Consider the following 144,179-nt stretch of genomic DNA (forward strand, 5'->3'; position numbering starts at 1 on the left):
GAAAATGAGTATGAGGTTAAACAGTGATTGATGGAAAAAACATGATAATTATTACCGCAGGCCTGGGCCCTAGGGTATATCACCATGTCCCGCAGCCATAAGGAGGAGGAGGAGAGAAGATCCAGCAGGCAGGAATTGTGCAGCAAGATTGATTGATTGATTGATTTTACAAACCCTTTTATAGACTTTTTTCTTCATAGTCTAATTGGACAAAGGACCAGCCACCGCTTTGGGGTGATTGGCTAAAATCCTAAAACATCCATTGTCAAAATATTTTTCTACTATACCATAAGCAAGACTTTTCAAGGTTGCAGGTGGCTTGGTTGTTTACATTCCCTGCTACCTCTTCTGCATGAGAGAAAAGTCTCTCACGGACTTAGAAAATAGCAAGAAAATCCTTGCTAGCATCATGTTTGTGTCTACAATTCCCCCTTTTTGTTTGATAAGATAACAACTCTACTATTAATCCTAAATAGAAATTTACATCAGTTATTAATTCTAAATATGTCCTTAAGGCTTTAACTATCTGACTCCAGAACAAGAAATTTAAAGTTCAGTCTCTGCTTGTGGAAGGACCATCCCAGTCTCTGCTTGTAGAAGGACCATCTGCCTGATGATCGACATCTTGGTCACCATCAGAAGAGTCATTAGGCTGATGATCTACATTCTGGTCACCATTTGGATGGTTGGAGTTCTGGCCATCATTTGGAGGTTACCTGTTCTGCCTCTGGTGCCGTAGGTCAGGGCGAATATATTTTGAAGGTAGCCACCGTACCCCAGTATCTGTAGAAACGCAAGCATACCCATGACCCCAAATGATAAGCTCATGTGGGCCTTCCCACTGGTTAGTGAGTAAATTCCACACCCAGACTTTTGCCCAGGGCAGTTGTGTCTTTCCTGAAGACTGCAATGAGAGAAAATGATTCAGAATAACAGGATTATTTGAATTTTGTGGTACTGTAAGGTGATTGATTGTATACAAAGCTTTTGCTAGTTGGCTTCAGTAACCAAATTCAAAGGTTCCTGTGAGAATCATTGAAAAGCCATGATAACAGCCCTTAATTCAACTAACTCAGCAGAGTCTGACTTGGATTGTTGTGTTAATCAACCACCTTACGCACAGTGACCCCTGCTAAAAATTTGTCCCAATCCGTATGCCCCAAGGTGCCAACACGTCCCACCCCCAAAGGTTAAGGGCAGTGCTAGCACCATAAGGCCTAATCATAGCTGGGTGCCCCTCTGAGTCCCTCACCATCACAGGCCGTTCGCTTAAACAGCTCTGTGTGGTTCCTCCTACTCCTGCGATGGCCGATCCCACAGGGGCTAAAGGCCATGAGGGAGGCCACGCAAAGAAGGAGATGATAGTTACATTAGCACCCGTATCAATCAAACCTCGAAGCTGAGTCTGGGAGGGACGGGCATTCAGCAAGATCAGGGTACATGTAATCTGTCGCCTTTGGTCAGAGGTGTCTGCAGTCCAGAAGGCCTGCGGAAGTCCCGTAGATCCACTGCCGTTATCTTCATGAGTTTGTTGTTCTATCCTGGGGACACAAGACTTAAAAGGCACTAATTTAGCAAGGCAGGTCTTTTCAGGAATAGTTACAGGGGGTTTTTGAGTGGAGACCATAGCGCAAATCTGACCTTTAAAGTCAGCATCAATAACTCCTGAGTGCACTAAGATTCCTTGATGGGCAACATCAGGTTTTCCCACCAGCATCGCACTGGATCCCTGGGCTAAGGGTCCATATGCATCCAAGGGAACCTTGTAAATACCGCTAGAGTCTAATATGACTGCGGCTGCGGTGTGGACGTCAAAACCATCTGATCCCTGGGTGCCATCTCTAGGGTGGCTGGGTAGGCCTGTGTCTGTACCTGTGCCACTCTCTGGGGGAGCGACTGCATCAGAGAGCAATTCCTCCTCCTTGCACCCCGGCGGAAGTTTCCCAGCAACGGCCGACCATTGGCATGAGTCTGGGATCTGCAGTAGTCCGAGCAATGCCCTGGCCTGCCACACCTCTTGCACTAGGGGATCGGTGTGTTCTCTTTTTGTCTCGGCTTAGGCCGCTTCCGTTTCTTCACCTGTTTTGGTTGCTTTGGTTCACGACCAGAAGATGTGTGAACAGGCTGCAGGAACACAGCCAAAGCAGGCCTTCTCTGGTTCCCAGATCCCACCTTAGCACAGACTTCGACCATGTCTGTTACCTCAGGGTCCCCTGGTAAGGCATCTATGATTTTTCTGCACTCCTCATTTGCGTTATCTCTCACTAACTGCCTTAACAACAACTGTCTTAACCCGTCATTCTCAAGCTGCTTCTCGAGAGAAGCAGCGACTTTCTCTACAAAAGAGAGGAATGACTCTGATTTCCCTTGAACTATTTCAGTATATCGCTTTCTAGGCACAGACAACTCTGTGGTTTTCAACAGGGCAGCCATGCCAACCTGTTGAGCTTTCTGCAGGACGCTAGAGGACAAAGTACCCTGTAGATTGGGATCAGAGAAGGAACCAGTCCCCATCAAAGCATCCATTCCTGCTGTCCGTCTAGGATCAGCAGCAGGGAGCTGCATATTTGCTAATGCAGTCTTGCCGGCCAGCTTTCTCCAGGTTTTCTCAAAAACTGTAAATTGTACAGGTTGAAATAGAATTTGATCTAAGTGTCTGATATCAAAAGGAGAAAGCAAATCTGTATTTATCACTCTTATTATCTGCATAACCTCAGCAGAACCTAGCCCATATTGTGCCACCTTGGATTGCAGGTCCTGGGCAACTTTCCAAGCAATTACCTCATGCTTATCACACTTGCCTGAATTTGGGAGAGCCTTATACACTGGGAAAGCTTGGATCTCCCCTTTTGGGGAAGCACTACCATCCTGAACTTCTGTGGATGAAGTTTAACAGCTTCCCGGTTACGCCCAGAATCCTCAAATCTATTTGGCATTCCAAGTGTTTCCAATAACCTCCAGTCACCCTCCTCCAATGCTCGCATCTTAACTGACTCTAAGAAGCGACTGTAATGGGTCGGACGCGCTGTTACTGTGCAGTCCTGAAAGGTCCAGGGGCAAGACCGACGCAGCCTTTTCCTTCGCTGCCTGGGTACAGTCGCCTTACGACCTGGGGCCAAAACCTCATCTGCCTCACTGCCTGACGATGAGTCATCAGGCAAAGGCAACTCTGAGGTACTGGGAGCGAACAGAAATGGACAGAGAGGAGCACTTTGGCTAAGTTCACTAGAGCCAGAACAGACAGTACAGACTGCAGTTAGCTGAACTGCAGATTGAACAGCAGCTTCTTTACGGGAGGCCGTCTCAGCCGGTCCCAACCAAACCGGTACTGGAGCCGCTGCTGCCATCTGTGGGGCTACAGCCGCGCTTGGCGCCGCGCTTGTCTCTTGCACCACGGCAGCGTTCGGCGCGGTTGCTGCCGAAACCGCTGCTGTTTCTCGCTCCCTGGCCGCATTCGGCGCTGCCGCCCCCGGCCGCCGCTCTGCAGTTGCCGCCACTCCGCAGTTGCCGCCACTTCCAGGTTTTCCTGTGGCAGCGCTACTTCTGGGTTTTCCGCTGGCCGCGCCGCTTCCTGCTTTGGAGCTGCGTCTCCTGCGGGCAGCGTGGGCGGCGCGGGCCCAGCGCACCCTGCGCGGCAGGGTGGCTCTGGCATCCGCACCAGTAGCAAGCTGAACAGGTCCTCCAGCCTTCGGGATATGTTCAGTAACTCTGTCAGCAAAGGCAGATGCTGTATTAAAAGGTCGATGGCTCGGTTCTGCGACTGTGCAGAATAGTCCAGCGCCAAGGAGGGCAGCGGACCACACCCAGGCAGTCTTGGTGCAGTCTCGCCTGGCGCTACGGCGGCTAAGAAGTTACATCCAGGTGCATACGCAACTGGGCTAGGAGCCGCTCTAGGGGTCCAATTCGCTAAGCCGCTAATTTGTGGCCCTGGATAAGCTGTGGCCGCCGCTGAGCTGAGCGGTAAGGCAGGCTGTGCGCCCTCCTGCTGCCCTGACCCCCCGCCTCTGCTGGTGCGGTGTCCCTGGGGGCCGCGGAGTCCTGCGATTGTGCAGGGTGAGCCGGCGCAGGCTCTGTCTGTGGAGCCGGGGGGGTTATTCCGAATCCACCATCATTTGCCCCAGAAGCCCAGTCAGCGGGGTCCCCCTCGGACATTCCTCAGTCACTCATCACTGAAATAGGCAATCCAGCCCTGCTGTCACAGTCAAGGTCTGTCAGCAGGATAAATAACAAACGCCAGGTTTTGTATAATTCTAACGCTGCTGGGTCCCCAGTCGGGAGCTCATGTCGGACAGCACAGCCGAGTTCCTGCCATAAGGCAAAGTCCAGGGCAGTATCTCTGTCCATGGAAATCCCTTTTAAAGTAGCCCAGTCTAATAATTCCTGAACTGAGTTTTCAGGAATGGAGGTATGCATTATACTAAACACACCTTTCCAGACCAGTACCACAGCGTCGGTTTGTGAGCCGCTGTTCGCCATTTCTCAGTCCTGTTTGACCTCCCGGTCCCGGGAGGGAAGGGGAACAGCGTACCTCTAGAGGAATTCGGCTTGGCTTGCAGCATGCAGGACACGTCAGAGAGTGCAGATCACGTCGGGCAGCACCAAATATTACCACAGGCCTGGGCCCTAGGGTATATCACCATGTCCCGCAGCCATAAGGAGGAGGAGGAGAGAAGATCCAGCAGGCAGGAATTGTGCAGCAAGATTGATTGATTGATTGATTTTACAAACCCTTTTATAGACTTTTTTCTTCATAGTCTAATTGGACAAAGGACCAGCCACCGCTTTGGGGTGATTGGCTAAAATCCTAAAACATCCATTGTCAAAATATTTTTCTACTATACCATAAGCAAGACTTTTCAAGGTTGCAGGTGGCTTGGTTGTTTACATTCCCTGCTACCTCTTCTGCATGAGAGAAAAGTCTCTCACGGACTTAGAAAATAGCAAGAAAATCCCGCTAACAGCATTTTTGTACCTACACACAGGTCTGTCTGGCTGTAATACATTATTGTGTAATTTTCCCCGCCACACTAGACACAGGTCAACCCCATAACAAATTATTCTACAACAGCATTGATTGCTTGGGTCCATGGACTAAACTCTGATAATGTACTCATAGACAGATCACAGAATCACAGAATGAACTAGGTTGGAAAAGATCATCAAGTCCAACCTCTGACCTAACCGAACACCTCCTCATCAGCTAAACCATGGCACTGAGTGCCACATCCAGTCTTTTATTAAACATGTCCAGAGATGGTGACTCCACCATCTCCCTGGGCAGCCCATTCCAATGCCCAACCACTCTTTCTATAAAGAACTTTTTTCTGATGTCCAGCCTAAACTTTCCCTGCTGCAGCTTAAGACTGTGTCCTCTCATCCTGTCAGTCATTGCATGGGAGAAGAGACCGACCCCCACTGGGCTACAACCTCCTTTCAGGGAGTTGTAGAGAGTGATAAGGTCTCCCCTGAGCCTCCTTTCCTCCAGGCTAAACAACCCCAGCTCTCTCAGCTGTTCTTCACAGGACTTGTGTTCCAGACCCTTCACCAGCCTTGTTGCCCTTCTCTAGACGTGTTTGAGCATCTCAATGTCCTTCCTAAATTGGGGGACGCAGAACTGGACACAGCACTCAAGGTGTGGCCTCACCAGTGCCAATTACAGGGGAAGAATGACTTCCCTGCTCCTGCTGGCCACGCTATTCCTGATACAGGCCGGGATGCCGCTGGCCTTCTTGGCCACCAGGGTACACTGCTGGCTCATGTTCAATTGGCTGTTGACCAACACTCCCAGGTCCCTTTCTGCCTGGCCATTGTCCAGCCACTCTGTCCCCAGCCTGTAGCACTGCAGGGGGTTGTTGTAGCCAAAGTGCAGGACTTGGCACTTGGACTTGTTAAACCTCATGTTGTTGGACTTGGTGCATCTATCCAGCCTGTCTAGGGCCCTTTGCAGAGCCCTCCTACCCTCCAACAGATTGACACATGCTCCCAGCTTGGTCTCATCTGCAAATTTGGTGATGGTGGACTCAATCCCCTCATCCAGGTCATCAGTAAAGATGTTAAACAGGACTGGCTCCAGCACAGATCCCTGGGGGACCCCACTAGTGACTGGCCATCAACTGGATGCAGCACCGTTCACCACCACTCTCTGGGCCTGGCCATCCAGCCAGTTCTTAACCCACCAAAGAGTGCACCTGTCCAAGCCGTGGGCTGCCAGCTTTTCCAGGAGTTTACTGTGGGAAACAGTGTCAAAGGCCTTGCTGAAGTCCAGATAGACAACATCCACAGCCTTTCCTGCCTCCACCAGGCAGGTCACCTGGTCGTAACAGGAGATCAGGTCAGTCAAGCATGACCTACCCCTCCTAAACCTATGCTGGCTGGGTCTGATACCCTGTCCATCTTGTAGGTGCCATGTGATGGCACTCAAGATGATCTGTTCCATTATCTTGTTAGGCACCGAGGTCAGGCTGACTGGCCTGTAGTCTCCTGGATCCTCCTTCCGACCCTTCTTCAGATTCTAAACATGTTTCTGACAGTTGTAGTGTGTAAATATACCACAAGAGGCTTGATAGGGAAAATGAAAAAACAAAACAAACCTCAAAGCTCACCAGGCAGATATTACTAACAAAAAGAAACTACATAGATTTACCTTAATGGTTGCTTTAATGATATGAGCTCTGTGGTGCTGTTCATACTTAGTAGTAGGTCTTCTATCATGAAGCCCCCATGACAGTTTATTTTGTGGAACAATAAGCAGAGTTCTGGGATCTTTTTCATTACAACCCTTTTTTTCTCCCCCAAATAATCAGCTGCTGGCTTTTAGAATTATATGTTAAAAATAGAGATAGTAGATGTTCTTCAAATATCTAGACATTATTTGTGAGACACTCAGAAATACCTGCATTTAAATGAAACACTGATTATTTGTTTGTCAATAAATTCTCAGATAATCATATATCTAATGGTACTGTATTGTTCCTCTTCTGTTTCTTACATATGAATTTATAGCTTCATGGTTGAAATGAATTTCCACTGGTATGTTTCCAAGTCATATCTTGGCTTTCCGAAGTGTGCATTTCAAGCTTTGTACATTTCTATTTCAAGTACCAAATATAAATATATTCCAAACCTTAGTGAGGAAACTATTTTAAAAAGATACCTGGCTGAAAATGTTGTGGAAGACTATTTTTAATTTATACTGGATATCAATAACACTGCATTGGAAGAGACTGGGGCATAGTTCTCATTTGTCTGATGCACAACTACCATCTTGTGAGTACAGTTCATACCTGTGAGATATGTCTCTGGTTTTACAAATGACTCGGTTTTGAAAGACAGGTGTCTGCTAAGGAAGGCAGAAGCCCCCCCTTGAAGTGGCAGATATAACCCCTTTCCCCTCTAAGTTATTATATTTTGAAATCAAGGGCCTTTAGGCGAAGATGTGGGAAATAGGAATAACAGTTCTTTACTATATATATATATATATATATATATATATATATATATATATATATAACCAGTCAAACAAAACAACAACAACTATGGCAGTAACAGCAAACACAAACCCAGTCCCAGCCTTCTTGGCTGTCAGGCACTTTCCCCTCGGGTGCAGTTCCGCTCGCAGCCGGCAGGGGCGCTGGCGGCTCCCGGTGAGCAGGGCAGGTGCGATGGTTCCCCCGCGGCTGCAGGGGGCGCTCCGGAGCGAGCTCGGGGAGCACGCGGCACCGGTGCCCTGGGATCCCGGGAAGGGATGGAACAAAGGCTTCACAAACCCCTGGGCAGCCGATCCCGGACTCTCAGGAACAGCAGGCTGGAACGGCAGGCTGGAACGGCAGGCTAGAGCGGCAGGCTGGAGCGGCAGGGACGAACGCAAATCCCGGGTGGCAGGCGAGATGTATCCAGATGGGAGAACCCCACGGAGGCCCAGGCAGGCAGGGCGAGCAGGGCTACAGCGTAGCGAAAGCTCGAAGCAGCAGCGGGGCAGGGCAGCCACAGCTCGGCCTCCAGCAGGGCAGGGAAAGCGGCTTTTGGGGTCCCGGCGTTGTTTCCAGCAGGAAGAAAGAACGGCCAAAAAGAAAGAAGCAGCAGCTCCTTTCTCTGCAGCTTCTCTCTCTGGACGCTCAGAGCGAACTGCCCCCACACCCAGGTGTAGACAAAGGAGTAGCCAGGCCCGCCCCACTCCCCTTTTTGTCTTTCTTAAGTACAGCTATTTGTCCCCTAGCAACATGCATATGGGAGAAAATTCCTTTAACAGAAAAAAACCTAAGACTAAACTGAAACCCCAACAAGAAATTCCTTAAATACAGCAATAAGTAACACCTCTCACATTGGCAATCCAGTTGCAATTATTCTGCTAACACAGTTATAAAATATCTGGTGAAATGAGTCATTGACAAGTCAGTAGCAAAAAATGGAGATAAATAGGAAGCATAACAGCAGTAATGAAAACATACCTCAGTAAGCCAGTAGTACAAATGTTTTGCAACAGGCAGTTAAAAAGCCATATAGAATTAATCCTCAACAGCATGCTTATTGTTGTCCTTTCTTTGCTATTTTGTCTGTTTTCAGCCAGTCACTGCAGTATCAGAAATATCTATACCATTAACAGTTCCCACAGTACCACATTAGTGCTTGAGTGTTCTGGTAATGCTCATTTGTATCCAACACTGCTGCAGTTCATTGGCTCCTCTAATACGACATGACACTTGGATAATGCAGACTATTCCACTTGTCCCTCAGTTTCACATTTGGTATAACTTAATTTTATAGATGGTTTGAAAATTTATCTTGTCTTGGGGTGACTTTATGATGTGTATCCCATATCACTGCCCTATGCCCAGAAATTAATTTTGTGCCTTTCTATGCCTTTAAACTGAGCCTGAGAGGGGGGTGAGAAAAAAACCCAGCAAACCTTTAAAAGCAGCTTACAGTTTTTGTTTCAAGGACACACAGATATACACACAGACTCCTCTCTGCGTTCAGCAGCGGCAGGAGCAGGAGGAAGCACCCTGCTTGCTTTTATTTTTCCAGCCAGCTTTTGGCCAGTTTTTCAGCTCCTTTTCCTCCAGAGAGTTGACCTTTGTTTTCCTGGGACTCTGATTTTTCCCTTCTTCTCCGCTGGACAGTTTCAACATCAGAATACATTGGGAGAACTTTCCACCAAGGCCTTGGCCCTGGAGGTGGGCCCACCACCACGACCCAACTCCAAGGAGGGGGACAGAGATCTACGGAAGGACTCTGAAATTTTCCCAGGTTTTCTCTCAGCAGAGCGAGAGGTTTTATTATTTAGCATTATTGTCCTTTTCCTGTGTGTTTCTTAAATAAATAGTTTTTATCTCTTTCACTTTCCTTTGAAGAAAATTTATTTTTTCCTGAACCTGGTTGGGGAGGGCTGGTTGTAACCTGCCTTCTATCAGAGGCTGTTTTCCTCCAAATTTTCCCAAACCGGCACATTGGGATAAACTCCAAATTTGCAATCATGCAAAACATACAGTCACAATTAATTTGCAGCCTGAATTTTACTGAGATTCCTAGAGGCCTTAAGGATGAGAAGGAGAAGCCAGACAGATCTACAAAGCATGTTTTTCTACAGATGCTATTACCATAACTTGTGGCTGAGTACATATAATCTATAGTGCTTGAAGAAAGTTTCCTTTTGTAGTCTGAAGGGTTGCTCATAAAAAAAAGTCTGACTGATAAATGGGCAGGCTTCAAGACACATTTGTAGTTTATTTCTAGTCAACTATCAATTGGAAGTGACTCAGTGTTTGGACTGATATACCACAAAAAAGCACATACAGTACAGTAGCTCTGCATACTCATTGTTTTAACTCATTGTTTTAAATGATAACTTGTTTCTAGGATGAAATGTAACTTTGTCTGAATCCAGAGTCTGCGTTCAACTATATAGAATAAATATGCACAATGTTCCCATGGAAACATTAAACTAACAAGACTGAGACTTGATCTACAGTTCACAGAAAAGACAGCTTTTCTTTCTAAATGCTCCAGTCAGTTAGTGAGCGCTGCTTCTGAAGATGCAGTCAAGAATATTCAAGTCAGAGCCAGCATGAGGCAGTTATACTTCCCACTCTTTCCACTCTTCCACTTTTTCCACCTGCACAGCTTTTTCTCCACAACCAATCATAAAACCTCCCATGTGCTCCCAATGCTGGCCAGGAGCTGCCAAGGGCTGGATGGCATCTTAATCACTGTACAAGTCCAGTGTTTCCCTGGAAAGGCTCGTTGTCTGCTGATTTGTTTTAAAGCAGGTCATGAACAAGAATACATTTGATTCACTGTGAATGGATATCAGAGGGCAATAAAAGCCTGGGAACATGAAATCCTCTTCTCATTGCCGTTCTCTTCTAGTATGGATTAAAACACTAACGTTCTCAGACACTGATGTGTCCTGAAGAATATGGTAACCATTTTTGGAAACATCAGTGAATAAAGATAATTTATTGCAACAAGATTGGTTGGCAACACAATACATCAGCAAAATTCTGGAAGTTTACCACATCTGCATTTATTTCCTGACTTTCGCTATGATTAGTGGGAGGAAACCTATACAACCTGTGTGATGATTTCTGTTCAATTATTCCTAGAGCCTTCACTAAATATAGTCAGTCACAAGGAAAGCAGAAGTTTTATATAATTTTATGAAGTTTTTCTTAAAATCACACTATTTTAAATGGAAAAATAAAGATATTACATAGTTTACTTACTCTTAACTGACATACCAGAATTATATTTGTTCTAACAGTGTATCAAATGTTCTTGTTTTTCCATATAACTCTGACAATTTGTTAGAATTTCCTAGAACTTCATTATCATGTTACAGAATTGATTTTTACCTTCAGTTTTCCAATTTCTATTCTCTATTTATTTGACTATGATGTGAAATTTCACTGTAAATGAAATCCTAAAATCATTACTCATGTATTTATCACTAGATATAGTCCATGTGTCTATGTAAAGTTTAGGTATGTTCTTTTCTTGTTTCAAGGACACAATTAAGGGAAAGAAGTATTGGTACATTCACGGAATCACATACAGGTTGCCATACGTTTCTCATACATGTCATAACATGCACCCATGGTGGCAGAATAATTTATATATCTCTAAAAGTTTTATCCTTAAGATCTAGTCTGATACTCTGCACGAAAATTGGAAAGAGAAAAATGGTAGATTTTAGTCAAGTATGTTGTCAGACACTCCAGCATGTGTTGGCTGCAAACATCAATTTGTGATGCTTTGTTTTGGTAGAGAAAGTGTGTATTACTTCTGTTTTAAGGTAAAGGTTTAACTTTTAAGTCACATTTCTAGGATGAAAGAAAAAGAAATGCATGTCTGTGTCCTTCACTTTTTGGGCTTCCTCCCATCCCTGCAACACTGATTTAAAACATGTGAGTGAATCCAAGTGCTCCCCAGTAAGCAAAGAAACGAGTTTTTTTAAAAAAACCCCAATGCAAACACACACAAACAGTACACTTACGTATGAAAATGCAAGAGCCTTGTAGAAGACTCTGTAAGATGTCCCTGCTCTCACAGCCCACTTTTCCTATGCCATTTTTTTTGGCAAGGGCCAAAGCATTTCTCAAGTCTAAAGATGCAACTCTACAGAATGACCCATATTAGTGAGTGGTCACCTAGCAGAAAAAGAACCAAAGAGGAAAGCGTTAGAGCAGCGGTATCAAGCCTATTTTGAGCAGGACAAAATTTCAGCCAGAATATATATATTTTAACAGGGTGCTTTATAGCTGTACCAGTCTCTTTGAATCCAGACTTCATAGCAGGGAACAGACTGCAAACCCCTGTGTCAAACTGGTGAGGGTTATTTGACATGCAGAAGCAAGATGTGCAAGAGCTTCATTCCCTTCCATATTCAAGATATGAAAATGGTGCCCCAAGAAGGGCTAGAGAATATCAGGTGCCTGCAAAATCAAGCAGAATCTACAAAGGCCAATAATCATCTGCTCCCATTCTCATCCAGTTGTGGGAAAAATTTTACTTGTCTAGAAGTCATTTTAGATAAGTAACTCGAAATCTACCTCTGCTAATATGCTTGAGGGAGGAAGCAGTATGGCTTGGAAAGGAGTGTAGTGCATGGTGATTTTTCAGACTGTGTTGTGTTGATGCCATGATGATTTTTTGCCTTTTCTCTTATACTCCTTTTATATACCTTTTAATAGCTTTTGTATTCTTAGTGGGTTTTAGCCTATATTCTTAGACTTATTTGTCAAGCTAGGAGACTAAACATCTTAGAAGCCTTGTAGTTAGGGATCAGAAGGCCCCAGACACCAAGGTCCTCTCTACAACACATTTTGTAAACTAAGATAGAAACATCAAGGGGAAGGTCCCTCGGGGAGGGGGGCTCACTTGAGCCTCCCATTGGGGAATCTTTGATAGGTATGCTAATTAGTAAGACCTATAATGTTATACTCAATCGATTGTGGGTGTGCATTGTGGTGTGCATTTCGGCGCATTCCACCCAGGCGTGGTGCACCTAAGGATCCTTAAAATAAAAAATAAACCCCTTTATCCCTTCTAACCATGTTTGAGTCTTGATTTTAAGACCAGGAAAAGGCATCACAGCACAAAGGCAAGCAGAGTGCAAACTGACCTTAAAAAGCAGTGAAATCTTCCTCTTGGTTTTAACTGCCCTTGTACTCAAACAGAAGCTATGTCATTAAGCAAAATTATGCTTAGATATGGTGACTGTAAACAGATGTTCTTTTCGCAGTCCTAATTACTGTCTAACTGAGGTATTCTGGACTGACAAAAGCATCATAAGGACATGCTCAGCACAGTACCTAGAAGCATTATTTGGTTTAGTTAGAAATTGGAAGGAGCTTCACTGGGATTCAGAGTTTATCATTATACGCTTTTACAGATTTTATTCAAGGATATGATGTACTGAGTTTTACACTGAATTTTTCCAGAAATTCCAGCACTTCATATGTATAGTTTTTTGCACATAAGGAAAATGTATGGACAAAGGGCTTGTATTTAGTGTGCATATTTTTAGTCACCAACTAGCAACATCCTTAAACCTGTCTTGTTTCTGTGGAGCAGATGTGACAATCTATGGAGAAATATGTGAAACTAATAAAAAGGGATTAATTGCTGATGAAGGAAAACTTCAAAGGTTAGCTGAAAACTTATGAAGCAAGCTAAGGTATAGTTTAAAAAAAAGCTCAGTTCTCATGGATCTCAACAAAAACTGTACTCTCAGAGACCTTATAGAGCTTGGATTACAGTCTGATGTTCACAGTAACTCCTACGCTAAAACATAAAAAGAAATTCAAGGAAACTCACAAAGTGAACAATGAATATCTGCACCTGTGATCTAGAATTAAACACTATATTGTATTTGCTCACCTCTGGTTAGAAAGTTTGAATAATAACAAATTTAAAATAAACAAGCCTTGCTACCGTCTTTTAAAAAAATCTCAAAAACTTTCAATGATGTTGAGAATTAGTACATTTAATCTGCCACGAAGTATTAATTGTATATATTCATCTAACTGTTCGTTACAGATCCCATGTCCTTCCCCACATTTTGGGTTGAATCCCATCCAAGTAGAGGGAAAAAATAAAGTTCATTATTATTTCACTGCTAATATTCTACTATGGACATATACAGTATCTTCTGTCTAAAGTTAGGGATTTAAGAGCTAGTTTTCCAAATTGTCCAAAACCAGCTACTGCCTGGAAATCTTTGTCAAATGTTTCCAGATAGGTACAAATCTAAGGTTCTTGTCAGAAAGAGCTCTTGAGAGCTCCTCTAGGACAACTCAAAATACTGTCACTAAATCGTGCTAATCCTATGCAACCATCTCTGGTGGTGGGAATCAGCCTTCTCATATATAAATAAAATATTACGAATAAAAATCATCAGTCACATTGTTGATTCCTTACAGTCACACTCAGAGCCTGAGACGCTACTAACTGTGCTTTGGATGGAAGACTTTATACAAATGGATGCTCTTGATCCCCTCAAGAACGAAGGGGCCAGAAGAAGGTAGCTGAGGCTCTAAAATGAGCACCATTGCCAACTTCAATCTATTTAGCATGCCTGAAGTGCAGCAGAATTTCTTGCAGCTAGCCACTTATTGGCTCAATTATACATATTTTATAGAGTACCTAAATGGTCCTGAAGAGGCCAGGATAGAGATGGAAACGCTCCCTTCCAGCTTGACCTGCTGGTCTGTAAACAACAGGACTCCATTGTTGAGCTTGGATGGGTTACCCTTCCTTCTCGGACCAGGGTAAGAGAGCAGAGGAGACTGCTGTTCTGCTAAGTTCTTTATTTCATACTCTCATATCTTTCTTGAAGGCAGAGTTCGAAGGGGGTTACATGATAAAGGCAAGCAGCAACAGCAAACAGCAGGCAGAAAACAGTTTCTTCTTCTAATTCTAGTTTCTTCTATATGCTCTATATTTTTTCTCACAGAAGTGTGGATTATATTTGTTAATTGACCAATAAGATTAACACATGGTTCTAATTTTCCTTTTCTTAACCTATCCTGGTCTAAGTCCAACAGTCGTAAGTCATACACAAGTGTTACATAGGTATTACACAGATTTGCTTATACAGTTTCTATCAACTCTTATTGTTTATGTGAACACTCTATCTAAAAAATGTGAACAGTATAATTCTATCTATATTTTGTCTAAAGTAAAGAATTCTGTGAAAAGGTAACACTGCTGCAGTAAGAACTGTGTTTAAGGTCTCTGTTGCAGCTTTTTAATGTTTAAGGCACTTAGCATATATTCCTACTAAAAGTTAAAAATCTCTATTTCTATTTCACTTTGGTGTGACTTCATGTATCTCAGCTTATCCAAAGGTTTTAATTCAACCCCTGTGCTTTGGCTTCCCTCTGGGGCTGAGTCCAGAGGAGCTTTCACTTCAACACCCCACAAGTATACTCACCTGTATTGCAGGTGGCATTTACACAGATACAAGAACTCTTTCACAGACAGAAATTGATTGTCCCCTTTAATTTACCACTCTGCAAGGAAGGTTGTTGCTATTGTACTGGGGACGGTGAGAAAAACGACACAGACTTCAGTCCAGGAAGGAAATGGAATTATTTATTAATTTCCAAACTCGTTTATATAACCTGGTTCGCTTGAATGGCATAAGGTTATTGGTCCTTTGACCATCCACCTCTTAGAATGATTGGTTAAACCCTACAACACCCATTTCAAAATATTTCTCCAGTCAGTAACATAACAAGCTGCATAACAATCTTGCACCTGCAAGATAAAGGATTGGTTTACAAAAACCTCTCACTGTTTACAGCTAGAATACGTCTGAAAGCAAGCTTTCACATGGATGCTGGCAGAAAGCTGGAAAATTTCTCTGCATCAAGCTTTCAGCATCCACAGAAGGTGGCATGTAACCATACAGCCAGAGAAGGAACAGCTAAGTAGGACTGACTGAGTGGAACTGCTGTGGAGAGTGTCAGCCCTGGAGCCTTGCTAACCCAAGCGGACAGACACCAGCCACACATCGGGGCTGCGCCTGCTCCCATGAAACCAGTGACAGCATTGATTAGCTTCAGTTGTTTCCTATTGATATTTAAACAGGTGGCTAATGACTATGAGTAACATCAGGGCCCTAAAGATGTATATAAGCATCCACAGATGCTGCAATTACTTTTCCAGCAGAAGGCCTGGCACTAAGCTGTTCCTTTGCTTTTCCTGCAAAGTGGTCTATGTCTCCATTGCTTTAAGAACCGCCTATAGCAAAAGCAAGAACTTCTAATTCCCAAATCACAGTTATGATTGAGTCATGGCCACTCTTACAGACACTTGTCTTCTCTTGAATAAAGATCCCTAAATTTTAAAATTCAAATAACTACAAGGTATGATAAGTAACTGAGCAGTCCCAAGTTAAAATCCGACTATAATTTAATCATGTAAGAGTTTTACCTTTTAAATAGTTAAATAAGCATGATAACTTTATAAACAAACAGCCAGAAATGGTTTCTCTCTCCAGGTTTACATGCAATAGAAATAATACAACTGCCTGTAATACCGAACCAAACAGTAAATTGAAGGTGTGGTTATGGATTTAGGAGATACAGGATATTTTTGTGTCAATAGTACCATCTGCTGGATATCAAGAAGATAAGAGGTAGAGACTAATCAATATTTACAAAAGTCAGATTATGGCATAATTTGATACTAGTCTTGGACAAATGTCAGCATAACTAGACTGCTACAAATGAATCGATAACAAATTGTCAGATCTTCTAATGCACTCCCAAAATCCTGCAGAAAGGTCACTGACATTTTGAATATGTATTTTTTGTTAAATCAGATATTCAAAACTCACTACACATAATTCATCAGATGAATAAAAGAAAATTCAAACTGATCATCTGTCCCAGTTTGAGACAAATTCGGAGGAATGTCCAAAATGAACATCCTCTGATAGAAGGCAGGTTTCAGCCAGCCCTCCCTTACCAGGTTTGGGAAAAAATTCCTCGGAGGAAAGTGAAAGAAGAAAAACTATTTATTTGACACAATGCACAATGGGAAAAGAATAATGCTAAATAATAAAACCTCTCGCTGTGGAGAGAACCTGGTAAACTTCCGGAGTCCTTTGTGGGTGTGGCTTTCTCCTCTTTGGAGCTGGGTTGGCTTGGGCCCCTCCAGGCCAAGGCGTAAGGTCTCCTGGTGTGTTCTGGTATTGTTGAACAGTCCAGAAGACAAGAAGAAGAAACTGAAGTCCCAGGAAAATAAAGGAGTTTAATTCTCTGTCTCTCTTTTCTGAGAAAAGGAGCCAAGAGCCCAGGAAAAGCAGGAAGGTGCTTGCCTCCGCTCTTGCCACTGCAGAAGCACACAGAGGAGATAGAGTGACCTTGAAGCACAAACTGCTTTGAAAAGTTCATCTGGCCTTTTTTTTCCTTCTCTCACACCCAGTTTTAAAGACACAGAAAGGCACAGGAATCATGCCTGGGCATAGAGCGGCGATAGGGGATACATACACATCATGAAGTCACCCCAAGACATCAGCCTAGCAGCCCCACTTAAAAGCAATGTGCTACTACTATTAATGCCAGTGTTCAGTATGGGTTTTGGTGGGGTTCTTTAAGTTATTTACACATCTAATTGTTATATCACTACAAAGTTATTTGGCAGGGTGGGAGGAGTGGACAAAAATGCCCTCAAAGCACTAAAACAAGCACGACCCCCACCTCCCCCATCTGTTACTATGAGCTAGGCATTAACATTCTGTGAAATCCCAAAAATAAGCAGCTATTAAAGGACGTCAAAACCAAGTGACTTCACTGAAAGGTTAAAGCTTCAGCAAGAAAATCATCAGCCTTGAAACCCGCTGGTGATGACATATAGGTCCTCTGACACAGAAAATTTTTACCATATTTTTGCTACTTCTCAATAGACAACTTTCTGACTATGTTATATAAGCACATTAAAAGAACCACTCACCTTTTCTGTTATGTATCTTACCCCAGGTCACACTTTCTTCAGAAAGCTGTGATCTCTTTCTCCATGAAGAGTTCTGTCCAAGCGCACTTCAATCTTTCTCTACATCTTAACAGATTTGCAGCAAAATCTCTTTTAGTTACCTTCGGGGATCTGATGGATTCAATGGGGGACTGCAAGCAACACAGAACTCAGTTGTAATCTAAAGCTTGACAAATACTGAACACTTAATCCACAAAACAGTAGCACCTTGATACTCTAAAAATAAATAAAATTTATAAATGCTTTCATTACAAAGCAGAAAATTAATTTGTAACACACTACACCATGCAGCAGGAAAGTCACAGTACCTCCACTGCAGCTCCCAGGAACACTGGTGCCTTTTCCTGGTCTTAAAATCAAGACTCAAACATGGTTAGAAGGGAAAAAGAGATTTTACCTCTATATTTATTTTAAGGATCCTTAGGTGCACCACGTATGGGGGGAATGCGCCGAAATGCACACCACAATGCACACCCACAATCGATTGAGTATAACATTATAGGTCTTACTAATTAGCATACCTATCAAAGATTCCCCAATGGGAGGCTCAAGTGAGCCCCCCTCCCCGAGGAACCGTCCCCTGGATGTTTCTATCTTAGTTTACAAAATGTGTTGTGGAGAGGACCTTGGTGTCTGGGGCCTTCTGATCCCTAACTACAAGGCTTCTAAGATGTTTAGTCTCCTAGCTTGACAAATAAGTCTAAGAATGTAGGCTAAAACCCACTAAGAATACAAAAGCTATTAAAAGGTATATAAAAGGAGTATAAGAGAAAAGGCAAAAAATCATCATGGCATCAACACAACACAGCCCAGCTGCTCTGCTGAGCTCTTCTGCTCTCCTGCATATAAGCTCAGCCTCTCCAGTAAGGGCAGCAGGTAAGCCTCCTTCTCTCCACCTTCCAATGCACCTCACCAGTCTCTCATTATGACAGTAAGACTTTTGATGGCCAGTTCAGAAAGATCTGTGTGTTTTGTGACTTGTGTCAAGTACTTAGTTCAGCAACCCAGTTACCCACTCTGATGACCTAATAGGCTTGAGAAGTGGGTCTGTATGAACCCTGTGAAGTCCAATGCCAGGTGCAAGGTGCTGCACATGAGTCAGGGCAATCCCAAGCACAAATACAAGCTGAGCAAAGAATGGATTGAGAGGGGTCCTCAGGAGAAGGCCATGGCTGTGAGAAGCTCAACATGACCTAGCAATGTGCACTTGCAGCCTAGAAAGCCAACCACATCTTGGGCTGTATGAAAAGCAGTGTGACCAGCAGGTCAAGGGAGGTGACTGTCTCTTTACTCTGCTGTTGTGAGACCCCACCAGGAGCAAGCACTGTGTACAGCTCTGGGGCCCCCAACATAAGAACAACATGTTGGAGAGTCCAGAGAGGACCATGAAGACCCTCAGAGGGCTGGAGCACCTCTACTATGGAGACAGGTTGAGAGTTGGGGTTCTTCAACCTAGAGAAGAGAAGGCCCCAGAGAGGCCTTAAAGCCCTTTCCAGTACATACATGCATACAAGAGAGCTGGAAAGATTTACAAGAACGTGCAATTGTAAGATTGGCTTCAAAGCGGGAATGTCTTTAAACTGAAAGAGGGTAGATTTAGATGAGGTAATAAGAGGAATTTCTTCACTGTGACAGTAGTGAGGCAGTGGCAGAGGTTGCCCAGAGAAGCTGTGGGTGCCCCACTCCTGAAAATGTCTAAGCCCAGGCTGGATGGTGAATCACGCCACAACCGGGCCAGGAGACACTTCAGAGACAGAGTCAGAGAAGCGGGTATTTGCTTTATTCGGCACGCTGGGTGTGTGGGGATCGCTCCTCCAAAACACACACTGGTGCTTTCTACAAAACAGTATTAAGGGTTAAATTATGAATATTCATCACATTCCTTGGGACAGGTGTGGTTATACAAATTATTTCTCGGAAGTCATTAATATCATTAGCATACGGGTCACGCATGCAGTGTGTGTCCTGGTGGTCACACTGGGGAAGGCTCCTCTTCTTCCTCAGGGGTCTTTCTGATGAAGGCCAGTAGTCATCCTCTCAGTGAACTTTTCACCTTTCTCCCTGGGCATGCGTAGTCCTTCGAGGAATGATTCAGCAGTCTCTGAGATGATCCTTGTCCCCTCTATCTTGACAAGATTAGGGTGGATTCGGCTTCTTAGGTTGTGTAATTAACATCTGCTGTCTGAACTAACATTTGCTGTCTCCCAATAGTTAACTTGTGCTTACATGAGTTAGTTATTGACTGCCCCTTCTTCAATCTCCCCTTTTCTTTGGTTATTTGTAATTCTTTACAAATCTTGCATGTCTTTAAAGTAAGAACCCTTCTCCATTTTATTTCTAAGTTTATGCTTTTGTCATTGAGCATAAGCATCACGATTCCAAGTACATAGTATTATACAACAGTAACTACTAATACAAACACTAAGTAACAATGCAATAACACAAATAGCTATTACAAACAATTGTTTAAGCCACGATAAGTTGGGTAACCATGATGTAAGTTTGTCCCATACCTCTTTAAATCCCCAAGAAGTGTCGTCCAAGGTGATCTGATGTAGTGTCTATGTTTTTTCCAGAATTGTCTGCAAATCTGTTTCTATTCATTTGTCTAAATCAACATAACTACAACAGCTTGTATTTATAACTGTACATACTCCTCCTTCCTTGACACACAGCAAATCTAATGCAAGTCTATTCTGTATGGCTAATTGTGAGATGATCTTAATCTCGATTTGCTGTGCTCTTATGGCATCTGCACTGGCATTCATTATGGTTTCTACAGTAGCAGAAAGGTTCACTATTGCTTTCTCTAGTTCACTTACTCCGAGTCCCAGTATAAACCATCTGGCAAAGCTGTGAAATCTAGTGGGCCTATCTATTAAGGGGTTTGATGTCCTTTTTTGTCCTCCGTATAAAAGTTCGGAGCAAGCCTTGTAGTTGAGAAACAACAGTAATGTGGGGAAATACCGGTCCTATGGCACAGCAGCCTTGCCATCCTAAGGGTAAAACTTTATAGGGGCTGTGACCACATATCCAGTACCAACCCCGCCCTGTGGGCACCGACCAACCCTTGGGCTTTGGTCCTTGTCTTGTTTCATTCTTATTCCACATGTTAGCCCCCCCATAGGTCCAGAATTCTGAGCAGTTGGGGTAGCTGCCTATAAATGTTAAGTTCCCGCATTTGGAGTCTCTCTTATTCCCCCCTGAGTTTTTAGGTACAGATTCTTCCCAGCACCTCTGCACACAGGATATTGGTGAGGACCCAAGTATTGGCTCTTCAAACTCCAACTTCCACTGAAGTTGATCTAGGGATATGTTGAGATAATGTGAAAGCCTGTTAGAACTAAGTGCAGCATAGATTGTTGTTGTATTAGGGAATGTTGCCCCAACCAAAGGAAAACCTCTAGCAGAATTCTCAGGCAGCTGGGAACGTATTCAGCAATCAGTTAGATTAAAATTCTCAACACCACCTTTGAGCAATCGAAGGTATGTATTCTGGTCCCATGTGCCTGCCCCAATTATCAATGTTACCAGTATGGTCCAAATCATGTTGTGTTGATTTTTCGTAGCTGAAGGCGCAGAGGTCCTGTTCTTCTTGCCTCCCACTCTGGCTTTGGCGCAGGTTTGGTCCTGGTATAATGGATCCAGGTCGGTTTTCCTTGTACTTTAATTGCTGTATGAGTGGTCAGCAGTGTCTGATAAGGTCCTTCCCATTTCTCTTGGAGTGGATCTCCTGAAAGAGACTTAACATAAACCCAATCCCCTGGTTTCACATTATGAAAGGCTTTATCAGGTGGTGGCAGTTGACAATTAACAACTGTAGTCCGTATTGATTGTAATTTTTGACCTAAATGCTTTACATAATCTATTAGGTAGCTGTGCCCTACCAGAGCCACACTGTCATTGTGAATCATGTTTGTTCCATAGGGCCTTCCATACAGAATTTCAAAGGGACTTAATTTTTCTTTGAGCCATGGTTTTACCCTAATTCTTAGCAAAGCCATGGGCAGAGCCTGACACCAATATAAATTAGTTTCTTGACAAATTTTGGCTAATTGTTTCTTTATTAAGTGATTCATCTTTTCTACTTGTCCACTTGCCTGAGGCCTGTATGGTGTATGTAACTGCCAGTGTATGCCCAGTAGATGACTCACTCCCTGCACCACCTGGACTACAAAGTGTGATCCCCTGTCAGAATTAATTTCTCAGGGTACCCCAAATCGTGGAATAATTTCTTGTATTAAAGCTTTAACAACTTCTCTAGCTTTATTTGTTCTACAAGGGAAAGCTTCTGGCCAGCCTGAGAAAGTGTCTGTGAGGACTAGAAGGTACTTGTATCCCCCATTCCTAGGTAATTCAGTAAAGTCAATTTGCCACACATCCCCTGGTAAAACTCCTTTAGCGATAGTTCCTGTGCTTAGCCTAACAATTAGGTATTAGGGTTGTTTTTAAGACAGATTTCACAAGTGGAAGTTATGTCTTCAATTGTTTCCTTTAATTTTGATGCTGTCACTTTGTCCTTCAAATGGCTATATAAAGCATCAACTCCCCAATGTGTCTTAGAATGTTCGCTTTGGATGAATAATTGTAGCAGTTTTCTGGGTATTACAATGAGATCCTTTATTCTAGCCCACCCATCAGATCCTATTTGTCCCTTCCCTTCTTGTACCCAATTTAAATCATCAGTGTCACATGGTGGGGGTTTTTCACCCATAAGGATGTTAGAAGGGATTAGAGCAAGAGCTTGAATTTGATCCCCGCCAGCCACTGCCTTTGCTGTTTTGTCTGCCATAGCATTTCCCAGTTCAGGGATAGTGTTACCCTGGGAGTGTCCCTTACAATGCATTATAGCCACTTTTGAAGGTTTTACTACTGCTTCCAGTAGCTGCATGATTTCAGTAGCACGCTTGATTTCTTTCTTCTGTGAGGTTAATAAACCCCTTTCTTTCCAGATAGCCCCGTGAGCGTGTACCACCCCAAAAGCATACCTTTAATCAGTCCAAATGTTGATAGGTTTTCCTTTGGCCAATGCCAAGGCTCAAGTTAGGGCTGTTATTTCAGCCTTTTGAGCTGATGTCCCCACAGGTAACGGTTTTGCCTCAATGACAGCATCTGTGGTTGTAACTGCATACCCAGCGAGCCGCTCACCATCCTTGACATAACTGCTCCCATTGGTGAACCAGTTTTCCACATTTTCTAGCGGAGAGTCCTTTAGGTCTGGGTGGCTGGAGTAAACTGCCTCCATGGTTTCAATGCAGTCATGCTGTACAGGCTCCTCAGCAGCCTTGCCCTGGAGGTAAGCTGCTGGGTTTAAAACGTTGGTTACTTGGATACTCACATCCTCCGATTCTGCGAGGACAGCCTGGTGTTTGAGAAAGTGAGATGGGGTTAACCAGTGATTTCCTTTCTGTGTGAGCACTGCTGACACTGTGTGAGAGACAAAACAGTTATCTGCTTGCCCAGTGTGAACTTGCGAGCTTCTTCTGTTCAGGATCACGGCTGCCACTGCACGCAGGCAGGCGGGCCATCCTTGGCTGACCACGTCCAGCTGCTTGGAGAAATAAGCCACTGGCCTTTTGTTTGGTCCCAGTTTCTATGCCAAAAGTCCCAGCACCAGTCCTTGTCTCTCATGTGAGAACAACAGAAAAGGTTTAGTGACATCTGGTATGCCCAATGCTGGAGCTTGCATTAACTCACGTTTCAGAGTTACAAATGCATTATCAGTCTCTGGTGTCCAGCATAGGTGAGTTCCCCCAGTCTCTTTTAGGAGTTGGTATAAAGGTTTCACAATGAGTCCATAGTTGTAGATCCATAATCGACACCATCCTGTCATTCCCAGAAAAGTTCTCAGTTCTTTGGCTGTTGTTGGCTGGGGCATTTGACAAATTGCCTCTTTCCTGTTGTCTCCCAAGGCTCTCTCCCCTCCTGCCAGTTCATACCCTAGATATGTAACTTTCTGGAGGACTAGCTGAGCCTTTTCAGGGGAGATTCTACATCCACTTAGTCCCAGAAAATTTAAAAGACTTACAGTCCAGTTTTTGCAGTCTTCACAGGTCCTTGTTGCTATCAGTAGGTCATTAACGTACTGCAGGAGTGTACCTTCTCCAAGTGGCGGTGTCCAGGCTTCCAGTTCTTGGGATAATTGACCTCCAAATATCATGGGGCTATTTTTGAATCCTTGTGGCAATACAGTCCATGTGAGCTGTCTCTTTCTCCCTGTTTTGGGGTTTTCCCATTCAAAGGCAAAAAATTTCCTGACTCCTTTTAGCTAATGGCAGACAAAAGAAAGCATCTTTTAAATCTAAAACTGAAAACTACACCCAATCACTTTGTAATTTTGTAAGTAAGGTGTAAGGATTGGCTACTATGGGATGCAGTGTTTTTGTTATTGCATTTATTGCCCTCAGGTCCTGGACTAACCGATAACTTCTGTTTGGCTTTTGTACTAGTAGAATTGGGGTGTTGTAGGGGGACCTACACTCTCTCAGCAGCCCTTGATCGATAAATTTGGCAATTATTGGTTCTATACCCACCCGTGCTTCATGCCTTAGTGGATATTGTTTGACTGACACCAGCTGTGCCCCTTCTAATAATTCAATAACCACTGGGGAAGCTCGTTTTGATCTTCCCAGGATTTTGACATCCCATACTAGTGGGATTACTTGATCTTTTATCTCATCATCTATGGGTATTCCTTCTTTTTCAGGGATATTTGCTAAACTTAAGGCCAAAATTAATTTTTCTTCAGGAACCTGTAGTCTCATTCCTTGTTCTGTGAATTCTATTTTGGCTTGTAACCAGGTTAATAGATCTCTGCCTAGCAGGGGTTTAGGTGAGTTTGGAAGATATAGAAATTGGTGTATTCCCATCCTTTTGCCTAATGTAAATTTTAAGGGTCTCAAAAAATAGGCTTTCTCAGTTTTCCCTGTAGCCCCAACAACTTGGACATAATCATTACTGACAGGACTCAAAGTCTGATTCAGGACTGAGAATGTGGCTCCAGTATCTACCAAAAACTCCACCTCCCATTCCCCTAGCTTAACTTTGACCAGCAGGTCATCTAGGGAGGGACCCGCCGGTCCCCGGCACTCCTGGTACAGCTGTGCTGCAGTCCCTGGTCCCGGCGGCGCTGATGATTGTGGCACTGGGGTCACGGCACAGTTCATAGGACAGTCTCGTTTCCAGTGCCCAGGCTGACCACATAACAGACATTGGTCTGAGCCTGGGCGTTGCTACCTTTGTCCTCTGGGTGGGGGCCTTCTCCTGCCCCTGGGGAATCCCGAACCCCTGACCTGGGCCACTGCGACTGTGTGGGGCTGTGCCCTGTTTTTATAAACTTCCCATGCCACTGCCAGAAGTTTCTCTAAGTTTCTGTTATCTAGTTCCTTAATCTTTTGCAGTTTTTTATGTATATCTGGTGCTGATTGCCCCATCAATAAGGATATTAACTGTTGCTGCCCAATTTCAGAAGCTGGGTTTAGTGTAGTGTGTCTTCTCATATTATCCCTTAATTTTTCTATAAATGCACCTGGGGATTCAGTGGTTTCTTGGTGAATACTGAATAGCAATGACCAGTTAACTGTTTTAGGTATAGCATTTAGAAGCCCCCAGTGTACTAATTTCCTGTATCTAACTAAGAACGGGTATGTTTGTGGATCATTGGGGTCCCAGTGTGGATGTCCTGTAGGAAAAATGTTATCTACATTTCCATATAATGTCCCAGCAGCTATCTGTCCCTGCACGTGTGTTCTTGCTGTGGATATTACAGCAACTTTTTCTGTCTCAGTTAATTCTGACAGCATGAGGTCTATATCCTCCCAATCAATATCTTTATTTCTAACAACCAATTCAAACCTCTTTGCTACCTTTTCAGGGTCTTCTCTATACATTCTGGCTGCCTCCCTCCAGGTATCTAAATCCAAAGCTGTAAATGGTGTTTTAAGTTTTGTTATTCCCCCGTCTGGCCCCACCACTTGTCTAAGTGGTGCTATGAGCTTCTTCTCTACAGGGGTCTTGCTCCTAGTTCTGGATGATATTCCTGAGCCAGCCTCACTTGTTCCTTCATCCCCACTATCCTCTGAGGATGTTTGGGGTGCTGGGGACATTGTTCCCGATGTTAGGGTGCCACCACTGTGCCCCATTAGCTCCTGGGTTTCCAAGGGATCCTGGTCTCTCTCAGCTTTGAGCTTTAAACATCTTTGCCCAATACTGCATGATGAGCAACACCCCTTCATGAGGTTTTTTCCTTTTGCCTCCTTTTCTAGGAGGAGGACCATAGAGTCCTGTGGTGCCAGATTGATGCCACATTGTTTCTGCCACTCTGGTTTGCGTCTTAAGGTAAAAAAACAATCTGCATAGGAGGTCTCATCCCATTTATTTTCCCTCCTTAAAAATAACATTAATTGCAATAGAGTGTTATATCTTAAAGAGCCATTCTCTGGCCATTTTTCACCATCATCCAATCTCTAGAGTGGCCACCACTGATTACAATATTTAATTAGGGTGCTCTTTTTTATATTCCCTCCAGGGACTCCCCTCAGCTCTTTCCAATGTGCCAGCACGCATCCTAGTGGACTTTTCTGGGTTATTACTTTCTGGGTTATTACTATTACTTTTTGATGATCCCATTGCCTCTTTCGTCCATTCTCCCCCTCTTCTCTCTCTCCACAGCCAAAAACCCCCACAACCAGAGAACCAACTCCTTCCTTCCACAAAGCCACGCTCTGCCACTCTTGTCTAATACCAAGCTCTCTCCTCCAGCAACATGGACACTGTTCACTCTTTCTAATAGGAAATACCACTTTCTAATACATGTACAAAAAAACCCAAAACAAACCCAAGCTTCACAACTGTTTCCACACGGCACGGGATTTTAAAAGGGAAATTAGCTGGGGTTATATTAGAAAAGCGTTGGGGCCTGGGTGTTCTCAATTCAGTAACTAAAATCTTTCTCCTCTAAACTCCGCCCCCCTTCGGACAGTAAGGTTGAATTCCAAACCAACGGTTTATGTGATTTATCCTCATTCACTCTTTGCCAAACGCTTCGCTCCTCACTCGTTTCACACTTAGACAGCACGTCTCATCCACTCTCACTCACACAGCAGAGGAATAGCAAAAGACAAAACAAAAATAGCAGTACAATAGCACATGACAGTGGGGTCCAACCCCTTAAAGGTACCTTTCACAGTGGGGTCCAACCCCTGGGGGTCCAACCGCTTTAAAAGTCGGGGTCCAACCCCTTAAAAGCACTTTTCCTCTTGCCCAGGACTAATTTTGGGAGACCCAGTCTTCCTCGGGACTTTCAACCCACCCTCAGGGACTCAAACCCTGGACCTGCAGGTATTTCTGTGTTTGAAAGGAATAACAAATACCTTAACTTGGTGCAGATCATCCTTGTCTGCCCCCGCCGTGAGCTAAAGGACAGCTGAGCTCCCCCTGAAAATTCAGGGTGGCTACTGGGAGCTCTGCTTACCCCTGGATCCGGCAGCCGGGCAGAGAGGGTCCCATCTCGGGGTGCCAGATGAATCGTGCCGCAACCGGGCCAGGAGACACTTCAGAGACAGAGTCAGAGAAGTGGGTATTTGCTTTATTCAGCGCACCGGGTGTGTGGGGATCACTCCTCCAAACACACACACACCGGTGCTCCCTACAACACAGTATTAAGGGTTAAATTATGAATATTCATCACATTCCTTGGGACAGGTGTGGTTACACAGATTATTTCTCGGAAGTCATTAATATCATTAGCATACGGGTCACGCATGCGCTGTGTGTCCTGGTGGTCACGCTGAGGAAGGCCTCTCCTCTTCCTCGGGGGTCTTTCTGATGAAGGCCAGTAGTCTTCCTCACAGTGCACTTTTCACCTGGGCATGCGTAGTCCTTCGAGGAATGATTCAGCAGTCTCTGAGATGATCCTTGTCCCCTCTATCTTGACAAGATTAGGGTGAATTCGGCTTCTTAGGTTGTGTAATTAACATCTGCTGTCTGAACTAACATTTGCTGTCTCCCAATAGTTAACTTGTGCTTACATGAGTTAGCTATTGACTGCCCCTTCTTCAATGGGGCTTGGAGCAACCTGGTCTAGTGGAAGGTGTTCCTGCCCATGGCAGAGGGTTTGGAACTAGGTGGTCGTTAAGACCCCTTCCAACCCAACCCACTCTATGATTCTACCCAAGCCACATGATTCTATGCCTAATTAAGTATGGAGTTAACAAACAAAAAAACTTAAAATTTGTGGTTTACAATAATGTATGATATCTCAAGCTCATGAAATAAATGCTGGGACAAGAACACGGGTGCAAAAAGGATATACCTTGTTCAAAATTACCAAGGAAGACAAGAAGCTGAGTTGCATGATCGTTTGTGAAGAATACATTTTATACTCCTCACATAATCCTTGGGGATTGATGTATGCACCAACACTCAAATTCAGGAACTGTTGTTGAATAGGGTAATGCTGAAATCTACTATAAATAACTGGAAGATTTCTTTCTTTTAAGAAAAAAATTGAATAAATAGCAAAAGAGCCAGAAAGAGACACCTTCAACCACCTGAGCCGAGCTAAATGTGCGCCGGCCTCACCGGCCGCGCTCCGGCACCGCCGGGCGGGGCACGGGATCAGAAATGTTGGCCGCCGGCGGAGCACGCCGCCAGCGGGCCCTGAACCCGGCATCGGCTGGGAAACCAATCACACTGTTCTCCCTTTGCCGTCACAGAACGCCTTCCACTTAATTCACTACCGGCGGCAATCGCGCGACCCCGTTCCGGCCTCCGCCCCGGCCCCGCCCGCCCCCGACGGCCCCAGGCCGGGGCGGGCATTGCTGGCGCGGCGCCCCGCCGGGGCCGTGGGCGGGGTCGCTCCCGCTTCCTCCACGGGGCTTGCAGGCGGTCGGGCCCGCCATGGGGCAGTGCTTGCCCTGCATGGGGGGCGCCGTCAAGGACGTGGTGGAGACGCCCGACCCGGTAAGTGTGGGACCGTGGCGGTGGCGGCGGCTCCCGGCCCAGGGGCGGTCCCACTTCTGTCCCACTTCCTTCCCTCCGCCTTCCCCCCTCCTTCTCCCCGTTGTTTATCAGTGACGCCCAGCGTCGCGGGGATGAGGGTGTGGGGAGGGGGGTGGTGACTTTCCCTCTTTAACATGGAGGCCAGACCGCGGGGTTGTTCCAGTGCCTCAGGAGACAGTGGCTGTGCTGGGAAAAGGAAGCCCCGGCCCGGGGTGCGGTGGAACTGTTGGGCCGAGGCTACCCAGGGCACCCCGCAGCTTGGGGCCTGGCGCTCCAGAACCTCCTGCTGCTCTGCCGCACGGATCACGCGTGGGCACTTATGTGGTTGTATGGAGAGGGAGGGTTTCGCGAGAGACATGTTAGTGCATATTTGTAGTCAATATGACCCCCATTTTTACAAGAAATAGGAAAAGCTGGCCTTTTTTCTCCAGTGCATAGAGATGCTTGCTTCTAACTACCCTCCACTGGATGACATTTTTCCTAGGTAAGAGCCCATCTCTGTGCTTTGTATGCCTCATCTGTGGATTTCATGGGGGAGAAGGAAAGGAGCCTGCTTCACCTGGGAGAGCAAGCATTCCCCTTTCCAAACTCCAAAGGGATGTTTCATGCACTGCGTGCCATTTCACCCCAGTCTGGATTGAGTGAAGGCATGGAACAGCTAAATAGCACTTTTTCGGTGGGGTTTAACTGTATATATGTCAGCAGCTGCTCTTCTGGCACATTAGTCACTAAAAACACTTCGTTCTCACAGGCTGCCAATGCAGGGGAAGATGATGCTAATTGACCTGAAGTTGACATTTTGTAGGAGTTCACATTACAGATTTGAGTTGTACTTCAAAATTAAGAGTTTAAAAAGAATGCAAAGACTATATTGAAATAGAATTTCACTGTCTTTAACATTATATCTAGGAAATAAAAAGAAGACAACTAGCAGAAGCTGCTGAAAAGAGGCAGATGGAGGTAATGTCTGATAAAATGCCATTTACTGAAATTATTTTTAGATAACTGGTTTATGGGGAGAATGGCTGTGGCTTCTCTGGTAACACTGGGTGTCATGTTTGGATTGTGGGAATCGTCATTAAGTACTTTCCTAGTATTACTAACGTCTTACATTTATACCTTTTTTATGTATATTAAGAATTTCATAGCTAGGTAGGTGCTCTAAGACCATTGCAAGGTAACTGAGCTTGTTTGGATGGGAGATACTTTACAGTAGTTTATAAAAAACCTAAGAACTGGAAGAGCAAGTTCAACATGATCTTTTCCTTGTTCTAAGACTTGAAAACAAGAGACTGAGTAGTATTCAAACCAAAGTGGTCAAACAATTGTTGCAGTGGCAATTTCAAGTGGTACTGCACTTGTACTTTTCTTAAAAATGCAGGTTGTATGCACTTGCAACTTCTGTTTATCAACAAGGCAACAGTTTGAGCATGTTTATCAGCTCAGATTCCAGCAAAGATGTAGTATTAACTTAGTCTTCTGTCTTTTTAATGTTGTCAAGCTTTAACTGCTTTGATATCTAAAGTTAGAAGAGGTAGGATACAAATGTTCTAGCAGAATAGCCAGCCTGGTTTTTTTCCTTACATACCTCTAAAAAGACTTATAGCATATACTCTTTACTTATTGTAGATTTTGAATGGTATGTCTTAAAGATCACAGCTGAACTGTGCAGAGAAGGGATTGTTATTTGTGTGAATGTTAGTGACATTACATACTGAATTAGGAATTGACCATTATGCATGGGGACCATGTTGACCCAGTTTGAAGGAAGTTTGGTAAATAACTGGAGCAGCAGCTGAGTGCTGAGTGATGCTTTAGACTCCTTAAAACTCTTGATTTTGTATCATTCTATGTACTAAAAGCAATCCACGTTATTTTCAATCACAAATGGGTTTCAGTCACAAAGGGGTTTTTAAGCATAATTGTAGGAAATATCTAGCTAAAAAGCTTTCCTGAGAGGAAGGAGAAATGAAGCAACTAGGGTTGTGGATGTCCTTGAAGTTTTGTGGGATCCATTATGCTGCCAAAGAAAAATGGAAGTATCACGCTCTGTTACTTTTCTTTTTCATGGAAGACAAAGGGCTAAAACATCTACCAGAATTTTTCAGGACTATCTTAGAGGTCATTTTAGCCTCTGAATGTTGGGTAATGGACATGTCTTGCAAGCAGCCATTTTTAGTTTTGCACATGTGAGGGGACGACAGAGTAGATCAGATGTCCTTCCTTCTCTGCTTAGTGTTTTCCTGCACATGCTTCTTAGCTGCTCATTATCCATCCTGACGTCGTGTGAGCTGTTCTTCCTTTTGGGGTGCTACAGACAGTTTGGGTACCTGACTCATTTGGAAGGCCAGTTTCCTAAAAGGCAGAGATCGTATGGTCTAAGTAGGTTGGTATTTGGTGATAAGATTTGTCTTAGTACCCCACTGAGAACTGAGCTTATTGTCAGGACCTTAAAATTCAGGTGAGAACATTGCTGTTTTGCCTTGGTAGATTTTAGCATCTTTTGTATAACTTCTGCTATGGTATTGTAATCCTAAACTTAGCTAAGAATCACTTTTTAAAAAGTTTTTTTTTTTTCTATTTCTTTTTCATGGTGTTAATTGTATATAATTCTGATACTCCTGCCATCTAGTCTAGATTGTCATTAAACAGTTCCCACAAGGATGTGAAGCAGGCAGTTCACAACAGGTTTTTCATTTGGTACTCCTGCTACCCACACATCCTGTGACATTTTGAAAGGTAGACTATCATGCAGGTTATTTCTCACAGGTCACAGTTTAAAAGTTGAATTTCTTCACAGCCTGGGCTACCACTACTAATACAACCCTTCTCCTCCCCTGTTTGTGAGGGTTAAGAGTAGGCCCTGACACTGAAAAAACCACAGACTAAAAATTTGTGGACTTTTGGGAAGGGAGGTTCTGGTTCTGCCTCTGAGGATTAAATATCTTCACCTGGATGTAATAACAAAAAAAAAACAAAAAGTGAAACAAAAACACCCTCACTTATCTGTGGGACCAAGAGCTCACAGAATGAGGAAATATCCTGAAAGGGCTATCTTGATATAATAGTAGCATTACTAAGTGCTTCAGTCTTTTCATGCAAACCACAGTTCATAAAATGGTGTTGCCAAGACATGCAGTTTGGTTTCTCTACAGCAAAATAACTGACTTGGTCTTACCCAAATGTGTTTTCTCTCAGGCTTCCTCTCGAGGTATTAAGAATGCTTATGCTGTGGAGCAAAAGAAAAAGAAACAGGAAGAAATAGAAAAGAGAATTGCAGCTTCACGTCCTGGTGGAGAAGGAGGACTGAGAGTAAGTTTAAAAAGAAACAACATGATTAAACTGTCCGTATATTCACTGTGAAAATCCTGTTTTGTCATGTAGAAGATTAAGTAACTTGAGGAAAATCCAGGAGGAAGGGAAATGGAATAGAAATGGAAGCATGTGTCATTATCTAATGCAGTGTTCTTAATGAGACTTCATCACTAGGACAGAAAGACAGCAGGGATGGCAGAGAGCTTCCCCCCCCCCCCCCTTCCCAGTTTCTACATCTATGATGCGTCAGTTTTACAGGTCTCTCAGCACTGGGGACCTCATCACTGTGTTATCCTGTACTCAGTGTCCCTTTTCAGTGCCAGTTGAGATTGTCTCCCTTCCTTCAGAGCTTACAGAAAACATTTGAACTTAGTAGGGTGATGGTTTTGGGTTTATGTATGTGTCTCTCATTACAAAAGAAACATATGGTGTTGGCATAAATACGGATCAAGTTTACTACTACTGCTATTCTAATGTAAACTTTACCTCAGAAGGCCAGGCAGAGATTTAATGAAGAATTACAATCTCTCCAAAACAATAGATGTATCTGATCATTGAAACTCAAGCTTCATAAGCCGTTATCTTTTGCCCTCATTGCCATGTATGACTCAGGCGGCAGGAGTTTGTTAAGTTGCCACTGGTACACTGCATGTCCATCACTTGCTGGGATAAAAGGTGAATTGAGAATTGAAAGGTGAATGGAGAATTTATTGTAGTTAGACAGCCTAATGGTGTTCGTTTAGTTGAGAATTTTTCCTTTCTTTTCCTTATCTTCATACGAACCTGTGGTGTGTTTTGTTGTTTGTTTCTTTAGTGGCAGGTTGGGTAACACATGACTTCTGAAGAGAAGATGATTGATGTTTACTGCCAATAACTTGCCAGTTTCTGCAGCCAAGTGGCGCTTACTCATCATGTGGCTTTTGCTGTTTATATCTGAAGACTCAGCAGTACTTTGCCATTGTGGGACAACAGATGTGGAAATACTGACTAAGAAACTATAGAACTAATTCTGAACACTATGGTTTTGCCAATTTTGTTTATTTTCCATGCATGTTTTATTGCTTCCCTGTCAAGAGTTCCTGTCAGCTGGAAGTGGCCTCCTTACATGTAGTCAAGTCAGTATGTGCATACTGTTTGGTCAGTTGATGTCTGTCTATCTGTGTATGATGACTGGCCTGAGCAAGCTCAGGTGCCCACATGTTGATTTTGATGCTTATTTCAAGCTCTACAATTAAACTTTTCTCTAAGTCCTAAGTTCTCTAAGAAAGTTGTGTGTATGTGTGTATATATATATGTTTTAATATGTGGATGACAGCATTTCTTTTCTGTTTCCTAATGACTCTTGAACTGCTTAGGAATTTAGTGCCTTTTTCAAAAAAAGAAAAGTAGATTCATGGTGGGTCCTTACAAACGAAATAATTTTGTGAATAGTTAAAAAAAAAATAGAGACCTTTTAAAATCCTGTATACTTAGATCAAGAATGCTGTTCTAGTATGTGTGTAGTAATTGTTCTCATTTTCTCATGTGGATTTCTTTTGAGTCTGTACGTATTTATAATGACTACTGAAAGTTAAACATGAAATTAAAAATCCTGTTATTAGTTGTTCTCATTTATTACCACAAGAGGGCAATGCTGCCCTTCTCAGGATTTTGAAAAACAAACAGGAGAATAGTTACCATGCCATCTCTTTGACAGGTTATTTCCAAAAATTTCTGTGTTATCTATTTAGGTGGACTACTTACAGTGCAGAAACATCTTCTTTTTCCCAGAGAGCATTCTGCATGCGTTCAGTACTGCACTTGCCCCATTTCTGACCTATAGACTATAGACCTGGCCTCAAGACTATAGAGGCTTTTTTCCCCCCCTTGAACTATGTATTTTGTCTTTCACCTCTCAGTACTGCCTAATGTTGTCCTGGGAGCGCAGTCCTGACACAGTTTCCTGGCTTAGCCTTCAGAATTGAGTTGAGAAGGGAGAAATTTTGATATTAACATAATGGTGTTCGGGCTGAAAACAGCTCTGTCCTTGGCTGAAGAATGCCTTCAGTTTAATTTGATTGCTGGTAATGGCTCTCTTCAGTGTATTAACTGGTCATAAAAATTTTTTTTTAAGTCTAGTGAAAAGGCATTGAGTTATAAAAAAGTATCTCAAACATTAATTTGAAATGAGAATTTCAATCTAACCTCACAGTAGGTGTCCTACAAAGACACTTAAGCAGCACTTACACTTAGTTGGTCACTTGTGATATTTCAAACTTAAAACTTTTTTTTTTTCATTCTGTTTCATACTGTTCCCCCAAAACTGCAAGGGGAACAAATAACTATGTCTCTTGTCATCCAAGCCTCTGCTTGCATTAGTGCCATGGACACTTTCATTTAAAGCCACTGAAAGAACCTAGCGAAACCAATCACAGTTCCTGCTCATCTTTCTCTCCATCCTTTGTGTAAAAGCCAGAGCTGTCTGTGCTTCTTAAGAGACCTTGTTTTGAATGTTGGATTTATTCCTACAGCTAAGAAGCCACATCAGAGGATGTGGGAGCATGTTGTTCTAGATTGCGAATCACCTACAAAGCTGTTTTAAAAGAAGTTCCTATCCCATACACATCCAGTTGTCCAAACAGCCAGGCTCAACAGACTGGGAATTATTTGGGTAAATAAAAACACTTCTTGTTGCTTTAAGCTGCGTTTCAGTTGAGAGTGAAAGCAGGAACTACTGCAGATTAGTAGTGTACAACTGATAGCTACCTGACATGTACCATTAAACAGTAAGGCTGACAGCCATGTAGAGTTGCTCTCTTCTTAGAGATGTCTTCCCTGTCTGTCTTAACTGCTTAGTGCATCACTAAGTTAATGTGAGACACAACAGTTTTGTCCTTATTTCCCCCAATCATAGACGTTTACTTCACCTCAGAGGCTGTTAAAATAAACCTGTTCATGTAGATTATGTAGACAGTTGATACTTTGTTTACATCAGTACAACTCTGTCTTTTTTCTTCATCTTGTATAGTCTTGCAGATCACCTCAAAAACTGACAGACTGAAGCCCAGTGCTGGTAAACTGGACTGAAAAGCTGACTTTCCATGAGTGTGATAGCATCATCTTTGTTGCAGTAACCAAGTGAATCCATTTGCCACTGCATATGGTTAAAATACACAGATTATGCTAGAGAGAGTGTGTTTGTAGCAAATGTCCTGAAATTTGGGAAGACACAGAAGCTGTGTCTCCACAAGGATGGACAGCATCACAGTGGGCCGTGTGATGAGGAACACAGATGACTTCAGCATGTGGATTTGGCACAGTGACAACACTAAATTCTTGAGACAGAGCTCATCAGGCACAAGCAGTGCCAGCAGTTTTTCCAGTCTGGGAAAGCCTGTCCAGCCCCATAAACATCTGTGTGATCCCACCTGTCTGTTCCACCTTTACACAACATGCCACAGGCTAAGAAAGTGGGAGACATAGCAAAGAAGCATCACTGTACCTCCATCCCTGTCAGGTACTGCAGGGCAGCAGCCAATGAGGCAGTGAAAAGCGTAAACCCAAAAAGAACCAAACCCTTGTCAGCTTCTCTAGGAGATGCTTCCATAACACTGTGATGTGGCTAATAGCTCCTCTTCAAGATCAAAAGTGAACATGTGTAATGAATTCAGGGTTGAGTCTTCAGTTACAAGGAACTTGCTGTACCTTCCCACACATATATTGCCTTCTCATTTCACTCATGCCCACCAACAGTCCTTGAACTAGCTGCCATAGATTTTCCTTCTCTAAATTCCTGTTGGAAAAAAAGGTGGTACTGCAAAGGAAGGAGCAATTATCCCTATAACAGCGATACGAACAAACCCTATCCTCAATCAGTGATGTAAATAATCCTGCTTGGAAAAAGATCTCCAGGTAATGTATTAATAGCAAGGTGACAGAATGCACTTCCTATAATGAGCAATAACAGATGTTACAGTTACATTTCCAAACTAATTCTGAATGGCTTCCAGTGTGGTGAGTCACATTTGATGTTATACAATAATAATGGTTTTTATAAATAATTTTACATAATTTATCCATTTTGAGATTAAGCACAGTTTATTCAGACAGCTCCCATGGGGTTTGGTCTACGAGGACTGAGAAAAGGCTTTGTTGCAGCTCCTATCACTTAAACTTTTTAGGACTTCAGCCTCCTCAACATTCACATTCAGCCAACTTACACAGCAAAATAGTTAAAATCACTACATCACGGAAAATGACCTCTGTTGTGCCCCCATCACTGCCACAAGGGCTGTATGCCTTTGAGCAAGATTCTGCTGCTCAACTTTAGCTTTATAAATTGAGCCATAGGTTCCTAACAAATTTTCCAACTCCTATATTGCTACAGGACCTAATACACTACTATGAAGATACTATTTATCAGATCAGCAACACTTACCTCCAACCCCTTCTTCCAGGCTAATCAGCTTCCTGCATTTTTTTGTTTGCTTTCATTTCTTCCTCTTTTATTCACACCCACACCAATGCAGTCAAAAGCAGTAAGTCCCACCTGCATGTTTTTTACATCAGGTGGTACTGGCAGTACTTTAAAATAAAATCCTTTCTAGGCCTCCCATTCTGGAACTGGCAAAGTTGAAGTTTTAAGTCAGGAAGTGTTCTAATGTGATTTTTTTAAAGACATTTGAGTACCCTGAATCAAAAAATGATTATTTTGATAGGTATAGTCCAAGCACATAAAAGGGTCCAAGTTTAATTTAGAATTTTGATTTGGATTTACTAGGACTGTTAAAGTTTAATATTAAAATAAAATGAAGAATACCTCTTCTATAATTATCTGCTCTGATTTATTAATATGTAAACACCGTCAAATATTTAAAAAAGCAACATAAACACAAACTTAAGTCTTGGATGATGGAGATAAAGGTTGAAAATGAAGATCTTGGAAGTCTTTTCAACCTCAGTGATGTTATGAAATCCAAGTAATTATGTTTAAAAAACTAGCCCTTATTTCTAAATAAACATCTCACATTTTCATGAGTGATTTTTTTCCTTTCTCTTTTCATTTGAAAACAGATCTCTCAGTGCTTATATTAAGATAATGATTATTTTTCAGCTATGCTACATTTTCAATAAAATGTTGCTTGTGGTCTGTTTTCTGCTTCCTTATGGAGGACATATATTGCTTCTATGACAACTGAGTGTTCCTATGGCTTTTCAAAGGATTTATTGCTTGAATATGTGTTTAATCCTCCTAGCAAGTGTTTCAAAATAAGAATAAAAGGCTGCAACTTTGGAATTATGCCCTGCTACTTTGTCTTCTGCACCAAGCAATTGTGAACTGTTTGTATTTAGCAGGTATTTTTAGATGAGGTAGGCTTTGTCCACAGAAGTGAGATACAAGGTGCTGATTTTAATAAGGCATGGAACATGAAAGATGGTCTTGATCCTTTCTAGCCCATAGACATTTTGCTGTTAAAGACCACAGGAGCAGATCATAAGACCATTTTCAAAAATTAAACATCAGAAAATAGAGAAAAGTATTAGTCAGTACTGAAAAAAACTATTCCAAGGATGCTTTTTATTTTTTTTTTTCCTGCAAAGAAAAAGTAATTTTCAATAAAATTTGGGTATTTCTGTGTTACGTTTGCCCTTACTTTGTGCGGCTCATTATTAGGACAGCAAGCAGTATTGTGTATTGTAGGCATCCAGTTGGTAGCAGCAAAGTGGAGATGAGAGATTACAAATAATACGAGTTTCAAAATGTGTATTTTAAAAAAAATTATTTCATTTGTAAATTTATACAGTCAGTGAAACAATCCTATAAAATGATTTTTCTAGGATGTTACAAGGCACATAAATTACCAAATATAAACATAGAGAAGTAGCCAAAATCATGAACTAAGCCCACATACGCCTTTAGCTATATTAGAGGTGTGTGAATGATTTATGAGAATGTGAGTCACTCTGCTTACAGGGTAATGAATATTTCACATTTAGCATGAGCAACAAAATTAAAAAGAAGGGGAAGGAAAAGCTCATATCCAAGAACAGTGCGGTGTTTTGTGACTCCAGAGGGACTTGCATCTTCTGAAGCTCCTCCTTGGGTCTGAGGGCTGTACGCCTGTTACTGCTTCCCTAATGGGCTGCAGAACATCACCTCACTGGTACAACCAACCAACTCTACTGTCTGACAGAGGAAGGGGCAATCTGTCCACTTCCCCATGCTTCTATATTGGGCAACTTCATGAAAAACACAAAGGATCTACACATAGATCGAACACTCAGCATTGTCTTCAGCTTTAAATAGTAAAATGGTGTGAAGGGGGTTCTTGGGCTTTTTTTCTTTTAAGTAATGGCTTTGAGAAGTTGTTTGGCATGCAATAAGCCATTATATTCTACTAATTAAGAAAAGATTGCAAAACATAGAAACACTCAATTTTTATTTAACTTCAAGACACATTACCAAATAATCTCCCCAAATACCCATTTTCCACCTGCATATATATATTTCAACTAGCCTAACAGTCAGGGATTCGAAGTAATAAGGTTTTCATACAAATATATTTTATTGTGTATTTTCTTCCATTAACAGGATCTGCTCCTTTATGTAGCTCTAAGTATACATTCACATATTAAAGAGTAATAATTTGGCTAAAAATATATGTCTATTTATTATCTGATTGTAGTAATCAGCCTATCAAGGGTAATTTGCTATAAAAGATACAGTACTAGAAATAAATAGTTCTACAATTCAAAGATCTTCAAAATGGGGTGTCATTTCCAGTCTGTGTTAATTTTTCCAAAGTCCTTTTAAAGCATTAACTAAATTCACTACACTTGGGAAAATAATTTGGACCTACATACATAAAGTCCCACTCACATGAGAGGCTTATTTCACTTAATCTCCTTCTTGGTTTTGTAATGGGCAGAAACAACCAGGTAATTGTCTGGATTCATGTCCCTGAGGTTTGGAGACTTGCTCTGGATTGGAGAAGTTTTCCCATCTACTCGGGACATCTGCAGCATTCGGCATGGGTCATGCTTAAGTAAGTAACCTGCAAAAGTCTCCCAGCCTCCTCCAACACGAACCATCACATGTTTGTTGTGCAGCATCTGAAATTATATAGGCAGGAAAAAACACAGACACTCTTGAGAGGCAACCATTCACAAAGAAATCACACTTTTTCTGCTGTAAAAAACTGCTTACTTTAATTGAAAGTCAAAACCACATGATGGTAGTTTACTTTACAAAAAAAGGAAAGGAAAAGAAATAGTAGAGTGGTTTTTATTTGCAATTTAAAAGTAAATTTTAAAAAAACCTGTAAGAAAATGAGCTGGTATTTTAAACGATTTTCATATTTTATGTAAATAAATGCTACATGTTTTCCTAGTCCTATAGCATGGAGTCATTCTGTTCTTCATGTGTTTAGTAGAAATATGTCAGGGAACATGAATACTTTTAGATTATTTTTTTGAAAGTATTGTAGTAAAGTCACCATTTTATATGTCTCAAAACTGGCTTTTCTTTATGGGATAGGGGTCTATACAAAAGGAATAGTGAAGAGCAAACCACCAAAACAATTTCCTCTATCTCTGGAAAATTATAAAAAAAAATTTTAAAAAATGAAGTTCCATTTATTTTAACAATTAAGTCTTGCTCATACTACATTCTAATAAAATAGTTTAATATTGTAATTAAAACAATCCAGTGAGGTACAACAGAAGTAATTTATTTGGAGATACCAGAATTTTCTGCCTAAATTCAAATAAAATTTTTCTCCAAGTGCCAGTGTAACTTCTCCCTCGTCTGCTCTTGAGTTCAGCTGGTGATTTTACTCATTTCTCTCTTTTGTTTCTCCATACAGAACAGTCAAATAAATACCAGTGAGGTATCATAAAGCAGCACATTCATATATTTTATTGGTTTACTTTATAACCAACATTGTACATACCACATTGTCATTGAATTTGTGCCTTCTTAGAGAAATGTTTTAGTCTAATAAAACAATAAAGCTTATTTTAGACTTTTAAGAACTCACTTATGTGCCTGAGTGCACATCCAAGGGATTCAAATTAAACCTCACCTCTACAAATCTGAAAAAGTGCAAATTATGTAGCCAATTCCAGGTATTTTATTCATCCACACTGAAGTAAGCTATTTGCAGTCTAATTATGTATATTTTGGCAGATAAAAATTTATTTGTCCCTTCCAACCTAAATTATCCTAAAAATAAATAAGTAAAAATAAGTCTTTCTCCACCTGAAAACCAGGAAATATGCACTCCTCTTTTTCCCTTGTCATCCCTCATTAAGTCACATTTTGCCTAGCTCCCCTCTTATATAAAGGATTATACAAAAATGTTTTGGATTATGTCTACTAGTTTTACAAGTTCCAGATGATGCAACTTCAGCCATTACATATGGATTTGTTTAGGGACCAGCTCCGACTTTGTGTTGTCATTCTAAAACCCCAATAAAGTATCCTGCACTTCCTCTCTCTTCAGACATCATGATAATGATACAGAAAATAGACTGCTCTCTGGATTAACATCTTCCTCTCATTTTTAGGGAATTATATGTAGTAAATCACAGTAAATGAATCTCAGTTGGAAAAAACATCATAAAAAAGCTCAGCCTGAAAAAAAAGATGTCAAGAGCGTATGTTAATTGCTTGTCACAATATTTCTAGCTATGCTGCAGTTTGGTTTTAGAATTAACATACTTTCTGAATTATAAAGAATTTTATTTTAATGTTACATCTTGGGCTGTATTAAACACATCAACAGGTATCCACTTGATTTATTGAAACAACCTCTGTTTCAGATCAAAGGAACAAGCAGACTTTGTGTATACAAATACAAAAGGCATCTAAATAATCATTCAGATATGTAAATACCCAAAGGGCTATTTAAACATTAAAAATATGAAACAGAAAATGGCAGGTGTAATTATTCACTTTTCTTATTTTCAAAATTTGGCTGTCACTTCACAAACAAAACTCATCAGAGAAGACTATAGACAGCTCTCTGCAGGCAGAACATTGAGGAGGTCAGCCACGGTAAAGCTGGTGGTTTTAAACATACACCCTTATCCTTTGGAAGTTAAAAGTAAGTGAGGTTTTCTGCAAAACTGTACTGAGTACTAAATGTCATGTACTCCTCCTAGGCAAAAACTATTATGATAATTAGAATACTGATATTTTGGGTCATGTTTTTCAGAAATCTGAACCAGATCCTTTTGCTAAAATAAGTAATTTTTTTTTTTCTTTTATGAAAAGGCCCCTAGAATGAAGGATTTAAAACTCTAACCACTATATCCTTTGTTAATTAAATACACTCCTTTCAAAGCAGCCTTCTTGTTCTCCTTTTCATCTCACAGATATTTCTGTAAAAAGATGCATAACGACATCAGCTGTTCTACTTCACTAAAACACATAGCTCTTGTCATTTAGAATACGAAGTGAATTTCTTCCACCCAACTCATCTTTACTTAATTGATTGTCATTTTGCTTGTGTGTTGATTTCTCCTTTTTCTAAACTGATACAACTGTCCATTTGGCAACTGCTTCCATTTTCAAAAGCACTCCTTTCTGTGAAAAATGTAGGCAAACAAGGGTAAGTACAGCTGAGTTAAAATGAGACTGCCTATGTCTCTTGGGATTCACTTTCTTTTCAAGCCTTTTATATTCCATTTTTAAGTGCCTTTGGACGTCCTTTGAGATTTCTACCTCATGACTTTCCAATTTATTTCTGTAATAATTACCCAAGTTGTTAAACTACGTTACCTATCAAAAATCTTTTTTTTACAGTGCTTATGGAATGCTACTATAAGATGTCATGTTTTCGGTGCAGCGCTGGTAATGCAACTGGGAATAGAAAACATCTGTGATGAAGACAGACACAAAAGTAAGTGATTAGTGATTCCACTGAAATCAAGACTGCTGTAGCTCAAAACCAAATACTTCAGATATTAACATACCTTGTTGGTATGACATATATTACATTAAAACACTGCTTAAGTAACATATAATTAATACATGATTGAAATTACTTGTAGCAGGAAGGCAAGTGAATCTTGTAAAACCCTTAAAAAATCTGGGAACAGTGCTTGCAGTTAATCTCAACCCTGAGCCTTTCCTTTACACAGAGCAAAATCCTGCTCCACTCTTACAGTTTGTGCACAAAGCAAATCTCCATCAAGCCTCACAGCAATATGAAATGAAAACAAAAATTGACTTAGATTTAGTCACAGCTCAGGAAACTAGCATGTAATCAGGTTAGAAACACAATACCAAGGGCAAAATGTTTGTAAATTGTTCCTAGTGAGCTCCCCTAGAAGAGGTACAGATGTGGAAAAGCTGAGATGGCTTTTTACTTATATCTTGGTTTATAAAGGTCTGGAAGAAGCTAGGAAACACACATTTGATCATGAAGACACAGGGTGTCTAAAAATGAATAGGATGCTAAATGATTAAAGTTCTATATGATCAAAGACAGGTAAGAGTATCATGAGCCTCCATTTATAGCAGAGAGCAGGCAAATGGCATGTTTGCAGTGGTATCAGGAATGATGTACCAGAAAAATCTTCCATTTGATATATCAGCAGAATATCATACTAGGACAGCACCACAGACTCCCAAAAGGGGCAACAGCAATTGCTGAAAACAGTACTCTGATAAATCTAATCTAACAACATACAGGGGTATCACTGAAGCTCAGTCAGTTGTGGGTTGTGAGAAGTACAGCAACAGCAGGGTGGTGACAGAATTAGCAAGTAGAAAATAGGATGTGGGGATGAGTAAAACGATAATAAACAGGCAGCCTAGAAGTACCCAGTGGAATGTTAGAGACAACAGTACTTGAGAGCCAAGGTGTCCTGGGGTGATTCATACCGTTATTGTATTCCATATCTATCTCTGCCAAAAAATTGTTACCATCTCTTTCAGACCCTGCATCCAGAACCCTTGTGTATGGGGGTTGCTATCGCGGGTGTTTTTAAAATCTCCCTGCTGGGGTGGTTTGCTGCTTTTCGCCACGTGGTGTTAGCTCGCGGGCTGTTTGGTCTTTGCTCAGGCAAGGGTTCTTTTTTCCTTCCCTTTTTGGGCCCTTTTTGTTTTCCCCTTTGGCTCAGAGTGACTGCAGTTAGTGGGTTTGAACTGCCTTGGGTGGAGCTCCACAGGCGCCTGCAGGTCCCTGCAGGCCACCCTGCACCAGGAGAGAAGATGGGAGCAGAGCTCTCTCTCTTTTGTGGCAGCTTTGGGTTTGCAACTGTAGCCAATCGCAGAAAGTGCATTTCACAATTACAAACTGTTTCGAAGTGAACTTTGCAAACTCTAGCAGCAGAAAAAAAAGCAAGGGAGGTGCTGGGGTCGGGATACCCCGCGTCCCCCGATGGATGGGTCCTCCCGCCGCCACCCCACCACCACGGTGCAGAGCAGGGCACAAGCAGCGCCAGAACCCGCGAGCGGCACGAGGTAGCGGTGGTAGCGGCGCGGACCCCACACGAACCGGCAAGTTTTCATCTGCCTCTAGAACTGCTCTGTAGCTTCTGCCTTCCCAGTAGGGGCTGTCGCCATCCCGTCTCTGTTCCTGGGGCCATGCGGTCGCCTGGAGAGCGCCATTTTAGAAGGGAAGGGTGTGACGTCATATCTCCCGTGTCCTTCAGCCACACGGCCGCCTCTGGTGGGTGCCATTTTGGGAGTGGCGTTTCGGGCCGCTCTTAGTTTCTGTGGGGTTGTGAGGTCTAGCAGTTTGGTATCTAGCAGTTGTTTACTTTTTTTTCTCCTGCCTGTTGGCATTCTGTTTGTTAATAAATTTTTGTGGGTTTTTTTCACTTTCATCTACTTGTATTCATTCCTTATTAGTGGAAAGGGATTGTTTGAACCCTTTAAAGGAAGACAACTTGGTTCCAGAATGTTCTCCTTTAAATTGTCTCAAACCAAGACACAGGGAAAGAAAATTTATTTTCAGCAGGCATCTAAGAGTAAGCAAGAATCTAGCAGCCCACTGAAATCCTGAACTAATGCAGCCCATGGAATAATGAAGGATGGAGAGGGGAATCTCAGGGCAACTCACAGTAGTTAACTTGAAAGCCTGAAAGGACAAACTGGAAGTGGGACTGTTAACAATGTCCCATAAATTATGGCATCCAGCACAGCAGTGGTTTTTCTTTGATACACAGTCTGCTGAAGAGGTAGTAGAGATTGTTCCATAGTTTCAATGATAAAGAAAATTGCACATAATACCTGACCTCAGGACCTGAGATATGTACAAAGACACATATGGAAAGCAGTGTCAGGGAAACTGAGAATGTTATAGGAATGGGATAGCAACAAAGAAAGATCCGCTTGCAAGTGAAGTGAATGGAAAGATCTCATTAAGGCTGAGACATTGAAGAACAAGTACTTGTTTAGCGTAAAAGTCCCAGTTTGAGGGTGAGCATTTCCGCAGTCATTCTACATATCACTAAAGATACTTAGAAGCCATGAAGTAACATCTTGCCTTCTGCAAAAGAAATAATCAAGTGAGGAAATGGAATTTTTTTCCCTTTTCACATTCAAAAATGCAACATCCTCTGTCTATTTGTGCATGGCAAGAGATGAAGTCAATATGCTTGGTATAATGGCATAAACCACTACATGCACAGGAGTTCAGCCATTTATATAACTGAAGCAGCCAGGAATTGGTTTTAGGGGATGAAACCACAGCCAGGTAAATCCTGTATGGCACAGATAGCTGTTGACCTCTGGAGTTAAGGCAAAACCAGTTGTGTTAAACATTTCTACAGAGGGGAAGGCATTGGGATTGACTATAGCAGAAATATTGCACTTAATGAAACTGCTTATTTCTGTTTTCAGACAATAGCAGACTCACTGAAATAATTATTCCAAGTATTCCTGCCTAACTAACTGAAATCAAGATTGAAAGATGAAATCATTTTTGTACTGATAAAAATAACACGATGGTTTGGACATTTGAAATTCTTATTCTTGATTAAATTTTCCCTCAAACCTTAAATTTAGTTTCTGATACAATTTTATAGAATTTGGAAATAGCACATGTTTCATGTCTAATTAACACTAGGTTAATCTTGGTTACTGTTTGAAAACAGCATCCTGCATAGGGAAGCACTTAGTGTGCAAGAAATAACACGGATGCAGAAGTAAACACAATTCCTGTTCATTAAGAACAAGTGAATTTCTGACAAGTGAAGGTGTTTGTGTCTTGGGCAAAGATTAATAATGGCAAGGAAAATTAATTAGACATGGGATTCATGTTCAGAATGGTATTTGTAGGTAAAGGGACTGTGCATTTCCAAGTACTTTGGGTGACATCTGGTGCACCTGATTGATGTCTGAGGGCAATTAAGGTGACGCTTGTTTCTTCCCCTCCAGACACAGTATGGGCCAGCCACAAGGAAGACCTAGTCCTTATCAACTGAAATGTGAGATATTGAGCAGAAATCTAGTTGCTCTTAGCTGCAACACTGACTCATAAGAAATATTTTATGCAACACTCACCAGAAGAGATGATATGGCAAACAGATTAAATACATAAAAAGAAATCAGACAGAGTTTATGAGAGTAAGTGAAAGAGAAAGCATCAACTAGCAAATGGTATCTCTGGATGGAGTTATGGAAAATCATATATACTAAACAAATAATGGGGGTAGGGGGAGACTGTCTTTAAGAAAAAAAGTTCAAAAACATTAACATGAGGCTGCTAAAATAAATTTATGAGAGATTTCTTAAAAAGAAGAAAAAGACTTTATTCTTACCTTTGAATAAAACGCCAAACAAACAGCTAATTTTCTTAATTGTAATGATTAATCTTTCTATTAGCATTTGAGGCCCTGAAAAGTTTCTTTTAAAAAAATCCAAATAGCTAAAGAGACAATTCTCTCTCACTTTCTAATGTCAACTAAGTTTTTACCCCTCAAGAAATACCTCTAAAATTGTGTATTAGAGCACTGAGGTACTATTCAGAATAAGTTAGAAGCAGAATTTAATAAAAAATATAAATAGGACTTCTGTATATAAACAGAAACCCCGCTAAATACAAATAGGAATTAATTTTACGCAAACTATCAAGATTCTCCTAAGTTACATTCCTTTAAGGATATTGAGTCACTTACAGAGTGTATTTATGCGCAGAGTGATCATCTGTTTGGATTTTGCCACTGAATGCAGCGAATCTACGGTTTCCTCATGCAAATGTGCGTTGGGTTGCACGTGAACATGCTTGTGTTATAGGATTGCAGAAGTACATGAAAATGTTCTTATGAATCCTGAACTGCCATCTGTTTTCTAGCTATTTTATCAAGACTCATTCTGTCTCTTCTAATTTCCTACCTCAAAACAGCCAAAAAAAAGAAAGTACCTCCTGCAACTAAATAAAAAACTGCACATCTTCATCTACAGCATTCTGCTCACTGCCTGCCTCTGGAAGTGATGTGCATGTGGTAAGTGACAGATGTTTTAAGTCCAGCACAGAGTGATTTCGGTTACCACATACATCCAACTGCAGCAATCTATGTGTTTCCCTGTCTGGACTTTTTTTTTTTTTTAAACCTTCCAAATTGCTACAAACAGCTGCTTTCAAGTGTATGCAAGATTAATGCAGAAGCTGGAGTTAAAATGCTTAATTGTTTCTTTTGTTGTGTGTCCCCATTCTCTGGGATACCAGTACAGCAAACCCAACAATAACTTCCCTGTTGTTGTGATCTTTGTAATATTTGTCACAAAAGTGACTGTTGCCCATTTTCCCCAAATCACCATCTTTTGCCTCTTGTTGAAATAAGGATGCTGCCAGTCCCTTAGTGGTAAAAATCATGACCCATAAATTTTAAAATGATGTATAAGGTATTTTGATTAATCCAACATTCAAAATTAAGTTTAGTTGAGATACGTATGGTAACATGCTCAAGTTGACCATTAGCATTTCAATTTAACATGTGAAATCCTAAATAAATAAATAAATGGCATGTCTAGAGTCATCACAATTCAATTCAATAACTTAGTATGACCTCTTAAAAAACCTAACCAAACAACAATAAAAAAACCCAATCCCAAACTAAATCAATCAACCAACAAAAAAGTCAAAAAACCCCCACAAGGCCAAAGCTATGAAATACATCAGGATTGCAGTTATAAGGAAAATCACAAGGAGGCAGGCAAACACTACAATCAATTAAAGGCATGAGAAACAGGAATAAAAAAGTATATTCTAGACAAGTGAAGATCTCAGAAATGATAGGTAGGATTTTTTCATTTCCTTGTGCAATGAAAACTAATAAAAATTAAAAATTTCCAGATACTTTAACAAGGAACTGAATGCCTTGCATTTTATGTTTGCAGATTTATCTTTAGGAAGAACTAAAAAATATATGACACTGTAGAGGTCTTCAGCACTGGTCAGTGTAACCAATACCTTGACTTTAATGGTTTTCTGCCTTCTATTAATTTATTCAAGATTAGCAGCTGCCTCATTTGGTTTTACGCTTTCAAGTAAGCAAAAGAAAATTCAGTAGTTTTAAAGTGAGGGTCCCAACAAAAGAATACCAGAAAGATTTGCATTTTTCTGGACATGCTCAGAATTGTCTTCACACTTTCAGATGCAGATGCAGAAACTGCCTACATATATTTTTGGATGAAAAATTCAGTAATGCCTTTATTACTCAGGCTTTTTACTTCTTCATGGCATTACTTTGAGGAGTGGCAAGTGCTGAGGCATCAGATCCAACCCATAAGAGAAAATAATATGTAATGACTATAATACTATTTCACTTCCCAAATTTATGAGAGATGTAGGTTTAATTATAAACTCTAAAGACATATTTTTCACATCCTTCAGCAAGTAAATATACTGTAATTCTATATTTCAAGTCTCTAGGCTTGGCATAACAAGACTTATTCTTCCATTTCATCCGTGTACACACTTGATGGCTATTGAGTATATGTGGATAAAACATCAACATTAAAAAGGACAGTTCCCAATAACTGAGCTAAAACCAGTCAGAGGGTAGGTATGGTTGAAATTAAGAGCAGTTTTTAAGATTAACACATACATAACATAACTCCTCACTGAATGTTTGCAGATGAAATTGGTCTGTGCTCGTAATTATTGAGCTGTCTACACGTACCTGAAGATGAATAACCTATAGTGCACAATTTCAATGTGCACTAGCCCCTACCTTACCGTGACTGCAGCTTATTAAAATAAATATATAAAAATAAAGAAACAAACACAAAAGAACACCACCAACAAGGCAAACGAACAAATTTAATTAAAGTGAGACATGTAAAACTGGGGAAGTTTCAGCCATAGGACTACACTGGCCTGGGAGATCATGTACTAAAATCCAGAAATTACCCAAGAGAAGCTATAATATGCTTACAATCTGTTTATCCCTGTGCCAAAGAACAAATGTTCATTTAAAAAGCTTTTTAAAGCAATACAATATACTAGCCAGATATAAAGCCATTTGTCCTTGGTTGCTTAGTGATCCTAGAATAGAGATGTAAATAAATTAATCCAGCCTTTATTCTGACTAATTCAAAATTATGTGCTATTGTCCAGTCATCGCAAATATATTTAACAATATGGTCCTTTAGAAGGAAACTACATTTTATACTATCCTCTACAAAAAGGCTCATTAAAATGTGGCTATATTGAGGATACTGCTTCCAAGAATCTCTTCTAATAGCATCAGCAATTAATAGATAAAATTCAGATACATTTATTGTTTTTAAGGATGGTTTATACTTCAGTAATTTAATCCACCTACTTTTCCTCCATCTTTCCTCTACAGGATGTTTATTTCCTGTACTTTCCACAACCCACAAGCTTCATGGAAGTCTGCTTTTTTGCATTACAGGTGAGAGAAAATTAAAACCTGCTAAAGAAAAGAAGCACAAAGGAATAAGCGGTGAAACAGAGCGGACCGCAAACCTTTTTTCAAGTGCCCCATGGCAATCCGGTACCCCAAAATGGCAAGGAGAAAACAGGGAACTGTTCTTGTTCAAATCTCCTAGCTGTCTGGTATTCTAAGGCCAGAATATTCCTCAAAGAGATGCAGTATGATTTTAGTGTTGTCCATTAGGAACTATTGCTTAACATTTACATTAAAGTGAAAGACTGCATGTGAACATTTGTTGTGGAGCAGTAGTAGCTGTTAACTCACATCCTGAAAGTAATTTGGTTGATTTGCCCAAATACCTAAGTTGCACAGTCTAGTTCTACAGAAATGTAAATTAATTCCCAATATACTCAAAGAGATTTTCTAGTCTGACTCTCTTCCAAAAAGTTTTGGACCATGGTGTGAAGGCTTGGCCTTCAATTGCTTCTCCTCATGGTGTAGTGCAGCAGTAGGTGTAATCCCATCTCCTCCCATTAAGGCTCTGTTCTGAGTTCCTAGGTTTCCACTACTCCAGACTCCACCTCCTTCCCTTGATAAGTTGCACCTACACCCTCACTAATTATCACAGGCAGTAAGGAACTCTGGACTCCAGACCAATGCTGCTCCTGCATTATCCTGGGCTATAGAATGTATATAAAGAAGGAAAGGTACATGGACAGAAGAACAAATCATGGGCAGAAGAGTTAAGAAAAGAAAAAGACTTTTTTTCCCCCACTCATATTTATGCAATTCCACTTCTACAGCTTCATTCAACTAGATGCCCTTTTCTTCTTTTGAAAAATGCCCTCCTGGATTCATAACTGTGTATGTTCATAAGCCTGCAGGTGGAGCATGGTGAGGTAAAAAACATGAGCTGACCAACATTTAAGATTAAAGGTAATAATATGCATACATCTGTATCTGCTCTTTGTTGTATATCTGGTGAACAGACACTAACAGTTGATACTTAACATTACAGTAATTATACTGAATATTAGTACATTATACACTCATTCTAACAGCTATTTTTTTATTAATTCCAGGTTTTCCTTGCCCATGGTGGGGGAGTTGGAACTAGATTATCTTTAAGGTCCCTTCCAACCAAAGCCAATATATGATACTATATGGCTTTTTTTACTTGTACAGCAGTAATTTGAAAAATGCATCACTTGTCTACTTTATTTCACTCTTTTTCACATTATCTCCTCATCATAGTCCTGAGTGCTAGCAAGTCTCTGCTGTCGTCGTCCTTTGGCCTCACTCTAATGTCAATTCACAAGAAAAAATTTCACCCTTACATCTTTTAACAACACAGTGTTCTCCCTGTTGCCAAATTCTAGCTAGATTTGCCTTTACATATAGGGTACATTAAAAATGCAAGCAGTCTTTAGTTTCATGTAAATTGACGTTAAAGAACACAATAAGGAAATAAACATTTTCCAAAAAACCCAAGGTCCCAAGAAGTGAATACACTGCCAGTTCTACCCTGCAGTATCACTGCTTCCATTGACCTATTACTGGGAGAGGAGCAGCTATACCCTTCATGGGGAAATTATTTCGGAGAAGAATATTTTGGTTACTAGCATCTCTAACAGAGATAAAGGGCTTTTAATAAAAATATTAGTGAGCTGGCAATATTCAGATAATATTCCTTCAACCAATACCGATTATATTCACAAGGACTGTCAGGACTCTGTAAGGTACTTCAGAAAACCTATGCAAAGCACAGATAATCCACGATTCTGGTTGGCTGCCTACAAAGTGCTTCGGATTCCTTCTGTTTTATGATTCTTAGTTATGCTGGAAACCTTAGTCCCTGCACTTTTTAGATAAAATCTAGTAGACAAAGAACAAAAAAGTCTCAAGATGTTTTCCAGGCTTATATATGAACAGTTAAGGGCAACACCAAAATGATGAAAACAGTCACACAGTACGAGACAGAAATCTGGAAACTGTCTCCTACCTCCATCCCCTGGTTTTTAAATCAACAAAGCTACATGCATAACCAAGAAAATTACATTTAGAAAGTATCTGGAGACAGATTGTTTTATTAGATCTTGCTTGAATTAAGACTGGAGGTTATTCTTTTAAATGTACAGGCCTGAAATAAATTTATTTAACTCCATGGGTTTCATTAAAATGCCTTCTAATTTACACTGGGGTAATGAGAGGAGAACAAGGATGGCATAATTTCAATAATGTTTACACTTAGGCTTAATTTCCTTTAAATACTACAAAGCATTCTTTCAAAGTTTTCAAAATGATGTCAGTGTGAGTCTATGGGGCATGATGTTACTAAATTGGAATGAAATTATGTCACTGCAAATATATGAAACCAGCATTGTCAGTAATGAACCAAAGCTATACTAATGTGTTAAAAATTGTGAAAATCATCTGAATGGAATGAAAAACTTTAAATAAAATTAAGATATTACAGATCACAAACTATTTATCCAAGACCGCAGTCATCAGTTTTGATTATAGATCCAAATACACATATATATTTGGCTAGAGAGTCAAATCTAGTCAAGTGCCATCTGTAGTATTTTACATATTTCAAATCCACCATATCTCAAATGACTTGACTTGCATGGAAGTCTTTGGGCCAAATTTGACCAGAGTATAAATAATACTGGGAATTACATACCAAGTACATCAACTGGAGAAGAGTGCAAATGGCTGGAAATTTAAACTAGCTTGTTAAGTGGACAAAATTTACTCTTGATGCAATGTGAAAGAAGGTAATCCACAACTGGTCATGCTCCCAGCTTCAAAAAATAGCCATCCAAATGCAAGTCCAAGGTGAATTAGTTGCATTGATGAGGACAGCATGAGCAGAAGTTAACATATGACAACATGGCTGCATGATATTTCACTGATACCAGCTTTTCTTGCTACTACTTTTTTCTTTCTTAGATCAGATTAGCACTTGCCATCATCTTGAAGCAAATTTCTAATATATTTGAACTTAAAATGGGTTTTCTCTGTAATTATACTGCCATAGAGAAATTAAGGATCTGCATTTCAGCTTAGAAAATGTATGAGTTTTATGTATTGAAGTTAACTATTTCATTTCACACACATCACTATTTTGCCACAGTCATTACAAGCATTTTTTGAATCTCCTTACCAGCACTATATATATATCCTTACCCTACTACTCCATTAATACTGAACATAACTAAACATACAAATTAGGAGTATTTAATTTCTCAGCCACATTAATAAATCTTTCTAATGTCCTAAACTGTACATATCACTTCAGAACTTTTTTTTATTCAGGCTTTTCTTCTAAACAGTTTAGCACAAAATAAATTTCAGCTGAAACCAATCTCATCTAGTTTGATATGTTAATGTTGAATTTTTATCTGCTTTAACCCAAGACAATATATTTTACCTGGACACGAAACTGCCAGAATTTACGTTTGGTAAATTTGGGCAATAAAAGACAAAATACTGATGTTCTTGTTCTCCACAGCCCTACTTTGACAGCACATCTGATACTAACTTTGTTCGTAATCGTCACTTTTTCATGAGACAGATCCAGGAAAAATCATGGTAATACTATCACTTTTGTTCTACGGAATTCCAGGTTTATCTTTGGAATGCTTTCCAGGAGTTTCCTGTACTTTCATGACACTTGTGAGTGGCTGACCAGCTGCCAAGCCCCAAAATCCATTTAAAGTGCAGTGAATGCTACCAAAAAAACCCCCACTTCTTTGGCGTGAAATTTTAAAGATAAAAAATGTATGGGGTTAAATGGAGAAGCAATCAGAGTACACAGATTTTTCATATTGTGCTATTTTTATGTAATATAATAATATAATAATTTCAGGACTCTGGTAACTCTCTTGACACAGGAATGAATTATTTAAAGTTAATATTAGTAATTCAGTTTAGTTTTGATAGCTGCTAGCTGTAACCTGACAGCACTTCAGTTCAATCACATGGAAATTCCCTGTTGTATATATTCTAGTATGCTGGATCTCTTTGCACTCATCAGTTTTATATCTTTCTGCAAATACCAGAAGAAAGATCTTTCTAGGTTCTGGCAAAGGTCTTGGAAAGGGAAAACATGCTAGTTGCCAAAAAGACACTGATGACTCTAACAGAGTAGCCCAGAGTTTCTATCCTTTCCCTTTTAATATGTAAACTTGTTTTTGATTTAGAACTGACTCCTGGCAAAGGTGTTTTCCTCAGTGCTTATTTGTGTATAGCTAGCCTCGATGTTGACTCTTTTGTCTTAGAGAACACAAACCACTTTTCACTTACTCAGAAGCATGAATAAACTTTATAACATTCAGTCCTGTATTTCAGGACAGGAAGGCAGAGCGAACACAGCTAAGAGAACAGAAGCAGTACTTCTATTGCATGTATGCTTTTAAATAATGATTACAGTAGCAAGAACTATGTAAAACTCATTAAAAAAAATTTTAGCAAAAGGAAGAGCTATGTTTAGATAAATCCAGTATGTAAGCACCAAGTATGCAAGTATCCTTGCATACTTCAATACTTCATCCTTAGATTTCACTTCCTTCAGAGAAATACTTTTTACTTATTGTCAGAATCATAGATTTTCCTTTGATAATGTTCCAATAGAGTGATAGAGAATTTAATGAATAGTTACAAGATGACTTCACACTACGATGACATTGTTTTGAGGTGGTTTGGGGGCTTTAGGGTTTGGAGGTATTTTGGGTTTGTGTTTGTTGGACTTGGGTTTTTGTTTGTTTGTTTTGTTGGGTTTGGTTTTGAGGGGGTTTTGGGGTTTCTTTTTCTGTTAAGGTGATTAGGTGATGCTTCAGTAAAGCCTGAAAAAGCAATGGAAACATTCTTGACTGAAATGCCTTCTCAAATATTGTCTCTCATTCATTGCTGCTACATCTGAACTGTGGGGTAGACAGTATTTCCTATGTTCCACATCTGTATGGTGTGCCCTGGCCATATCTTAATCCATGAGAAGGTAAGATGTTTTTTTTAACCTTACCTCTCCTCCTGTTTTCAGGTTATCACAGAAGAGGCACCACAACAACTCTAGCTGTATATTCCATCTGAACATTCAAGAAACCCTGTGTGTCCAAACTTATATCTATTTCATATTCTAAACACAGACCTGACTAGGAACCACTGTTGCAGTTTCTAAAATTTTCAGTTGATTTAACAGATCTGTTAAATCTTTAAAGCTTTATCCAATTTTTAATGAGGAATCAGTTTCCCAACTGGCACTGAGGAAAGTAATTTCTACAGAATCTCTGTGCGCTGATCTCTGTGTCTCTCTCTATGTGCAGTTTCTATTAAATATATGCAGCATTTATTAAAGTTACTTTTCATTATAGTGCATATGTTCTGCAAAACAGTTCTTGATTAAAAATTAGCATACAGACATAAATATTTCAAACTCATGGCCAAAACAGAGAAGGTTAAATCAACATTTCCTTCTTGCATTTGCCATACTTAAAGTTCTCTCTTTTAATTCACCTGGACATCTAAAAATTACCAAGGTAACATATTAACCCTCCTTGATGGATTTTGAGTTGACATCACCAAAATTTTTAGTCAGAGGACTATGGTTTCACAGATAGTAGTGTGGCACATGTGCATTTGTACACACCCATGTATAGCTGTTTACACACACACACTCACAGAAAATACATGAAGTACACTGCCCAGGTAAGATGGGGTATAGAGCAGACCAGAGTTCCTAAATGCAAGCATATGTGTTAAGTTGGTAGATTATAACACATCTTCATAACGTTTATTCCACTTCTGTATTATGAATAAAGCCAAATGAATGTGTGTTGTAAAACAAAGCTTCTTCAGATTGGAGAATCCATTAAATTAGTCTTAGCTTTTGTTCTAAAAAGACTTTGCATTTTAAACAGTTTTTGTTATTATGTTAATCTTGAAAGTGAAAACTAATTGTTAGGACAAGACTATTAGTTTTAATTGCATAATGGATAGCCCCAAGCAGTACCTCTAGACAGAGACAAAGTTACAGAGATCTTTCTCTTAGACAAGCCTTGCTAATGCTAAGCACCAGTGCTGAGAAATTCTTTCCATGTAACTTTCTTCTCAAAGTATCTCCTAAGTAGTTATTATGAATTTTGAACAGTTAAGAAACACGAATGTGAAGCTCATAGTGTAAAATGTAATTATATCTATTTTCACATCAACATAATCTTTCATCATCATGATGCTCTTATTTTTGAATTGGACTCTTTAGTATTAGCAAAAAGGGGATATTACATAACAATGCCTGAAGTATTAAATGTCAATACATTCATATTCACTAGCATCTGCAAAAAATTGCTTGATGGCTTGAAGCCAAACACAGCCAGAGTCTTGGCTTCACAAAATACTCATTCACCAACCTTTTAGATACACATATATGCACATTGCCAGCCGTGAATCAAACACTTGATCTCCATATTTCCTACAACAAAGATTTCATGCTACAAACACCATGGTATATTGCATAAAGCTTTGAGCTTTAAGACATCTCCTCTGGCTCAAACCTCAAGCCAGTTTTTGAACTAAATGGAAACAGTAGAGAACAGAGTTAGAGAAGCACCATCATAAGCCTAATCAGTATGTCACGTTTTGCTTTTCACCAGTCTGAAAGAAAGGATGTGGATGCTTTGCACATTTAACAAAAAGCCTTTCCCCTACTATTCCATATATACTTAGATACTCCAAAAGCACTGGTTGCTTACTTGTCCTCAACAGCTTTTTTGTATTGATGGGATTTCCTGAAGCACTGAGAACCAGCTTTACTTCTCAGAGATTTAATTTTTTTGGAGCTATTTGCAAGGGACTCAGGGTTAGGTCTGAATACTAAAATGATAATAGTGAATTTAAAAAAAATCCTAAACAAAACCACATCCCCTTTGCTATTACTTTTCCTCAGTTGGAAATGTGTTCTAAAATTAGGCCAGTAAGACTGTAACCCTGAGTAAATCAGCTACGTTACAGCTGAATCTGTAACAAAATTATACACAATTATCAGTACATGCAGACCAGGTTTTCATGGGCTCCTTGAAAATCTAGATTTATGTCCAGAGTTGTCTTAATGCAGGACTTTCTATAGCATCTTTTGCAAGCACTGTATTAAATTTAAACAAAAACAAAACAGGACAAAAAAATTCCACCACTCTAGCAAAGACTAAAGAGAAGGAGGGAGACTTGAGAACAAAATACACTTTCAGCATTAAATTGCCATGATATCATACTTTGGCTTGCCAATACTTTGAGAAACTGGGGTGGGGAGGAGAAAAGGAAACAGAAACAGGGTTCTTTGTACCCTTATGAAATGTTAAATTTTCCTTCTCCCTCTTGCCTCTCAGTAAATCATGAGGAAGTTGTTAAGTAAAATGAACCAAGAAATTTGCATGAGCACCACTGAGATTTCTGAAAACCTGAGTTTTTTGCAGCCTACCATTTTACTTGATTTATGTGAGTCGGGTTTGAAGGTTCTTCACAGAATTCTGAATACTACTACGGTTCTACACCTTAGACACAACAGAAATACCTTTAAAAGAAAATTTTAAATAAAAATAAAAATTATTTAAAATACATTTAAAATGCATACATTTTGACTGGGAAACTTTTTAGGTTAGGAATTTTTAAACCCTATCATGTAGTTTAAAGAATTCAATTTATTGTCCAAAAACATATTCAAGTATTATCTTCAACTACAGTGTCTGAAACTAAGTGAGCTATATTAGTTTAACTGTGTGTATAATAGGCTAGCTAATGGCAACATGTTTCTCAGGTCCGATATGGAGAATGAAACCTGAGTAAAAAGAGTAACTACTTCAAAAAATTTCTATATGTTCCCTTGATGGAAACCAGGAGGTATTTTGGAACCTGGAGTAAAACCAGTTTAGGTGAGCTCAAATATTTTCTAGGGAAAGCAACATGCTAGAGCAAAATGGTATCGAAATGTTAAATATCTGTGTCAGTTAAAAAAAAAAAAAAGTTATTCTCATAGAAACTCATTTTGTGACTTAGCTGGGTCATCTTTAAGTGATCTATTGATATGCTCCATATAAAACCACACTAGTAGAACAGGACCAGGAAGCCATCAGTTGGTTGCCAAGCCAAAAGGCTCTGGGTGCACCTGTCTTTGAATCTCCCTGCCACACCAGAACCACTTGCACCAGCATATATCCATCGTTATTCTAGTGGAAAGAGTCAAAATTATGTCTGGGTTCTAGATTGAAATTCAGAGTGTAAAGATCAAGTATTCGTTGAGATCTTCATTCATAAGGAAAAATAATAATTCAGGAAAAGGAAGGGTTTCAGATGAGGGGTTGCTGGGGCAAAACATAGATGAGGTAGAAACCAGTTTGTTTACAAGTAGTCTAACACATGAAAAACTTTGACAGAGACACAAACCCATTTCCTTCATATTTACAAAATCTTTGGGATTATTAAATCTTCCTTCAAATGAGACAGGAAATTTTCATGGCTATGCATTTGCCAAATTGTTATAAACATGTCTCCTTATGAATAAATAATTACTCTTAAATACAATAAAGTTCATGTTAAGTTAACATGGTAATATGTTAAAGATGAGAAAAGCAAGACTGTCAAAGGCAGTAAACACAGCAGAGGAAGCAGCAATTTTCCTTATGCTATGACGAGACAGGTCAAGAGGCTTTAAACTGAGGGAGAGTTGATTTAGATTAGATATAAGGAAGAAGTGTTTTACAATGAGGGTGGTGAGGCCATGGCACAGGTTTCCCAGAGAAGCTGTGGATGCCCCATCCCTGGAAACATTCAAGGCTAGGTTGGATGGGTGAGCAACCTGGTCTAGTTGAAGATAACCCTGCTTAAAGGAGGGGATTGGACTTGATGACCTCTGAGGGTCCCTTCCAAACCAAACTATTCTATGATTCTATGTATGATAAGACCTTAATGCAAATTTTAAAATTACTTAATGTCATTTCAGTATTATTTACAAAAGCAATCACAACTTAATAAGTAACGTAAATGGCATGTTTTGAGCAAAGTTCTGTCTCCCTTCTGAATTTTAAAAGCTTCAGACAGAGTTGCATCTACTTGGTTAGACAAGAGGTGTATTCTTAGGACTGAAAAACCTAAAATACCTAGTAAAATATCTAATAAATTCCATAGTATATATTTATCTAAATAGAGTGTTTGTAACAACTAAAGCACTTCAGCATCTGTTGTCATGATTGAAATATTATCTTGATAAAGTAAGACAATTTTAGTGTCCTGGTATGTGGAATTTGGTGGGAGAGGCTTGAGCTGTTTTTCAAACCTTAAGGTAAATCCATTTCTGATGAGTTGAAAGAAAGGCATGACAGTACACCACAAAGCAATCTGAATCAAGTGATGCTGATTTATGACTTGACAAACAGTCTATAGCTGGTCTTCAGTTTAGTAGTTGCTGGTTTTTGGAAAATACACTTAAGGTAACAGTTGACTCTGGGATCTCCAGAGTTTATTAATCTTTGGCAAAGAAAATGTTTCCTGTATTTAAAACTTCCTTAGAGCAACATATTCTTCTTGTTATGTTCTGAAGTTTCAAAAATCAGTGACAACAAAAAGAGTAAAAAGGGATGCTCCTAAACTTCCATTAAAACATGCAAAACAATGTTTAAAAGTCAGATCAGTTTTACATCTGTTAGATCTCAATGAGATTTGTAAAACAAACTGTTAAAAAAAAAGATGTATTAACTAAGTTTTAGAAATTTGTGCATTCACAATTTAAAAAATCAAAATATATGGGAAAGTTTGTTTTTGTGTACAGCTAACCCTCAATGAAATAGTTCATTACCAGAAAACAATCACAAGAAAAACATTTTTGGAAGTATGTTGAACTATATTGTTTTCAGAAGAGGATAAATGATGGCGTCTGCATATTCAGTTTTAACTCCAGATTCCACATTAGGATAAGAGAGAAGTTTTATCCCTTGGCTTGTGTAGGCTACCACTAACTTCAGGGTTTTTCTAACAACTTGAACCCATCTCTAAGTTGGTACTTACTCTGTAGCATTCATGTGATAAGTAATAAACTTTTCATCAAGGCAAAAATGCAGTAATTACAGTTTTCCTAATGTCCTGTTGCTAAAGGAGGGAAACTACACAGCAAACTTCAGTGAAAATTCGTTATCTGATGCACAAAACTTAATGTCCTAATGTCAAGAAAAAAAATAAAAAACCCCAAAGGAAATAAAGTCAGGATCAAATGTTGACCTTTGTTGGGCATTCGTGATTTCTGCTGATGGAGGTGCCATGGAAGCATAATTCTGGTCCCATGTGAACTGGCATAGTCACATGATACAACTATTTCTATTTTTGATATACAAGGAGGTGACCAGTTCAAGAAGCAGAAACAGTAACTAACACATGCTAGTCTAGGATCTTACAAGTACCTGTGCAGAACTACTAAAACCTGTATTTTAACCTGTTCACGTGTTTTGATCATGAACTAAATTTTATACATGTTCAGCACAAATAGCTTGAAGGGCAAGTTATCATTATATTAGAATAACAATTAGAATAATCAAATTTCAGTGCACTTAACCTTAAAACCTCTCTCCTTAATTCTACCTTACTGTAGGCAAGAATATTTGCCAGTCATTTTTCTTTAATTATTTACATTAACAAATGTAATTTAAAATATGAAGTAAAAATAGCTATTGATACTATCCTAAATTATTAAAAGCAAATTATATTTAAAAGGAAATTTTTAAATGTTATAATTACATAAAAATCTAAAATCTGCACTGAAAAAGCATTGTTCAATATATCCTAGGAGTATTATTTCTATGTTATTGCAATATAAGAGAGATACACTGCATTTATCATGACTCTCTCATAGTCTTTGGCTCCTAGACTAATAAAAATTAAAAGGACATAACTGTTACAGATAAAGGTTTCATTGTTTTATTCCTTTGCTACCATGAGAGTTTCCTGTTAAATAGTTCTTTTTACTTTTTGAAAGATGGTCAATTCCTACTGACTGATGTAGATGCAGCTAAAGTTTTTTTGGGGGTTCTTTTCTTTTAAAGTTGGAACATAGTATCTCAAAATAGAATCTTAATAAATCAATGTAAAAAATCCCCACAATTTATAACAAAGAATATATCAAATTGACAGTTTAATTTTTACATTTTTAATCTGAAAGATAAATATTATAAAATGCCATGTAACTCTGTAGTTTGATTATCAATCCTATTAATCATCATAGAAAATAGAGGGGAATTTCTTGTTCCTCCCCACTGAAAGAACCCTGTAGGTGAGATGAAGGAATCCCTCGGATTCTAAAACAAACAAATGAAACTGTTTAAGAGAATAAAAACCAAAAATAAAAATTCTACTTCCCCCATCTCTCTAGAAAGAGTGGGCATCTGACAACATCTGCTTGGAAAGACAAAATCCTAGTGGAACAGACTGGTTGATAAATTCTCTACCATACAAATCATTACTATTCTCATTAAAATACAATGTTCTGTATTTCAACGCGAGAAAGAATTTGGAAATATAGCCTTTATACTTTTCCTCTGGTCAGGACTAGAAGGCATCACAGAGGACAAAGTCATCAATAAAGACATGGGATAAAATCCTGCTGTGTTGATTTATTGCAAAAAGTACTTTATACCTTTACACACATCTTGCATGTTGTCAGAGGTGCAGCGGAGTTTGAAAACAAACTATACTAGATATAGTTTTTGGTGAAGAATGTGAATGCTTACAAAGTATAACTGGATATTACAAGAGGAAAAAACTTGCTTTCACACTGACAAGAGAACAACAAAGAAATAAGAATACTTTTTAAAATGAACTTTAACTTCTTCCTGTTATTTTAGGAATAGAAAGGTCAAACCACATTGTGTTAAATATTTTTAAAGCCTACATACCATTTTTGTTAAATCGTGGCCAGCCCAGTTCTATGCAGGACCATCATTCCCGAGTCAAGATATTAAGCCCAATTGGAAATTCCCATGAAGGCTAAGATTTCTTTGAGAGTATTACACTAAAGCTAAGAAATATAGCAATAGATAATCAATTCACTTTTATGCCTGAATCCTAAATGTCCAAGGACAATCCCTTATGAACAGTGCAGACGCTGTGTTTAACTGATGCCACCACTTAAGCCACATTTATTGTTTTTTCTCCAGATGGCAGCATGACTTATGTTTACAGTATAAAAGTATACTCTACAGTGTATATCAAAAAGAATCAGGTGGGCTTTTCCTTTTTAATTAGCATCTTATAGTAATTATCTAAACCTACACTGAAGAATATTAACTTAAATTCACCCTAAAAAATATTTTAGCATTCTTCTATAAAAGACAGGCATACTTACCTTGACTCTGTTAAATATTATTCCCATTAGTGTCATACTTTGTCAACTCACCAAAGGAGAAGTTTAAAGAAGAAATGTAAAGCTCAGTGCTATCCTTTAAGAGCAACACTACGAATAGCAGCATCTCTATTTCTAAAGGATCAGGTTTACTAAACTGTTTTCTAAACTGTGAGCACATGCTGCTGTCTCATCATTAATGTAGAATGTATTATTGTCTAGTAAATGTAAAACGGATTCTTACAAACCTATTCATCTATTTAACAGAAACTCAAGAAAATAACTGAGAGAAAGGAAATACTTTCCCCCACTAACATTTTCAGCATAAACTTATGGGACCCAATCCTTAGTTCTCAACAGTACCTATAAATAAAGGCCTTTTTGTTTTGAAAATTCTTGCCTGTAGATTAATGGTGGAGTGGATTAGCACTCTATATGTGCTCTTAGCTGTGGAGATGCTGGTCCAGTACTTTTCATATAAAAGGAGTAAGAGAACCAAAAAAAGGAGAGGAGGGGAGCCATATAATTTGGTCTATTTTTGTATTCTCAGTATAGAGGGAAAAAAAAAGTCTGAAATAATGAGATCTATAATACATATTTTTCTAGCTTTCTTACTCATCTTTAAAGTATTGACAATTTTCTGTATAATTAATTACCACACAGAAAATATTTCCAACGCTGATGTGCAGGGTAATTTTACCCTAGCTTATTCCTGCCAGAGAGGAAACTCAGGCACCTGGGGAATGTCTTGCTTTGCCATCTTCAGCTCTTGCTAAGGAAGTCAGCTGAAATTTAGGGTGATGCTTTTAGGGATAAAGATTCAGAATGCTCTACCCTAGCCTCCTCCTAAGGGAGAGTTCTCTTTCTACTAATTTCAGGGAATGTAATATTGTTAAAACTTCAGTTCTGGAAGCCAAAATTATAAATACCATGGCAGAAAATGACCACAGATGTATTAGTCATTTAAAGAACTAGAATGTTACATTTCTTGAAGATGCTTTACACCCTAAAAAAGCACTGTATGATTTGCTAAAAATTTTTCTTATCTCCAAGTGGGGTTCTCGTACAATAATGCATAGAGGGAGGCACTGGGAATTAAAGAAGACACGATACTTGATTGTCCACAGAAGGAGGTCACTGAGGCAAACAAGTCTAAGCTAGTGAGAAAAACTGCAGAGCTATTGCACAGCCTGTCAGTTCCACTGAATCTGACTTGCATCAAAGATATATTCTGTAAAAAAATTTCAACGAAGTCTAACAAGAACTTCATTGGGGTGAAAATAAAAAGGAGTAACTTCAACAGTTTTCCATTAAATTAGGAGCTAATAATTTGACTTACAAAGGGGTTTTTTTTGTAAAGAAGTTTCCAATTAATCCTTTAAAAGTTCTAGACACTAAATTAACATGAATGGCTGCACAAATGCAGTGAAAAAATGTAGAAAATTAAATCAAGAGGGGCAAACAATTATTTATTTAATTTCTAGTACTTTACTTTACTTTCATAACCCCCAGTGAAAGTCAGTCAACAATTTAATTAGAAATGTCTAGTTTTCACAGGACCAGACAGTCTAGCTGTAGCTGTTTTTTTATTGAGTGCAAAAAACAGCTTCATCAGGTACAAAGTGAAGAGAGAGATGTCCATGGGCTTCTGCCTCCATGGAGGCATCTAGGCCTAAATCAGAAAAGCTGAAGGCAGGAAGGGGGAAAAAATAAAGAAAAAAGGGAGAGGCAGGAGAGAAAGGGTAACTAAAAGAACAAGCAAGCTGCAGCTTAAGATGGGGCAGGGCAGGGTTCTGCCTAATGTCAACAGATTAATGATGGAGTATAGAACAAAACAGATTTCCTGACAGTTCTATAGGCAGCACTCAACTCCAGTCACCCCAATGATATGTTCAGTATCCCTGTCCAAGAGTTTCTGAGTCTTGTGGAGTGAATTTTACTGGCCCTTTAAGGACTTGTTTTTTTGAACAATGACTGAAACCTGAGAAGGTTGAGAATAATTCCACTTTCAGTAGCACAAGTAAGACTAAAATGTCATCTATTTTGTGATTGTAAAGCTGTTGGAGAGGAATTGGCACAGAGTAAAGAAGTGTCTGGCTGAAAGGTCTCTAAAACCACCTTACATCTGGGCACAAACTAGAGCTGGACTTCAGACATGCCTTTCCCCAGGTCTTTTGCAGTCCCAAGCTGAGAATTACTGTAGTTGTCTACAAACACAAGAAGACTGAGATTAGAAGCCCAAAGAGGCCAGTGACTGTTGCTACTCTGAGGCCCAAGACGTGTTTTCAGAATTCACTCACAAGATCCCAGGCATCCCACTACATCTTCTTTGGAGTTAGGTTAATGAAAACTCCTGATCTGCCCAAGATTTTGACATTTTAAACACCCTGGAAAGTTATTTGTTATGGATAAAGCTTAGGGAAGGATTTTCACTACTAAAACCATAAACTCTTTTGCAGATTGGAAGTGAATAGGCCTGAGAAAAGCAGAATAACTGTGAAAATCTTTGGAGTAAGGAAGACAAAAAAAGCTAGGAAAATGATGCTGAAGGGAAAACAAAAGACAGAAACACACCATGAAAACGCTATGAATATACATATGCATTTGAATTGGAAAGGCAGAACAAAACATTTGAGTCTTGAGATCTGTATAATCAATCTGCCTTCTATTTCTCCTTATTTCCAGTTCCAGTATGGTATATGGTACATCATCCCTACCGGGATCGTTTGGACTAAAATGTACTTTTGTATTTATACACAAGTACATTTTCTTCACCAGGAAAAGGCAATAGTGCACACTAGACAGTCTGCAGAGTGATTCTTATATAAACATACATATTATACATCTATTGTGTTAGTGAATCTGAAAATAAAGTTTCTACACAGGTTCTGTAGCAGGTAAATAACACCTTTCCTTTCCTGGGATTTAGATGAAGAAAGTATTAAATAAACATTTTATTATTACTATAGTAAAATAATGTTACATTATATTAAGAATACAAGGTCAATCATTTAAGAGCAATCACATACTTATCAACTGGTCTGCAAGATAGAGAACATCTATATGTCACAAGAAAAATCAGACTCTTTAAAAACAGGACCCATTGTATTATCTAATGTGACTCCTAGTTGCACTAGGAGATAATCTCCCAACAGTTTGAATGTTGTCATGGGTATGGACAAAAACGACAGATCTTTCTGACAGAAGCTGGTTAGTTTGTGGGAAATGTTCATACTAATGCATATACAATGCAACATGAGGTAACTTGAAAATAGAATTCTTGTCACTGAAACTGTTAAAAAAGTACTTTTTTTAAAGGTGTGACTGACATTTCTTACTATAAAAATTTCTCTTTGCTGCCTTCTGCAAGAAGCAAGCACTTCAAACTCTGTGACTCTCCCAATTTATAAAACAAACATTTGTGCAAGTTTTCATGACTTGTTATTCTTTATTTTTAAAAATAGGCTTATTCATTCTGTTCCATTCTGAAAGATTAAGGCATAATGGTAGGATGGTAGGAGAGTGAAAAGGCAAATGATTAATTGTATATTGCACACATACAGAGATCCCACTAGTTGTAAACCAATGTTTCAGTTTTAAATAAGGTGGTCATTTATTTCAATTAATATAATCCATTACTGTAAAACATGTCTTCCATCTTTTCTGTGTAAGTGGAATTTAGAATCGTTCCTATTTGGAAGAAAGGAAGAAGAATCTACAAGCAGATACATTTTTATTGAAAATAAATTTTTAGCATCTAAGCCACCACAGCATTATGTTAATTGCATTCAGTTTATGCATTACAGAACCACTTCATGAGTAAAAAACTGCTTTGGGGGCATGCAATTTTATCAGGAGATTTAAGTATCTTAATGTTCTCATGAACTTTCATAATTTCCCTTAATTCATGATTTAAAAATTCTATTAGGAATTTAAATATTTTCCCATGTTAAAAAAAAATTAATTTTAATGAGACTGTTACTCATGTGCTTTTTACTACATATTCCACAGTGTTTTCTTTCCTTAGAATTAATTTATGCTGACACATGTAATTTGTTTCTGTGATTTTCTGCATGAAATCCATGCTCTGCCATGTTTTATTTTGCTTTGCTGTTCCTTGCTCACTTGTTTCATATACAGATATAAATTAATAAAAAGAGGAACTTGGGACACTTTCTCTTCTGGTTTGTTTGTTGGTTTTGGGTTTTCTTCCTAACAGAACTTGCAGAATTAGAAAAAAAAACATTTACAGATATGATATTATTAAATAATTTCTGAAAAAAAACCCGTAACCATCAATTAATAGGTATTAACTCCTACTAGAATGATACTTGTAGCATCACTGAAATTACAGATGTTTTAAGTTCTATAGAGGTTACTGGAAAAATTTAATGGACTAATACAGTAGTGGGTATACTAAGCCATCTTAAAGCAATGAAAAAACTGTTGGTCTCAATTCAACTGGAACACATTGGGTTGTAAATAAATGGTATGTATTTGGCTGTGTCATGCTGTGTGAAGAACATAGAGTGTAGGAGGAACTACCTCAGTGGCATCAAATAGGGTGCCAAATACCAACAAAATTAAAAATCAGCTACACATCTCAAATGTGCTTCTTCACAAGTGTGAAGGATAGGATTCCAAAGAAAGGCTTATAAATCTACTTATGTACACAACAAGAACATGTAGAGTGAAGAGTAAAAACTTACTGTGATCCAGTGAAGTGTTCCAAAATGAGGTTCAAACCAACCAAAACCAAAAAACAACTGACTTCTAAAACCTTCTAAAACATGAACTTGTTCCCACTGAAATGCATGGCAAGTTTCCATTGATATAAGTTTTCTAGGAATGATCTTTAATACTGCTGTTTAATATCTAATCTATATTACCGTTATTTTTTTGCACAATTCAACTTGGAATGCAGTAGTGTGATATGAAAAGCGTGTTTTGTTTGCAAACTTGGAATGAAATCTGGCTTGGACTAGACTGCACAGTAAAGAAGCCAGCAAAAGGGAATTTGACACTCACCATTCTGGCAGAACTCAAGTTTCTCAAAAAAAAGTCTTACTGGCTACACACCAGAAAAGCTATTGATCCTTTCTACTAGCATGTTAAATCTCAAACTATCTGTGAGATTTAAAAAATCTCTTATTTCTTCTTCTTTATGACCTATTACTGAGTTAATTAGGAGTTCTCAATCCTTATTCAGCACAGTACTTACACATGTTTCCAACTTTACACTCCTGACAAAACCCAAATCCTTATCTGGCTTCATTGACTTCATTGTAAGTTATGTTAAGCAGAAGTTTATGACTGAATAAGCACTCTGGTATTTTGCTGAACCAGGAACTTGACTTCTGCAGATGACAAGGAGTCCCTCTGACTTCTTTTGTTTACAAGTGCTCAGTTTTATCAGGTCACAGTTACGTGCTTTTAGCAAAATAGAGATAACAATTATTTGAGAGCAAGATCTATCATTTTGTCAAGTCATGACTCAAGAGTAGTCCATGTGGAGAGGAGGATGGAAAGAAGCGTAGTATGAATCAGATTCTTAACATACAACTACAGAATAACAAGATTAGCATATTTTCAATTATTATTACCATTGACATATATAGAGAAGATTAAGTGGATCAGAAGAATTAAGCTTTGAAAGTATTGATATGCTAAATTCAGCTATATAATAATACTGGCAAATATTGATACTGATTAACTTTGTGCTATGGGAGTTAATACTCTACATACAAAGTCTGAAATACAATTCTGGGTTTGGAAATATCTGTTAATCAAATGAAGTACTATGCATTTTAATGTTTTGCTCATGCTACTTTAGCAATATATCTTAGTCATGACTTGGCAATTCAGTGATCATGAAGCCTTTGATCTATATCCTGACCTGTTAAATAGTATCAGTCAAAACAGAGTGGGAGAAAGGATGCTTTAATGCAGTGGATATTCTTTCAAGCCAAACTGAGAAGTCACTAGGTCCATTTCTAAAGACTTTTCTTTTGGTTGCAATTGATTAAAAAGAGAGGAAATTCAATGATCTAAAGTCAGAAGGATATTTATCACATACTAATAATTCCTTGCGTCAGTTAACACACTGTGGATTATTTATTCTCCAACTGTGTCATAAAAATGAGTCAGTGCTGGTTAACAAGAAAATGTTTTTTCCTGTTAATCAGTGATGTAATTTTCAAAGTGGAAGGTAGCAGATAACAGCAATTTACTACAAAGTAAAAATAAAATCTTTACCCTAATAAAAAGGATCTTCTCTCCGACTCTGTATCTTCCCTGTGAAAGACGCTCCACACAGAACTTATTAGGGCATTTACAAGGTGGATCTTCAGAAATGTGTTTAACCTGTGAAACAAGAAGTTATTAATAGAAACTATTTAAAATGGCATGGATAGCAAAACATTCCATAAGACACTTGTCATAATATATCACTTAATATAAGTCTTAATTGATGATGTTTTTCTTGGTTTTTCTTAACATTTCTGTAATCCCAGAAAGCACCCTATGGGTGCTTCTAATAGCAATGATTTAGTAGCTGAGATGAGTTAAAAATAGAGACAAATGTCACACAGTTCAGCATCAAATTTGCACTCTTTATCTGAAGTCAAACAGTTTGTTACATGGAGTTCACCATCAACCTTTTGTAAATGTATTCTCAGTATTTTATGGTGAATCAGCTCACAGTGTTAATACAGGTAACAGGCAAAATGAAGATGTCATAAGATGCATCCTGCCTTCTAAATACATATAAATATAGAGGTATCTTCCTTACCAGTAAGAGGCCCTGCCTCTTTAAAACTGTGCACACCACCTTAGAAAAAAAGCATACAGAAAATACTGTGACATGATTAAAAACTCCTGCCAAGACACTCCCCAGAATTTTCAACTGCCTTTTGATGATCTCTTTGTTAGGGCTAGTTCAATCAAACTACCTCAAGTACACTATCACTGCCAAACCTAACTACATAGCCCCAAAAATAAGGGCTGAGAAAAAACAGATGAAAACCACTTTCCTGCTTTTTATTAGCTGCATCAGCTTGACTTTGGCCTCCTTGTTCTGGCATATGCTACCAAAGGCAGTGATGTTTAGTAAAAGAATATTTTGTACTCTTCAATGATAGGAAAGTAGCAAAGGCATCAATATCAAGAGCAGATCTGGCTGTGAAACTCTTATTTGACATTCATATTGCACTTCTGCATTGGAACAGCACGAATAAGTGCAGCATTTTCATACACTGTGGTTTTCTTGGACAAAGTACATACCTAGTACATCAGCATCAAACAATGCAAAATGCCAGAAGAACTTGTAGATGTTTGTCCACTTCAAATAATTTTCCAGACATTTTCATATCCAGTTTGTAAACCAAGGCCTGTAAAAATGGTCTGAGGCCCAGGAAAGGATATTTTCAGAATAGCTAACAAATTAAAGTCTTAAATTGTTTCATAAAAAGAAAAGATGCCTGGCCAAATCTGTAGCACTCTAGTAAGTGTTTTGGTTATCATGAATAGATAAGGCTTCTGAAGGACAAATGGCTTTCAGATCTGCTTTAAGAATTAAGTTTCAGTATGTTAAATAAGACATAAAGAACTTATAAGGTAACCAATTATTGTTTCTATACTTCTGAAACTAGCCCTGTTGAGTGATTCAAAGGCTTTCCAATTACTTCTGAAAATTGCTCAGTGCCTTTATGGGAATAACATTATTACTTTGTGGAGGATTTTTTATAAGTATTCTTAAGATTTCTTTTTTTAAATCAGGGCATGATATTTTTATGAAAAAAATAATTAGAATAACACTTAACAGAGGAACTCCACATGTATTTTACACACAAAAAGTGTTTCTCAAGTATCAGATGAGTTGTCCTCAGTTTGAATGAGTCACTTTTTGCATTGTAAGATCAGTTACTCAAGTGATTTTTATCAACATGGGTGAGACTTAGCCACCATTTTTGGTGAATAAACTATTTAGATAGTCAATGTACAATAGGAATAACTTATATGAAGTCAGTGGTTGATGATTTCAATCCACGTGCAGGTTGCTGAGGATGAAAAAGGTGTACTGCTGTATTTCTTGGAATATAGTACCAGGACTGGGACTGTGCTTAGGGAGCTTTTTGGCAATGGCTCTCTGAATACTGTTTGATAATCAAGGATTCCTGACATAGTATCCTATGGCGTTTATCACCCTTGGAGACATTGGAAATTTGAGGCTGAAAATGGGTGGTCAGAACTTAATGCTTCATCCACCAGAGTTCATCTAAGGAACCAAAAACTCAGAGTAGCTGGGCCTAAACAAGTTCAAGGTTATTTTGAACTGTGTAAGCAAAATCTTCAGCCTGTGGAGAATGAAAGCCAACAGATTTATTCTAGTGTAAAACAGAGGATAATAAGATCTTCACTGTTGATCCTGCTATTGAGGGTTCCATTGCCTTACTGTCCCAAAGGACACAGAAGTATTGAGTGGAATTTGGAAATCAAATAAGGAAGCAGAGGGAGGAATTATATTCTATTTTACTTTGTGTCTGGACTATATGAGCAACTGCTGCTATTTTATGGTGTGAGTGTCTGGGCCAGTGCCGGTCAGGAATCTAGCTGGATGAATTCCATTCTGTTTCTATCCGTACTGCTTTCTAAATTAAAGGAGGTGGTTAGAGAAAACCTAGATACTCTCTGTTCAATTTCTACAATATATGCAGTCATCATCCTCCTTCTATACATAACTGTTCTTTCTCAATTCTGTTGAAACACGAGTGCTTTTGCAAAGTTAAGGAAGAAATACAAACCAGAAAATTTTAAATGTAATTATATGCATCAAATAAAAAAACTGTTTCAATAAAATGAATGAACATTATATTCCATCTGCTCTTTGTAACAGGAAAGTGGCACATGGATTTTTCAAAAGTGCTTTGTAACTCCCAGGTGGCACATCTACCTTGCAATGTAGTAGTTGCTATGGTAACTGCTTCTTTTTACAGGCTAGATTTTTACTTTTCCAGTTTAACCTCTTCATGGTCTCAAAATGTGTCCTTTTCATCTGATTCCAGCTGTTTCAAATGAACCCCTATGGGTTTGCACCAGAAACATGAACACTCAATATGCTGCAACAAGTTTAATGAAATTCAAAGCAAGATACTTTTGTTCTAACAATGAGGAAAACAATGCTTGTTTTTTAACTATGGGAGAATCATGCAGAACAGCATAAAAATTAGGCTGAAATATCTTAGAAGTGTTTGTTAACATTCAGTACAAGTCAGTATGAGCCAAATCTCGTCCTGACTCAGTCCTTCCTCAGACAAAGTACCAAGTGGGAGTTGGTGAATAAGGAGTAAAAGAGTAATAAGAAGGGAATGTGGCCCTAAGCACAAAGCTAGGCTAAGCTGCAGAGCTCCTACACAGTGTGACTTTTTTTTTTCCAAGCTTCAGACATAAATAATTGTGGTCAAAAAAACCCCAAAACTCTCTACGTCTACAAATGTTTAAAATAGAGTGAGATGTTAAACTCAGGATTGTGTGTGTTTTGCAAGTAAGTGCATATCAGAATGGGTAAGATAGGAAGAAGCTTCCTCCCACAACTTACAGCATCATCCAACAGTTTCCCTGTGCTCTTTTTCCCAGGAGACTTTGTGGGTGATGGTGAAGGAGATGGAAGGGGAGCTGAAAATGTTTCCTCTTGTTCAATCTCTTTTTCCAATTTTATTAGTCCAGGAGGTTCCACCCCAAACCTTTTGGAAACATGCAAATAATAAATTACTAGTCCATATAAAGTATTATGTATTTTAAACTGAAACAGTGGAAAGAATTTCTACTTTCTGTGCAATAGCAGAATGATACGCACATCAATAAACATGTACAAAATATAGCAACCATTATTGCCATCATGTCAAATTAATGGAAAAAAATAATTTAGATGCAGTCTCTCAGTTAATCAAATTTACAGGAAATACAGGTATTTTTTCAACTTCTCTGTCTGATAACATATATATTGGTGAATAATTTATGAACAACACTAGACCTCAAAAATTGCTATACCATGCAGGACAGAGTCAAATTCAGTACATTTGTGCTTTTTTTAATTTTTTTTCTTTCCAAACAGCATCTTTTCAAATTACATGACAGTTTTGTGTTAGTATTTTTCAAAGAAATCCAAATGTAAAGGGATTAAGGGTTTTCCTGGTCTCAGCTATTGTACTGAATTTATAGGTAAGTAAACTGAGACATGGCCACTACTCTTCAGAAGTGGTTAGTGTTTTTACTAATTGATTTTTGACAGCCAGTCTTCAGATCTCTGTTTACAGTGGCAACACACTTGTAGCTCCAGCTAGAACAAAATACATGCAACTTCAGCACAGACAAACCCAAAACAGAGCACTGGAAGAGCAAGGTTCTTTTTGAAAGATCTTTTGAAAGCTTTATGGCAAGTGATTGAGTCAGTATCTCACATGAAGCAGCAGAGCTTGGACAGAACTCAGAAGTCTAAAAGCACATCTCATTTTCCTAATTCCTGATAATCCCCTTCTGTTTTTTTCGGTTTTTTTTTAATCTGCCAACACTGAACAAACCCCAGAAAAACAGATAGAGTTCCTTTTTCAGAGAATGACTTCAGCTTGGAAGAGTTATCATGCCAGGTAGGCTTCTCATAGCAAACTACTTGCACAAATGAAACCATATTTTCTTCTGTAGCAGAAAAGTCCATAGTCCAGATGCAGAACTATACTGACTTATCTAGATAAAGATCTGGACGCTAAAATATTGAGCAGTAACAAATATATATAATGAAAATTTAAGCTAAATACCATAATAATGATAGAAGTGTACAGAGAAAAAAGTGCATATACTAGCTTTTGAGTTTTTCTCATAACATTTAATTTCATCATACTAATGCCTAGTAAATTAATAGAAAGTAAACCAAGAACCAAATCTGTGCTTGTATTGGCTTCTAACTGGTGCAGTCTGCCTAATGAAAAGTCAGCCAACATTGAAGCAAGCACATATATACAATCTATTTACTTCCTGTCTGTCTGCAGGTGCTGACAGGCTGTAAATTATTAAATTCCCACTGGGTTCTAAGCCTGCTCCTGCATACAGCCTTACTTATCACATAAAACTCTTCCACTGTAAGAAATGTTGCTTCTTTGCTTCTACTACTTTTCATAATTTCTACATTTTGTCTTTGTGATAGATTTTTAAAGTTTCCTGTACTTCCAGTATTCTGAATTCCTCTGGTGAAAAGTTGAAAAATAAAATCAATGAACAAAAACACCCATTTTTTTTCCACATGATGTATCAACCTGAAGCAAAGTTGCTGGAAAGCTGAAATTGTAAAAACCACATCTTTTCTGAGAGGGGCAGAGGTGCAAATTCTGTTTGGGCAGGTATGCTGAGCATTTCCTTTTCTGCTCCTTTCTAGTCTGGCTTCTCACAGCTACACATGAAGCAGCATTGGACTGTAACATGATCTCTGGTAGACTTCTTAGAGCACCACTTTCCATTTTTATCAAGGTAAAATTGAATACAATAGCAGAAAGACCTTGAAATCGCTCAACAGTAATTCCAAAAGACCTGTGATGGTTGTTTAACCCCCCAGAGTTTAACAGTACCCCAAGAACTTCACTCTTTGTGCAGAAAAGATAATTTAGCTGTTTTCCATTGTATAATCTCTGACTTTTGTATACTTAGGGAGAATGCTGGATCTGTGCAACCCACTGCAATAGTCTTGTGCATTGTCAGTGGTCAATTCCATCCCGTAGGACGGTTCCCTCTCTCATAAATCATCTCACTGTGACCACATAACATCTGTCAGTGACACAAGGGCTCATTTTAACTATTGAAGTTTCACAGACGATCTCAAATTTTGTTTTCATAAACAACTGAAATTCAGGATAATTTATCAGGCACTTGTATTTTTATTGGTATCTTTGAACTGCTACTCTTTGAGCCAGTGGTCACACCAGTTTCCCACTCACTGTGCAGTCCATCCATCAAGTCCATCTGTCTCTAATTTGGCTAAGAGGACACTATGAGATAATATGCTAAAAGGATTACTAAAGCAGAGGTAAATAAATTGTCACCTGTCTCCCCTCCTCCACGGAGTATCTGTTGAATACAGAACAGAACTCAATTTAACTCCTCCTCAAGCAATCCTCATTCTTCCTCACTTGTGCCTCAATCACATGTCTATTTGCATTAAATAAAAGAGCTTAGGTTGACTTATGGGAGTTACAGACCCTGAAGACAAACAATAATCTAGCTGGGCAAAATGTGCTAAAAGCTGAGTCCTTGTGATGAGTAAGCCACTTCGAACATATCTTTCTGCTTCTAAAATTACTCAGTGTCTCTTACTCTTTTCGTTCTTCAAAAACAGACTGAGGCACATTTTCAAAGATCTCTGCAGCTCCTGTTCTGGAAAGCAGATCCCTAAGACTGCCAACAGACCTGGTTTGCTTTACAAAGCATACATCTGACTTCTCTCCTGTTTAAAGCAGCACAGCAGTGTCACTTTAATGTGCTCTTTCCTACATCTAATGAAGGCAATTACCAGTTCTTCTTTCCCATACAGTTCTAGTTTACCACAGCTCAGGCAAAACTGGCATCACGTATTTGGTTTTCAATTGTATTAACCTGACATTCTACTTCAGTTTTGGTGTACCTTGGAAGTGTACAAGACTATAAATGGGGGGTTGTTTGTTTTTGAAGAGATACTAGAGCAGGAAAAAGTAGACAGACATATTATTTGACCCTGAAGCTATAAATAAAATTAAAATAAAGAGACATAAATACAGAAACATAAACAAAATACATAAAATAATCATAAAATAATCATTAATGATATATGGTAATATAAATAAAAAATAAAATACAAATATTTTAAGAGTAAAGGGATAGACATGCATAATAAATGACAACATGGCTTATTTACTTGTTCAGTATTTCTTTTCATGTCTGGAACAGAAAGCATCTGAGACATGGAAGCTTAAGACAAATATAAAGGATAAGATTCTATTTTCATTCCCTTGTAGATCTATTGAGACATCAATTCTCATTGCAAAATGAGATTAATCTAACTCAACCAACTTTAGCAGAATCCAACACTACCTAACTACTAACATGCATTCCCTGAGGAAGCTGGATACTATCAAGTAACCAACTGGGGCAGATACTCCTGACAGTTATGCCTCAGGCATAGGGTCTATCTCCAAGCTGGTCTTGAAAGCACAGTTTGTTTGCTCAGGTAAATTAAGATTCATTAAAATCAATTTCATTATGCACCTGCAGATCAAAATTCTTTCTTCTTTGTGGGAAGTTAAAATGATTTGCCTTTTTAACCCAAGTTTTAGAGATAACAAAATAATTGAAAACTTGAAATCAACTATTTTTTTGGTTATTGCTATTCCTATGCAAGCTTCCACTGACAGCAAGGGTCTTTCTGAAACTTGACCATGAGACAAATTTCTTGTTTTCCATGTGAGTTCATTCACAAAATATGAATACACATGATGTAATTTTAACATGGCAAATACTGGTTCTTAAGCTTGGAATAAACAGGGGTCTCCTTCACACTGATTGTCACCACAAGGATTCTTCTGAAATTGATGAAATTATCTGCATAGCAAGGTACTCCAATTTGACGCACATGGATGAATGCAACTGCAATTTACAGGCAAGACTGGGCAGCAGCTCTGCTGCTCACGTATTTTTTAGTAAATCTTATGCACTATGGTGGTTAAATCTTCATCTGCAAAAAGGGGGAAAAAATCACATTCTAGTTACTGTAATTTTGATTGCTCAGCAAAAGTCTTTGTCTTGATGTCAAAGATAACATTTCAATGTACTGAAGGTCCAGCATGGCTAGAACCATCTTGGTCAGATTTAGGTCATGTGAAGATCATCTTATAACCAGTAAACTTAATTAAATCATAGTTTTTTTGTAGAGAGATCTGACTTTAGAAGGAGAAACAGCTCAAAGCTTCATAGAAAAAAAAATTCTCAAACCCTTCCTCTCCTAATACAAGGATAGCCAACAAATATCTTCATGGAGGTACAGAGATTTTGTAATATTTTTTAACAACTGCTCTCAAGAGGGACATCAAAACAAACATTCTATTTGAACCTAATGAGCAAAAAATTTAGCTTGAGATGTGCTGATTTAATGTCTGTCAATAGCCACTGCTGTCAAGAATGCAAATATTTCATCAATCTATAAATATTTTCACCTACCTTGCTGCAATTCTTCCAAGTTCCAGCAAACAAAGGCACACTTCTCTTGGCTGCTTATGGAGTACTAGAAAAGCAAAATGAAGATGGAAAACATTGATAAATAAAAGCTACTTTAAAGATCTTAGTGACGGAATGGAACCTAATCATCAACATCTGTAACTCTTGACTGATAAATGTTTGTTTTCTTTGGCTTGCAGTGGAATTTTATTGGAATAAAAAGGATGGGATTGATGAATGGTTCTCAGAGTGCAAACAGTTCAGAAGTCCCATTTAGTTTTCTAAATCACTGAATAATTATTTGGGATAATTCATAATCTGCAAGCAGTTAATAACTTTAAAAATAATCAAAAGATCTGGCAGAATACTTTCATTAGTAGAATGTCAAAAATAATAACATTAGAGTGATACCTTTCTTTCTACAGACTAAGAGAATTCATGTCCTTTAGATCACTATATTTCTTAGCCAATTTAAATTAAAAAAACCCCAAAGTTGCATTAAAAAAGATATACCTCACTATAAATTTGGTCCTGAATTATTTTTACATCTACTCTTAAAGCAAATATGAAACTAGAATGCTTTAGGAATCAGTTCTTCACAGTACGAAACTCCCAAACAGACAAAAAAAAGTTTCTTCTTTATACATACACATGTCCATGCCTGGATTCCACATAGAATAGATTTTTTATGATTCAGTAGTAGCTGTGACACAGCATGATCTTCTCATTGTGAGAGACTGAAATGTTAAGGGTTAATGTCCCAATCATCCATTTGCAAAAGCAGCAGGTGCTTAACTGAGGCCAGGTTGGCACTCCCTAACCAAAAGACAGGAGGAGAGTTTCTGGTGGGGGGGGGGGGGGGGGGGAAGGGGGGTGTGTAACATTTGAACTGTTTAAGAGCAGCCCAGGCACAGAGGAGGTGTGCACCCACCCCCCGAGGATGACCACAACAAACCAGCTTTTGTTGAGCAACAAGCTGGGTTTTTAGCCAAATAAGGGAAAAGGCTCATAAGAAGCAGATTCTACAAAGTGGGATAGTGCTTTTTGTCATGGCAATGTCCTCCCTTACATAACTGGCTCAGGTGTAAAAAACCCCTCTGTGGAAGGTATTGGGACACTCACACTTCCACATAGGCCTGAAGGCATACATCCCTTCTGATGGGCATAATTGGCTCAGCTGCACTGATGTGAGAGGCAGATGACATGTTTTAGGTGTCATAAACCATCAAAGTTCCCTAAAGTGTGCCCAGACTCATTTCTGGGGCCTTCCACCAGAGGACTGCACATGATCCATAGGGTTGCAACAGACTGTGCAAAACCCTTGCCCCAGGGGAGGTACCCTGGATGTTCTCACCTGAACCGGACTGTATATTAACCCATTGAATCTGGTGTTTCATGGGCTTCCCCCACCCTCGATGGAGCAAGACTATGACCATCAGTTCAAACAAGAGACACTGAAATTGCAACAATTAAGTCTTACTCCACTCTCTATTTTTATCCTTTCTCTCTTTTCCTCCTATATTTTCTTAAGTAATATCTTCATACTTTTATATTGTTGCATTTCTATAGATGATAATGTAACCAAAATGGCTACATACCTCCTTTCCACTGCAACCAAATTAATCTAAAATAAACCTGCCATATATATATATATATAAACACACTAGTCATTCAGTGTGGTTTCACTCTCATCTGCCAAAAAGAATCTATTAGCAAGAACCTGTTACCCTTGCCTTCAGGGGCAAGTTATAACAATTATGAAATACCACCATAAAGCAATACATTTTTTCCCCCCACAACTCAGAATAGGTAATGTTCTGTAAAGAAGTTCAGCAAAGCATATAAGCAAAATCCAAAATCAATAAATGAAGAAAAGTCTGTGCCTGTTTGCATAAGCAACTCCCCAAAACTCCAAGAAGAAGAAAGGAAAAATAGAAGAAAAGAGAAAAAAGTAATTATGAGTACATTGTAATCTACTCTTCAGAAATACCTATTGGAGTAAAGCCCTCATGTTGTGGGTAAAAATCAGGTTTTAAAAATCTCCACAATAATCAAAGAATTTTCACCTTACACTTCAGATTGAATTGAGACCAAAAAGTAATTGTGTGACGATTTGTATAAATCAGTAAAAGACTGAACAGCATCAAAATATTTTTTTTAAAATGAGTTAAGGTCAATCTGTAATCTAAAGACTCACCAAACTCAAATGCATGAAGAAAAAATACCATACCTGAAAAAGATATTTTAATGTCTAGTTAAAGCTCTGAAAGTAATAACTTTGTTCTATGTATGTATGAGACCCAAAACATCTCTAGGTTTTAAACATCTCTAGGTAATTAACACCCTGGGGCAGACCTTCAGCTTCTGTGACTTCAACTTGCAGCTCCACTGACATGAATAAGTGTAAGTGGTGTGAGCTGAATACTCACCCCAAAATCTTTTCCTAGTGTCTGCGTAGCCCTTTGAGAGGTATGTATTTGTCCTCTAATCTCATCCAAATATATTTCCAAAAGTGAAACTGCAGAGCATGGAAACTAGACAGGCACTGCACTAGGAAAGATATTTATTCTTCAGACATCTGTTACTAAGAACATAAATGATGAACACTTGGACATTCAGCTATTTTCAATATTCTTCCTTCCCAAGAACTACAACACAGTAATTATATTAAATACTTACCTATACTAGTAATCAGTATTTTTAAAGTGTTACATTCATGACCCTAGAAGTGTATTCTAATACTTTGGTTTTAAACCGGTTGGGACAGCCCCAAAATAAAACTTGATTTTAAGAAGTAAGGCATCCCCCAAAATCTAAATGAAATAAACTGGGTTTGGAAAAGTCAAAGAGTCAATTGCAATTCATTCGTATGCATATCTGAATGACTTTGGAATGGAGGAGAAAGAGAGGTTCAACTACTACTATTTGCAAAAAGATCCATAAATATAGCTAGAAGAGAATTTGATTTAAAATGTAAAACAATGCTCTACCCAAACAAAATTCACAGACCTTTAGCAAGTCTGACTCAACATAATCTAGACACATTTCATGCATTTCACACTGAACAATGTGAGACAGTGAAATAATTGTTACAGGATGAAGACGTGTGCAGACAATAACCAACCACAAAAACCAACATCAGGTCATCTCCTAAGAGTGCTTATAACAAGAAAATATTAGCATTCCTGAGGACTATACAGCATATGTATGTGGGGATTTCAGAGACAAACAAATGTTATTGTATGCAAATTCCCCGCATAAAATGAATGGAAATATCCATATATTAGAGAATCTCACTGATGGAATTTGCTTGACAAGAATGCAATGGGAAGATAGAGAAATAGTGCTAATTTTAGGTGTCCTGACAGTTATAGACCCTTTTGCTTTTCATCTCATCTCATCTCATCTCATCTCATCTCTTTATATGCTTCTTATCTGCTGTCCTCACTGCCTGCATCTTAACATGCTACCTCCAGCCACTCTTTGTTAACAATAGTTCCTTTTCAGCTCCTAGAAGTTTTTATCCTTGCTTCTCTCTGGCAATAACATTTCCCATCTTGTTGCTGTCCCATTCTCTTTTTAGAGGTCTTTCTTCTTTTGTTCATTTAACCTTTGTGCTTCTTCCATGTACTTCCATGTACTGTTCGCCACACTTTTGCATCCTTCACTGGTCCCTTCCCCAGTGCTCCTTACCTCAGTGCCTGGATGCTACCAGGAGAAGCAGAGGAGGAGCAGCCTCTGCTTTCAGCATTATCAGAACCTGTGACTGTGAGGAGACAGAACACACAACTCACATGGAGTCCATGTGTTTGCTGAACATGTTTAAACTGAGAGTTCACAACAACAAACCCTCAGGTTTTTTGCTTTGTTTGTGGTTTTGTGTTTGTTTTAAATTATTAGAATATCCAATCACAATACAGAAATAAACTTCTCACATCTTCCTGCCAAGTTGCAAATCTTGGCTCCTAACACTTTTATAAACAATTTTTAATGAAGTCACTCTTTCTTCTAACATAAACTACCTTTTTTTTTTGTTTGTTTTAAAGATTAAGATATCAGGCATAGCTAAATCACAAAAAGTAAATATGATTTCTGTTTCTAAAGCATTCCTTAGCCCACTAGAAGCAGAGTTTTATGAAGTATTTATTGTCACAGGCTTCCAATTGTCATCAGAACTCACACTAGTTTAGGTAAAGTTTTCCAAAAGGTTCGTCCTTTGATCCTTCTTCCTATTGTCTCTCACTTTTTCCTTTCATTTTTATTCTGATCCTAAAGAAGGCTTTTTGTTCGTCAGAAAAACCCCCAACATTGCTTTGTCAACACTGTTAACTTATCCCAAACTTACCCTTGCTTCTGCATGAGAGTTATGCTATGACACACTTGTGCTTCACTCACCCACACTCCCTGCCCTGTTTCAGCTCAATCACTTACGGAAGTCTCAAAACAATTAAGGTGTCAAACATACTAGATCTAAGGATAGTAAAGAATTCATCTAGAAGAAATATAGAGATCATCTAAACACTAATAATTTACTAAAATTCATTAGTTTAACATGCAAATCCAGTGGTAACAACACTGAGTCCAGGATGCTTCTATAGTCCTCAAAATCATACATATTCAGTAATATTATGAGTAATTTAGTAAAGAGTTGTGAAAGATGGGACAAAATCTTATTCTGATGCAACTTCATGTAAATTTTAACACGGTGTTACAATATGTACATGTGTCAGTATAAAAGAACAGAAAAAACTTGCATCTTGAAACCAAATAAACTACAGTATTAATTGAAAAAATAATTTTCCCCTATGTATGAAATATTTTTAAGCAAACAACATTTGAGTATTTTTTAAAATAACCTTTAAACCAACAAGGTTATAAGAGAGATCAGAGGTGTTTGTGTTTCAGTTTACTATTTCCATTAAAATACTAAATGCTTTTATTTAGGAATCCTGTCCATAAAATTCTAATCAATCAGTTGCATCAAAAAAGTCCATGTCATCTACTGTGTGAACAGGTGTATAGAATACACAGGCACAAAACATTAACCATCAACAGCATTCAACAACTCCCCAAACAAATGACATATCAGCATGCTCGCACACTTGGTGGCAAACCCTTTTCTTGCCGGGTAGACTTTATCATGGAAGAGATGCAGAATATTCATTGGTTCCAAATCCTATAATCATCCAACAACACTCCATTACCACAAAGAGTTCAGAACTTATGCTTTAAGTTCACTTAACTAAAACAATCATAGAAAATCTTACCATTCTTATTTGTCCAAGAAGAGTGTTCTTTGAGTATTATACTCTACAGGCGTGAGCACAGTTACAAATATCTCCACCTAGAATGCTTCCATAAATAAAACTACCATAGCTGTGTGAATCTGCTGCCCTAAAACCTATACACGGGAATTTACAAAGTATACTTATAGGAACAGAGGAGTTACAGGCAGTATTAACATCCTTACACTGCAAAGAGTTAGCACATCATGTTCAGAGTCCTACATAGTCTGATACATCTAAGAAGACCATTCAATGACACTATACCACAAGATTTGCACAGATGGTCAAAATTTGAATTTCGAATCATGACTTTTCATATTAGCAAAGCTAATTCCTTCTTCTTTAAATAAACTAACTTTAAAAATAAAAAAAAATCAAAACCAAGCATGCTAAAGTTGGCCATGAGTGCAGGGAGCATGCAGAGCGTCCCTCTATTTTGCAGCATTTAAGATTATCCCTACATACTGTGTTGCTATAATTTTTACAGATGTTAATGTATGAGCTGCAGCTCATACAGTAGGTACCCCAGCCACCTTTTCTTTGCAAAGGCATTAACTTGGAGACTTTCCTGCCATGTCTCTGCATTTAGAGATAAATTGCTACCAGTCAGCTCTGGCTGTGTTAAAAATCTTAACAGGAAACTGTGTTTCTAATTTGTCTGCATTTTAACCTATGTTAAAGCATGATAACCTTCAGCAAGACAAACTACATCATATTATAGACTATTAACAAATTAGTAGGACAAGTCTTCAAACTTTTGAGCTCTCTGCTGTTCTCTTTCAATGATATTTAAAGTAACTACTGGCTAGACAGCATAATCATATCTACTAGTATATCAAGCACCTCTATTTTTCATTCTATTTATTTTGCTTCTATTTATTTTGAAGACTTCAATCTTGTTTCCTTGTTTAGCTCATCTGAATAGCCCAAATCCAACAAAGCATTTGAAACTGTGCTTAACTTTAAATAATTACATAAATTGCTAAATTAGTCCACCAGTGAAGGACAAGAGCAAAATGACATGAATATGCCTGCTCACCTGCTTGTCTGGATCAGCTCTGAAATGTTAACCCTTTGCAGAAGCAAGCCTCTAGGAATACTCAAGATTCTGCTTAACATCAATTACCTGCATGCTCATCAGGCATGGACTGCCCCCATCTGCTCTAGGCTCTGTTTGAGACAGTTCCATTCCAGTGAGGAATACCTTCATATCACTTCAGTCTCAGTGCTAAAAAGTTGGGAGTGCTGGATGTATTTGTGCGCAGTTATACTTGCATGATTTCAAAAACTACTGAACTCATCATGATGAGATAGTATTTTTAATGAGAAATAAGAGCAATTAATATCTTAGCTAGTATAGATCTCATTTTGCTGATCTCTAATATACTTGGTACTTTTTTCAAAATCAGTAGTGTCATAAATCCATCATTCAAGTATTTCAGTGCACTTAATCTTCAAAATCACTCTTATAATTCTAGAATACATATTTGCCAGAGAAAGACCTCAAGAATGTTTTATATGATACAGTAGCATGAAGAAAATATCACTATGTGCTCTAATTAAATAACATAGTATTTACATACCATAAAGCAGACAGAATAAGAGTAAAAAGCAAGGATAAAAATCTACTCAATTGAGAACATTGACACAAGGTTCTCCAACACAGACAGAAAAAAGCTGCTTTATCACTAACAATTTACACACCAATTTACTGAGTTTATTAGCCATGGGGAAAAACAGAAGAAAATACAGAAAACAGTTACCTCTGTAACCATAATTTCGCCACAATTAATCATAATAAATACAGAATTCAATGAGGCAGTGCAAAGACTTAAATGTCATTCACACACATTTCTCACTACTTTGAAAAGAACCTTTGATATTACTTACCTTTGCTGAATTTTTGCTTCCTATGCATTGGTGAAGTGATTTGTGGGAGAGAGAGGAACATAAAAGCTTTAGATTGGCAACTGTTATGATTTATCATTTTTTCTAATGCATTAGGAAAATCTCAAAAGAAAGCAAAACTTTGAATTAATGCTTAAACTGAGAGAGAATAATAGCTACTGGATTTATCAATATTTTGTTTTTTTAATGGCATGGTTACCAGCTCCTTCTCAAAGTTCATAAAAATCAAGTCCTAATCCTATTTCCAGCACCAAAAATCTTTTCTACTAGTATATTTTATAGTAAGGGAAGAAAAACAGAACCTAGTTTTTAATCAGTGAAGAAAATCATTCACTAATCCAACAAAATAGAGCATTGGTTTGCACACTCAGTTATATTTCACTACAGTTTTCTGAGCGAGGAATTCCTTTGGAGCACCACCTTTTCAGGTGTATTTCCTGTCTGTGTTTTACTATGGCAGGCAAGGCACTGTGTATGTGTGAAAATTAACTTACCAGGAAATGTCAGTATTCCAGCTATGTCAATTCCATCTCTAAACAAGATCTAGTTTCTTAAAAGTGCACAATAAATTTGTGCAACAGTGGCAAACCGCTGGGCTTACCATAGCAGTACAAACTCCGAATACCTTGGCGTATTCTATCAACCAGAGGTTCTTCTGCCAATCCCAGGCATTGGAGATCTGCATCTCCTGGTGTTTACAAGCTTCTTGGTCCTAGGTAAATATCCAACTTCTTCACCATTTCAAATCATTAAAACTACAATTATTGTTCATCTTCCACATGATTTACCATATCAAATAAGAATTTCATCTTGAAGATTTAATTAACAAAATAGAGTCAATACATATATTCTACTTACTATTTGTCTCCTTTGTGTTACTAAGCTGTCCTGTGCTAAGCATTTTCTCCCAGACATATGAAATAATGTAATTAAAAAACCTCCCAGGATAAAAGAACAGACAAATGAAAAAGAAAAAATTGTCTCAGAAATATTTGTGCTAGAATACAGAAGTAGAGCAAGACTGTAAAAGTATGGAAATAGATCAGTCACAATACATGTAAGAGCTTCAAAAGGCAAAGGCTTTTTGAGCAACAGAACAAAGAAGCTTCTTCATTCAGCACAGTGTGTTCATTTGTCTTCCATAGAATCTGCTCTGTCACCATGACTGTTTTACACTTTTATCTGAGTTCAGATAACAAACATTGGACTCTCTTCTTTAATAAGATTTGGCTGAAAGACTCTGAAATCAAGATTCATAAGTTTTCCTTTGAAGAGAGAAGAGTTAAAACAATGAAGAATATGTAGTATTAGAACACTGATTTCCTAAGTAGTACAGTTCTTTTCATGAAACACCCTGAAGCAGTAGTACTGGATAATTTTTGTACAGAAATGCACAAGGGAGCCAGCTGGAAAAAATGGTCAGCATAGGAAACAGAAAAATTTTGTATCTTCTTGCCTCCTGTGCAATTCATTAAATCTGCACAAATAGCCAAATGTCTGCAGACAGAACTGAGCGTGTACTTGTATCCTACTCTCCCAAAACAGAAAAGCACCATCTTATACATTGAACTAAGGAACAGCATTCCATGCCAAGAAAAGTATGTGTAGGGTGAAAAATAATTTGTGTGCAAGAAAACATAGCAAGATTTTTCTCTCATTTAAGTTCCTCTTAAAATTGACTTAAATGAACATTACATGATGTGTACTTTATTTGTTCATTTTACAGACAAGTGGCAGAATTAACACAGTCAAACACAGGTCAGATTTAGAGTCAGGATCTATTAAAAAGCCTTTCTGTCTTTCAAGGCTAAACACAAAGGAAAAGTTATTTAAAATTACCAACTACTACATAAAGAATAAAGAAATACATACCCAAACCTTCTGATTCAAACAGGCAGGTATCATCCACACCTACATCTCTGCACCAGGATAAGAAATTTGCTGTGTTGTCTCGTGCAAAAAAAGACCCTGAAGGAGCATTGGCTTTGCATGGAATTTTCCGAACTGGTAAGGTCTGGAAAACAGGAGTTCTTTATTTAGCTAAATGCTACATGCTAGTATAATACTTAAGTATTATGAAATCACTATGCAAGTTTTGCATAGATGGATGACTCTCACCAACTTATTTCCTTGGCCATTAAAGCATTCCAAGCAAAGAAGCATGAGAAGTGAATTTAACAGCATGAAGTTCTCAACCACAAAGTCTTTCCAAAAGCATCATTACAGTCCACGCAATGAAGTTGAGAGCAGAACCAACATTAGCTACTTCTTAGGAATATTGTTACCTACAGGTTTGGGATCTAGTGTTTGGTCCAATTCACTGAATTAAAGAAAAAAATTATAAAGACAGACTTTAAACTAGGAACGGAATATTCTCACAATTAAGGTTGAATTACTTTCAATTCTAAGTTAGGAGGTAATCATAGTGCAAAGGAATAGGTCTTGAGGCCCAAAGACTACAAACACTTCAGAAAGTTCACTGTCTCCCATTTAACAGCACACAGAAGTCCTCTGTGCACAACACAGGAGTGTAAATCTAGCAGGTACTAGGTCAAGGTCTATAGAGGCAGGCTCTCACTGTACCAGAGCAGTTACATTTACATGATTTCAATATCAGACAGGATGCTACTGTTACAGCATCAATATCTGTACCAAACGGAGTAATTACCACAGCAATCCTGCTGCTTACATTGGTACATTTACTGAGACACACACAAAGAAGTCCTTAGCATTTAGTTCTCACTTAAGGCTTCTTTTCCTCAAATAAAAAATAGCTGTAATACATGGCCAAAGGAACACAAAAAATTGAAACATTGTTGCTATGTAACTTTAGGAATCTCTAAATCATGGAGGAATTCAGACCTTATGTTAATTTGAATGTGCTGCTTTTCAATGCTGATTTATGAAATGTTTACTTCTGTTCTGGAGTCAGTAGTTAGTCAAAAGTGAGCTAAGAGGTAGAAAACTGAAATTATGGCATCTCTGCTCATTCCTAGATTAAAATTACTGGAAATGGGGAGAGGAAAAAAAAAAAAGACACAGGCTTCCCCCTACAACAGCTTCTAATAGCATAATAATATCAGTATTATACAGAGGTTAGAAGGAGTTTAAATATTATATTATACATCTGACAGCAGCTTTGTAATGGCAGAATACATCTACATGCAGAGCTACTCACTGCAATCTACCCAATAAACCAAATAAACTGAACACAGAACAACTGCAGGGCTAAACACCATTGTACTTACCAATATGTCAATGGGGACTTACAGATTGTCTTAGATATATAAATATGTCTCACAGATTTATGCATTTAAATCTATTCCTCAAATCACCATCTAGCTTTCATTTCCCCATGATTCTTACTCCAATTATACAATTTACATTTCCTTGTTTTGGAAAAATTAGCTTATGGTTCAAACTATTTGCAAGGAGATATTTGCTCAATACTTTTCTACAATTTATATAAAACACCGACCAATTTTACATGGTATTTTAAAGAAAAATCTACTCCTGGACCATCCTGGAACAAGGAGGGGAAAGCAAGAAGAAAGTAGGGAAGTGAAAACAGCTATTCTCTAAACCAGATGTCCTGGGGTGACTGTGTGATACTGTATTCCCTATTGCCGGCTTTATGCCCAGACATGAGTCCTGTACCCTTAAACTAGGTCTGGGAGACCTAGTGGAATTCCACCAGTGGAATTCTTTCGGTGGCCTATGTTCAAAACACAGGTAACTACCTCAGTTTTTTCCCCCAGCTCTTGGCTCTTTTTTTTCAGGAGAGAGACGGAGAGTTAAAATTCTTTGCTTTTTAGCTAGCTTCTTGTTCATTAGCTGAGGCAAGAAGTTTTTCCCGGAACTATGGCTTCTTCTTCTTCTTCTGGAACTGTTCAGCTTTGCTCTGGTCCAAACCACCAGAACAGCACCAGCAGCCCCACATCATGGCCCAGAGGGGATGCCCTGCGGTGCTGCACCCCAGCTCCAAAGGACCTCGGGAGAAGGTGAACAGGACTCTAAAAAATCCACCATCTTTCTCCACAACAGGAAGGTTTATTATCTAACGTTATTAATATTTTTCTTTTCCTTGTGCCCTCCTTGTTAAATAAACAGGGTTTTTTTCCACTTTCCTCCAAGAAATTCCTTTCAAACCTGTAGGGGAGGGGCTGCAAAAACCTGCCTTCCATTAGAAGACATGTTAATCTCAGGACATTTCCTCCTAATTTGTCTCAAACCAAGACACCAGAATAAATAAAAAAATGTAAAATGTGAATTCTTTCAAGGGGCTCTAGATATGGATCAGTCTGAAGGATCAGAGCACAATGAAGTTTTTAAACATTATTTCTGCCCCCTTTCCATTCTTCTGGAGGGAAAAAAAGGAAGAAAAAGTGGAAAAGAATTCTCAGTTCCTCACAGATCAGTGATTTTTTTTTTTCCTTTTCTTAAAAAAAAGTTAATAAAAAGCTGTCAGCACTCGACAAATTTTTAGGCTAGCACTCTTTTCACATCACACTAATTTCTTCAAAGAAACAGTAAGTATCTATCCTGAGACAAATTCTTGTACTCTATCGGCTGTTTCTCACATTGAATTTCCTCTCATTGACTTAGTCTTTAGGAAGAAGTAATGCAGCATTTGTCCATCTCTGTCTCTCCCTACCCTTTTCCCAGGAGATTTTAACTGGATAAATCTAATAGTCTTAAAAGTACACTCACTTCTTTTAAAAGGAGTCACACAAGTCTCTTGCAGCCTGTTGGAAGAAGGTCAGCTAGTCCAGGCTACAGAGGAAAGCTGTCAAAACAGGACTTCTGTTTCATGATTTTTCACTAGAATCTTATACAAAACATTGCAGAAACCTTAAAGAAGTTCATTCTTCAAAATGATTTCCAAGAGAAGGTTCAACCCGACCTTACCTCTTCCAGTGCAAAAGAGGAACAAGCAGTGTGGGTGTGGGCAGGGATATTTGACTGGCACAAAGCAAAATCGGAAATAGGCAGAGAGCAGCAAGTTGGGCTGCTCCATGAGGGAAGATAATCCAGGATCAAAGGGTGATCCCAGCACACACAGTGTGCTCAATGGCACATGCTCACTGGCACATGCTCACTGGCATACACACACATTGCTCACTGGCAATGATGCAGTCCCGGGGCACCCAAATAAGGCAGTGCCAGGAACATAAGAGCTTTAGACTATTGCTCTGTTAGAGGAGGAAGAGCCAAGTCAGGTCTAGTGTGCCCAGGGAAGGCAAGTCAGAAACAGCAGAAGACAAGGCTGGACTCAGGGCTGCAGCAGATGCTGAGGCCCTAGCCATGAAACCCAGCCAGCAGGCAGCCAGGCTGCAGATGGTCTGGTCACAATGTAGCTCTGGCAAGAAGCAGGGCTGAGGTCAAAGGGAGGTTCTGGGCCATGGGCAGAGAGTGCAGGTCAGGGTCCCAGGGGAGGCTGGTCGTGACTACTACGGTAGTTTGGTTCCCTCAGGTCTTGACAACTGATCTGTGGTTTTTAGTGTTTCAGTGGAATCAAAAATACTTAGTAGCTTATGATTAAACTCCATCTTGTCAGTAGGTGCAAAAAGGTGCCATTTCATAGCACTGTATCAATGTAGTTACATAAAACATCCACTGTACATACTTGATCATATTCTCACTGAATCATATTACCTGCAGCTCTAAAATTGGTTTAACAACATGAAAATCAAACTGAATGAAATTCTTTTCCCATATCATCTCTGCTTGGATTATCTGAAGTGATACATGTATGTTGAATCAACTGAGCTAATAGTCAACATAAGGGGACTAAATAAACTATATCTGACACCACTATACTGTTTGTAAATTTTGATTTATTAAGTCAAATTAAAAGCACAAATTCTGGATGATCTATTATGGATGAACAGCCCTGTGACAAGAATGAGATACCAAGAAGCCAGCTCCAGTATTCCTGGCACTTGCAGACTTGTGCATAAGGACTTCAGAGAGAATGGAAAGGACATAAGGCTACAGTTACTTTATAAGTAAGAGCAGACCTGCACTGTCAAGTCATGTCACCTCTCAGTTCACTCTTCAGTTCTCATCTCTGGATTTTTCCACAGCGTCCATGTGCTGCTTTGTTCTCAGAGTTACCTTTGCAGAAAACTAGTGAGTCTTCCTCCAAGAAAAAACCCTGTTTCTAATGGCAGGAACAGCTCAGAGGGCTGGTGACATCATAATGGGTTTGTTTGCTTCCACACAGCTCTCCAGCTCTAGACAATTCTGTACCTTTAAACTGCTTTGTGCTGACACAACCAAAATAAATAGCCTATATTTTTTCAAGTTCTGCTAAGGATATTAAACACTGCTCTGGAAGTCTGTAATAAACCACTTAGATTACCTTAGAACTACTGAACAACAAAAAACCCCAAAACAACAAAAAACCCCCCACCAAACAAAAAACCAAACCAAACAACACAAAAAAGAAATTCTTGTGTGTATGGCTGGTGGCTGCCATCTGGCAATCCTGTGGAGACTTGGGCTCAGTGTGGGCACAACCCATCTGCTCTCCTTGGCCCTGAACCCAGCAGCACAAGCAAGCCTCCAGCACTGGTCCTGGAGACCAGGAGCTGTTCTGTGGCACAGGGCCTTCAGCAGTACAAAAGCAGCTAGAAGTGAGGAGATAGCCAGGAGAACCTGCACTGCCTCTCTTTTAAGGAGCCATTGGGAAGGCATTGCAATGCCTGGCAGGAATGCAGAAAACCCCTAGCGACCCTTGGGTCACTGCTGCTCCCCAGTACTAACAGCACATTAATAAATCTGGTTCTGAATATTTTATATCTTTTGATTTATGTATATTGCAGAGACTGAATGTGGAATTTAAGAAGAGCAATCAGAACAGATGGTTTATGTGTCAGTAATCACCTGAAATTTCATACACATAACAGACTATCCATAAATTACAATTCTATGCCTTGACAACTAAGACTTTTAAACACATCAGTTAACCTAGCTTCACTATGAAGCTTAGATATTCATGGAACTTGCAACATTCCTTTGCAGTTATAAGGATTGCAGTGTCTTTTAGAAGCATATTTTTAAGTAGTAAGAGCTACTTAGAGCAAATAGTAAGAGTCTAGGTACAGAACACCACACTTAACTAAGCAAATTTGTGATATTCTTTATTTTCATAGTGACAGAAAAGATGTTTGATTAACAGATGTCCTAAACAGCTCAGAAGTGACAAACAATCACATGTAAAAACAAGACATTGTTGGGAACAACAACTACATAATTGAAGGACCAAAAAGACCACAAAAGCTTCAAGACATTTCCTGGAGCAAATACTACACAGATAAATATCCCTGACACTGCATGATCTCACTAAAATATATCAAAGTTTTATCCCATTTCCCACAATATTAGGGTCTTGCTGAAGAGAACAGCAAAAACCCCTGCCCTCTTTTCTATTCAATAATAGCCCTACCAGGTTTATCACAGAAATCATAGGGAAATACTCATATTTTCTTATCACCTGCTAAATTTTGCTCCCACCTCTTAAACAGAAGTCTACTTTTTTAATATTTCCAAAACTGTCACTGTACTGTTCAAACTATAACACATGAAAGCTTTTATTTAAGAAAGTAAAAAATATTTCTGCGTGAAGCCTGAGTTGTATAAATGGCCTATTTCAAAAATGCTTTCTAACAGATCATTCTGAAGTCATTAGGTTTCCACATGGCAAAACTGACTTTTGTTGACATAGTATAGTATAACCACAGTTGCTTTGAAGCAGCAGTGGCTGCAATTACTCCTATCAAATATCAGGAAAACAATTCCCCAGTCACACTCCTTTTACAGTCTTGTCTTGTTGACGTGCATGCATGTGGTTTAATACAGGATGTGAAAGTGTGAGTGAAACATATGATGCAATCCTGGAAAAATGCTGTCAGGTTCACTTCTAAATCCAAAAGAGACTCTTTTACATCGATGCTCTGAAATCACATGGAAAAATGTATCTTTTGTACTGCTTTTTCAAAACAAGAGTTCACAAACACATGCTAAAATCCCCATTTATTTATGGCAGACTTAGGCTTGAGCCATATTTTGAAGACTGTTCATCATACTTCCCTCTTTGAAAAGATGATTTCAGAATATTTTGAACTGTCACTTATGCTTGAATAAAAAGAAAAAGATGAGCAACTTTGTCTGCTATGAAAGAGGGCTACAGTTTGCTAGGTACTCATAGGAAAAATTTGCTTTTATCTCCTGGTGAACTACATTAACCAAAATGGGGGGGAGGGGGGCAGGGGGGAAATTATGCTATCCAGCAACTGACTGCAGTGGTGTCTTGCTTGGCCACTTAGTGTTATGTGCGCATAAATTCATATTGAAATGTGATTATATCAGCTAGAGAGAACATGTATCTATTTCAGAACTTTTTACCATTTGCCTTTTTACTTAGCTCTGTAGCCAATACCAATCCTTTTCCTCCTTTGATTCTTTCCTCATTTTGCTCAGGTATTCTTAAACAACTGGACCAACAGTCAAAAGAATGTGCTAAATGCACATGCAAAATACATTGAAAGAATTTTGAATATGGAAATACATACATAGAATTTAAAACTAAGCATTTCCCACTGAAAAAAAGAGAATTAAGAAAAGAAATATAAATGCCTCAGCCCTCCTAAAGCTGCAAAATAAAAGTTAAACCCCAGGGAAAATTTGGAATACGAGAACTCAGCAGGGAAGTTTTGAAGGCTTAGGAGACACCAAAAAAAGAGCCAAATTTTTCCACAGACATAGAACTAGGAACAACTTCTAGATTAATGAAAAATAACATTGAACATACAACAAAGCAAGTACCCCAAAGCAATTCACTTAAGAAGTAGCAAAACATTGTCCTTAGGTGAAATATAGTCTTTACATTGTCATATCATGTCCTGTAGAGCTATGTCATTTTAATGGAATAGGAGATTGGATTTCAAGTTTACGGATCATGTGTTTACCAGATTTTTACCTTACATAATCACTGCAGAGACCATTAAAAGCCAAAAATCACTCCTTATCAGCTTCCTAGATTCCAAGAAAGCGTTTGTGAATACTTTGGAATCCCCAACAGATTTACATTATGTCAATAAAAATAATTAACAACATCAAGGCTTTGTAGAAATATACAGATTACAACATTCAAATAAATGCAGGGCTAAATGAATGCTTTAACCATGGTATTAAATGTCAAAGTAGAACACATTCTCCCATGTGGCATTAGCTGTAGCTTCTTAAGAGTAAGCATATATGAAAAATAAACTTAACAACATAATTTTTAAAGTTAAGCATTTTTTCATGGCTTTTTTCTTCTAAGTGCTCTGTCCAAGACACAGCTTACTCATCACACAGCAAAAGATTGGTTATTCACAAAGGATAGTGTTAATAGTCATGAAAAACTAGTTTCACGGAAACAATGCAGCTTTTACCTCTAGCAGTGTGCCAGAAAGCCAAGGAATACAAGAGATGATTCAATCCACAGACAATGCACTGTACAACTGTGATACCCAGAAGTAAAATAATGTCAGAAACCAGCAAGGCAGGGGCTTCATTCACCAGCTTAAGCACATTTCCTTATTTTACTAATAAGTAATTTAAATGTAGTCAAAGGACATGTGCATTTCAACATATGGAGGCAAAATCACAATGTCTGTTAGAGCTAGAAGGCCATCTCTCAGAGGCTGGCTGGTGGGCAGCCGAGTACCACACAGAGACCCACAACCAGGAATCTTGCAATGGAGAGCACAACTCATGGAGGATCACAACAGAGAGCCCATCTAAACAGATGAGCTATTCCTTTCCACTCAATTTGTGTAATTGAGGGTGGCATTAGGTCACTATAGTCCAAAGACTTGGGGAGGTCTATAAATTGTCTTTTAAAACTTCTAGACATCTACCTCTGTAACATATCCATGCCTACTGACAAGTTCACTTTTATCTATAGTCTTTCAAAATCTTGAAGAAGTAACTTGGAATCTCCGGGCATGTATGCCCTACTAATTAAAAGCCATTACTCCTACTCTCTGAAAATGCTAGCAGGCCAAATGCAAAAATCAAAGGCGGTTTGTTTTTTTTCTAATGCTATAATAGCATTAAATAGTGACTAAAATTAGATAGCATTCAAGAGAGACACTTCAATTAAAATTTTTTTGAAGTGCATTAAGATTTTATAAACAGAGAGAATAAGAGAGAGACACTAGGGTAAGCTATGGCAAAGACCTCCTTACAGTATCCATGAAAACAGGGATTCAGTAGTTCACTCAAATTCAATAAATGCTCTGTGTTTTTTCCTTAGATCTCTGGGTTTCAGAATTAACATTTATAAGGGGATTTTTAAAACTGGCATTTCATAATAGTCTTCTTCAATAATATTTGATTAAAACAGAATGGGGCAATTCTCACAGCTGCTATTTCAGAGGGTAATTACACCTTATCCTTGGCAAATGATCCTGAGTTTTTACCATCACAACCTCAGAATTTAGAGCCAAATTAGCAAAGAGTCAGTTGAAGAAGACAGAAGAATCCTAGTTTCTGAATTTCCCTCATTTATATTACAATAGGAGAAAAATAGGAGAATTGCAATTAATAGAATTGCATTTGTTTGTGTCATTGTCACACAATATGACTTGTGAATGAACATGCCAATAAGCAGCAATTATTCCATGAGATATGAAAGTATTTCTATGAGATATAAATGGTCAAGTCTGGGTGGATTTTCATGGGACATATTTTGAAAAGCATCTTATTAACCCCACAATTATGTTTTATCAAACATCACATTCTCAAAAGGGACATGATTCTCTCAAAATAAAGTATGACAAATACTAAATTTTGACAAAACCAACTAATTTCAGTAACAGCAATTTCAAAATCACTTTCCCACCTTTATTAGTCCAGAAGAACCCAAGCTAAAGACAATGCTTAAAAAAATTCTAACTAAATAGTTGAAGTTCATCAAAACACATTACAGGTTCTAAAATTTCACATAGAGAAGGTTTCCATAATTTCACTGGCAGTGGCCAAATAACATTACTTTGATCTATGGAATTACAGTGAATAGCCTTTCATTGTCAATCTAAGTAATAAATGTAAGAAGCTATTCAAATTCCTTGATGTAATATATAATGGTGGATATACTGCTGTATTACCATTATGCCTCTTCTTCCTCTTCCACTTGGTTTTCTCCCCATGATCAATCTCACATTTTGTGACCTTCTGAAGTGTAAGGCAAGGTGGGGGTTTTCCAGCCCTTTCTGTAAGATTTTTTCCAAATGGTGCTTTACCTCCCATGAGACAAGTGTCAAGAAGACTGTGAAAGATCTAGGCAGTCTAAAGAAGTATAGAATTTTTTGAGATTTATTTTTTATCTGTTTAACAGCTTTATCTGTTTGTTTTTTGAATTTCCAGATGTTTAACAAAGATAAATTTTTTATGCAGATGCTGAAAACATTCAGGAAGAATTTAATATCTACCTCACTGCAGGTAAGTCTGATGGTCCAAAGCCCAGCATGTTAATTTTTAAGAAAAAATTGCATTTTTGTCATTATGATAAAGAATCTGAATTTGTGTAAGTTTTCCAGTTAGAAACCACAAGGAAACTGCTAGAGCCCAGGGAATTCTAAGCAGGTGTAGAACTTAAAAACTTCCACAATTTGAAAAACATGGTGAAGTGTTTACCTATACAGCCAAATATCTAAATCAGCCTTAGATCAGCCTCAAATTGAGAGCAAGTTTTACTGCATACTTGAAGAATTTGGGGCTGATTTACATAAACAAACACAAATTGGAATATTTATTTAAATAAATAAATTAGACATAATTATGGTAGCTATAAATTGATGTCTGTGCCTCAAAGGGACTTCTGTTTTCTTCTTCTGCATTGCAGTCATCACTTACATTCACCATCCCCATTGTTTCAGAAATTTTGGTTTAATATTTAACTTCAAGACCCTATTGTTAATTGCACCAAATTCTGTAGTTCTTCCTTATTCATTATTCCCAAAGAACAACTACCACTAACTTTGACCTAAGAATTGCACAGTAAACTGAAGACAATTGGTCTAAATTATGTTGTTTTCTCAATTTATAAGGTAATTTTCATGCAAGTCTCTGTTACATTTCTGTTCCAATCTATTCCTAGTAGTCTAAATAAAAAGCCAAATAGAAAGATCTGTTACAAAGATTTCTACATTTTGCTTTAAATACTTAAAAAAATAAATAATAGGAATGTTACAATGCATTTCACAAAAGAGGCAAAATCCAGCAAATCTAAAAATGGCTGTTTATAAATTTCTCTCAGAAAATATGCCATCCCTATCTGCAATACATGGATTGAAGTAATGGCAAAAACATCCAGGTTTAATATAAATTTTATGAAGCGTTTAAGTATTAGCATTCCATACAAAGCCAATGTTAATTAAAATCTCTGGAAAAAAACTTGAGGTGCTTTCTAGTTAAATGATATTATTAGAAATCGAAGTTTGGTCCTCATGACCTGATTTGCAGTCTGCATCATTATGATATTTTCTAAAGTTGTAGCTACCAAGTAGTTAAATACTTAAACCTGCCCTTCTTTTTCCCTGACAATTAGCTTGTGATGCAAATTCTGGTTATTTCTGCAATGTTAAACTGGAGCAGAGGGAGCGGTATGCAGGAGAATCCCTGCCTCAGGTTCACTGAAAAGAGCAAGGTCAGTTCACATACATTGTGCTTCAGCCAAACAAGGGAACAAGCCATGCTTTCCTAAGGACAAGAATATCAATGTGAAGAACAATCCAGAGACACATGATGTCTTGGTGCTACCCTCCAGGATTATATAGCTCTGCTTCCAACACAATGCATGGCTTGAAGTGTACTTAAAACCTTTTTAAGTAGTTCTTGAATGTATTCACCTGGAACATGCCAAGCAGACAAACACATGGAATTGCTCAGAAATCTCCTTTTATAGTCCAGTGGGCAACAGCACTCTATCCTACCATGCAATCCTCCTGCAAGTATAAACTTTAGGTGTAGGAGTATTTGTTGAGGCATAGAAGGTTTGTGCTCGTGACATATTGCAGACAAATCCTACAGTATCTGCAAGAAACCTGGTAGCAACCCAGCTGACTGAGAAAGCTATTGACATGTCTGAGCAACATATAAAGAGCTCTCTAACAAGCAGTTTTACAGTCTTGTGGAAATTATTCCTTCTAGATGGATTAGCACTTGTGAATCATTTTGCAAGATCATTCTTTTCCTCTCACATCCACATCAGTCTGCCACTAGAAAGATTAATACACAAAAAGACAATGCTGTATTTTTTTAATCCTCCCGAATAACTGAGAGCCATATCTATAATGTATATAATTAGAAATTGGCTCCTTGAGCTTTTATTGCAAAATGAAAGTCCAGAAAGTACAAGTGTGCAGAAAAGTAAATTGCTGCTCCAGACCATCAAGGATCTGTTCCTAGCCTAAAAATTCGTGCAGCCCTATTCATGCAATTCTCGACTGGAGAGTCAGATTTATAACTTACAGAGGGCACCTGAACATGGCTCTGATGCAGCTGATGTCTCTTTACACTGGGCAGACAGGTTCAAGGCACTAAGTTTACAGAATACCATACATTCATCCCATCTATAAGGCACAGATAATCTTGAGAAACTGAAGCCTACAGTATAAGTAAAACCACCATGTTGATTAGATCAGACTTTCAGCTTGGCCATCTGGGGTCTAAGAGCAAGATCCGGATTCCAGATCTAATTCTGAATAATTGGTACAGATACTTTTAATTGTAACTCTTAAACTGCATAACATGACTCTCAAAGTGCCCTCACAAGGCCAAAAATCTCACCTCCTGCAAACCTCTGTGACTCTGAGAAGCCAATGCTGTCACAGTGATCTACACTCACCGAGCATCAGATTAACAAAGGACATTTCCCAGGAGCAAGTCAAAGCTTTGGAACCAAAACAATTAGAAAATACCCATAGTCATAGTATCTGAAGTGTAAGCTGTGCACAGAATCTCTTAATGTTAGGACATGAATGCGTGTGTGCAGAAATTACTGTTTCGTATAGAGTTTCAATGGAAGTGCAATTAAATGCATGCTTGAATTAAACATTCTAGGAATCCAGAAATATTTGCATCTGGATTGATTTTTTTGTACTTCTATTTCTTTTATTGGACAAATCAATAAATCCTGGCTTCCTGAAAATGAGGTTAAATTTTACATTCCAATTCATTATTCAAAAGTATTTGTAAGACAGATTTGAGTTGAAATTTATCTGATTACTCTGAGAACTTGGAGAAAAAGGATAATTCACCTTCAACCTGCTTCATGAAGACATTGTTTTAAGTGGAGTGTTTATAAATATATCAGCAGCTTCAAGGTGGGCAGACTACTGTGCCCTGCTACAAAAATGATAACAACAATTAACACAGTTTATGTTTATTTAAAAACCTTAATGGTCTTACTAATCTAAGCCAAACCAAATCAAATGTGGGCTCTCTGCATAATGCACATGTCTTGATGCTCTGGATTTGTTTGTACAGCTGTGAAATTCTCAAGTTAACTGTCTGTCAGGAAAAGCAAAATACTGACAGGAGAGTGTGTAGAAGAAATGCAAGTCAATGGGAGAAAATTACAGAATGGCACTGTGCAACATTAACTACTTTTGTGGAATAACTGCTGCTATAATAGTAAGTCTGTAGTTTCAAGACAGTACTTCATTAGCAGCAGCACAGGTAGTTTCAACAACTTACTACCATACAAATCTTGAGCATTTATTAAGATTGATACCAGTCATCTCCTTGTCATTTTACAAATATACATGATTAGATTTATTTATGATTCTAAAAATCTCCAGAAAGAGGAAAAAAAATACTTCTTAAAAAATACATTGTATAGTCACACCAGTCTAGTACTAGCCTCCCTGCTAAAAAACCCCATTTTCAACTAAAACTCAAAAATTTTGTCTGTCTGTAGCAAAGGATCAGATACAACATCAATGCTTTCAGAATAATCAGGTTTTGAAGCATGGTTTAGCTGCTTAACAATGAAGAACATTGTCTTCTGGGACTTGCAAAAGAATCCTAGGACCTAACATCTTCTGAAATGAACAATTTTTAAATGCTTCCGCTTTAGAAACTGAAATGCTTTTAATATCTTATTACTGAATGATTAACCAATCAAACAGCGAAGTAGCTAGACTCATGGAAGACACAGAGACCTATTGTAATATCCAAAGGTGCTTATTATGGCATTAAGCTCGCAACAGCACCAGAGGCTGCCAAACTCCTGTGTTCTAGATCACACATTACTGCCCTGAAAAACAAATACCAATGCAGAGTGTGGCCCAGGTGGTATTTTTAGATGCAGGGATTCAGTCCTAAAGAGGCTTTATACAGAAACAAAAACTATAAATATAATTTAAAATCATTTCTTTGAAGTTTGACTCTTGTGATAGATTTCCCTTTGTCCACCAGCACATCCAGCAGGGTATTCATCCCCAAGAAACAATAACGCACAGAACATAGGAGTGACTCTTATTCGTTCTCAAGTTCTAATCATTTTCAGCTATAGGGACTTCCTCATCTGGGTGGGGTTGCTGTGTATTCAGCCTTCCAAGAGATCTCTCTTCCATTAGCTTATTCAGTATTTGCTTGAACCCAGGTAAATTTATACACTCCTTGACAAGAATTTTCCAGCTTGTATGTAAACAACCCCCCCTTTTTGGCTTCTACCAGCTTCATTCAATGTCCCATAGTTTTTGTATAGAAAATTACATTCTACCACACCATTCCTGATTTTGCAAGTTCCATCATATGCCCCTCTTTCCACACTCAAGAATCCTAACCTGTCCAGTCACTCATAAAAAGCAACTCCATTATCTCCTTCATGCATAAAAAGTTATGCCTTCTTTGCCTGCCTCTGATTCTTAAGGAGAGAAGACTACTTTTGCATCACACACCATTAGACACTTTTCAGTCTCTTAAAGCTCTATCCCCAAGTCACATTACCAGTAGTTTCCTATGTATTTTGAAAATGTCCCCAGTATCCACAAGTGTTTCCACATGACACAAAAAGAAAGCGTTGATATCAACATGACAATCTTCCTTCCAGATTTGGAAAACACAATATTTTGTGAACATTTTTGATCTGTTTTCCCAACTTATTTCACACTCAAAAAGGCTGATGCTGACCTATGGGATTCCTGAAATCTGAAGAAAGTTCAATGCTCACTAATAGGAAAGGGAATGATACAGTTCAGTTAACAAACTGCAAAACTGACAATGACTAGAAACTTATTGCACAAGCTATTAAACCAGAAGCAAGAGGATTTAACCTCTGCTATTTTGTAGAGTAGTGGAATATGAATTTAAGGAATTATGGCAAAATACTGGTAAATCAGTGCATGCCATATTAGCTTTTAATGCCTTCTTACATCTTGCTAGAGTTGCAAAACTGGCCAGACAGCCCCAGCGAGCTGCACAATGAATTCATGATCAATAGTACATATCAATCAGAGCAGGATGTATCATCTTTAAGACAAAACTAAACCCAAAATATTTTATGAAGCTTTTCCATAGGTACACGTTCAGATACAAGGAAAAACTTGCTTATGAAAACAGACCAAATCTTCAAGCTTTTGGAAGGCCGTAGTAAGATTACACACACTCCCTGCATTAACTATGTCCTTATTCTTCCTCACTCAGCTGCAACCTGGTGCAGCAAGCAAGCTGATCCTTCTGGCAGCCACTCATTTTATATCAGCTGCTTCTATCTAAAAAAACTAGAAGTTACATATATGGATAGAAAAGTGTGTTATCTATTTTGATAAGAGGCTGAACTCAATAGAAATCAGTGGCTACTCCCAGCTGCCAGTGAAGTCATCTGGGCACCTTGGTGAAAGAATATGTTTCTGTTTTCCTGTGCAGAGCAAGGGTCAAATGGCTTCAAAATTCCACATATATTATTAATAAAATGCATAATAATGATTCAGGGGAGGATTTTGGAATTCTTTCTTTGCTAAATTTCATACAGTATTATCTCCTCGTAAATGTTCTAGGCACCACAAAGTCATATTTTTCACCATGAAGACTAATCCTATTGCTCAAGAGTGCTACACAGGGAATTAAAATCTGAAAGGATGGATAGCTCCCTAATAGTATACAATGATAAAAATCTATTATTCTGCCATTTCGTTGAATTTTTACTATACTAAGTATGAAATAACATACATTGAGAAAACAGCAGTGAGCAGATTTTTTCCCGTTAATTTCACTGTCAGTTGTACCAGCCTGAAAAACAAAGACCAACAAATCTAAATAATGACCACATATGGGACTGCAAATGTCTAACTGGTTTCTAATGTAACTCAGAACACAAAAAGACATACGAGTAACCCTTGCTTCTGCCTAGCTAGTTCCTAGGCTCAATCAAAAAGACTGCCCTATGTGTTTTCTCACTTGAAAACCACCATGACACTTAGGTGAAGACAAGCCAGACCATATTATAAAGAGGAACTCCGAAGTCACCCAGTACTTCTACTAATGAAGTCCTGATTATAATTTGAACTAGGAAATATGACAGACAATTTCTTCTACAACAATAATTATGAACTTGGAACCAAGAAAACAACTTACACAGGTGCAACTGACGCAAGACTGTCAGTTTTCAGAACAGCTGAAAAAATTTAGTCCATGCCCTAATTCCTGCTACAGACAAGGTATGAAAACATCAAGAATAGAAGATGCATGATATGATTTCTGTTCTTGGCCTCTTTTTTACCTGCTCCTTATTTGCCTGTTTTAGCTTTCAAGGAAGGTGTACCTGAATGCAACCATAAAAAGAAGAACAGTTTCACATAGAATGTGTTAATGTGTCAACCATTTAATTCAACTTCTCCAAGAAATAGACTTGCCGCACTCTTGAATTTTTCCCAGTAAGATTGCCCTACAAGAATAGTTAAAATTAAAGCAAGGTTGTGTTCAAACAAGTTTTTAAACTGATCCTTCCAAAACTCCTCAGTATCTTCTAAGTTTCACGTTTTCCATATCATTCCTTCAACTCTTTACTGAAACCTCTTCCAGTACACCAACAGGATCTTTAAACTCAAGGCACCAAAACTTACAATAGAGTTTTATTACTGGTCTCCCTAGAGCTGTCTTTGGAGGAAAAGACACCTCCCATAGCTACTTAATATTCCCCTTGAAAATACATACAAGGATCATATTTTTGCTATTACCTACCACATCCCACTGCTAGATCTTTTTTATTCTTATTCTCCACACATTACAAGTACTTTTTTGAGTAACTGCTTTCCATAGATACTTTAATAAATACCAAATAAGCATTATTTCCCCCAATTTTATATTGTAATTTTTCTACACAGAGCAATTACCTCCCCACCCATTTGCAGAATCTCCAATTGTCAAAAAAAAAAAAAATTGTCAAAAAAATTAATTGTCAAAAAAAAATTAATTGTCAAAAATGTCAAATTTTAATTGTCAAAAAAAAAAAAAAAAAAAAAAAAAAAATCAGTACCAAAATGGTTGGATACATCAGATACTAGATGCTAGAGTGTTGACCAACACTTACTTTGCCAGGCTTGTTTGCATCAAAGCTGTTTTCTTTAAATTTCTCCTGCAGGGTCTCAGCTAACCGGCAAAGCAAGGCACCATTATCCAATTTCTCCATAAAGGTTTCTGCTGTTATTTCTCTACCTGAACAGCAAACAGAAAGTTAACATGGCAGAAAGCATGCAATAGTATAGACTGCATTTGTGAAAAGAGAAATCAAAAGAAATCTGGACAATATTTTGAAATAAGCTTTAACTGAAAAACTTGCATTATTTTGAATATTTTGTGAATAACCTTAATACTACTTTACTGGTAGAGCAAATTATGAAAAAAACCCCATGCTTTTTTGGGGAAGGCATGTGATATTTGAAAAATAGTTCTAGCATATCCAACACCACATATTTCACTTTATATGAAGATCTAGTGCTTTTAACATAATGTTTTAAAAGAGAGAGTATGGCAGGCAAATGGTTTACACCAGTGTATATGTGCAGTTATAGCATGAGTTGCTAACATTTTATTTTGTAACAGAAGAAAACCATGTCAAAAAGGAAAGGGCTGTATATTTTTAGAAGACTCTTAAATCTTGATCCTGCAAGAAGTAGACAAGACAGTGACTGAAATGCTCCTATGAAAGTTCTTTTTCAGAAGTAAAGTTAGGTACCTAACAAAAAAAACAAAGAGTGAAATTTCCTGTTATGTATCTACTTGCCTCACAGATTAAAATTTTCACTAAAAGAACAAAGCTAAAATACTCTGTTTTCAAAATATATCAATTATTATATCACACTATATGACATAGCACTTCAGCTGCCAGAAACTGTCCGTCCTCTCTTCTAGAGCAACCTTACATTGCAATGTAATTACATCCCCCTGGAAGAGGGGATCACGTGTTCCATGATGAGATTGCACACTGACCCCAGATGAGAAGGAAATTATTTACCATCCTAGACTAAACTTCCAGGATCTTAATATCATTTCCAGTAAAAATATTCCTATTTCTTATTGAAAGTTTTTCATTTTCACATTTCTGCTGAAAAATTTGCCTTCACTTTGGACACTATGTTGACGAGCAGCTGTATTTTTCGGCCCTCATATCAAGAGAACATCAGGAAATAATTCTTGTTCTTCCAATTAAGATGAGCGTTTTTTTCCCCCAGTATTTACATATGCCATTTAGGAAATAACACTATTAACTCATTTTTCATAGGTTGTTACACAGCATGCATTAGCAACAATAGTCTAACGTGCCAAAAAAAAGAAAAATATTTTAAAACTAAAGTGAGACTGGGTCCTCATCCCATCCAGGTCCACTCCTGCTTCTATGAGATGTCTAGAAACTTCTGAAAATATGAATCTGTTTAGAACAGGTTCACTGCAATTTTTTTGTCAAACAAAATAAGAAAAGTAAAGCTTTCCTGTATCTTTTTGCTAAGAAGAGAGGGGAAAAATAACATTCAAAAGTAACAAAAAATTAAGTATATAAATTAGTACTGAACTTCTTGCTGATATATTGTAACCTGATCCTCAATGTCACAATACTGAACAAAGCAGCATTATAAAGCAGTATGATTTTAAAAATGCTGTAGGAAAGCTGATTTCTCTAGGCCCTTGCCTGAAAACTTTGAGATACTTGAGCATCTTTTGGGCAAAACCCAAAATGTGAGTCTTTTCAGTTTGGTAAATTAAAATAAAAAAGATAAAGTTTGTTGCAGCAAACCACCTTCAGGTAGAGCAGACTTCTCTTTTTCACTGAAGTGAAACTTGTTTTTTCTAGCACACTCTTACTTCTTTTTAGCATGAAGAATTTCCCTTTTTTATTCCCACTTAAATCTATTTGCCATGTAGCCCACTTTATAGCTCCTATATACATAAATGACTTTTCCAGGCAAAAGAGCAGTAGTAGCACTGCAGACATGCAGAGTTAGCTTATGCCAGCTGATAATATTTTTGCCATATCTCTGGATCAAATGAAGCCAGGACTGAAACTATAATAGCCCAGAGATAAAAAACTGAACAGCTCAACATCTCAAAAGCCTTTGCCACCATTCTAGCTACACACTTTCCCACTTACCCTGTCAGCATTTTTATAATATGCTATAAAGCCACTAGAAGCTAATTTTTAAAAATAACTATGTTACAGGAACTGCTTGAGTACTACCTTTTATAATACATTCCTTCTCTTCTAAAAAATTTATTTCAAGTATCTTTAACAGACTAAAAATTTTTGTTGTCATTTGAAATGCATAATTTTTTACACAGGCAAACCAAAAAAACACACCACGTTCTACATATCTCTTCTGTCCTATGTTTTATAGATATTTATGGATCATTTCACAATAATAGAATGTTATAAAACCCTCAAAACTTATTTAAGGATATTTTCTCTTTACAAAGATACAGAAAAATTCTATTACCTTCTTCTGCTACTTAATAATGTATCTATCTTAAGTGCTGAATTGCATTAGCAGTTTGGTCATTGCATATTGTACACTAAACTGGATTATTTGAGTTCTATTCACCTTTATGAAATCTGAAAGAATGAGTTTTGCACTGAACATCTGTCTCCAATGAAAAGTATATTAGCTGTCAGCTTTCAATTCACTGTATTTTATGGCTCCAAAAGGTGGCATTTCTTTGCTAAAACAGACACTCTGACATATTTAACAGTAGAAATGTATTGATTCAAATAAGAGTAATGTTCATAACCTGAGGAAAAAAATTGCTCCATGTATTTTTATGGAAAAAACATTAAACTCCATTAAAAATGTACAGCTCCCCCTATAATTACAAGAAAGCAGTTACAATTTTTTTATAGAATGGTAATAACATTAAGTATCATAAAAAAACAACACTGAAAGTATGAGAAGAAAATCCAGGAATACGAAGGCTTTCAGAAACCTCTCAAGTACTGCCTACCATAACCACTAGATTCCCCTTAAAAAGTCAAACAGTTGCACCTGAACACTTACCACTTGCAAAGTGTATGCAACTGCCTGTAAGGTCACCCAGACCTAATAAAACCAGACTGGAGGTCCATGAAAGAGTAACGGAAAAGAGTGCACGCCCTGGGTGTGTCAAAGATAAAGCTTTCCCTACAGGTCTCAGACAACCAGAGCCTTCAGAAGAAGGCAGAGAGACTGAAAGACCCAAGTACCCAAATCTAGTTGATTCCTCTATTACACTTGGTGTAATAACTACAGTGCAAGACTGACTCCAGCCTCACAACTTGCTCATGGAGCATTTTAACTGTACATTTCTGTAGTAACACAAAACTAGTAGTTTACAAAAAGAAATATTTCACTCAGGTGAATCTCTGAAACATCTACAATACTGAGGCACTACCAAAATAACTGCTCCTGACCTTTCAATTCACATGGCATATAAACCCAAGAAAACAAAATGTGATAAAAATAAAGAAAACCAAGGCCAATGACTATGCACATACAAAACTGGTAGTTTTCTGACAAGGCTTCTCTGTTCCCTACAACAGTTGACAGCGGGAGAAATATCTTTGAAAGCATTGAAACATTATGACTTACTTGAAATGGGATGTATAAAAAATTCCAAAGGCATGTTGATAATAAAGAAAATTATAAAGCAATTCAACTAAGTAAGAAACTGTATCAGTGCCACCAGAATCACTGGAGGTGTCAGTACTGTGAATATCTTGATACTCAGACATTTAAAACCTATGTTTCCTGACACTGATTGTGCCATAATCAAATCTCTCCTGATGGGAGAGAGCTTTTAAAGTCCTTGCCAGGAGTTCCAGAGACAAATGGGACTCTCAGCCTTCGCTGCTTCTTGATAGTTGTTTATTAAGTCTTATCAGAGAAAAAGAGTCACTAGCGTGATCCAGACATAGTACAAAGCAGAGAATACAGGAGAAAGCCGAATTATCAAGATTACACAGCCTTTTTAAAGGTAAATCAACCAATGGTTACTAAAAATGTACATTATTTTTACTTTTCTACCAATTATTTAGTAATACAGCCAGGAACTGTGGAATTCTTTGTCCAATCATCCCAAACAACTTTTACTGCAGAATACGGAGTAGTAGTAGTAGAAGAAGAAGCAGCTCTGGAGAACAACAACAATCCTCCATTTTTATGTTTCTTGCTTTTATCTATTTACTACATTAACAAACCCAAAACCTCTAAATTTTTCACCCTGTGACAATCTTACATAGTATTCTGTCACCTAATTTACACTAGTTTAGTTTCTAGTTCTTTTCTAATAGTAGGCAGTTTTTAACACGGACAGAGGTCAAAGGCTGTGTTGTTCAGGGGGGTGAAACCCCTCAAAACAGGCAGAGAAATATTCTCTGCACTCTGGGTTCCCACATTTCCCACTGGCTCGATCTGAACAAATTGATGTCAAAAATACATGTTCTGTTACAGAATGCTCTTAGGCAGCAAGGTGAGCAAGAACGCTAAGCTGACGCAGATTTAACTCAGAATCAAAGAAAGACTGTTTTCTCGCAGAAGACTTACCATTCTCCAACCTCAAACTTTACACCTCCTTCAACAAACTTTAAATACCTAGCCTTGTCTTCAACTTGATGCCTCTCCTAACATCCTCACCTCTGTTCCTTTTCTCCACTTTTCTCTTCTTCACTTTTTGCCCAAGCAACTTTTACATGCATCAAACAATATTCAATGTTTACATGTCCAATTCCTCATCATCTTGCGTTCCCTGGCCCCTCAGCTATGAGCTTCTGAATCCCTCTTCCTTGTTAAGAAGAGGCCTCAGGACTGAAAACCTGGAGCCCAGCATGTCCCTGAGGTGTAGTCAATTCCACATGCTAAATGAAGCTGGATGGAATAAAAAGACAATATAACCCAGCTTGTAAATGAACTCTGGGAATGGGGAAAAAGATTAAGAGGAAACAGAGAAACCATCTCTCTGTACCTGTCCTAAACTACAGGCTGGTGAGGAGGCCTACTCCTTATGTCAGCCATTTCACAGACACACAAAAGGAAACAAGACAATACTAGAGAGTAAAGCAGACAAACAAATCTTTCAAATTGCCATTTTGCCTCTGCTAGAAGAGTTCTGTGGCCCAAGGGTGCTAATTCCCATGTGCAGCTTGCTCAAGGTGGAAAAGAACTTTTCAGTATCCACAAAAACTTTCTACTAAAGTATATACACAATCTACCAAATTTGGAGTTTGTCAGCAGTGAAAGCATTCCCAAATGCTTCATTGGCTCTATACCTACTAGAAACAAGGCTAAGAGATGATCATGACTTGCAAGTCAGGTAAGTTAACACATCTCAGTTAGCTTTGTCACTGCCACTCTTGACTGAGCCACCAAAGCTCAACAGAGAGAATCAAGGACAGGAGACACAACATCTATGGCTGCAATCTTCCTCTCCAGCAGACAAACCACAACACTGACATGTCCCACTTTGAAAATGCTCTAATGTACAATATTGTATTAGTTAATCCTATCTGACACATGGATTTCATCTGCAATGTCCTTTTTCCCAGATGATAGACAGCTGAAATCTATTCAGCAATGGAGCTGTAATGACAAACTGTCCTCTCAGAAGCTCTGAGTTTCCCTGATATGGTTCCAAAAATAATTAGCAAAGTGCATACAAAAGTACTAGTGATTAGTAAACAAAAACCAGCACAACAATGTCAATCCTAAATTAAATATCCGAAGTCTCAGGATTAAAAATTCTTTCAATATTATTTTCCAGCTGCACCATGTATCACAGTTTTCTAATTTATCAATTGGGTAAGGTCAAATTCTAGCTGTGCCTATTTTCTATCTGATATCAAAATACTTCATTCATATTATAAAGTGCAATATCCCAATAATGTTTTCCAGTTTGTGATTTTGAACCCACCTCGGGCTATGCTGCTGCAAAATCGTTACCATTTCAACCAGTAACACTGTATAGGACATAACTGTCTCTCCATAAAAATCTCCTAAAACACCATCACTTGATCAAACTACCTCAAAGAGTTTCAGGCCTATTCTTGCCTAATTTTTTTTTTTAAATCTGTATTTCTTTGAAAAGATTATGTGTCCTTGTTGAGTCCTAGTACAGATGGATGACAAAAATATAAATGAAACAAAACATTAACCAAAATGGCAAAAGTTAAATGAAATGCAGATTAATTTCCTTAACAAATTGAGAAATCTTATGGCATGAAAACTGCCGTAAGGCCACTTACAATGAAGCCACACAAGATACAGACAGAGAAAGCTAGGATGTGGATACACACAGTATTATCTGCACTGTGTTACTTGCACATCCATGCAAGTATTTGTATGTAAAGATCTACTGACCATTAATGCAAAATAAATTATTTCTTCCACGTAGAGGGAAAAAACCCAAAACAAATAAAAAAAGCCTTCCATATTCTTCTATCCTTTAGGATGCTGAAAAATGTGTGCTGTATCTTCATTTCTATCTTACTGTTCAGCAGCATGCTCACACATCCCTTCTCTACTTAAAGTTTATCCAAATTATGCAGTAATTAAACAAAATTTGAATTCTGAGTTAATATACTCTTATGAATAATAATTATTTTAATTCACACTTAATTTATTTTGAATGTGAATTTTAACCTAATTGAATTATTAATTTGAATAACAATGTCTACATAGGAATTCAAAGCAGTCTAACAAATCACTATAATTTCAATTCATCAGCACAAACTCTGAAAAGAGGAGAGCTTGGTGCAAAAAGGTGTGGGGGAATGCATTAAGCAAATGAACTGTATATGCTGCTTAATTAAAATAAGGTTGTGCCCATTTAGTTCTGCAGTGCAGAACTTGGTGTCCATATGAAAAATCAGATATTTAATTACAGTTGGCATTTCAGAACCTCCTGCTAGTTGCTACTTTCTTGCTCAAAGAGTGACCTCATTCCTAAACTTATCACTGGGAGAACTCTGTTACAAACTGCAAACAAGCTTCTATTTGTTTTAGAGTGGATCACTAAAACTTCATTGTTTAAAACATTTAAACAATATATGGAATCCTTAATGGAATGTGCTGCTTCCAATTCAAAAAACAGTCACTTGGATTACTGTCTTGTGGTAATTGGAATGAAAATTTCTGAATTTTGTTCTGGTTTTGCACAGACAATTTTATATTCAAAACTCATTAATTTAAATGGAAGTACCACACAAATATCATTTAAAACACTTGCCACTTTTGCAGTTGCAGATTCATAACTCAATTCAACTCAAAAATGGGTATTGTCCACTTGCAAAATACTGTGTTCTATTGACATTGTGCTTATTGACCACATCTGTCATAAGTGATATTTCCCTTTCTTTCTCTTAAAAAAGAAGAAATAGAGCAATATAGAATGTGCTGATGAAAGACACTGGATATACTCTATTACTGTATGATATCACTGAGATGGTTTAACTACAGCATTTGCCATGACAAGACACTGCCCATGTCTCACCAGAACAGATTTTCATCTTTTTTTTTTTTGAATTAAATAAATCCTCCAAAACCATACACACCAAATTTAAAAGTGCTCATCGAAATTTTCCTCCAAAATCCCATCAACTAAAATTTCATGTAAACATAACTTCTGAAATATTTTTCTTCTCTTTATTTAATGAGAGGAGTTACTGGCATGTCTCCCTTAGGATGAGGTATTGTGTAAGTCATGTATTTTTTTGGTAGTATCCTTTGTATTTTACAGAGATCACACAAAAGCCATTTTTCCCTGAGTGTTCACAGCAAACAACATACTAGTTCCTGGCTTGTAGCTTCTAAATTCCACCTTCTTGGAAAATTTCATCTCAAGATGTTGTCTCCTTCCTGCCAGGGACAATCTCATTCTCTCTTTTTAATGTCTACCTGATTTTTTTTCTCAGCTTTTGGTTTGCATCGTTTTCTGAAGACAATATGCCTTGTCTTCACACACCAAGATGTACAGCTGCAACCAGTAAATCCCCAGGTCCCAGCTATGATAGGTCAAACCCCTCTATGCACAGACTTCCACAGGCTTCCACAAGTCTTAGCATGCATTGCCTTATCAATTACTAGACTGTTTGATCAGCAAATGGTTTTTAATGGTTCCTTCTGTTCAAGACAGTCAGTACACCATACTCTTTAGGAGGCCTATCAATAAAAATGGAAGCCACAGGTGAAGGCAGCAATTAGCACCATTCAGTTTAATGGTATAAGTACAGAAAATACTTGCAAAAAAAAGAATTAAAAGGAAATTTGAAAGAAAACTAAACACAGAATATATAATGTTCAGTTATGCTACTCACAGAAACACAATGGAGGCAAATTACTCATTAGCTTTTCTGACCTTGCTAACATTTGCGCTATATGGCGGTAGCTACCTAATCATAACTAACTTTATTTTTGAAACACAAAGAAATCTGAATTCCCAGCTAACAGTGGAATGAGTTATCATACTGCCCAGTATCTGCATTCCATCTTATTGTACCTTACCCAGTAGGTTTGTGAGCCACAGGGCCAAATCCTCTTTCATTGGCAGCAAGTTGGCCTCGTGTCTACTTGCAAGCCATTGACTGTATTGATGCATGTCGGAGAGGCCAGGCCCACGTGCCTTCGGGCTCAGGGCAGTGCACATTGCTTATCCGCTTGTTGTACCTGTTTAACTATATATATAAAAAAAAAAAAAAGAAAAGAAAAGAAAAGAAAAGAAAAGAAAGCTCTTCATTATACCAAATAAAGTCTCATGCACTCCATTTTTAGAATTGTAGAAGATAATCCCATCCAGAAGATAATCCCCATCTCTGGAAATGCTCAAGGCCAGGTCGTACAGGTCTTTGAGCAACCTGGTCCAGTGGAACGTGTCTCTGCCATGGCAGCGGGAAGGGTTGGAATCAGGTGTCTTTAAGGTCCCTTCCAACCCGAACCATTCTGTGACTCAATAGTAACAGTAGTAATTATGATTCTAAGAAATCAGGTATCAGACAAACAGATATGGATCTAACACATGGTTGCAAACATCAGTGACTGAAGCTTTGTTCTGTTAATTAATTGTTTTTGCAAGTAATTAAAAAAACATACAGATAAATGTTAACTTCATTTGTACTCACCAAGCTACATGTTGCCAACACAACCAAATATTCTGCAAGGAATGATTAAAATCAAATCAAAATAAACATTTTGAAAATAAACAAAATAAACATTGAGTGCTAACAACTCACTATGGTGCTTGACCCAATATCCATTCAGATTAACTGGAGAGCTTCAGAGATTTTTGGATCAGGCCCAGAAAATAACATGGGAACAACCCAATTATGCTCCTACAGCAAACTTATTAGCAATTAATAAATGCTGTAACCAGATGGAAACAATCTATTCTACAGCTTCAAAATTCTTAAAGAAAAAACTACACCAAATATATTGACTGAATAGCATTATTTCTTCAGAAAGCAGAACAGCTAGCACTGGTCACTTACCAAATTCCCCTCTGCTTCAGTGATGACTTACTGAAACTTTAGTTTCAAGTAAGACAACTAATCTTTAGCACATGATGTATTAAGTGTTGTCAGTCACAGGAGCCACTGATGTTAGAACCACTGGACCTATATCTGTGCCTGAAGGGCTAATTCCCCACCTGCGGCAGAAGCGTGCTAAAGAAACATTATTTCTTCCTCTCTGACAGAAACTTGCAGCAAGGAGCTGAGATACTTCCTTGCCTAGTAGGCTGTAGACTACATCAGCCAGCAGACACAAGGTCTTGTACAGGTGGCACTAGACAGACATTAAGTGAATGTGAGACCCATAAGGAATAGTCCTTTGCCTATTGTCAACTGGCTGATCCACACCAATTGTGGTAAGACATGTCAACTGGTTTCAACTTACAATAATCTGCCAACACTTTCTTTCTGTCCTTTTCATACCTTTCATACCAGGTAGGAGATATGTGTGACTTTAAAAACAACAGCAGAAAAAAAGAACAATTTGTTATACTATCCATTATGGCCTGAATAATGAGAATACTGAAAACAATTTGTTTGTCAAAAAAAGGAAAATATTTACTAAATGTAAAAAAAATTGCCTTTCCGTAAAATTGTGCTGTAACTGACCTTTCCAAATGTATTTGTACTAAAATACTCCAGCATTTTTTAACCCTACTCTGTGTAACTAAATTCCATGTTCACAAAAGATCTGCTTAAGCTCTTGTTGACAGTACCTCACCCCAAGTCCTGAAGTTTAGCTTGCCCTTGAGATAGGCACAGCTTTCACTACAAATATACTTCTACCTGAAATTAGACTTTTTTTTTCAGTTGGGGAGGATCAAAAATATACATTAAAAATATTTATTCTCTTGTATAAACACATATTTCTGAATTATGAGTAGATTTTACATTTTTCTAACAAAAAAAAATGTTATGTATCAAAGTTTGTTTGAAAGCAGAGGAGTTTAAGGCAGACTTAAGAACATAACTTATGCACAGCTCTGTTGTGAAACTGACTTTGTAAAAATGTCAGCTTAGATTTATGGCTTCCTGGTTAATTAAATTCAAATCATACCTGTTCATTTAGGGCAGGCTGCAAGGGAGGGGAGGGAGAAGACTTGGAATGTTAGCTCTGCAAAAATCAATCTGGAATGCCACTCTCAAAATATATTGATTCAGACTAGAAGCTACCAACACCTAAGGAATTTCAATGACAGTATATTTAAAGTTTCTCCAAGTCACTCAGAACCACATAAATTAGTCTTTCAAATCACTGCTTCATTCTAGATAGAAACAGAGGCAAGACAGATAACTGACACCAGTTGTCTTCAAAGATTATACAGGAAAAATCAAGTATCTATCGTATACTTGCTTTCCAGAAGGAGCCCACAAATAATTTTGACCAATTTCTGGAGTCTATAACTTCCACTGATACACTGAGAACTAAAACCTAGTTTGTTCTCCTGAATTACCTCTGAAATGATAGCAGTAAAATACAATTAAAAAAAAAAAAAAAAAGAGACAGAGAGAGTATGTTCTTATTCTTGTGTGTATGTATCTAAATATTTAGGAAAATCCTGCAATTTATTTATTTTTACATACAGATTGGAAAAAAAACAACAAAAAAAGCAGAACTGCTTTACTAAAGGAGCCTGTTAGACCCTGCACCTCTTCACTGGGAATAATTTCCCAGTTCATACATGCTTTGTGGAGGGGGTTAGACTGGATGACCCTTGAAGGTCCCTTCCAACCTAAATTTATTCTGTTATTTTATATTTCAAGGATGCACAGAGCAATATTAATCATGAAACTCTACGCCGGGTCTGCCCTGCTAGAAGGGTAAAAATTGACACACACACTGAGCTGTGTTAAGAAGAAAACAACAGGCAGTACCCTTTTCTTTCACCCTACTTCATCACTTCCAAGACCATGTATATGAAGTGCCCTATGGGAACCTGGGGCTAATTAATCACCAACATTATGATATGCCTGACAGTCATCCAGATACAATACAGGCTGCTGACACTGGTGAGGCTGAAGTAATTCTATGGTCTCAAAGCTACGTTTCTTTAAGACACGAGAAAACTGAAAGAAGGCTTCTTAAACAGCTACACAGAAGCAGTCTAGGTTTCCCCATCAGTACACGGAAGAGGCACTGCAGTCTATTTACACTTCAGGCCTGTTTCTGTGGAAATGCAGAATAGAGAATTGGGGGAATAGGGATGTTATTTCAGTCTCTAAAATACAGTGTTGTCCTTAAGTATATTTCATACTGACCTAACTCAGCAATCAGGCTGTGTAAAGTCCTCAAGAAATTTTTGAGACTCATTCAGGGAAGAAAAGTGGGAGAACAAAGATCTTGGAGAATGCAAGTTTGCTTCAGTTTCATAGTAACTGTGGTAATAAGGAGAAAAAAGAGAGACAAGAAGGGTACTCTGAGATTAAGGCAGTTTCCATAAGATGCATTCTCAGGAGAAACTGGAAAGATATCAAAAGCCAGACAGACAGGTGACAAAAGTCTCTAGAAGGTGAAAATGATTCAGGCATCTCTATACTGGGTCTAGGTCTGCTTGCAATAGTAACCCTGAATTAAAATAGTGTATGCACTAATTTGTAAAGTGGGCATGCAAAGTGAGGACTGGGGAATGAGAAAGTTAATATTGATGAAGAGCCTGAAGAATTACAGAAAAATCACATACAATCCAGCCTTACCTCTGTGTAAGTTTTCTTGGATTTCATTTCCAAAAAACCTCAAATTTTTCACTTACCACTACTTCTCTGAAAACGTGCCCTACACTTCAGTAAAATCCACAAAATTCCTACTTTGGATTTTTAAAATTAATTCTTAAAAAATTAAAACTCAGCTTTCAAGGAGCAGAGTATCTCCTGTTGCAAATTCTTCTGGAGGTCAGTTATCAAACTGGAAGCATCAGAAACTTTCAAGCTCTGAATTATTCTTCATGCAAACACTGATCGCTACTGAACTTGTTAAGTTTAACTTAAGCCTTCACAACACTTCAGTACTGAAGTACCCAAGTTCCATTCAAATGTTCATCTACTTCATCAATTGTACTAGCACATACATATCAGAACTTCATCACATAATAGTTGGGATCCATGAAGAAGCCAAAACGAGATAGTATGTGAAGGTGACAGCAACTGAGTCCTGAGCTCCTTCAAGATCCATTTCAAGATTCTTCCTGTGGTGAAGGCCAGGCTCTTGTTTCATCACTCAGATACCTTCAAATCTCTTCCTTAAAATGTCTTAATATATTTATTTTTTAGTGAACTGAAGAAAAGTTTGTTGAAAATTTATCAATGAGGAGTTTGGTCCGAGGAATGGACTAACTTGCATCAGAAGCAGACAGCAGCTTTCAAGGATACATCACCACAGCTGAGGCAAGCCTCTGGCTCCAACAACTATTTCATCCTTTCCTTTTGGCAAACAAAGTATGAACAAAGTAGCGAAAAAATATTGGGTTTCCTAATCTCAGTACTTTCTAACAGCAACATCAAATCATCATATATACAGCTGTTTAAAACTAGCCAACACAAACACGTCAAATATTTTATAGACTGTTGCACTTCTCTGTAAACTGTTGAGGCTGACCTGGTACGCAGAAGCATTCTCAAAACTTACCTCTAAATGCTTTAAAGCAACTGCTTCCCCCTACTATTCAAAATGTAGATGAGGAACAGTCTTTGACTACTTTCAATCCTGTTTTGTTACAGGTCATATTTATGTGGCACAACCCTTTTTTTGACCTCTCTCAATAAGAAGATGACATCTCAAATTCCTAGACTTATTGTCTAGATGAAGAATTCAGTGTGGGATGGTTTACAGTACACCCAGACATGTGTATCAGATTCAACACAATAAAAGGTCCTATTTCTCTCTGCTTGCTCCTCCTAAACAGTGAAGTTCTTATTTTGCTTTACAGTACTGCATTTAGTTATTTGTGTATTGCAGTTCACAGCTTGTATTTTGCCAGCAGTGTAACCTTACACTATCTGATGATTGTTATCAGTGATCATCAGGTGAAAGCAATGAGAATCAAACAAGTGATCTTCTGTATTTCTACTGGCTTTTGTTGAGGTTAAATGGTAGAAAAAAAGGAATCAAGAATGATACACTGTACTCAAAACACACAGGAGGCAAAGACTGTTTAATCTAGAAAGTAAAACTGGATGCACAATGAAGCACTCACAGTTGCAGATCCTCAGATTCAATTCCCTTTCCTATTCCAACCAACCTCCTTACCTGTAAAATTGTGATAATTTTCTTCAACCAAGTGTAAAAAGGGAGGAAAAAACACTCTGTATAGGAAAAATGTACATATAAAAGCTTGCATGTATGCATAGATATACATACAAAGAAAATACATGTGCTCTACCCTGCTAGCTAATCATACAAACCAGTAAGCTTTTACTCCAAATTACCCATCCGGTTCCAGCATATATACATAACAGCTTATACTCAGTAGCTGCTGGCTATGCAGTGCTCTCTATACCACATTGTTGCTTCAACCTGATTCCCAATTACAACATGTGGATTAATCCTCAAATGAAAGGAGGTACTTGAACCATTTCTTTCAGCTTGCTCCTACATACAATCCTTCCAGGTCAGGAACAAAGAAATCTTGCTGAGTCACTTGCTCTTTATGACTTAGTTTAAGAATTAGCATAGATGTTAAGTATCCAGTGAAACAAGCATTTTTCTTTGTTCGGTTAGAAAAGAATAAAAATAAGTTAAAAGTGTCTGTGGAAGGAAAAAAATTCATCAACTCCCTACAGGGATCAATCAAATCACCTCTGATGCAAAGGTCCTACACGATGTGCCCTTTGCACCATAACAGCTCGACGGGGACACTGTGCACAGACATCATGTTTGGCCCACCCAGGCACTATTGCCTAGCAGGCAAGTTCATTGACTGGCTCTGTGCAGTTGGCAGCCAAACCAGAGTTATCCAGGACTGAAGATCTGCACATATGCCAGTTCAGTGGCCTAGTTGCTCTACAGAGCTGGAACAACTGGAACAGAAGATGGCATAACTCTACTTCAGACCCTGGGTTCAAAGACTCTTCTTCATAAAATCTTCATAGGATTAAATATGCAGGCTTTAAGCTTGTGCAATGAAATCTGTTATAATATGACTGAGGAAGCATATTAGCCAGCAGCTGTAGAAGAAACTAAACATCATACACACAACTGTGCAACTGCTTTACTGTCAGTGATAGAGGGAACAGACAGCAACTTAGACAAGAGCAGCAAGTTTTTCTCTGAAGGAACTGGAACTTGAGCACTAGACTGTACATTGGCTTTGACAGTGGGGTATCAGCTATAAATGCAGACAATCTCCTGCTGTCTTAAAGAGAAGGTAATGCTACTGGAAAGCAGCCAACCTGGAAGGAGCGGAGACAGAGGATCAAAAGCCAGAACAGAGCTCATGAGTGTATCTGGCAAGGGTCTCTGCTGGATCTCCCTGCTAGTTCTAATCACCTCAAGCAGATGGAAAAGAACACAACTTTTGAAACTTTTACTAGAGTTTAAGTGGACTGCGTGAAGCATTCACTTACTGTAACGGCACGTTGGGTGCAAAAAAAGGCTTAAGATTCAATATTCATAAACAAATTAGGTTGCAGAATGAAATGCATAATTGTGCAAGTAGAAATGAAGCTGCCCACAATTTGGGACCCATATTGTAATCACCACCTTCACATCATCAAATACCAGTTTTATAGACATACCACAACCAAGGATAAATACACTCGCATTTTAAAACTTACTTCAGTTTTCCTGTCTCAGTGTTGACATATTTTTCAGATTTGGAGAGTATAACATCAGTTCACAGACTAAAGGCTGCTCTTGTTTTTCCACCCCCTCACCCATATATATACATCTGTGTATACACACATATATATGCAGAAAGAGGGAAAAAAAGACATGAATGCCTTCCTTTGAGAGCCATAAAAATAACTAAAAAATTTTGATTTTTTAATGTCAGGAAACTGTTCGCTATGGTAAGATCTGCAAGACAATGGAATGACTTTCCCAACTGAAACTGTGAAAGTTCCCTTTCTTGAAATCCTAAAAATGGACTAAAAGAAGCAGTAAGAAAAAAACCAGAGACTTGCCACTCACTGCTAGATGTTACTTAGTCAATCTTTACCACCTGCAACTTCCAGTTTACTACAGAAGAGTAATCACTCTCATTTTGCCCTTTTACATATATAAAAACAAACACAATCATTTTTAAAGTCATTCTGCTACTACCTCACATAGCTCCTCTTCAAGAGCTATTTGCAGAGCTTTCCCTTCTGTAAGAAACAATAGGTCATTCTTGTCTGCAACATCCTAAATACATGTACCTTACATGTAATCTTAACTTCACTCACTCATCAACAAGCAGATAAAACTTAAACTGACAAATGCAACAAGCATATCATTATAAGGAAATTTAATTTTTCTAGTTTTTTTATTATCCTTATAAACTATTCCACAACCAATTTAGCCCAAGGTTTCTGGAGTTTTCCCAGATTAACTTGGAGCATAGTGAACATAGGAGCAGGGGGAGGGGCACTGAAAGGGAACCGACATCTGAAACTCATTAATCAATTAGAATATTTCATGGCTTACATCAAAATGTGATCTACACTGATAGAGTAAGTTTTAATCACAAGAAGCCTTTGTCCTTTACATTATGAATATACAAGTGTCTCCAGTACTTAGAGGGGAGGATGGAGAACCTGGCACAACAGCTTACCTATACTTTAGACCTGTAAGGCCCTTGGTCTGAGGTCAGACCAAAACAAAGTTAACTGCACTTAAACATCTGATCTAATCATTGGAAATCTAAACATTTTCAGGACTATGCCTAGTAGAAACAATTTTATTGCCTTGATAATGTCTTCCTTACCAAAAGGAAAGCAGAAAGTCTTTCTCACACAGACAAAAACAAAACTTTAGGAACATTCAATATATACTTGCTCTGAAAATTATAACTCCTGGAAACTGAGCCTGATTCCTAACACTGTCCAAAACCTTTGAAGTTGATTCCTCTTTGCCTGGCTCTTACTGTATGTTTTTCTGCTTGTCTAAGCAAAATAGCCATTAAAAATTAGTACAAAAGAAATTTCAACCTCCACCAGTTAGAAAAAGAAATACATATTTAAACTGACATACCACATCTCACAAGGAGTAGAAGTGTCTCTTGCTGCAAGGATACCATGCAGACAGTACTACAAGCTGACTTTCAGTCATCAGCTTTGCTTTTAATTATGGTGTTCCATTTCTAAATCTTGTCCTAAAATTAGTGTTAAGTTTAACGGAGAGGTGTAAAGTGGAGTTGAAGAGGTACTTGAGATAGTAAGTGTGCCAATTTAAATAGGACTGTGGGTAAAATAAATAAAGTGACCAAATAAGTCAGTAGGATAAAGTAAGTGACAGCTGTAACTTGAGGATAGTATTGACTCTTCAGCACTTCACCACCTTCATATAGGTTTGACCATGGTTCCAACAAGGGCAGTATAATCCTGATCAGATGGCCTACGGCACCATACAATATGAATTTAAGAATGTCCTGTTCAGAAACTCCCTACTAAATCACAATCCACATCACAAAACCCATCATAAAACTGTTACAATTGGCACAGCGTCTACTTCGCAATGAAACAAAAAATACATTATTTAATGTACATAGAAGACCAATAATACTTCGTTCATTTTTCATTTCATAGTAATGTCAGAAGTATGCTGCAGCTGCACTGGGGAGCCTGCAAGGCATCCGTCCTGGTGTCCCAAGAGTTGTACTCCCCTGGGAGCGTGCAGAGACAGCAGGCTCAGATGACACCATTGCAGCAGGATGCACATAGCAATCCTAGATAGGGATGACAGCAACCTTCATTCCTTACACGTAGAGCGTTAGTGGAGAAACAGAGCCTCCTTAAAAGTGAAACTCTATCCTCAGAGATTTGAATCTAGAGCCTGAAGAGGAAAGCAAGAGCCCTGGAAGGGCGGCTTTTGGCACAAGAGGGGTCTCGTCCTCCTGCCTCTGGGGGCGGCGGAGGCGCGAGCTGGGAGCGCCTGGCGCAGCCGCCCGCGCTGCAGCGAGGCTCGGCCGCCTCCTGCGCCGCAGCTGCCGCAGCCTCACATGCGGACGCTCGCATCTCCGGCGGGCGCTGCAGACGTACAAACCCGCCCTCCTCCTCTCGCACTACCAGCACCCCAGGGCTGCCTAGAGAAACCACAAAGATAAACCAGAGGTTGGGGCCAGGGGTGAGCGCAGTGAGTAAGAGCCACCCACCCCCGTCCCTTCTTGCCCGCCCCGCTCTCACCCGCCGCGGAGTCCGAAGCGTTTGTCCTCCTCGGGGCCCCTCCACACTCAGGCTGAGCTAATGGTTTTGCCATGAGTGCTGGAAGTGCTGCTCCCAGGTCTGCCCCTCGGGGGCAGGACCAAGCAAACCCGCCGCGGGCCCCGGCCCTCCGCGGGATGCCATGGGCAGCCCGCCAACAACCCGCAGCCTCGCCGCGGTGAGCCCCGGGAGAATCACGCGTGGACCTCCGCCACACACCCACGCACACTCTCATTCCGCCTCCGTGATGCTTTCAAACTCCTACGTTTGAAAAGCTCTCCTCAGAGAGAGAGAGGAAAAAAAATCCACACCAAAACCCCACAAACCCCCACAACCAGACAGCAGCAGCAGCCACCCCCGTCGTGCGGCGCGGTGCCCGCCACCGAGCCGAGCCTTGCTGCTCCCCCGACGTACCCCCGCGGCCGCCTTGGGACATGGCGGGGAAGGAAACAAAAGCACCTACTCCGCAATGAAGAGCCGCTGGGCAAAGATCACCTTCCCGCTTCGCTCCGGCCCCTTTCTCTTTAAACTCGAGAGCAGACGGCGAGACACACGAAACGCCCTCAAGTTAAAGGAGCCCGCGTGGCCAACTCCGCCGTAAGGCCAGCAACAAGCCCCGCTGGCGCAGGCAGGGCTCCTACCTTGGCGGGGAGGAGGGAACAGGGAGGCAGAGCTCCCACCTTGGCCGGGGCGTGCAGGAAGGCAGACAGGCAGAGCTTCCACCTTGGCCAGGAGGGGGGAGCAGGCAGGCAGGGCTCCCACCTTGGCCGGGGCGGGCGGGAAGGCAGGGCTCCCACCTTGGCTGGGGGGGAACAGGCAGGGCTCCCACCTTGGCCCGGGCAGGCAGGCAGGGCTCCCGGGGCCGCACTCGCTGCCCTCTCGCCTCCGGCAGCCGCCGCCGTCCCCCCGAGCGGAGCTGAGCGGGCCGGTAGCAGCCGCGCTACCTCTCTTCATACTTCTGTTCGCTCAGCTCGATGCTCTCTTTAGGAAACCCGGTTTTGTTTTGTTTTACACTTCTCCCCTCCCCCCTTTTTTCCCCTCTTTTTTTCTTTTTCTTTTTTTTCTCTCTCACACCAATTTCCTATCCTTCAGCAGTCCGAACTGACTGAACGGAAGTTCAAGACTTAGTTTTTTCAGAGGGACGGCAAACGCAGTTCACACTGATTTACCCTTGAAATGCTGAGATATTGTATTACAGCCCTTGGCAGCGAGTTGGTTCTTGGTTCCATTTCTCTTTTATTATTGCGCCCTTTTCAAGATTCGTGGTTGTGGAAAAGGAAAGAAAAGGAGAAAAGAAAATGTCACAACCAAGATAAAACTCTGTTTTTTCTTTAATTTGACTATTATCTCTGGAATTTTTTAACACTTATAGGCATATCTTTTAATTGTCACTTTCTTTTTTTTTTTTTTTTTTTTTTTCCCTGGCTAAAGAAATATCTTGGGGAGCTTTCTTTATTGAATATTTCTCCAAAACCATTTCAGGCCACCTTGTAGTCCATCTTGAATAAAAAAGTATGCTGTTCATAAACTGATCATTCATATTACACATTTAAGAGTGATGGGTAGAGGTTTGGCTTGTTCTTGTTATCTGTGCTTCATTTGCCAAGCTAACTTTTAGCACACCATTATTTCAGTCATTTCATTCTCACCTTACGTCATTTTTGTGATTCTTCAACATTTTGTTAAATGTCAGAGATAACCTTCTCCAACTGTTGTTTTTTCACTTATTCCCGGCAAAGCAAAGCCCCTTTTGTGAATTCAATAGTGGGAAACAGATGTTCAGAGTTTTGCTTCTCTTAATGCATCAATGTAGATTGTCTTGTTGAGTTTCCTAATGGTATCATGCTATCACTTTCAGTGAGAGTGTTCCAGACAAACTGTGCATTTATTTTTCTTTTACAGTGTAGAGTCACTTAAATTGTTCTAGTCAAAACACATTATGTATAATTATACTGAAAGAATTGTTTTAACTTCATTGCTGAAACACACATCAAACCGACCCATATTTTTTTATTTACATTGATTTCTTTGTACACTGATCTGCTAGGAAAACTTGATTTGTGTAATTAATGCTGGGCTATTTCTCAAAAATTGCACTCTGAGCAAATTCCTATTCTCTGAGTAGCAGATATTCATTCCTGGCCAATCAAATGCACTCTTGTTATTTATTGTATTCCTATACTATTATTATGCTTTTCTGATGGGCTTTTAACTGCTGTGATGAGTGCTACTTAAATAAGAGCAGTTCATTAGCATGCTGATATAGTTAACTATGATGAGCTCTAGCCATGTACTATGTGAGTAACAGCACACAATTAAATTACCTCCTAATTTTGATCCAGTTAACAAAATCTTAATGCCCCTGGTCAAGACTGTTTTCATTGGCTCATCCAGTTTTTTGCTCAGAAAAAAAAAAAAAGGAGAAAAAAAAGCCCTAAAAATATATCCTAAAAATGCACTGGGTTTGAACCAATGGCGAGCTGATGAACTGATTCCTGAATGCACTTGCTTATCTTACAGTTTTTACCTGACCTTGAGAAAGATTTTTTATTTGTTATTTAATAAGGAGCAGCAATTTAAATCCAATTTATGTCAACTTGATATAAAAACCAGCTTGAGATGAGAAGACAAATTTTGTTAAAATGTCCCCTGTAGTTAAAAGTCCTGCCAATTTCTAGAGAAGTTGAATAACATTCCCGTAAGCAACAGTTACATCTTGACTAGAAGCTTCTCATGGTTCATATTCTCTGGAAGTTACAAGATTCCTACTAAGCTTAGGAGTAATTCTGCACAGGGAGTTAAGCTGAGGTTTTTCCAGATGCCATGCAATAAATCTTATGTGAGCATTTGCATAGGTACCAGTGGGAAGGACTGGAAAAGCAGTTGTAAGATTTTGAAGCTGAAGTTGGTTGTGCACTCCTTTATACGGTCAGTTTGTACCAAAGGATAATCTAATAACATGAGAGTAAAATACTTTGCATTCATAGATACTTTACCTATGTATCTTTTTCTATTGAGGATTGATAATAGACAAGCAATATGTAACATAACATCCAGTACAAGAGTTAAGAAAAACAAAAAACTGAAGGTTAGGTCAAATCTTACACAAGCAAAAGTGACAGAAACACAGTGCCAAGTATGCATCTGAAATGTCTATTATATGAATGTATGGAAGTTTCAGTAGCAACATCACAATTATGAACAAACTGAGATTCACACTTCTTTCACCATTTAGCATTAGAATTTGGCTTTCAAATTTGACACAGTAACTTTGGAGCCTGAACAGAAACATATTTTCTACGTAAGGTTATTTCAATAACAGCCTTGCTTACCTTTGCAGAGGAAATACGCAAAACTTTCCTTGTGAAATGCTATCATTTTCATTAGTCCTCCACATAATCAATCTTAGGTCCTCACACTTTCAGCCTCCTGTGTCCACATGTTCTGATAATACTTTTGACAGTCTACTTCCAAACAAACAAGAGGATGAATGGCTACATGAGTAAACAATGATTTGAAGACAGACATAGGAAAGGAGAGGGAGAGGGAGGACTTACTGTGACTGAGGAAAATAAAGCATATTTGGAAGTCATAGGTGCATGTGGGAAAGCTGAACAATATTAATACCATGACAAAATGGTTCATACACATTGTCATCTAGATAATATTCCTTTCCTACTGTTAAAATTATTTCTCATAATAGATGTGTGTATGTGGCTGAGATGCAACAAATTTTATCTAAAGATGTCATAAGCTTTCTGTAATTTAGGACAAAAAACCCCAGGATTAAAGATTCTGAAAGATTTATTTGGTTTCAGATTGTAAACCTTGATGCATAGATAATTAAACTCTGGAGCACAAGGTCAGGAAGGATGACCACAATGGCCCATCTTATCTGTGTAATTCCTCAGCCCTTTTCTAAAAACTGTCTTATAATCACCACCTCTGTTGACCTTTGAGCGCTGTATCATTCTGTTATCAGAATTTTCTTGTGAAGGTACCTTGCAGGTCCTTTACAAATGGGAGAGAAAATTTCCTAGATCAAAGGTTTCTCAATGCCCAGGGAGCTGAAGCAGCAATCACTGAACGGGAGGAAGAAAAGAGACCAAGAGAAAGACAAGGTAGAGTGGAGGATGAAGTTCTCAGCAGGCAGAGACACAGGCATCTGTCTTGTATCTGTTGATCCCACTTTCCTGCTAATTTTCCAAATTACCTAAACACTCCTTCTTCCATATGTAATTAATGTCACAACTGACCAGTAAAAAAAAAGCGGTCAAATATAATGGATACAATGAAATTAATGACTGGCAACCCAATTCTGTATCAACTCCTAAAATATGTACATTAAACAGGACAAACCTTGGTCAACTAAAAGAACAGAGATGGGAGAGAGCCACTGAGTTGTGTAGCAGAAATGCTGTGTTAAATGTATATTGAGTTGAGAATATCATACCTGCTGATTTTCTTGCTTTTTGCCATTAAAGGAACTATATAATTAAATTATTTAACTGAAAATTAAATAAGTTTGAAATGCAGAAATAGATTTGCTTTATTCTTTTTTTCAGTACCTGCCACAGAAGTTAAAATTCAAAAAATAGAGTCACAGGTGACAAAAATTTGCTGATACTTGAGTCAGTTTGTTAGACTATGAGCAGCCACGAGTGCAGAACGTGTTTCATAAATCATCCAGTATTGTCCCAATATTATAGTACTTACTTTGCCAAAAATTTCCATGTCTTCCTTGACTTTTAAAAAAGGCAGAGTAGTCAATAGCCTTGCAGGCCTGAGATCAATAAAAATAGCCTTATGGAACTCGCTTAAATATATTGCACTAACTGGTGTCAGATACACCTTATTTTACATTTTTTTCTAAAACAGTTGGAATATAATGTATAAATCTCAGTTAGAATATGTCCTTTGTATGCAATTTTAAGAATAGTGGAAAAAATGAAATGGGTAGAATTTAAAATTATTTCAGTTATGCATCATTTTCTATTTTCATTACCATGAAAATAAGACAAGCTGTAAGTTAATTCCATCCTCTTATAATTCAGCTCAACACACACAATGCCTTCGCAGTCAACCAAACTTTATCAAACCTGGAATGGAAGGGTCATGTTAAAACTCTATGAATAAACTTCAAACAACTCCTTTACCATAAAAGTAGCATGTTTTGTCCTTCCACCTTGTAAACTTACTATGCAAGAACTGTACTTTCTATCCATATAATTATATATAACTAAAAATAATTACAATTTTAATGAAATTTTGGTTTACTCTTAAATGTGAAACTGAGTGCTCTAATCTAAGAGAAGCCAATTTTCATTATTTCAAGTCCAAATACAAGTTAACTGTTTCCTCTGCATCATATTTACTAAAACTTACCTACTTCTAATCTTTTGGAGTAATCTTCATTAGTGTCAGGGAAAACACCCAGATGAAATTTGATTCAATAACACAGATTTCTATTATCATGGAGATGCTTGGATTGATGTAGTGTGCACCAGCATACACAGAATCTCAGAAGATCCAGGTCTATAGTATGTGCATCACTTGGACAAACATTATAGAATAAATGCTCACAATTCTGATTTATATAGAATGGTATTATTTGGTTGAATGTCATAATTGTTTATCCATGGATACAGAACATGCAGTTGACATGAACAACTATACAATGATTACCAGGCCAAAGTCTATGTTCTGTTTGACAAAGCACAATGATCTGTCTCTAAACGAACAGTGCCTTAAACATGAATGAAGCAGACAGTTATTATTAATTTTTTCTTAAATATGAGGTCCTCAGTTACTACATTGATAAAGATGATTTAAATCCCTACCTATACTGGGTAGGCCTCATAACACCTTCCTTTCACCTTTCACTTCTTGGAGTGAAATCAATGATACCCTCACATACAGAACTCTAAACTTTTCTAACTACAGCTCATACTACACTGTCTTCTTCACAAGACAATGTAGCAATTGAAAGTGATTGAGATGTATAGCAACTTAATCTGACTCAGATATCTGTCAGAACTAGCCCAAATGTAAATGAAGTGATGGTCTCCATTCCTGTTCCTTATATTTTACAAGAGACCTAGATTTTGTGGTTGGTCTCTACTTGGGATGGACAAATCATTAAAATAGGATGCTATCTGAGGTCACATAGAAGCACCAGATTTTAACTGCTGACATCACAAGAAGAGCAGTGAGAAAAAGAGGATCTAAACAGCTATCACTGCCACATTGTCTTCTTGTGTGTGTTTCGGAATAATTTTATCAGCTTGTTGTTTTATAGTAGCTGAAACAAAATACATAAACTAATTTTCATAGGAATTAACAGGTGAATGCTGTGCTTTGGGAGGCAATTTTTACAAAGAGTTCTCATGCACACATTGCAATTTCTTGAAACCTGCAAAATTTCCAGACCAAGAATACCAGAAGACCAATTAGTTTTTCAGGAACTCAAAAATTATTTTCAACAAAGATTTAATGTACTGTTAGAACGAAAATGTTCTAACAGTAATAATGTCTGCCCACCCACTTCCCCCATGGCTGGTCAAATTCCTGCCTTCCTTCTTTTTCATTTTGCTTTCAATGCCTTCCTTCTCTTGACATGTACCTAGGTTTCTCTTAAATCATTAAGATTCATCGCTTCAATTTTCCTTCCCTTTAACTTATTCCTTTTGTTATTGGGCTTTGTATGAAAACAGTTTGTTGAGTTTTTTTTTATAGTAAATCAGGTCCCAATTCTATCCCTTACAGTGAAACTCCCATTAATTAAATCAGATTAGGCGCTTTTTTGAGCCTAGGTACTAAGAACAAAATTATCAGCAGCTATTCCAAATCTGAGAGAACTGCAGATAACTATAGATACAGCTTTAAATCTCTTCTTACAGAGAAGTATATGGACTCAATTCAAAGTCTTCCTAGCTTCATCGTAACCACACTGATATTTTCCCACAACTCTTCAGTCTATACTAGTCAGAGGCATAATTGTAATATTTTACTGAATGGGGAAAAATGTATTTCAGTAGGAGAGGTAGTGATCTGATACCTCTAGATGAAAATGCTAAGGTCAATCCCAAAGCAAATGTGGCATACAGAGGTATTTTATGTGAGACAAATGTGTCTTTCTTCCCTACTGACTACCTAATGAAAACACAGCAATTTCATCAAACTACACTAGCCTAGACACTGGAACAAATTCTGCAGTCCAATTTAGGATCCTGTTTCCATATCAAAGCCCCATAAATCAGGAATATTTGGCAATCTCACAAGTTCAGTTCTATTTTTCTTACATTGCTTTATCTGTGAAGCAAAAAATTCTACCCTATTCAAAGTGATGCACACTCACAAAATGCGTAATTTGTAATTAACCTGCCTTTGTAACAAGGCAATTAAGGATTTATTGACTGGCTAGCAAGGAAGAGAGACAGAATGGTCCTTACAGGTGAAAATTAGGTGCATGCTTAGATTTCTGCAAGTTTTGAGTTTCTTCCCACGCTGCCTTCACAGTTCTCCCAACATTTTTCCTGGTGCTTTTGACACAGCATTTATCCCCTAACCCTATACTTTCTCTATCAACATTCCAAATTAAGATTCCTCAGAAGCAACTGTTGAGATACTACCTCTATTGCTATTTTTTTCCAGGACTTTTTTTCCAACTATCAATTCAAACAGTCGATCTTATACCTTAAGGAAGGCTTCAAGTCCAGCATTCCTTTTCATTCTTCTATTACAGTGTCATCATCAAAGCATTCCTAATGGAAAGAACACCATTCCCTCTGCACCATACTACATTGCCAAATGAAACAGGGTGAATGCCAGCTCATTTAATAAGTTATTCCTGTCTTGTGGGGTTGGGAGATTCGGTTCCTTTTCCCAGCTCTGCAAATGTATCTGTTCTATGAGTTCTGCTAAATCACTTTTTATTTTAGTTTTCCCATCTGTAAAATAGACATTCATAAAACATAATCTCATAAAGTAGTCTGATGCAAGTGCACACCAAAAATTGTATAAAGATGGGCTTGATTTATTAAGTTGATTTATAGAAGCATCCTGTGCATATTTCCCTTCCCTGTCTTTCCTTCTTCCTTACACTGCAAGCCATGTATCTGGTAAAATGCTAATAGAGAAGGGAAATAAGGTGGTTTGGGAATAATCTTGGCTCTGGTTATCACTTGCTGTCATACCAAAACAAGAAATCTGTGTGTGATCCTAAAGTATTTAAGGAAAAGTTATTTAATCTTGCAGATGCTTCAGAGGTACAATCTATAACATGATTTTTGAGTATATCTCATGAGGGTTGTGAGGCAAGGGGCGCCTATTAAACATTTTGATGTCACAGACAGAAGATTCAACAAATTACAAATACTACTTTTTAAATGTATTACCTCTTTTACAAGCATTCTTGCTGTGAAGAGGTTGATCAATAGCAGAATCATCTCTGTGATCTTATACTTCATGTAAGGACACATTTCCTTTCCTTCAGGAGAAAATTCCCAGTTCACAGCATTACAATCTGAAACAAGATAAGGGAATATCTAATTGCTGACAAAAAACTAGTGTTTATATTTTTAGATTGTTACTTCAGTACCTGCAATCCACAGATCATCCTTTTCCAGTTTACCCTTTTCTTCATTGGGAATGATTCTTTATTCTGTTAACCATATCAAATGTCAAAAATCTGGAGCTGGTTTTGTTCAACAATGTACACATTTAGTTTTCCTCTTGGGAGAGCCTGATGCATCTCTTTTTATGCTATAGCCAATGCCTTGGGCATGTTTTCCTAATTGAGGCTGGCCAAAACTGTTCTGCTTTCCTGCTGCCTGTCATAGGCTGAATTACAAGCAATGGTGGGACTGGTTACCCAGCTCCCCACATTAATGACATATGTTGCTTAAATGCATTGGGAAACTTTTAGTAAGATCAAATTGCAGAACAACTTCAAAATCAAATGCCCAAAACCAACAATGGGAAGAGAAAGACAGAGACAGAAAGCTAGTTTTTTAACCTTGTGAACATTATAGCCATGCTTACAAATAAGACCAGAGTCATAATTCCATTATTAAAACTTTTTCTCTGTAATCTTTAAATTTAGGACATTTCTATTTCTTCATCTGCCACAAGTCCAGGCAAAGAGCCCACAAAATAATTAAAACAAGAAATAATTCAACAAACGTGAAAAAACACCTTATAAAATATTGTAGGTCTGACAAGTGAGAAGAATTAGGCACAAAGTAGACCAAATAACTAAGACTAAATATTCAGAATGGTTATCTGAATTATACGACAGCATGAGATGCTAGTAATTCCATATGGAATTTGCTACCAAATATGGTACATTGTATCTGTGGCCCTCAGGCTTCACTAGAAAAAAAGAAAAAAAAAATAAAAGAAAACCAGTAATCTAAAATACTGCAGTCTTGATACACAAGTGCTAGGGTCTAAATCCATCATAAGGACCTATATTTCCACCCTCATAGCCATAGATGTGAAATTTTGATCTGTAGAAAAAATGTATGGTAAACAAAATTATGCAGTGATCTACCATGGCATAACTGGTGATACACTAAGTCTTCCTGGACAGAGATAAAAATTATAATGTTCTTCAGCTAACTTAAATTTTTATTACTCCAATAATAAAACCAGATCATTAACCTAGCAATAAATAGGTAACCTAAGTTGAATATATAATTATATTTTATATCCTATGAATAGGCTGAGTTCACTGCCTGCTTCTCGATGAGATACTATAAAAGGCAAATAAGAAGAAATGCTGTGATACTGGAATGTTAATACTTAATGACTCAAAAAATCAGCCATTTACAAAAGCAACAGGTGTTTTTGCAGATGATGTGCAAAGTAATTGCCCAGGTGCAGAGGAGGTGCACAAGCTGGGAGCTACAAACTGGGTTTTGTGCCAAATAAGAAGTTGATAAGAAGCAGATCCTTCAAGATGGGATAGTGCTTTTTATCATGCCAATCTCCTCCCTTTACATAATTGGCTCAGGTGTGAAAACTCTCCTCTGGAAGAAGTACCACTACATTCTCATGTAGACCTGAATGTATTTATCCCTCTGATGGGCCATAATTGGCTCAACTACACTGATGTGAGAGGCAGCTGTCATGTCCTAGAAGGTGTCATAAACCAGCGAAGACCCTCAAAGTGCCCTGTGATCCAAAGTGTTACAGCATACAGTGTAAAACTCCCACCTGGATCTGAGCCTATATTAACCAATCGAACTTTGTGTTTCATGGGCTCTCCTCACCCCTGATGTATCAAGAATGCGACCATCGCTTTGACCAAGGGACACCGAAATTGTAACAATCAAGTGTCCTTGCTTAATCCACAGGTGGTGACTATGTATCTTTCTACTCTTACACTTTCTTTTGTTTTCCTTCATACGTGTTTGGAAGTGTTATCTTTATATTGCTATATTACAATAGATAATAATAACCAAAACAGCTACATACCTCCTTTTCATCGCAACCAAATAAACCCTACACACATATATATAAATAATAATAATAAAATATTAATAAAATAATTTTTTATATATATATATAACCATTGATCATTCAGGGTTATTTTTCTCTAATCTACCCCAAGGGATCTATTAACAAGAACCTGTCTTCTGGGGCAAGTCATAACAAATGTAAAAATGTGAATGAAGCCAAGAGACTACACTTCAGTGAAAGTACAAAGTATTGCACTACTGAGCAAGTACAAAGAATGCCAGGCCCACAGCATGTAAATTTTCAAAAAAGAGAGTTTGGAATAGCTTTCCTTGAAAATATATTTTAAAAAATTAATAAAAGGCTACAGGGTCTCCCAGTTTTCTAAAGGGCAACAGAACCCTCCCCTGGGATATGGTACAATTCCACTGATTTTGCTGAACATGGCAGACTAGTTACAACTGACTGGGTATTTTCAGTGAGCTGTTAAGAACTGGGTTGCTGAATCACTTTAGAGACAAATTTAGTGGGAAATCCATGACCAAACCTTGTGGATTAAATCTGTGTTTATATCCATTAATACAATAACTGGAGAGATGCTTGGAACAGGACTGAAGTTACTATTTGTAATTTATTAATGTAAAATAAAAATTTAAAAATGAAGTAAGATCCATACTGTTATTTTGGACCAATATCTTTGTCAGTACTTCCCAAGTACTAGTTAATTCAAGTTACCTGAGACAGTGATGCACTGGCTATAGTAGCAAGTCAGGCAGAAGGCATCGATTCACAGAACAAATTACCGAGAACCAATAATTTTTGTATAACTTGAAACTTTCATGTTTGCTATGAATCCTAAATACACACATTGCAAAATTTTCACAGGGGAATGATTTCAAAAACTGTAAAAGCAAAGACCTGGAAACTAGGAAGAACAAAATGATATCAGGAATCCAGACAAATAAATAATACACCCTGAATATATTGTAACTAAAGGAGACACAAACATTTTCTGTTCTGAATATCAGCCCATTCTAAGCCTACTCTCTGAGGAACCACTGCATCCTAGCAGGCAGTCTCTGCATTTCCAGTTCCATGTCTTCTGTGGTTCTTTGCACACCAGCAAATGAAATGGTAGTTTTGAACCAGGACATGTATCTCGATTTTGTCAACAGGACAGGGATTGACAAGACCCTTTTGTCTTTCCCAAGTTTTTTGAATAGAATAGATAAACCATACTGATTTTATGTAAACTAGCATTTTGATTTAGCCCAAGTAATTTTACTTCCTAACTTTATTTAGTAGAAAATTCTAACCTCTCATTCGTAGAGAAATTACTGTTTTGATCACAAAGACCACTAAAGAAAATAGAACCAAATTGCATTCTGAGATTAAAAAATTACTCAGATTACCCCATGGAAATTTTCTGGACTATTTCCTTGGATAAATCATTTCTGTACTGTAGTTCATAGCATCTATTCACTGCAGTATTTAGGTGAGTTACACACAGATTACAAACTGTTGTGTTTCCTATATAAATCCTGACTGCTGCCAGATGCACAGGATGCTTTCACTACATGAATGAGGATCCCTAACTTGGACACAATCACCTCTGTTAATACAGAAATTTTCAAGAGCTCTCAAGACCCTTAGGCATCTGGTTCCCATTGACTTGCTATTGTGGCAAGGTGCCTAACTCCCTTAGGAGGTTTAGAACTGTGAATCATCGGCAAGTTTTGTCTCGAAGACTTGATCCATATTGTCCCTTTTCTAAGAACTATTAGATCCAACTCTTTCTACGAAAACCAAAGGGACCAATTCCAGCTCCCAAGGGTTGTAAGTTGTCAGTTAACAGAACTTAACACTCTTTCAAAGGCTGATGAGCATCAGCATTTCACAGAAAGAAAAGCAGACACAATACTTTTTCATTGTTTCATGTCATTTTCCCCATGCAGAATATAAAACTCAAATACATTTCTGAGAGAGTAATTATTCCTTGATGAAGTTACCAATATATTTTTCTCAAAATAAAAGAAGCTTTTGCAATACCAAGAAATATGAGGATACTTTCAACAGTGCTTTCTACTAAGAGTAGTGTTTTTGCTCTTTTTGTTAGAACAAAAGGAATTAATATGAATTTTATTATTTCCAGGTTTAATACTGGGCTACTGCTACATTTTTTTTCACAAAAAAGACCTTTACTAAATCAGACCTTTCTTTTAGACTTTTTCTTTAGTTCTAGGAATTAATCTTCACTCATCATCATCACCCCATCCATAAGTACAAACTGCACAAGAATTTTCTTTTGCTGGCTTTTAGGTTTATGCAAATATCCTATGTGCTAGAATCTCATCTCTGCTGCCTTTTTTTTAGCCCATTGTTATTCTTTTCTACAAGTACAAGTCAACACTGCTAATTGGGAAAGCAAATAGCAACATTTCAGGACCAGCTATGAATTAGCATATCATACTACATACATTACCTATACTGTCATGCTTTTTGAATATACACAAAAGCTCCAATCTTTGCCATTACACAAACCCTTAAGTGCACTGGACTAGGAATCATGTCAGACAACCAAGATAATATGCAATTGACATGAAATACACAAACATAACTGCTATAGAAATGGCAACACCAAAACATTTTGGTTTCTGGGCCTTTTTACTAATGAAATATCTCTGTTTACTGTAAAAAGTGGAAAAAACTTCTTAAAGAACACCATTAAGTTAAAAACTCTGGAGTTAGGAAAAATCCTTTAACTGCTAGAGGCATTTTTGAGACAGGTACACAACTTGCTATTAGCAAGCAGCTGTCAATAGAAACCAAAATCACTGTACTATTTTACTGTACTATTGCTCCTATAAATGGCTGTATGAGTTTTAATGATCGGCTTCTAGAGGACATTATGAGTGTAGATAACATAATCCAGTATTCCTTTATATGTGTTTATATAAATAAACCAACAAATAAAAAAAAAAACCCTTTCAATTTTCTTAAACAGGAAGGAAAATCCCTTCAAAGCTTTGCATTAACATTTGCTTGATTAAGGCACTTATATGATTTTTTTTATGGGATGTTCTTCTTGATATACTAGGATGGAGAAAAGTAAAATCTTTTAACCTTAATGAGATTCACATATAAGCTCCCCTTCACTTCAAGAATGATTCTTACCATCCCACTCTCCCATATTTGCTTCACAGTGAAAAGGATGTTAAAATGGAAAATCAGATTAGTTTGTAAGTATTAACCAATGATCTTCTTAGCAAAGACTGAAAAAAAAAATTATGTATACATTCTGTGGTTTCCATTTCCTTGGTTTTATTGTTTTTATGTAAATTCTCCCAGGACTTTTCAGGTTATATGTCTGGAAGCTGCAGCCATTCAGCAGAGTAAAATTTGAGAGAATAATGAGAAATGTGCTGGAAAAATTCACATAAAAGCTTTGGAGACATGAAAATGGAAACAACAGGTACATAAAAGCCTTATCACTCAAAAAAAGAAATGTCTACCCAGTGTGTGCATATATGTGTTTTAGTGCAGCTCTCTCTGAATACACAGACGTATTATTCGTAAAGACACTGTATAGAACTGCAAAGGAGTGGTATCTGACAATTTTGAGATGTTTTCAGGATATTAAGGCAATGAAAATGAATAATCCAAATGACTTCTGGTATTAGAACCCAGACATACATATAAATATCTCTATACATAGCTGTCTTGCATAGAGTTTTATATATCTTTTTATGTAAATGAAAAATATTACCAAATCCAATATGAAAATGTGTTTATGAGATCTCCCTGAACTCTTGTGAATGACAGCAATTTAGGTGTCATGGAAATACACAGAATCTACAACTAGGAAAGAATTTTTACTTGTTATTCTTAAACATTAATATTTTTTTTCTTCCAGTACTCTTATAGCCACTTTGTCATTCAATACTAAACCTGTGACACTAGACTAAGCTGAGTCCAACTATTCTTCACTTCATACAAGTACTAGAGTATTACATATCAAACTTCCAAACCTTTAGCCATAGCCAGCCTTTATGACTCAAGTTTTATGGAATATTATTTTCAGAGGATTCTGATAAGATGATCTCTAATCTCTGATAGCTCTTTAAGACAGTTCTTAACAGGCACCCAAAAAGAGGGAGGATGGGTTCAAGCTGGAAGAATGGTTCAGAAGGATGAATTTGTGCACCTGATCCCATAAGAAAAGTACTTAAAATAAGTAGATAAGAATTTCCTTGGCTTAAAGGAAAAGAGGGCATGTAGGCAAGCTCATCAGTACATGCTATGACCTATCAAGCCCATCACCACAACAGGCAGCAAATTAAATCTCTCTAAAGGCAGTCACAAACCAAGGCAAATGACCAAAGCACAAAGCTTAATATTTTACCATTCATCAGCTGAGCAACATTAATGCATGCTCTTATCCCACAGCAAATATAAGCTAAAAATGCATTAACTCAAACAACCTCAGGCAAAACTAGTTGTAGCTAATACACACATAACAGCTGCAACTTTTTTTTGGAGTGCATACATGATCATTTAACAAGGCTCATATGGTGCAAGGGAACTTTGAATGTCTAATTTCACTTCTAATTGATTATTCACATAGAAAAAGATGACTCCATTTGCCAACCAATTACACTTACGTTTATGTCTATGATACTGAAGAGCTATACTCTAGCTTAGCAGTTTTACTAGTATAGTTCTGACTCATAGTATCAAAATTAGAAATAGAGCTAGGCAGCAAAGCCTGTCTTTTTATACAATTTTCCTAAAAATTTCGTTTTGGTATAGCCAGACATAGGTGAAGTTCCTAATTAGAGTGAAAATTAGGTTATCTCAGTGGCATGTTACATATAGCATTCTTTCAACATGCTGATTTTCAATCAATTTTCATCTAGTGCATTGCAAAACTGATGCTTGACCACTGACACCAGTTACTAAAATCATAGCCTTACTCATCACAAATGGGCATTGCTACTAATACACTGATACACTTCAAGCAGGACTCACAAAGAGGTTTCAGGGGAAATCCCCCGATGACAGATATGCCTTTTGTACAGTCTAAGGCTCATGCTGATGTACAAATTAGTAGGTTCAACACCTTTATTATGCAATTTGATCTGTTCTAATACCAAAAGCCCACCACAGCCTTGCTCTTTTTTGAGATAATGAGAGATTACATTGACACACAAAAAAATAAATCTAAGTATCTCATCAGAAGGTATGGAAGGGGTGACATAGTCTGCCAGGTAGTGGTTTGACTAATAACCTCAGTTTTCCACAGAGTTTGTTGCAGAAATAGAAAGAAATTGTACAAGAATGGTTCACAAGTTTAGAGTCTTCACTACGTGTAAGATAATAAGTGTGGCAAACTTGTGCCTAACACACAATTTGAGGCAGCTAAACAAGTGTCCTTACAGTTAGAATGTGAATATTAGTGCCAGAAATATAGAAGATGATCATACACGTCTCTCAATGTATTCATTTTCGTAATTTACAATAACACCCCCTTACCTAAGGAAAGACCATTTTGGAGTTTTATAATGCCAGTTAGAATGAGTAAACAATGTCCTACATTTCTGTTCAGGAGAAATAGTATAACCATTTTATAGCCAATATGACTTCTGAGAGGAAGGAAAATATAACAATGAAACCCAGACTTCTGGCTACTTTGATCAATTTTGCCTCAAAACTGGTATTTCCTGCCAGGGTGAATTTCACTGGCTCCATAACCAGAGTGAAGAAACCCACTAGTTCCATAAAACTTCATATGAATGTTTTACTTGACTTCTCAGCTTAGATAAAACAGCAGAGTAATTCATATTAAATGCAAGGCTTGCGAAACTGTTTTGCAGTGCTTCACTGAAAAGTGGGCTTGTTTTCAGGGAGCTGTGAAAATGACTTCCCAGATTTTTGTACCTAACAGACACTTCTCTTACTTCCTCATCAACTTTCTTTGCCATGTATCTTATCAATCAAAAGCTGTAATGGAGGAACATTTACTACAGCTTAACACAAACGTAGATGAATACCCTCAAAACTCTTATTTTAATGCCTATTTTAGAGATTAAATAAAAAAAAAATAGACTTTGTTGGGGAACAAACAAACATAACAACAAAACAGAAGCAAAACTTACAACACAGGAAACAGTGGCCACCCCTGTTCATACTATCACAGTTACTTAGAAGAAGCATACAGCAGACATGCAAACAATCCAATGTGTTGCGATTGTAAATCTGTAAATCTGCTCTAGCCTATCATTTAAAATATGCCCTGTTCTCTCTTCTGTTTTCTTCTTTGCTTTTAAATAAGACAAAACAAAGGTTATTTTTTCAGACTGTGTAATGAAGTGATAATTCTTCTGTATGATTTTCTTTAAGGTGTACCTATTACCATATCCCGCAGCTGTATGGAGGAAGAGAGATATCCAACAGGCAGGAATTGTGCAGAAAGATTGATTTATTTAATTATTTTACAAACTCTTTTATAGACTTTTTTTCTTCATAGTCTAATTGGACAAAGGATAAGCCACCCCTTGGGGGTGAATGGCTAAAATCCTAAACCACCCATTGTCAAAATATTTTCCTACTGTACTATAAACAAAGCTCGGCAAGGTCGCAGGTGTTCATGGTTTATACACTTTGCAAATATCTTCCGTGAGAGAGGAAAGTATCCCACAGACTTAGAAAGTAGCAAGAAAAATTCTTGCTAGCAGCATTTTTGTATCCACAGTGTACCATTGTGAGTTTCACTTCTTGTTAGGTAAAAATAGAGAGACTGCGTAGTTTACGTAACATGAAATACACATCCAAACACACCCTAAAACAATATCAGAGACTACTACAAGTATCATTAATAGAGGAAGAAGGTTGATATTAAATAACCAATTTGGTTTCTTTTTAAAAAAGTAATCAAGCAGGAAAGCACACTCAGCACACAGTGCTATTTGAAAATCCACGCACCATTCGATCCACCTGTCTTGGGGTTACTTTGTGTATCCCATATAGTGGCCCTATGCCCAGGAATTAATTTTGTGCCTTTCTATGCCTTTAAACTGAGCCTGATAGGGGGGAGGAAACCCTAAGCAAAACTTCTTCAAAGCAGCTTGCAGCTTGTTCAAGGTCACACAGAGATAGAGACTTTTTTTTTTCAGCTGCGTCAGGGGAGCGAGGAAGCACCCAGCTTGCTGCTTTCCAGTCAGCTTTTGGCCAGTTGTTCAGCTTCTTTTTCTCTGGAGAGAGACTGAGAGTTGAATTTTTTTTTTCTTCCCTGGAATTTCGGATTTTCTCCCTTTTCTGCTGGACTCCTTCAATATCGGAACACATCGGGAGGACTTTCCACCGAGCACAGAGGGCCTGGCCCTGGGCCAAGCCCCAGCTCCGAGCAGACCAAAGGGAGGACTCTGACACTTTCCCAGGTTTTTTCTCCACAGCAAGAGATTTTATTATTTAGCATTATTATTCTTTTCCCATGTGTTTGTTAAAGAAATAGTTTTTATCTCTTTCACTTTCCTTCGAGAAAATTTTTTTTTTCCCAAAGCTGGTGGGGGAGGTATGGTTGTGACCTGCCTTCTCTCAGAGGATATATTTCTAAATTTGGCCAAACCAGCACACCACCCCATCTCTGTGTTCTTACTGTATCTCCTGACATCCTAACATGAACTTTCCCTTTCCTATCCCCTTCCCCAATATTAACTCTCTACCTCACCTCCTCAGTCTCTCAGTACTCTCTTAAGTATCTCCCAACTATCCTAAGGTGTTCCTCAGGTAGAAAACCAACTCAGCACTGTACAGATACTTTTAAACAATACGTATACAACTCAGCAATACCATTAGGTAGCAACAGTCGTAATATGAGTTGATAGACAGTAAGTACAATTTTTGAGGCTTAGTAATAATGGTAATTACTATGGAAGAACCCTATGGCTACACAAGCTATTACTTATCTAGATCCAAGACTGGTCATAGAAAAGAGTACTAGGTCTTAAAAATCATATGCAAATAATTCACCTGTAAGAAAAAGCCAATTTTTCAATTTAATTTGATTTGATTTGATTGCTACATGGTACATTGCCCCAGCAAATGATTCAACTGATAAATAGATCCCATTCTTGCAGTGGAAGATCCTAGAATGCGTTCTGAGAATGGTCAGGTTCTCAAATAATAACACAAACTTAAGAGAAGAAAAGGAGTTCCTTTAATGGTGAGTGTAGAGAAAGAATTACAGTTTTTACGGACTATTGTAGTGTAACAGAATCATAACAGTCTCACTGATACCTTGTTTCTTTTTCATTCCTTGAAATAATTTTCTAATGCATTCTAATGCAAAACTCTGCTGCTCCTTCACATTAGGCTCTATTTTTTATTATATGCATCCCGATCATGACAGGAGACTAAATGCAGCTGCAATACCTAGAAATACACAAATGTCTTTTTGCATGAACCATTTTATTACAGAGATATCAACCTGTGCCCTTTTGAGGAAAAATGTTGATATTTAGAATTTTCACCCTAAGTAAAAAAAAAAAGCTGAAATATTCAGAGTTTTTCATGAAATGGATATTTAATTTTTCAGTTAGCTCTACCGAGACCCATTAGGACACACAGGCCATCTCCTTTCCCATGCAAGAGTATTCCAGATAACAGTGTTTTTTCCAGACTACTTAGAATTTCACAACCTGTTTTTGTTAGTTTCCCGGTGCTGCAAATGTGATTATTTGATTTCTTTCAACTGAAAGATACAGAGACATACACTATGAGGATATAAACTCATATGCTTTATCCAATAAAGAAAAAGAACAGTAATGTGAAAGAATTCTTGTGAAAAGTTGTCTGATGTAAAGGGAAATATCTTTTCCTCTTTATGTCATGGAGCATATGCACCTCCAAAAACAACCCTACCAAAATAAAACATGGAATTCACTGAAACAGTCTTCTTCCTCTGTGCCACAACCCTTCATTCAAGATGTGCTGTATTAAACCAGAGAGGCCTATATATACATGTCTATATATATATATTACATATTACATACTATATATAAAATTTTAATTATATTCCAACCACTCCAGGTTTCTGTCACTTTTTCATTTAAGTAAAACACAGAGTAACATCCCAAAGTGCTGCACTCAACTGTATGTAACTTCAAAGTTTGCACGTTCCATCTTCTCTTCATTGTATATTATTTTATAATATGCATTGGAATATACAGGTAAGGCAGATGATAGGTAAGTATTAATTTGTTAATTACAATAGCAATTCTATTGTTAACAATGCAAGAAATCTCTAGACATCTGTAGCAAATTTAATGTTTAATATCTAACAGAAAGCTTAAAAGAGATTTTTCAGGGGAAAACCAAGTATTTTAGAATGGTACCTTGAAATACATTATATTCATAGACATTGAGAGGTTGTTATGAGCTCCTTCAATCACAAACAAGGGCCATAGAATTTCACTCCAATGCCTATATTGGGCCCTTAACCTACAGGTGACCTAGAGCATCAAGCCTACAGCTTCATGTTTTTTTCAATAATAAATAAGAAAAATAGGAAATAAGAAAATAGGATAATAGGTCAGGTGAGAGATCTGTTTTAGTGAGTGTACTTGAGAAAGACTTTTACTAAACAACCATCTAGGGCAGTCTACAAGAGGGTTTAGAGAGGGGAGCCTAGTATCTAAACCCTTGCAAATTTCTTAATCTGTCTTTTGCTTTATTTTCGAAGTGTGATGTGAATTAGAAAAGCTGGTCACCAACAGCTTTGATGTTACTTTTAGCCCAAGGATCTGTGGACATGAGACAAGGTCTCCGCACATTCCTAGTTAGACACAGAATTCTAATGGGTTCAGTGGCTCTGTCCACATATTTCAGTTTTCCTTAGTGGAAAAGAAAGCAGTAGAAGCAAGTTGTTGACCTCTTTCTTGTCTTTCACCCATGTTAGTTTGAAGTCAGAGCTACAAGTGTTGTGTCTCTTACTATCTAAGCTACCAAGAGTCCTTGCACACTCCATCACCCAAAAATGCTATTTGTTTAATAACAAACTCAGGGGAAACTATTTGCAGCACTAGGATGTATAGAAGAGAACATACATTCTGCATGAGGATGCATAATGCTCTTTCAAGAGAAAGGGCATTATAGTTTGCCCTACAGTAGTGTAGCTCACAGGATTATAGTTTGGTTTTTACTACTGGTTCCTGCAGTAAATTCCAGTCAAACCTTATTTACTATGCCAGGTGTTGTAAGTGCCTTTCAGAAAGCTAAAGGAGTTTCTTGGGCAGGTTGGCACTGTTATCCCAGGACAGGACACAGGGCCATGTCCTGCTAGGCTGGGTGAGAAGGGTGTCCACCCTCTTCCCCTGGGCATTGCTGCAACCCAACTCAGCCAAAGGCACCAGGGACTCACCATGCACTCACCAGGCCACTCTGCTATCTCCAGACCTGCTCCATTGGCTAGGATTGTGCCACAGGGCTGGCAAACTTCCAGAGGAATATCCAGCAGCTCCCAAACCTCACAGCTCCAGCACCTGGATGCCACTGGTGCAACCCTGAGGAGCAGGGGCACAAAGGTGCTCCTGTGGAAGCTGCCAGAAGCCAGACCAGCCTGTTCAATTCCACACTCTGAGGGAACATGTAGTGTAGCTCTGTCAAAGAGATGAGGATAGAGGGAAAGAACCTGTAACCCAGCAGAGTGGAAGCCCTTGAGGCAGTGGACATTAGGCAAGCACCTGAGAACAGTCACTCCAATACACAGGCTGTGTGAAGCCATTCCTAATACCCCTTGCTTGCTGCATAAATTTGTCCTTCAGCTAGCAGAGGTGGAAGTAGAGGAGTCACCTCTTGTCACTGCAGAGAGGAGTCGTTATAGTGTTTCTACCATGTTGTCTGGCGGCATCTGTGTGGGAAATACCAGCAGCGTTAGTGCCCGGGCAGCCAGGGCAGGTGTCTGCCATTACCCCTGCAGGCAGCCAGAGGCTTGGCACAGGTATTCGGAGAAGGCCTGTTGCCCTGGGGAATCTCTAATGAGCTATGAAGCCATTAACTGGAAGGGCAGAAGGGTGAGCCCAGCCCCTGGCAGAACACTGAGCCGTGGGTAGTGATGGGCAGCCAGCCCTGCTCCCTACTGAGCTCGGACATGGCTGCCCTCCAGGGACTGAGCTATCACTGAATTTGGGAAGTACCCCCAAAGGTGGGGCAGGGGGGCTTTGCTCCTGAAGAGGTTTATTTTTTAAGGGATAGTTAGGAATATTATGCTACATATTGCTCTATGCCTCTTGGCATAGACAGACCGGCCGGTCGCGGGAGGTGATTATCCTGCTCTGCTCTGGTGTGGCCCACCTTGAGTCCTGTGTGTAGCTTTGGGCCACACAATACAAAAAAGAAAGAAAGCTACTGTAGAGCGTCCAAAGGAGGGCAACGAAGATGGTAAAGGGCCTAGAGGGGAACGATTTACTTTAAAAAAATATATAATAATCGTGCTCGGTTTTTATAATTTTAATTCGGCTCAATTTCCCGCTCTCGGCTGAGTGATCGGCCGGAAGGTGAGCGACGACTCCTTTAACAAAAGCTCGATCCGCACCGGATTGACGTCCCCCTCAGCCAATAGAGTTACAAACGCCATCCCTCCGCGGCTCGGGTTGGCCCCGGCTCCCGGCCGGATCCCGCTCAAACCTGTAGCGCCAAGACTGGGGCATGGAGGTCGTGCTGGGGCAGGTGGAGCAGCTGTCGGCACTCCTGATTGTGTCCCGCTCCGCGTTGGTGCGGGACTGGGACTCCCTCACCCTGGACAGGGCTCTAGAGTGGGCCCGGTATTTCCAACACCTCTATGATCGGTTCCGTGCCCGGCCCGAGCTCCGGGAGGCCCTCGGGCGGCGGCTGCGCCGGGCTCAGCCGTACCCTCTGCTCGGCTTCCCTACACTGGGCCGCTGCCCACAGCTGGTGGGGCTGGCGCTGCTGGAGAACCGCGCTTTGCCGCCTGCTGCCTGCCGCAGCCTGCTCCGCAGCCTTCTGCAGCCTCCCGGCGCGGGGACCGGCCCCGAGCCCCGCGGCCTGGCGCTGCTCGCCCGCCGCAAGGCCGCGGCCTGTCTGCTGGCGCTGCCCCGCCGCCCGCCGCGGTGTCCCCCCGGGCAAGAGCCGCAGCTGCAGGCGGAGGCGCAGCTGCTGCTGAACCGGCTGCGGGAGGAGGGGCAGGAGGTCGGGGAGGCCGCGGGGCAGCTGCGTTGGTTGTGCGGTGTTCTGGAGCAGCTCCCCCAGCCCCGCGCCTTTGAGGTCGTGGCGGCGGCGCTGGCTCTGCTGAAGCAGGGGAGCGGCGCTGAGCAGGCCGGAGACAGGGATCGAGATGAGACCAGCCTAGACGGGTACCAGGCGAATGCTGCAGAAGACGGATGCACCGCCGGGCTCCTGCTTTCCTGGCTGCTGGGCAACCAGGAGAGATTTTCTGCCTTCTGCCTTTGCCTCCCATGTTCCCTTCTTGCCTTTCTAGCTGGTCACTATTCTCAGTTAAGCAGATCTTATTTGGACCTCTTAACCGCCTGGGGAAGCCACTTGCTCTATGATCCCTTGCAGGGAAGGTGGATTAAAAGTTGCTTTGACAAAGCTGAATTGTCCTGGGAAGAATTAAGGGAGCGCTTCAGCTGCCTCTGTCAGGGATCTACACTGCTTAAGGAACAGACCCAAGCTGCTCTGAAACTCCTGAAGACACAAGATGGAGACTTTAAAGTCTGTGGCCTAAGTGTGTGGAGTGACTTACTGATGGAAGTAGGCTGCTAATGCATGCACACAAAAGCAACATGAAAACTTACAAAATGAAGCAAATCTGGTTAACTTTATCTGATGTAAAAGGCAAGACAACTACACCTCACTTTGTTGAAAACAAAATGTTACTGTAACTGCTGATCACAATGGTTCTGACTGCAGCTGGTTCTGAAGTCTTTCAGGAAGGCCTGGTGATTTCTTGTAATTGTGCTGTTATTTCTGGTCAACACAGAAAATTTCTTCCTTTTCAGTACTTGCTGATTAGTTATCTAATAAAATGAAGAAAATCCTTTATGCTTCAAATATGGAGTAGTTTCTGTTTAGAAAGTATGGCAGTTCAGATATGGTTGTGTTAGTAATTTTTCTAAGTCTCGGAAGCTGAGCAAAAAAGGTTCAAAGGGAGGGTGGAGTTTCAAATGTGGAAACCCCAGATTCAGGGTTCATTTAGTAGTGATTGTCCTTATTGGGCTGTCTGCTCTGGTGGCCACTTCCATGCTTCTATAGCTCTTGCACATGACTTAGCCCCAGGCTCAGTGAAGAAAGTGAGAGGAAGCCAACTGGAACATTTGAAAAGTTCTAAAATAGAAGTCTTTATTAGTTGCTATGTTATTTGATAATACACAGGTATTTCCTAAGAAAATGGCAGTAAATTGTAGGATGTTCTGTGTGGTTTTCTTCCCATTTCCATAATTTATTTCATGATTCATTGCTTTGTGAAGCAGAGAAGTGAGTGAACAGCAAAATTTTTTATTGTCTGTATATATAATATGTATTAAATATTTATAAAACTTTGTCTATATACGTACACAAAATTTTATATAATTGTATGTATAAAATATGTGGTATGTAGTATATATATTATTTCCCCTCTTTGTTATTTTATGTTTTATCTGTTTGTGTGAGGAAAACTTGAACAGGGTAGTTTCTACCTTTCCAGTCTCATTAAAATTCGTATTGCAATGCAGAAGTAATGTGTATATTTAGCTCTGTAAAATAGTATTGCCAAAAGTGAGCACTATAAAAAGAGAATAGTCAAGGAAGATGAAGGAAACATATAGAACTACTGCAAAAAGAGTTATTCATTAATCTTTTGTGTGGAGGACCTATCAGAGTTCCTGCAGACCATATTCTTACAGTTTCAAGATCAATTGAGACATCTCTTTTGTTGCAAAAGTCCTTTAGAAGGGGTTAGAAGATTGTTCACTTAAAGCAAACAAGCTATTAAATGTATAAACTGTATTGGAACTAATTAGAGTAGTAGTCTGTATTATGGCAAGAAATAGTGTATATAACTATGGCTGATAATTCTGTATGGCACAACTAGAGTGGGAAGAATCTTGTGCTTTTGAAATGGAAGCAATTAGTACAAGGATTGAATATCATCTGGGAAAAGAAATGATGGTTATTTGAACTTGTATGGAAGTAATTAGAGACATACACAAGTTCTTTTCCTTCCCCTATTCTAAAACAGAAGAGATACTTAGGGGTAGCACCATTATGTAGTTAGAAGGACAGGCTACTAACCTATCAAAAATACAACTATTTTCTTTGTATTCCTTACCATGTCACTTCAGTGAGACAATGAAATTTTGGAGATCTGTGGATGAACATATTCTAAAAGTACAACTGTGGCAGTTGTCTTTCTCTGTCTTAAATGGAGTTGTTGCCCCTTCTGGAACTTGAGGTCAGTCTTAAAAGACATCAATGTCAGTGGACCTCCTGACTGAGTCAGTATTTCTGTGGTATCAAAAAAAAAAAAAAAAGAAATCTGTCTAAAAATCTGTCTGAAATCTGTCAGTGTTTAAAACTGCTTAGACGTGTAAAGCATGAAGTTTGAATTTATGTTGTCTAGCCACAGTTCCCTGTGTAATGTAGTTTTGGCATTTGGTATGGAAACTCTGCACTTGAGCTTGCTCTTAATGCCTTTAACAGGCATAAGATTTTTTTGTCTGTTAGAATACTTTCTGCTATCAGAGGTTCCTGATGAATAATATACCCAAACATACTAGTCAAAGTTATTTGCTTCTCCCCAGATATACATTAAGGGTGATTGTCAAATATTGCAATAACCTTACAAATGCTATAGTATCAAACCAAGCCTCAACTATTAAAACCTACTGTTCCCAGGTACATCAGTCTCTGGGACAAATTT

The 144,179-nt window shown here is 38.5% G+C and overlaps 3 protein-coding genes and 1 long non-coding RNA gene across 15 annotated transcripts in view; 3 read left to right on the top strand and 1 right to left on the bottom strand.

Moving 5' to 3' along the window:
* The window catches only part of LOC125327927, a 19,050-nt gene extending 18,486 nt beyond the window's left edge, over window positions 1-564 (top strand). Inside the window, exon 3 of the long non-coding RNA XR_007204454.1 lies at window positions 553-564. This is a non-coding gene — a long non-coding RNA (uncharacterized LOC125327927). The remainder of the gene's footprint in view (window positions 1-552) is intronic.
* Window positions 565-28,101: 27,537 nt separating this feature from the next.
* Window positions 28,102-54,025, top strand: LOC125327082 (small VCP interacting protein). Of its 6 annotated transcripts, none has more exons than XM_048306022.1 (8): window positions 28,102-28,461; window positions 29,410-29,460; window positions 31,699-31,812; window positions 41,603-41,699; window positions 46,155-46,254; window positions 48,604-49,587; window positions 52,169-52,248; window positions 53,696-54,025. In XM_048306022.1, exons 1-5 carry the CDS (start codon window positions 28,399-28,401, stop codon window positions 46,187-46,189), a joined length of 360 nt encoding a protein of 119 aa, XP_048161979.1. In that variant the 5' UTR covers window positions 28,102-28,398; the 3' UTR covers window positions 46,190-46,254; window positions 48,604-49,587; window positions 52,169-52,248; window positions 53,696-54,025. The 6 variants fall into 6 exon arrangements, with proteins under 6 accessions (XP_048161979.1, XP_048161980.1, XP_048161981.1 ...); XM_048306023.1 differs by having other exon boundaries at window positions 48,604-48,669; window positions 49,455-52,248; XM_048306024.1 differs by having other exon boundaries at window positions 48,604-48,669.
* Window positions 38,218-119,766, bottom strand: GAS2 (growth arrest specific 2). Of its 7 annotated transcripts, none has more exons than XM_048306016.1 (10): window positions 119,631-119,766; window positions 109,467-109,636; window positions 101,039-101,163; window positions 84,322-84,463; window positions 82,432-82,451; window positions 80,357-80,432; window positions 75,260-75,323; window positions 70,623-70,767; window positions 67,283-67,390; window positions 38,218-38,907 (listed from the first exon to the last, which is right to left on the bottom strand). In XM_048306016.1, exons 2-10 carry the CDS (start codon window positions 109,606-109,608, stop codon window positions 38,689-38,691), a joined length of 1,041 nt encoding a protein of 346 aa, XP_048161973.1. In that variant the 5' UTR covers window positions 109,609-109,636; window positions 119,631-119,766; the 3' UTR covers window positions 38,218-38,688. The 7 variants fall into 7 exon arrangements, with proteins under 7 accessions (XP_048161973.1, XP_048161971.1, XP_048161972.1 ...); XM_048306014.1 differs by lacking the exon at window positions 119,631-119,766 and adding an exon at window positions 119,265-119,518; XM_048306015.1 differs by lacking the exon at window positions 119,631-119,766 and adding an exon at window positions 118,784-118,872.
* Window positions 119,767-140,902: 21,136 nt separating this feature from the next.
* Window positions 140,903-144,179, top strand: part of FANCF (FA complementation group F) — a 3,525-nt gene continuing 248 nt past the window's right edge. The window contains exon 1 of the mRNA XM_048308335.1: window positions 140,903-144,179. This exon is cut by the window's right edge and continues 248 nt beyond it. Coding sequence (XP_048164292.1) covers window positions 140,966-142,042 — 1,077 coding nt within the window. The 5' untranslated portion in view covers window positions 140,903-140,965 and the 3' untranslated portion in view covers window positions 142,043-144,179.

The sequence above is a fragment of the Corvus hawaiiensis genome, chromosome 6 (assembly GCF_020740725.1).
Source record: "Corvus hawaiiensis isolate bCorHaw1 chromosome 6, bCorHaw1.pri.cur, whole genome shotgun sequence".
Lineage (NCBI taxonomy): Eukaryota > Metazoa > Chordata > Aves > Passeriformes > Corvidae > Corvus > Corvus hawaiiensis.

Coding starts and splice junctions, on each gene's coding strand:
- LOC125327082 (XM_048306021.1), top strand. CDS start 28,399: ATGGGGCAGTGCTTGCCCTGCATGGGGGGCGCCGTCAAGGACGTGGTG. Junction 28,462..29,409: donor TGGTGGAGACGCCCGACCCG/GTAAGTGTGGGA, acceptor CATTATATCTAG/GAAATAAAAAGAAGACAACT. Junction 31,813..41,602: donor GTGGAGAAGGAGGACTGAGA/GTAAGTTTAAAA, acceptor TTTTTTTTACAG/TGCTTATGGAATGCTACTAT.
- GAS2 (XM_048306016.1), bottom strand. CDS start 109,608: ATGTGCACTGCCCTGAGCCCGAAGGCACGTGGGCCTGGCCTCTCCGAC. Junction 84,464..101,038: donor ATGCAAACAAGCCTGGCAAA/GTAAGTGTTGGT, acceptor CCTGTTTTCCAG/ACCTTACCAGTTCGGAAAAT. Junction 67,391..70,622: donor GGAAACTGTTGGATGATGCT/GTAAGTTGTGGG, acceptor CTTGTTTCACAG/GTTAAACACATTTCTGAAGA.